Below are 137,560 nucleotides of genomic sequence, written 5' to 3'. Positions count from 1 at the left end.
TTTTTTTTGGGGGGGGGGTTGGACTAGTCTCAAGCAACTTTCTGTCACTTATAACCATGAATCCCAGATAAGCCACCCAGATCTCCTCAGAGTTACTCTGGGCATGAGGACAGTGGTGACTTGCTTGGAGTCATAGAGCAGTTGAAACTTAGGGCTAAAACTTAGGTTACTGGACATTCTCAGGCAATTCTCCTCTGCCTGGAGTTCAGCACTAGAACAAATCCAAAGCCACTAAAGAATGAGATGCTCACTCAGCAACACCCCACCTGCCAGGATCCTGGCCCCAGAGGTGCAAAGGGAGTCGATGGGCAGCAATCAATGCATACACTGCTTCAACTCAAAGGGAGTTTTCTACTCTGAATGATATTCAGAGTCAGTCTCTCTCTGGCGAGCTTTTTCTCTTGGGTCACTGATCCAATCAGAAGGGCAGAGAAACGCTTCGGGGGTTCTTTATTATCATCTGTGCAAGTTGTTCCCCAATAAAACACCCATTTATCGAGACCATTGGGACTAGTGAGTTCATTATCACCCGCCTTCAGGGAAAGGTAAAGGTAAACAGCTCAAGGTATCATCTCCACCTTGTCCATTCACTCTATACTGTTGCTGCTGCTATTGGAATCAGCCCCAAGTTCTAACACTCAAGTGCCTCTGAGCTAGTTACCACAGTACATGTTGACAGTGCACCTGACACCTTGGATCCTCAGCCCAGCTTGGAAGGGGCAGTCTGCTCAGGATGGTAACTGTCTTAGTTAAGATTACTACTGCCACAGTGAAATACCATTTATTTGGTTTATGCTTCCACATTCACAGTCTATCACTGAAGGAAGTCAGGACAGGAACTCAATAAGGTGAGAGAATCTAGAGATAGGAGCTGATGCCAAGCCCATGGAGGGATACTGCTTACTGGCTTGCTCCCAACAGCTTTGCTTATCCTCCTTTCTTATGGAACCTAGACCACCAGCCCAGGGACTGCACCACCCACAGTGGTTTGGGCCCTCCTGTATCAATCACCAATTAAGAAAATGCTCTCCAGGCTTGCCCACAGCCCAATATTATGGAGGCATTTTCTCAACTGGGGTTCTCTCTCCTCAGATGACTTTCAAAGGCCCAGCCCTACTGATGATGTACTTCCACCAGCCAAGCTCTGCTTCCGATAGGTTTCTCAGCCCCTAGGGTATCACTACTAGGCGGGGACAAAGCATTCAAAACATGGGCCTAAGGAAGCTGTTCCACATCCATGTAGCATTAACTCTTGATTTGGGCTAGTAAGTGATCCATTTTTATAAATATTCCATGTACAGTTGAAAAATATGCAGTTTATTGACAACTGGCATAAGGCTTCTCTACATGACCACCTAACTGAGCTTTACCCCACTAAGCAATCTCACTGGTCCTTCTTTTCTATTTTTTTATAAAAGGCTTTATAACCTTGGTGCCTTGGAGCAAATGTGTTTTTTTCTGAGTCTCATCAGATTTTAAAGCACTGTCTCCATTTATTCACTCATGTCCTCCAAGAATGGGCCTGCTGTGTTCATCTGTGTTGTGCCCATGGGTCACACAACATCATGCCTGTGGGGTATGTGAAAGAGGGAGCAGCCAGCAGCATCTGAAGCTTGTTGAAGCTTGCAGTTTCAGGCCTTTAGCCCACATTCTGGGTACCACACAAAGTGTTGCAACTTTATTCAAGTCATCATCAAGACACAATCCTGTTAAGAGATACATTTTTTCCCCATCAGAAACCAGTGCTGCACAGTCTCTACTGAAATGTCTAATAAAATGCAATCTTTTGATCTGTGAATATTCAAATGAAAACAAACATATGCAATTTGAATTTTTTTTATAAAGAAACCAGATAAAAATGCTTGTTACAAATGTGTGGAAAGTGAGAGTTAACAGGCTTCCCCAATGCAGCTGACTCTTCTGCTGACAGTTCAGCCAGGGGTGGAGGCCATGCCTTTACTTTAATCTCAGCACTCAGGAAGCAGAGGCAGATGGTCTCTATCACCAGTCTGGTCCACAGAGGGAGTTCAAGCCAGCCAGGGCTACATGGTGAGAGCCTGCCTCAAACAGAACAAAACACTACAGCTGGAGCCATCTGTTCAAGGTAACAGCAACTCCCCCTTTACCTCCTTCTCTGCCTCCCCCAGACAGCCACTGTCTGTGGGTCATACCCTAGAAAAGTGGCCACTGTCTGGCTCATCTGAGTAGCTCCCCACATGGACAGAGTGCGGGACGGTGCAGTGATTTGCAGATGTATGATTATCTGAACTGCCATTTTCCTTTACTATTTTTCTAGAGATGAAAGATTTCCTCCACTAGTCAAATTAAAATCTCTGCAACTGATTGGGTTCTCACTCCTTTATGTGAAACCAAGCTGAAAAGGAGACCCCTCAAGACAGCCAACTCTGTATGCTCTCTTGTTTTTCTTTTCTCTACAGTGCTAGGTACTGACTACAAGGCCTATGCATACTGGGTAAGTGCTCACAGCTCAGCCCTTTATGGGTGTCTTCTGATCCTGGGAATTTCAGTCCTCTGTTTGTTCCCACACTCCATTCTGCAGCCCCCAGATTTCCTCACCCAACAGACATTTGTTCCAAGAGACTCAAAAGCCAGAATGGGTACCAAGAGTCCCTCCTGCCAAGAAGGAGCATCAGCTCTACCTGTGACAACCAGGTAGCAAGGACAACATCCCTGAGGACTAAGAAAAGAAAGTAACCAGTTCCATTATGTATGTGAGAAAAGGCGAAGTTTCTGAGATCATTTAAGCTGAGCTTTAAAAGGCAATAAGGAATCTGGGCGGTGGTAACGCACACCTTTGATCCCAGCATTTAGGGGGCAGAGACAGGCATATCTCTGAGTTTGAGGCCATCTTGGTCTACAGAGGGAGTTCCAGAATAGTGAGGCTATACAGAGAAACCCTGTTTCGAAAAACTAAATAAAAATAAAATAAACAGAAGTCAACAAGGAGGAATCGAAGAACATTTGTAGCAACATAACAAGCTTGTGTGAAGGAAAAAAGCTGTGGGTGTTCAGTGGACAGAGGGGAGGGGGTCCATGCAACACCCTTTTAGTTTTCAACCACTATCATGGTCCCAGCAGGATCAGAAAAGGATCCACGAATCCACTGGAACTGGAGCTGACTCCAAAGAGCCTCAGTCCTGCCTTAAGATTCAGAAGCTCGGGGCTGGAGACATGGCTTAGAGGTTAAGAGCACTGACTGCTCTTCCAGAGGTCCTGAGTTCAATTCCCAGCAACCACATGGTGGCTCACAACCATCTGTAATGAGACCTTGTGCCCTCTTCTGGCCAGCATACATGTAGGCAGATCACCGTATGCATAATAAATAAATCTAAAAAAAAAAAAAAAAAAAAAAAAAAGATTCAGAAACTCAAGACTCTAAAACCCCAAGACAGGTTCACCAAAAAGGAAGAGACATACCCTAAAATTGGGGCTGCCTGAGGAGGCTGAACCTACAGACTAACAACCCACCCAACCCTGCACACACCAAGTTTGTGTAGCTCAGCAGAGCCCCTGGCCAAACATCTAAAAATAGCCTCAGGGTAGATTTCCAGACAAGACTATGACGAAGTCAAACCCAAAAGATTCAAAGATTAGCATGGTAGTGAAAACAAAAATATCAACTGACTTCTCTGGCTTGCACAGCACCATGCTCCATCAGCAAGAGTTTTTTTGTTTTGTTTTGTCTTTTTTTTTCCCCGCTGAGCACCAGCCAATCCTGTCAAGAGAGATAGGGCACTGGTCAGCACCCCTTAAATAAACTATGTCTCATCTTTACAGCAGCAGAAGAATGTGGTAGTTCTATTTATACAGACCTGGAAAGATTCTAAGACATGTAACAAAATCAGGCAAATTATAGTATGTATGGGAATCTCAGCTACAGTAAACTAAAAAAAAAGTGTGTGTGCATATGCATTCTAGGGTTTCTGTTGCTGTGAAGAGACCCCATGACCATGACAACTCTTAGAAATAAAAAACACTTAATTGAGGTGGCTTACATTTTCAGAGGTATAGTCCATTGTCATCACGGTGGGATACAGTGGCGTGCAGACAGACATGGTGCTGGAAAAGAGCCAAGGGTCCTCCATCTTTGATCCACAGGCAACAGAAGTGAACTGAGATACTGTGCATATATGAGATCTAAAAGCCCACCCACACACTTCCTCCAACAAAGCCACACCTCCTAATAGTGCTACTCCCAATGAGTTTATGGGGGCCAATTACACTCAAACTACCACAGTATGTACCTGTGTGTGTGTAAATGGAGGTTTGTCTCCTGCCTGCCAGTTCCCAAATACACACTCAGAGACTTAATATTAACTATAATTGTCTGGCCAATGGCCCAGGCATATTACTGACTAACTCTCACAATTAAATTAACCCATTTTTACTAATCTGTGTATCACCACATGACCATGGCTTAATGGTAATATTCTGGCATCTTACCCTTACTTCGGCAACATGGTGTCTCCCTGACTCTCTCTGCCTTCTTTCTCTCCATTATCTGTTTGGATTTCCCACCTGGCTCTATTTTGCCTGGCCATTGGCCAAATCAGCTTTATTTATAAACCAATATAAGCAACACATATTCACAGCCTACAGAAGGACACCCCACATCATGTGTGAGTGTATAAAAGTTTGTAAAAGCTCCAACCCCATGCAGTAGCATTAACCCACTGAAGGCTCTGTGAGGTCAGCTAACTTGACCACATGGTCCATACATTAAAGAATTGGAATATAATAACAATTTCTGTAGCATTTTTAAATCAGTGAGATAATATACATGAACTCATTCATTAACAAACATAAACTAGGTGACTGCTGTAAACTTGGTTCCATCTCCAGCCCTGGAGATGACTGATGACGAAACCTTACCAATAAAGTCCCTGCCCTTCAGATCTCTGTGAGTTCCACACACTATTCTGACATCCAAGGGCACCTGCACATACATGGCAAATAACACACACACACACACACACACACACACACACACACACACACAAATTTAATAATTTAAATTTTAAAAAAGCATAACTATTTCCTGGAAATCAGATAATTACCCCAATAGAAAAGAAAAATATGAGCACTTTTTTTGAAGGGGCATGTGTGTGGTGTGCATGCATGAGTGTATATATGTTCCTATGTGTGGAGATGCACAGGTGGGACTATGCACATGTCCCTATGGAGGTCAGAAGCTGATGTTGACTATCTTTCTCAGCTGCTCTCTATAGTGAGCAGTGTCTCCCACATGAACCTAAAGCTCACTGACTCAGCTACTCTCCCTAGTCAGCTTGCCCTAGGAATCCTGTCTCTGGCTCTTACATCCTGGGATTACAGGCAGATCACCATCATACCTGACACTTACATGGGTGTTGGGAAATTCCAATTTCTGGTCCTTTAAGCTTGCACAAGTGCTTTACCAGCTGAACCATCTCCCTAACCCTGAGCTCTTAATAGATACTCCAAGTGGCTCTCTAAAGGGCAAGCACAGGAAAGAGTCTGCTTCATCAACTTTCAACAACTGGAGGGGACCTAAGAAGTTGGCATAGTGACCAACACATGTAATCCCAGTCCTAGGGGGGTAGACACAGGAGGGTAAAGTTCAAAGTCATCCTCAACTTCATAGCAACCTCCAGAGGACCTGGGCTACATGAGACCTTGTCAAAAGAATCATTTGAAAGATAAAAATAGTACTTATTAGGACTGAATAGATGGTTCAGAAGCTAATATAAAGTTAGCTGAGCAATCATGATGAGGACCAGCACCCTGGAGCTGGACTTACAAGCAGCTGTGACCTACCTGACATGGGTTCTGGTATCTGAACTGAGGTACTCTGTAAGAACAGCACGAGCAATCATGAGGACCAGCGCCCAATAACCCTCTAACGGTAGCTGTTGTTGTTTTTTAGACAAGGTCTCACTATGCAGCCATGGCTCTCTATAATTCACTGTGTAGACCAGCAGGCTGGCCTCAAATTCACAGAGATCTGCCTGCCTCTACCTCCCAAACTGCTAAGATTAAAGGTGTACATCACACACCTGTCAATCAATACCTTCTTCTGGCCGCCACATAGACACCCAAATCAATATGCACAAATAAAGTAGATCTTTTAAAATAGTGCCCATTAGTGTGCCTTTCTTTGACTGGTAAAAGAATTAAACCTTTCCCATATATGTGTGTATCTTTATTTCATCTACAGATTATTTTCTTCATGTACTATGCCCATTTCCTATCCACTCTGTGTTTTAGATAAAAGAAAGTAATCCCAAATTCTCATATACTCAATATATATTTTAAAAAATACATTTGGGGGAAAACATTTTCCCAAGTAGTTGGTTTTATTGCCTTGTAAATTTTGGTATTGTTAATGTTTTACTGTTTTTCTTTGTTGTCAGATCTACTACTTTTTCCACTGTTATTTTATTCATGGTCTAAATAAATGGTTCTCAACTTCCCTAATGCTGTGACCCTTATACATAGTTCCTCATGTTGTGGTAATTACCCCAACAATAAAATTATTTTGGTTGCTACTTCATTTCTGTAATTTTGCTGCTGTTATGAATTATAAATATTTTTTGGAGATAGAGGTTTGGCAAAGGGGTTGAGAACCACTGATCTAAATAGTTTGGAAGAAACACTCCCAGTTCAGAGAAAGAGTAAGTATTTGCATGCACCTACTTACTTCTTAAACAGTTATTTCTTTTTTTAATCTTTTTTTAAGATTTATTTATTTATTATGTACACAGTGTTCTGCCTGCATGTATGTCTGCAGGCCAGAAGAGAGTACCAGATTTCACTACAGATGGTTGTGAGCTACCATGTGGTTGCTGGGAATTGAACTCAGGACCTTTGGAAGAGCAGACAGTGCTCTTAACCACTGAGCCATCTCTTCAGCCCAAACAGTTATTTCTTAAACATAACTCTATTTCACAACTTCATTCTAGCATGAAATGTTAACCATAAAGGCAAAGTTCTGCAACTTTTTGTTCATTTTTGAGACAGGGTCTCTCTACCTAGGCAATTTTTAAACTGTGGGTCAGCTGTGAGATGGTGTACACCTTTAATTCCAGCACTTGGGAGGTAGAGGCAAGCAGATCTCTCTGAGTTCAAGACCAGCCTGGTCTACAAGAGCTAGTTTCAGGACAGGCTCCAAAGCTATACAGCGAAACAACAACAACAAAACTCAAACTGTGGGTCACACAACCCCTTTAGGGATCAAATGACCCTTTCACAGGGGTCACCTGAGGCCATCGGAAAACATAAATATTTACACTATTACTTATAACAGTAACAAATTATAGTTATGAAGTAGCAATGAAAATAACTTAAAGTTTTAAGGAACTGTATTAAAGGGTTTCGGCATTAGGAAGGTTGAGAACCACTGCTCTACATGGCCCTGGCTGTCCTGGAACTTACTATGTGGAACAGAATGGCCTGAACTCACAAAGATCCACCTGGTTCTCCTGAGGTTAAAGTCATGGGCCACCATGCCTGGATAAAGTTTGGCAACTTTTAGATTTGTAAACAGATGGAAAAGTTCAATTACAATCCAAGAGAAATTTACACAAAAAGAAGTCTGAACACTGACACTAAAATACAGACACAAAGGGTGGATGGGTCACTTGGGAGGCAGAGGCAGATGGATCTCTGAGCTCAAGACCAGCCTAGTCTACAAAGTCCAGGACAGCCAGGACTGCACAGGAAAACCCTGTCTTGGAAAAAAAGCAAAAACTAAAAACAAACAAAAAATGAAAAAAAAGAAAATAAAAAGAATGGAAAAATTTCCTAGACCAATTATATTGAGTAGGAATTTAAGCCAAACCAGAGGTGATTCTAAGACCATCGACCAACATCAGACAGCTCTTAGCAGAACAGAGGTGAGACACAATAAACAAATTAATTGGCTGTGACCTCCTCAATCAACCTGTCAATTGGTTACAGAATAACTAGCTTTTACAACTTAGTTAATTGGCTACTAGGGCTCCCAAAACCTATTACTGACACTAAACTTCTTTATTGTTTTGGTATGCTGGGCTCAGAACAGATACCCAGGGCAAATCAAAGGCCACCTAAAAATAATAGCTAACATTATCTTGGCAAAACGGAAACACCACACAATTCACTCTTTTCCAATTGTATTTCTGTCAGTCACCTTTATGTTCCTGGTGCCACATTTTCTTGTGTTTCTATAATTGACTCATTAATACTGCTCAACAGGATACATTGAATAAACATATCAGAGTTTATTTATCCACTCTACTGTTGATGAACATTGGAGCTGTTTCCTGTTTGGGGCAATTAAGAATAATTCTGCTGTGAACAGTTTTGACAACCTTATTGGAGTGTAATGTGTATCACCATAAAATTTACCCATTTTAAGCAGATTATAAATTCATACAGTTGTGCAAATCTCACCATTGCTGAGTTTGGGAACACTTTCAGCACTCTCAGAAGGTGCTTCACACCCATTTGCAGCCAAACACACCTGCTGTAGAGCACGGCTGCTCTGCTCTCCGGCTCTCTGGCTTTTCTAGAAATTTCACATAAGTCGGCTCAGACAACAAGCAGTGTTTTGCATTCGGCTCCTCTCCCGGCGCATAATGTTTTGAGGCTCATCCACCTTGCTCCACGTCTGATCCTTTTCAATGCTGGAGAATGTTCCATTCTGTGCCTTTGCCTACCATTGCCCAAGAGGTAAAAACTTGGTTGAATTTCAGGTTCTGGCTGAGAGATACTCTGAGAGTGTTTGTATGCAAAACTTATGGGGATCCATATTTTCATTTCTCCAGGAGTAGAATTAATGGGACAGAGAGTAATTTTATGTTTGATTTTTTTTTAATTTGAGACACACTATTTCCCAGACTAGCCTCAAATTTGTAATTGTTCTGCCTCAGCCTCCCCAGTGCTGGGACTACAGATGTATACTATCGGGTATGTTTGGCTTTTTTCTCATTTTTGACGTGCTGGAGAAGGAACCCAGAGCCTTGCTTGGTCATAAAGTGCTCTACTAATGAACTATACCCACAGCCTGTGTCTAAAGATTTATTTTTTGGGGGGGTGGGGGGAGGTTTCTCTGTGGCTTTGGAGGCTGTCCTGGAAATAGCTCTTGTAGACCAGGCTGGTCTTGAACTCACAGAGATCTGCCTGTCTCTGCCTCCCTAGTGCTGGGATTAAAGGCACTACCACTGCCCAGCTGTGTCTGAACATTTTTTAAAAACAATGTAACTGGCATGGCAAGCAGTCTTTAGTTACTACTCTGCACACTGCTCATAACAAAGGGCACTAAATAAACCTGTTTTCCAAAGTGACTGAGCTGTTCCGCATTCACCACTTATGTCAGAGCAGTTCTGAAGATGAGTGGGGGGAGGAAGATGGTCCCTTTAGGGGGTGCGTGGATGTAGTGAATTCTAAATGAAGTTAGGGATACTCGGGCTTAGAGATATCGCACCTCCATCCAGTTGTAGGATGCTGGACTTGATGTTAGCCTAACCTAAACCCCACTTTCATATCTGTGAAACAGGTACTAGAGGTTGGGCTGCCGGAAACCACGCACCACCAGGGCTAGGGACCCTCAGCCTCCCATTGCCATTACTATCAACCCCATGGACCAGGAACATCAGCCCTTCATCCTACTTACTTCATGCACAACTGGGAACTCCAGATGTCTAAAACCAAAAAAAAAAAAAAAAAAAAAAGTATGTAACTAAGAGAATAAGAGAAGTGCTCACTCACTTAATCCAAATCCTCTTCACTGGACAAACATCCAGACTGCATTTACATAGAACGGAAGACCTCTCTAACACAGAATAGGGTGTTCCCAGGTTTGATCTATCCCTGCTGCCACAGTGTGTTACTATCTGGCTCCCACACCCCTAGTGAAAGCCGGGCGGTGGTGGGGAACACCTTTGATCCCAGCACTCAAGAGGCAGAGGCAGGTGGATCTCTGTGAGTTCGAGACCAGCCTGGTCTACAAGAGCTAGTTCCAGGACAGACTCCAAAGACACAGAGAAATCCTGTCTCCACAAGAAAAAAAAATACTCCTAGTGAAATCCCAGAAGTCCCCAGAAACACCTCGGTCATCTAGAGGTGAAAGGACCTCTGCAGCAAGAAAGACACAAATGCAAGGCTCAGATCTGACACTTATCAACTGGTAAGTTTGAAGCACAGGCAACTTAAAGCCCCCGGGCTGTGGCAAGTGAAGTGCTCATGGTGGTGAAATCCTTCCCATCAGCTGGGAGACTGTATCCAAGGCAGGAAGTGGGAGAAGGAATGCCCTAATTTGGTTCCCTGTCAGTCCTTGTCCACATACACAGAATCCTGATTTAGTACAAGGCAAGGTGACCCACTTGGGACCCTTAATCCCAGCACTCAGGTGGTAGAGGCAGGAGGATCCTGAATTAGATGATCAGCCTTGGCTACATCTACACTGAGTTCCAGGCCAACCGAGCTGCATAGTGAGACCTTAACTCACACAGGGAAAAAGAAACGGGGTGGGGGGGTTGGCACCTGACACAGGTGTCACCTCTGTCTGGCCAAAACAAAGCATATCTTTTTGACAGATGATGAATACATTTTCATATGACCACAAAATTCTAGTAGAGAAATAAAACCAGCTGCAAATAAGAGAACCCAACTCCAAGCACCCTGACCACAACGACATTTAATTATGTCATGTAACAAGTCACCAACAAAAATGTAACCACAGCTTTTTTAAAATAAGCATTTCCAGTAACCTAACACTGTGCCAGCATTATCCTGAAGCCTTATTACCTCAGGGCCACTCCAGCTCCATAACCTGAGCTGAAGAAGGAATTTCTTGGTACACACTGAGTTGTTGGCTTTTTGTTATATGAGAAAAAAATTTGAGAATTTCATATGTGAGTGCTGTATTTATATCATTTCCTCCCTTCCTCTTCTCCCTCCAGCTTCTGTGTCCCTCCACTCTTATTTTTTTTTCTTTTCTTTTTTAGGTAGGGTCTCATTATATAAACCAGACTGGCCTTGAACTCAGAGATTCTCCTGTCTCTGCCTCCAAAATGCTGGGACAAAGGCATGTACCACCCCCAGCTTATTCATTAATTATTATTGTTGCATATATACATATAAATGTATAAATGTAACCTGCTGACACACTTTAGTGTTTCTCCTATATGAGTTAGAGCTGACACTGGGATTGGATAATCTATTGGGCTTGTGCCTGGAAAAGACTTCCTTTCTCAGCAACCATTATCTGTAATTATCTGTAGTTCTTCATCTAGGGATGGGACCTTGTGAAATTTTCCCCATTGGCATGTTAACTGGTGTTGTCATTTTTCAGATCTTACTTAAGCAACCACACAGTAAAGATTTTGTGGACACAGGTTCCTATCATATACAGAGGACATTATCTCACAGCAGATATCCTGGTCCTCTGCCTCTGCCCTCTCTTCTGCAATGTTCCCTGGGCCTTAATTTTAAGGGTTTTGTCTTAGGTAAGGAGACAACTCCTTCCCAAGAACCCTCCAGCAGATATCTGCTTACATCTCAAGTTCAAGGGCTAGGACTGGATCACGAGGCTTCTCACTCAGTGGGAACCATAAAAGTGAGATGTCTCTGCTTGCCTTAAACCTAACACAAGTTACAAGGTGAGGGTGGGACACAGAATTAGGAAATCAGAGCAGAGTGGCTGACATTTTCCCTGAGGAGCCCCTTCAGGGTTCACAGGAATGGACTGGGGCCCACGGACCTTAAATCCCTCATCCTAACCCACATATGTCTTCAAGGACGCCACCAGAGCCTAGTAAAGTCACTTCACCCAAGGGTGTCTCCACTATGTCCAGCTCTATGACTCCACAGGGCATGAGCATTAGCCTGAAACTTGTCCAGAGGTATCCCTCCAGTGCCTCTCACTGGGCCTGCTTACAAAGCCCATGATAGGGAAAAGCACTTTGAGGTAGGTACTCACCAGAGCCTGGCAAGCAGGCTAGTGAGAACCCACTGGCAACAAACTGTATCTCTAGCTTCCTGGTGCCTGGCCAAACTGCCTCATTACCCAGAGCTGAACTCATGCTTCTAGAGAGGACAGGCTTCAATCTACCCAGAGTCTGTGTGCAGCCTCTTGTGGTTCAGTTCTGCTACCAGCAAAGGAAACATCCAGACTAGGAGTGTGCGAAGAGAAAAACAGCACAAAAAGAGCAGCCCCATGCCCACCCTGCCCACCACAGCCTTCTGTCCAGCCAGCCAAGTACACTTCACAAGGCAGCCGAGATGAGTCCCATACACACCTGCCTTCTTGCCTCAATGGATAAGTATATTTTATGAAAAACAAAACAAAAACTTTCATACTGGTTGTTTTTGTCTGCTGTGTTCAGATTCTTGGAGAGTGAACAACAGGCAGTTTAACTTCATGGGAGATATTGGAATATATCTGTTGTCACTTCCTCTGCCTCACAGAGAAGGGGCTGCAGAATTCATGACTAGGCTAAGGCCATGTTCAGTGGCAAAAAGTAAATGTTTATTTAGCTCACACCTGGAGCAACCACCCACTCTGGAGTTTCCAAAGTCACTAAAAGCAAAAACTCCCTTTGTATGGAAGCCATGCATGCATGGCTTCTAAAAGGCTTCTAAGGGCATCTAAAAGGCTTCAAGAGCTTACTTTCTGGGTCAAACACCTACTTAACTTGAGAGTGACAGAGAATGGCAGTGGGAAGCAGCAGCACATGTAGTTGTGCCCCAGGATATACCCCTGACTTCAGGCTGCAGGAACTAGACAAAGCATTTGATCTCATTCATGTAAACATTTTATTCTTGGGCTGTCAAAACAGCTCAGCAGGTAAAAAGCACTTGCCATGCAAGCCTGACAGTCAAGGTTCAGCCCCACACAAAAGTGAACAGATCGCCACTTCCAAAAATTGTCCTCTGACCTCCATACTCATACTGCTGTGTCACTCTCTCTCTCTCTCTCTCTCTCTCTCTCTCTCTCTCTCTCTCTCTCTCTCTCTCACACACACACACACACACACACACACACACACACACACACACACGAGTGGGGGGAAGAATGAGCACACAAAAACACAAAGAAGTTTTTTTAAGTTTTATTCTCACTGAATCACAAGAACGAAGAAACATGTGGAAGAGGGCAAATGGCCTGTTTCTTGTTTTCTTCCCCCCTCTAGCCTGATCCAGAGGAAACTGACAGAGTAACCAGGTTTAAACTTTCAGGATAGGGCTCCCCTTCTTCCAAGCTTGAAAACGTTGCATACATTGAAAGTATGCAGGCAGCATAGACACATATACAGAGTGGGATTTTCCATTTATAGAATAATAATCTTAATACCACTCTGGGGGCCACCGTGCTTGTGGTAAGGGCTCAAGTTCAGTGTCAGCAAACCTGCCAGGCCTCTGTGGGAGACCCGCAGCACTCAAGCTCTTGTTTATTTTTTGTGGGAGAGAGGGAGGAAATACAGGGTGACTTTGAACCTGAGTGCCAGCACAAACTTTAAAAAGGAACTACACTGCCAAGTGCAGAGTATTCCGGCCTGGCTTCAGGTCTCTACCAAATACTAAAAGCCAGGGTATGATAAAGAACATGAAACACTTATCTTCTCACTCTAACTTGTCAGTTGACCACAACAGATGTCCCTCCCTCCCTCCCTTCCTCCCCCCCCCTCTGGTTTTTTGAGTCAGGGTTTCCCTGTGGCTTTGGAGCCTGCCCTGTAACTAGCTCTTGTAGACCAGACTCACAGAGATCTGCCTGCCTCTGCCTCCCGAGTGCTGGGATTAAAGGTGTGCGCCACCAACGCCCTGCTGTCTCGTTTGTTTGCTTTATTTTATTTTTCTCTGTGAATCAGCTCTGGCTGTCCTGGAACTTGCTTTGTAGACTAGGCTGGCCTTGAACCCAGAGATTCACCTGCCTCTGCCTCCCAAATGCTGGGATTAAAAGTATGCGCTGCCACTGCTCAGCCCAGGTGTCTCTCTCTTCTGGTCCTCACCCCATACTTCCCGTGTGCTCTGTACAGCTCCCTGCAGGCAGGGGCTCAAGTGAAGCCACATCATTGAAACTCACTTCTTTCCAGCTACCCACTGATGCTAACACCAACTTAGCCTGAAATACTTTCTGTGCTGTGGTGTTTGGGGAGTTCACCTGGCCAGGAGTAATGAGGCCAGAGTCCTAATTCTGACTGTCACATAGTCACTGTTTGACCTTCAAGAACTCATCTCTTCTTGGGGTCTCTTTTCTTCATCCATAAAGACTAAATTAAATGATCCCAAAGATTCCTTTCATGACTAGTCTGTTTCATTCACACATTCAATTCAACATTAATCCAAGCCAGAACCAAGTTCTGAGCATCCTGTGCCAGGCACAGAAAGTCATGTGACTGTGGCCTGCCACCTAAAGAAAGCTGATAGCATTAGGGATCCTATCTGCTTGCTTCCATGGACACTGGTGCGGGGTGGGAAAAACAAAACCAGTTCTCCCACCTGCCCCGCTGACAAAGAGAAAAGTGTTTTCTGTCCCTCATCCTAGGTCACATCCTAGAAGATGTGGCATTTTCGAAGTTTCAAGTTATTTTTTAAGGTTGTTGGTGTCTGCATTTTAAGTTGTCTTTCCCAGAGAAAGGCAAAACTACCTCTTTCCCTCCTAATAAGTCCTTTATTCTCCAGGGTTTTGCCAAAAAGAGAAAATGTTACTCATTTCCAAGAATTGAATATGCTGTTTTTCAAGTCGAACAGACTATAGATTTCAATATAAGCCCCCGGAAGATAAGCTTCAAGCAAACAGGCCCATAAAGACAATTTCTGGCTCAGCCCTCACTACCACCTAAGTAAACAGCTTTTACCGTCCCCAGTTTCTGAACACCTGTTGGACCTGCTATGATTCTCCACCATTTACTACAGTGAGCTTCTTCCCCGAACCACAAACTTTGTAGGAGGATTTCACCCTGTAGAAAGAGCTCCACAGTGCTGTGCCAACCAAAGTCACCGGGTCTCTACCTGGGCTTTGATGGGAGATAGTGCCTAGCTTTGCCTCTCATAGTTTTTTTTGTTTTGTTTTGTTTTGTTTTTGTTTTTGTTTTGCTGATGACGTTGAAAAGCAAAGGGAAATGGAGGTCTCAGACCGTAACCCCCGGTCCAGCCAACGCTGCAGGTGGATACTTGGATCCTAGTAGCTCCTTCTAGACCTGAGCCCACGGATCCTCACTACCACGAAGAGGGACAACCAAGCTGGGTCACCGGTTGCAGTCCCCACTCTCCGGCGAAGGCTAGCCCCAGCCACCGCCCCTCCCAGCCCCTCTCTGCATAGCCCCCCTGTACCCCCACACACACCGCCGCCCGCCCCCTCCCTGGCTGCCACCAATCAGCGTCCGGAGCGGCGCTCGCGGAGTCAGGTCTGCAGCCATTGAGCGCCAGGGCCCGAGGCGGCGCCTCACCCGCCCCCTCGCAGGATGCCAGGCGCCCCGCAGCTGGCGAGGTGGGCGCAGCGCGCGGGGCGCGGGAGGTGCGCGGGGCTGGAGAGGAGCGCGCGCTCGCCTCCGCTCCGCCTCCGTCCGGGGGCGCGGGCACGGTGGCCCCGGCGGAGGATCGCAGGGGGCAGGGCCGAGACTGCGAGGAGGGGCACCGGGAAAGCGGGAGCGATAAAAGGAGGCAAGACTGCCCCACCCCGAGGCAGGCTGGTGGGCAGGCTCTTGCGTCCCTTCCGTCCAGCCTGTGCGGGCGGCGGCGGCGGCGGCGGCAGCGGGGAGGCGCGCAGCCCGCTGCCGGCCCATGGAGGCTTTCCCTTGGGCGCCACGCTCGCCCCGCCGCGCCCGCGCTCCCGCGCCTATGGCGCTCGTGCCCAGCGCCCGCTACATGAGCGCCCCGGGCCCGGTGCACCCGCAGCCCTTCAGCTTCTGGAACGACTACCTGGGGCTCGCCACGCTCATCACCAGGGCTGGAGACCGCGGTTCCCCGCCCTCCTCGTCCCACTGCTCCTCGCACGAAGGGCCCGGGCCCTTGGCGGTGGGGCCCACGCTGGGGCCGCCCGACGATGAGGACGACGACGATGGCGAAGAGCCGGGGGCCGGGGACCGCTACCTGGGCGGCGCGCTGGAACTGCGCGCGCTAGAGCTGTGCGCCGGCACCGCCGAGGCCGGGCTGCTAGAGGAGCGCTTCGCCGAGCTGAACCCGTTCGCAGGGCGCGCCGCCGCGGTGCTGCTGAGCTGCGCGCCCGCCTCCTCCGCTGCCCCCGCCGCCCCCACGGCCGAGATGACGCTGCGCGAGGAGCCGGGCCCTGCGTGGGCGGCCGAGCCTCGTCTGCACGCGGCCTCCGGGGCGGCCGCCGCACGTCTGCTGAAACCGGAGCTGCAGGTGTGTGTGTTCTGCCGGAACAACAAGGAGGCGGTGGCGCTCTATACCACACACATCCTCAAGGGCCCCGACGGCCGAGTGCTGTGCCCTGTCCTGCGCCGCTACACGTGTCCCCTGTGCGGTGCCAGCGGCGACAACGCACACACCATCAAGTATTGCCCGCTCTCCAAAGTGCCGCCGACCGCTGCCCGCCCGCCACCGCGCAGCACCAGGGACAGCCTGCCCAGCAAGAAGCAGCGCTAGGGCCGGCCTGAGGACACCTGAAGTCAGGGGCGCGTTTCCTTTCCCCTGTGGCTCAACTTGGGAAGTGGTCTTGGTTTTGCGGAAGCCGGCGGGGCGAAGCACTTTCCAGTGGAGTGGTCGGGTCTCTGACGTTGAAATCTTGAATTTTGTTTCTTAGTTTTAATGTGCGCATCCAGAACCGTGAGAGCTGAGCGGGTTATGCCATCGGCTTTAAGTGTGGCGACTGAGGCGTTGTTTACTGTATACGTCGGCCTGTTTTAGGTGCGCATCAGTATGAAATTGATTTTGGATGTTTCGTTTTATGAATGGAGGCACTTTATTAGGTCTAGAGTATTTTTCATAGCCTCTGAAGTTGAGTGTGTAAAACTAAGCATTTTATGGAATGTTGGCAAATGTCTATTTTATTGTTTGATGCAATTTATTTAAATTTGTCCTTACTCTAATTGCAGGTAAAGCAATTTAGCATACTTCCCAGTATTAATTTGAGAGGGTGTTCCTCCTCGTGGCTTGTTTCTGTCCTAGCTGGGAGGCTGAAAGGCACAATCTGTAGCAGGTAGACTAGTTCCTTAACCTTTTATGTATCAGATATTCTACTGAATTAGCAAGTAGCCCTTCCCACTCTTAAAATTAACTGTGCCAAGTCCTAATCATATCGTGTACATATTTGGAAATGGTGCTGTTTCAGAGCCTTGTGCATTTATACGCTAACAGTATATGAACACATTCATCTCCCCGGTAACTCCATTTTCTCTATGCACCATCCCCTGACGTGTCCAATTGTTTATGTCTAATGCTAAGATCAGAAAGGAGGAAACCCCAAGAGAGCAGTGTTTACTCACCTTAATTGGTCAGTTTCAGGCTTCCTAAATAGAAAATGGGAAACTGAAGCAATAACCTGAGTTCCAGAAGGTTCTACTCTGGGCTGCTGCCTTCAGATATACAGGTGTGCCAGAATAAACACTATTTAAAAACTCTAATAATTGAGATTGGGTACAAGTATCATACCTCGCTGGTGATGGTTCCACTCACACTGGTCTGCTTCCAGAACCTAAACTTAAGGCAAAAATTCGGAACTTCCTTCTTCCAGTACTCCAGTAAATCCATCACATTGAATGCTGCATGAACTATGGTACATGACTACCAACCATCAAGACAGAAGAGGCAAAGATGCAGGTGAATTAAGATAAACTCTAATCTAACACTAACACCACTATCTGAAAATACCAGCCTAACCTTGAGTTTAAGTATATAAAACTTCCAGTAGTCAGATTTAGCTAGAGTACTGGGAGTTAGACTGCCTTTCATATTAAACTCTGTAGCAAACTGATTTCCATGTAACAGGGTGATGTAAAAATACTGGATAGCTGTGTGCCCTATTGGTAAGAGGGAGGTGCTTCAAACCATAGATGGAGTTGGTGGGAAGACAAGCTTAGGAAGGAAGAAAATATCCCTGGTTGGTTATAGCCCCACAGAATTGCAGATTCCACTCAGCCTAGGCCTAAACCAAGTAATTAAAACCATGTAGTTCCTTGTCCCTTTGCTAGTAAATAAACCATTTGTTGTGGGGTGAAGTTTTTCAAGTGAACATAAATTCACGTTCTCTCCCTTAACTGGTCTACATTTTCCAAGTGAGCAACCTCAAAGGCAAAGTCAAGTCATTCAGCTCTGAATTGTGGTGGTTCCATCAGATACTTCCCGAGACCTGTGTGTGGTGCCAGTACATCAATAGTAAGAGCTGAACCACTGACATCTTACCTGAACCAGGGATGTTAAGATTTACATTCCTGTTCAGTGGTATTAAAGGGGCTCCAGAAAATGTCCTCAATATTAAGCAGCTGTCATATGAACAGTTGGGGAGACAGCTACCAGTAAAGTACTTCTAAGGAGCACTAAGACCTGAGTTCTAGCCCCAGCATCCACATAAAAATATGGAAATGGCGGTATGCCTATAATCCCAATGCTGACAAGGCACAGGCCAACCTTGCTAAATGGGGGAGCTTCAGGTCTGAGTGAAAAACCCTCAAGTTAGGTGAGCTCATGAAGACTGCGGTCTGAGGCCGACCGCCATGTACATGCACCTCCATCTGCAGTTTGGGTGAGTTTTTTAAGTCCAAAGGTGGCTGGTGGTTATGGTCTCAAGCTGCCTGGGGCTCACTGGCCAGGCAGTCTAGCTCCTGGTTTGGAGAATTCCAAATTCAAAGAAATACTTTGAACCAAAACAAAAAGTGGAGTGTGATTGAGGGTACCTGTTGACCTCTGGCCTCCATGTACTTGCACAAAGAATATGTATATAAAAAACGTAACCCATACCATATGTTCTCTACCCTACGTCCATTTACCAGCAATATTGAAAGTCTACAACATAAACAAAAAATAGTGATGTTTTTCTGTTAAGAGTTCTAGAGTAAACAAACAACCCCCCCCCCAAAAAAAATCCTTGGAACCAGGCATGTGGTGTACGCATTTATTCCTAGTACTCCGAGGCAGAGGGAGGCTAAGTAATCCTTGGAATGCAATGTAACACTTAGGTTTATAAAAATGTTTACAGTAGAGAGCCAAGTTTAGGGCCAGGGCTATAGCTCAGAGGTAGAGTGCTTGTCTAGAATGCACAAAACCCTAAGATCAATACCCATTATTAAAGGGAAGAAAATGAAACTCAACCCAAAGTTTAATATAAAACTGTGACAAGGTTGGCTTGTAAGAATGCACTGTGTATCTGGCTAAACCACCCTGTAATAGCTTCTCCATGGGCAGAGGCACAGGCTGTGTTATGCTTTAAGCCTGTCTATCCAAACTTGTTAATTCTAATTTTTTTTTTTTTTACCTTTTTGTACTTTGTTTTTCCTACAAAGTCCTTTTCAGAAGTTAATCGCTCTGATTAGAACTTTTGTCAGATATATTAAACCAAAATAATGTATTTCAAAACTATCAGAAATGTATTTCAGGTTAATTTTGTTGTCTAAACCTCTTGGTGAGAACATTCCTCCAGTGTGTCTCATGGTTCTATTATAACTTAGCCAAAAATGTCTTTGGGAAAAAACACAACAGATGGAGATACAGTTTTTGAGCCTGGGTCTCACCAGCTAAAGCTGACCTGTAAAATCCAGTATCCTTCCAACTCACCCAACAAAGTTCTGAGATTACTTGCCATGTGGTACTGGTGGTTCTTGACTATATCCCACTCACAGGTTCCAACCCCTGGCTGGTTGGCACTGCGTGGACAAGTGTGATACAGACCTGAGTGTAGTGTCCTTCTTAGACTTTCAAGTACAGCTATAGAAGCTATAAGGTTCCACTGTTTACGACTGCAAAAGTCACGGGCTCACCTGGAGATTAGTCAGATTACCCTGTTTGATGTCTGGAGGATGCTCTGATAGTGGGATCCCATGAGCCCTCAAAGCAACAGCATAGATACTTCTGCCCTACCCTGTTCTGTGTTCTCTTTGCGGGGAGGGGTAAGGCTGAAAATGCCTGGAAACCCAGCTGAGCTGCAATGGTAGATGTCTGCAGGATAATCTTGCAACCTGCTCCCCCACACCTTGTGCTGATTAAAAGAAACTTGCTGGGGATGATCTGTGGCATCACATTAGTGTCTGGCTCACTAGTAAAAGCATACAGTACAGGTTACTACCTCAAATATAACCAATGGGCTGTAAATACTTGTTATGATTAAGTCCTTCCATGTTTGAAATTCAGTCCTTGGTAGCACCATACAAAAGCACCTGATTAAGTAGAAAAGCATCAGTACTCCCTCCTCTGGCCTGACAGCCGTTAACAGTTAAAAAAAAAAAAAAAAAAAAAAAAACCTTAAACTACTACCTTTATAAACTGTAAAACCTAGACCCACTAAAAGTTTGTCACAAAAAAATACCCTACAAGTCTGTTGGTTTTTTGGTTTTTTTTTTTTTTTCCTCCTTTCCCCTAATTCCAGATGAAACTCAAGAAGGTGGTAACAGTGTTTCCATGAATGACAAGAGCACTTCACAAACTTGCTAGCTGTGTTACTATTAGGTGTTCTGAACAGCACTGATAAAATCCACAAAAACCTCAACTGAATACACAGAATATAGCACCATTAACAAATCAACACTAACGCCAATTATGCAAGTATTTTATTTATCACTGAAGAAAAAACACAGCAGCAAGTTCTGTGTTGGCTTCAATAAAACCAAATGGTTACTCTTTAACACAGCTACTACACTCCAAAATTGAAGTCAACACAGTCATCACTACAAATTACTTGTTGAAATAATCTATCCTGAAGAAAGAAAATTAGGAAAAAGAATTTAAACAATTCCTCCAAACCACACATTTATAAATATTGTCATATTTAAAAGGCTTGAAAGGCATGAATTAGTGGAAAGCAGTTTTCTTTTGGCAACAGAAAAAAAGAAACAGCAACAGTTTACCAAATGCTCTAGGAATCCAGAGCTGTACTGCTCTGGATATGCTCTTGAGCAGTGTTGTCATGATGACTACAAAATGCTTTATACTCACCTCTCTCTACAGAAAACCCCATTGCAACCAGTGTTTGCAATGTCTACTACACTGGTCAGAAGCTATAAAACTGCCTAAATGTAGTTAATAGTAAATACCTAAGAAGGTATGTTCCCACTAATGATGGGAAAGCTGTCAGACCCATTGGCTTAAAGGGTTTTCAAATATTTTAACAGAACCTTACCTTCAAATTAATATCTGATATTTTAGAAACAAAACAAAACAAAAAGATCAATTGTATACCAAGATATAGGTGTTAACACCTGAAGGGTTCATTTTTATTTTTTAGGTTTTTTTTTAAACAAATGATTGATGAAATAATGCAACACCTTAAATTCCAGAAAATGGAATGGTTTTTCAACCTCCTGTGAATACAGTGCATGATCAATCTATTATATATGATTAATACAAGTTCATGCTTTTTGTGTTATGGTGAGACAACATTAAAGAATTCAATTTAGACTGGGTGAAGCACAAGTATAATAATCCTTGAATGTGATCAAACCTATGTAGACACAAGTTTGACTCCATCATTGTTGGGACTCAACGTCGTACTGTGGTCCATCCATCTTCATCAGTTTCATTCTTAGTACGACGAAGGGACTCCCTATCTTTCTCTGCTCTCCAGGACGATTTCTCTTTCTCACCTTCTCGTTCTCTCTCTCTCTCTCTTGAAAGAACTGGGGGAGGAACACGACGAGGTAAATCCCGATCTTCAGTCCGGTCATCTTTCCTGTCATCAGCTCGTCTCCAAGAGCTTGCTAGAAAAGTTAAAAAAAAAAATTGAAATGTTAAGCTTGAACTATTTTACTGATTCAAAATAAACAAGTGAAACTAAAGAAATGCTCGATTTAAACTACTGAAAAAAATCAGCAATGCAGAATCCTACTAAAAGTCCACATTTTATTTATTTTGTGTCATTTAAGATATGAACTTGCACCAGACGGTATAGAGGCGCACGCCTTTAACCCCAGCACTCAGAGACAGAGGCAGGTGGATCTCTGTGCGTTCGAGACCAGTCTGGTCTACAAGAGCTAGTTCCAGGACAGCCTCCAAAGCCACAGAGAAACCCTGTTTCAAAAAAACCAAAAAATTAAAAATTTGCAAGCAAGCAAAAATCCTTGGCATGGAAATAGATAAATAGTTATAAACCAAACACAAGATAAAAAAAAAATCAGAATAAACAAGTAGAAAGAATTTTTGGCTCTTGAATTTTATCAAATGAGTCATAAGATGTGAAATTTTAAATTATGGTTTTAATAACTCTTTGGATCCTGCCAAGCAAACTATTAAAAGCATGTAAGGAAAACACTTAGGTACTATGGACATCTTAACCTCACTAGAAGTTTTTTTGGTTTTTTTGTTGTTGTTGTTGGGGTTTTTTGGTGTTGAGACAGGGTTTCTCTCTGTAGCTTTGGAGCCTATCCTGGCACTAGCTCTGGAAACCAGGCTGGCCTCAAACTCAAGAGATCCGCCTGCCTCTGCCTCCCAGTGCTAGGATTAAGGTGTGCACTACCAACGCCCTGCTCACTAGAAGTATTAAAAAAAAAAAAAAAAATGTTGCCAGGTAGTAGTGGCATTCGCCTTTAATCCCAGCACTAGGAAGGCAGACAAATCTGAAGTTGAGACCAGCCCAGACTATAGAGTGAGTTCTGAGACAGCCAGGGCAGAGAGACCCTGTCTTAAAAAAATTCAAAAGTAAGTAAATATACTTTAAAAGATCGTCTATATGTATGTATTTATGGATGCGAGGTAGTGGAGGTCATTTAACAACTTTCAGGGAGTGAGTTCTTTTTCTACCATGTGGGTCATCAGCACTGAAATCAAGCTGCCAAGCAAGAAAGAGCCTTTACTCACTGAGTCATCTCACCAGCCCTGAATTATCTCATTTACACTCTTGTGTTCACACACTAAGACCTTACATAATAAATACTGTTTCTCCATTTTCATTATCAGTTTCTGCTACTTATCATTTAGTCCATTGCTGCGCTTTCCTTACAGGAGCTTCCAACCTCATAACTAAGTACACTGAATTTATTCTTATTTTTGATGCTCACATAAATCTAAAAGATAATTATATAAAGCCCAAACCGTGCCACAGAACTGTTGCCCAACATTCCAACAACCAAAATGTACCTTCTTCTCGCTCTGATCTGAGGGGAGGTCCTCTCCGGTCTCTATCATCTCTTAAATCCCTTCTTTCTCTCAGGTCTCTCAGATCACGTCGATCATCTCTTTCCCGACGTCGGTCATCCCTGTCTCTATCATCACGGCGACTTGAATCTCTCCAGCTTGAAGATTCTTCTGCTGGTCCTCTTCTCCAGCCACCTTCATCCCTGTAACCATTTAAAGTAACAAAGTTCAGTTATTGATAGACTACATGGGTAACTGTAAGCAACACACCAGCCTAGCAGTTTGAGGTCAGCCTGGTCTACAGAGTTCCAGGACAGCCAGGGCTTCACAGAGAAACCCTGTCTCAAAAAAAAAACAAAATAAAAAAGGGGGAAGGGGGAGCACAACACACCAAATCCAGTTTATTAATCTAAATTTAAACTCCTATTACCTCAATCTCAATCTGGTCTCTCAGGCATAGAGCAAACAAGGCACCTAGACTAATCACCTGTAGCTACTTAACTAAAGATCCTACAATAGCAAGACCTAGCTCACTAGCCACATGAAACTGCTGGCTGCCATGCTAGACAGGACACAGAGAACTTTTGACACCAGATTTGCTAGTGGCAAAGCCATTATAACAAAGAGAACAAGCCAAGACTTTTAGCACTAATAAAAACCAGGTGGGTTGTCAACTGACTATAAATTTCAGCATAAGAGGGTTGGATAAAAATTGAATTTCAGGTCATCCTGAGCTATACAGAAAGATATTATCTTCTCAAAAACAAACGATAATTTAAGGACAGTTAAGAAAACAGGAGTGGTAGACACCTAGACAGGTTCCATTACCAGTTATGCAACCTTCAGCAGCCAATAGGCTAAGCCCCTCTCCCCATGTTCTCACTTTCTAGATATTTTGGGAAAGGCCTGGGAGAGCTAATCAATCATACTCTAATGTGTATCTAAATGGTTGAGTGAGGACAGAACATTACTTCTCAGAAGTGATTTGGAATGCACAGCAGAGTGTGAGAGAAGCCCATTAGAAGTAAGTCATTCCAACCTGGGTCTTCTGAAGCGATCCTCCCGGTCCCCATCTCTGTCTCGGTCCCTGTCTCTTTCAGGGTCCTTGTCCTCCTCTCGATCTTGACTGTCTCTATCCCTCTCTTTGTCTCTATCCCAGTCACGTTCTTCTGATGGTCTTGATTCTCGAGGTGGACCCCAACTCTCTTCTCTAGCCTTTTCTTTCTCTCTCCATCCACCTATTTTATAAAAAGAAGAATTTCATTTTTAACAGATTAGCAATTTTTTGTTTGTGTGGTGCTGGGAATTTAACACAAAGCCTTATGCATGCTAGGCAAGTGCTCTATCAACTCAGTCATGTCCAGCCTTTACAAAGCCATCTTAGCATTAATTCATCATCCTAAACAAATTGAAGATACCCCTATTCCGTTAAGAAAATAAAACAAAAAACTAAACCCAGATATATCCATGCATGGCTGGTCAGTAACCATTTTTCTGAATTATGTAGCTATAGGAAGCTTAAACAGTCAGGATTAATGTTTCATAAAATCAGAGATTATCAATTATTTCTTATAACATTGCCAATATAAAAATCTGTTCTAATTTTACTACAGACTACTCAGTTAAGCAGAAAACTTGAGTCTCCTGGGAGTGACCACCCCAATTATGAATTTATACTCTGTAACATTTTATCAGTGACTTCCCTTTTCCTGTCCTGTGTCATCACCCCACCATCCAGTCATAAAACAAGGATAAATGCTTTGATTCTGTGCAGTGTTTCACATGAAGCAGGAAGAAGCCAAAGCAAGCTAAGTTCTTACTGGTGTATTATAGCTATCACTGTCCTGACTTTCCTATCAACAAGTGCCAAATTACAGACTTAAATACCATTTATATTAACTTGTTTAATCCTTGCCATAATTAAGTCAATCCTAATTATTGTCAGATTCTTGAATTTCCCCCCCAAAAGCCAAGGTCTCCTTATGTAGCCCTGACTGTCCTAGAATTTGCTATGGAGACCTTGCTGGCCTTGAACACAGAGATCCTGCTGCCTCTGCCTCCATAGTGCTGAGATTAAAAGTGTGTGCCATCACACACAGCCCACTTACATACACCTATAATTCCAAGTTAATACTTGTGGTAATTTTGTAATAAGTAAATTCAGAGAGAATAAAGTTGTCTCCTGACATATGTGATGCCAGCTCAAGTTGGTAGCACTCTGCCTCCCAGAATCAGCTTTTTAAACTATAAAAAGTATCCTATTACAGGACTGTTTATTTAGTACTGTGATCTTTGCTTGTTGCTCCACTTTTCAATTGACCCAAGCACAGGCTTAAGTACTGTCTCTTAAACTTACGAGGAAAACACATGTTAGACAAACTTTCTGGCCATTCACATCAAGAGACAAATTATATGTTGACGGATGGCAGAATAAACAGAAAGGCACCTAAGCTTGTATTTCTTGTAGGATTCCTTAGTACTCCTGACAACTTTTGAGGGCACAACCATATTGACTAAGAACCCCAATTTACACAAGGCATGGAAGTCAACTTGTCCTAAGGTCACATAGTTAAACAGTGGAAATATGGCCAAGACCAAAAAAATAAATCACAGCTAGTAAAAGCAAAAAAGGGTGCTAATTAGATCTGAACTCAGGAAGGATTATTGTGGATGCTGCAAAAAAGAACTGGGAGTGGGAAAAAATAGCAGAAACCAGAGTTCAGAGCAGACTCAATTAGAATCAGGAGGAAAACAAAAGTGGGTGGATTTAAGAACAATCAAAGGGCAGACTTCGGGGCTGGAAAGGTGTGTCAGTGATTAACAACAGCACATACTGTTCTTGTAGTTCAATGCCCTTTTACCATGTCAGGTGGCTCTAACTGCCTTCACTATCTCCAGGAGATTTGATGCCTATGGCCTCCAAGGACACCTGCATTCATTCACATGTACACACACACACATACCCACACACAGGTATGCACATACATGTCATTTTAAAATAATGAATCAAACAAACAAACAAAAAAAAGAGCTAAACTAAATGACAGACTTACCACAGGCTAAAACAGAAAGCAGAGAACTCATAAATTAAGATATTTAAGATGGTGGTCACAGAGCAGGTATTTATTTGGAGAGGAGGAAACAGTAAGTTTAAGTGTCAAGTGAAGCACTCTCAGAGTAGAGTTGACTAGAAGAACAAAATTGAGATCCTCAATAGGATCCCATTGGTGGACCGTTGTTTTAACAAATATTTAATATTTTTCATTTAAAAGTCACTGCATAGGCACTCAAGGAAAAAAACTACCTACATAAAAAAATAAAGAATACAGTACAACTGTCATGTAGCCATACAATTTCATTTTTTACACAAAAAACAGGATTCTGCAGGGCGTTGGTGGTGCAGGCCTTTAATCCCAGCACTCGGGAGGCAGAAGCAGGTAGATCTCTGAGTCTGAGTGCCAGGATAGGCTCCAAAGCTACACAAAGAAACCCTGTATGGGGTGGGGCAGGGGGAGGGGGGGAGAGGGCAGGATTCCATAAAGCATCTAATTTTCTAAATATTAAATCTTACCTGGCTTGACGAATGGTCTCCAAGGGCCAGGTCTTGCATCATCACCTCGCCTGGGAATCCTATCATCATCCATATTTCTCCAAGGCCCCCGGTCATCATCTGCACCTCGCCTGGGAATTCTATCATCATCGGCATTCCTCCAAGGTCCTCGGTCATCATCCAACCCTCGCCTGGGGCCCCGGTCATCATCCATGCCCCTCCTGGGACCCCGGTCATCATCAGCATTACGCCAGGATGACCGTTCATCATCAGCACCTCCTCTTCTCGGCCCCCGCTCCTCATCCATCCCACGTCTAGGTCCTCTGTCCTCATCTGCTGTGCGCCAGCTTCCTCTGTCATCATCCAGTCCCCGTCTCAGTGGTCTGTCATCATCCAGTCCCCGTCTCAGTGGTCTGTCATCATCCAGTCCCCGTCTGGGTGGTCTGTCATCATCTGTGTGACGCCAGCTTCCCCTATCATCATCACCAATTCGCCTGGGAGGCCTGTCGTCATCTGCATTACGCCAGGATGGACGGTCATCATCTGTTCCTCTACGAGAAAATCTATCTTCATCGGGACCACGCCTAGGCCCTCTGTCATCATCCAGGCCACGCCTGGGGATTCGATCATCATCTGGTCTAAGAGAAGATTCTCTCTCTTCATCATCCCCCAAGCGTCTCAGGCGGTCTTCATCTCTCCTGTGAGGTCTCTCATCATCCCGAGTCTCTCCTCGTCTCCACTCCCTAAAGAGCAACAAGTTACAAGCTTTACAAGCTAATTTTTCACCAGGTGGTGGTGGCACATGCCTTTAACCCCAGCACTCGGGAGGCAGAGGGGGCGGATCTCTGGGAGTTTGAGACCAGCCTCATCTACAAGAGCTAGTTCCAGGACAGTCTTGAAAACCACAGAGAAACCCTGTCTCGAAAAAGCAAAAAAAAAAAAAAAAAAAAAAAAAAACAAAAGCAAATTTTTCAGAAACCATATGGATCCTTGATTTCACTCATTCTTACAAATCATTAAGTCTAAATTCATTCAGTGTCATCCTTTAAAAATGTTTTCCAAGCCGGGAGTTGGTGGTGCATGCCTTTAATCCCAGCACTCGGGAGGCAGAGGCAGGTGGATCTCTGTGAGTTCGAGGTCTGGTCTCCAGAGCGAGTGCCAGGATAGACTCCAAAGCTACACAAAGAAACCCTGTCTCTAAAAAACCAAAAAAAATCTTTTCCAAATAAAAATTATACAAAATCTAGTACCTTAAATATACTAACATTAGACAACAGCCTACAATTACCTATTGCTTCCCAAGAGGACTTGCAAAGTTCTTTACGTTTTACAATGAGCTTTTCTCTAAACAATTTCTACATAAAAACACACTTCCTACCACTAGTAATAACCATAAAAAACAGCTTAAAAACTGAGCATGTAGCTATATTACAACTTCTAGGAGAAGTTGTACAACAAGGTTCTATCTCTAATACTACTAAAAAAGTTTTTTAAAATAATGTTCAGTCGAGCATTGGTGGCTCATGCCTTTAATCCCAGCACTGGGGTGGCAGAGGCAGGCAGATCTTTGAGAGTTCAAGGCCAGCCTTGTCTACAAAGCAAGTTCCAGGACAACCTCCAAAGCAATACAGAGAAAGGCTGTCATGAGTGAATGAATGTTCTGCCATTAGAAAAATGACATGGACAGGTATTTTTGTTTGTTTGTTTGTTTGTTTTTGGGGGGTGTCTCTGTGTAGCCCTAGCATCCTAGAACTAACTCGCCTGCCTGTCTCATGAGTGCTGAGATAAAGTGTGTCCCACCACAACATAGCATATTTCATTCTTACTCTTTAAACTCAATGTTGTTGGAATCTGATGGATGTATTTCTCGGATTTGTATGGGTCAGTCATCAGAGCGATGTTGAAGGGGAGAAGGGGAGAACCTACAAAGTCTGATTAACAGTAAAACCAGATATGGTGGCACAAGCTTTTATATATAACAATAGGGAGGTCAAGATAATATTGGGAGTTCAAGGTCATCTTAAACCTACACAGGACCCTGACCTTTGCTCAAATAACAGGTGGATCTGCATACCCTCCTATAATTAAAATCTGATTTTAAAATCAGGATACCAAGACCCAAGACTGTTCCCATGAATCCACTTACTTCTCTGGCGGGCCTCTCCTCCACTCAGAGTCAGCTTCTGGCCCTTTCCTCCATGTACCTTCTGAATCTCTGTCTCCCCACCGAGAGTCCTGCACCCACAAAGCAAAGAGGCATCATTGTAATAAAAGTTATCTATCACTCAAGCATTCCATTCTTTCATTAGACCCCAAGATCCTAAAATAAAAGTCTCTGGTTGAGGGAGGCTACGCAACCTTTTCACTGTGAAGCCAGTCTTGGCTGTCTAAGACCTGTCCTTCCACAAAAATAAAAAAACCAGGCACTGGAAGAGCTCAGTGGTTAAGTACATGTACCGCTCTTCCTGAGGATTAGAGTTGAGTTCCCAGCAAGAGATGCCTCACAAGTTTATCTGTAACTCCAGGTCCAGTGAATCCAACAAGTTGGTGAGCACCTGCACTCATGTGCACACACCCACATGCACATGATTAAAAATACATTTAAAAAAATGGAAAAATATAATCAGCAACCAGGCAGTGTTTAAGGGGCAAAGCAGTCGCTCAGAGTGGCTAAAACACAAGCTGACAGCTGAAACTGGTGAAAAGGCCTCACCAAGTATGTTTGCCTTTGGCTCTTAGTAATGAGTATGAACCAAAGGAAGCTGAGACAGAAGAACAGATTCAAGGGTCATATATGCTGCCATTATGAAAACTGAAACAGGTCTGAAAGATGATGATTGGGAGAACCAGATTAAGGAATCAGAAGTGACATACAGGATCATTAAAACCGAGCTATGATGACAGTGGACACATGGGTAACAGACCACAATCAGAATTCACAAGTCAGTTTTGTATGTAGCAATATCACCTAGGCTCCTGGTTTTATTATACTGCATATTCTGAATGAGGTTGAGATGGACAAAATTATCTCTCCCAAATGATAGAGACACTATGAACACAAACAGATCTTTGTATCTAAGTAGTCAGAGAATGTGAAGTAGTTAATCAAGCCACAATATTACAAAAGAAAATTCACTGGTGAATCTTCATGTAATTAAAACAGAATACACAGCTGGTGGGAAGACAGCTCAGTAGTATGGGACTTGCCAGATGAAGAGTCCAGATTCCCTCTCCAGCACTAAAGAAAAAAAAAAAAAAAAAAGAGGATAACCTCTGTGCTCACCTTCCTAGAAAGTGGGTCATCACCAAGCCTCCTCTCTTCCTCTCTGCGCCGTTCTCTTTCTTCAATTTCTAGCTCCCTCTGCCGTTTTTTCCTTTCTACTTCTTCCAGTTTCTTGACTCTCTCCTGATATTCTCTGAGTTCCTCCTCCCGTTTTGCTCTCTCAGCACGCTCTCTTTCTTCTCGCTCTATGAAATTGTCAGGTTACTCCAATGTGCTTCCCACCCACACTGGTATAAAGCAGTACATGCAGAATAGAGGTAAATCTGTTTAAAAGGCAGGCTGGAGAGATGGCTCAGACTGCTCTTCCAGAGAAGCCAGGTTCAATTCCCAGCACCCACATGGTGGCTCACAGCTGTCTGTAACTCCAGGATCTCACAGACAATACTTACAGGCAAAAAAAAAAAAAAAAAAAAACACAAAAACCACCAAAGCACATAAAATAATAAAGCTTTAGAAGGCAAGAATATTAAAACAAGCCAGGTGATGGTGCTGCATGACTTTAATCCCATCACTTGGGAGGCAGAGGCAGGCAGATCTCTTGAGTTTGAGGCCAGCCTGGCCTATACTCAGTGAGTTCCAGGACAGCTAGAGATATACAGAAAAATCCCTTCTTAAAACAAAACAAAAGATTATTAGAACAAGGCCAGCATGATGGCTCAGTAGGTAAAAACATTTACACATAAGCTAACTATATATATTTAATCCTCAGAACCTACCGAAAAATTGGAGAAAACCTGACTTCTTAAATTTGACCTCTGACCGTGTACCTGCCCCACATATCATACACACCCATTAATGAAAAAAAATTTAATAAAATCTAAAATAGCTGGCAATCAACAAATAACAGTTGAGATTCAAGAAACAAGTAGTTTATACAATGATTTAGGATGACACTAAAACCCAGTCATAGTTTTTGTTCAATTGACACAAATCTAGACATACTTGGAGAAAAGAGTATTGACCTAGAAACTGCCTCCATCAGACTGGCCTGTGTGCATGTCTGTGGGGACATTTTCTTGATTGCTGTGGGAGGGTTCACTGTGGACAATACCATTATCCCTGGGCAGGTATGCCTGAACTATATAAGAAAGTTAGCTGAGCAAGCGATAGGAAGTGAGCCAGGAAGCAGCTCTCCTCCATGGTCTCTGATTCAGTTTGTCTCCAGGTTCCTTGAGCCCCATGGGAGAATCTCTCACTTCCCTCAATGATAGACTGTGATATGAAATCCAAATAAATCATCTCTTCACCCCAGTCTTCTTTTGGTTAGTGTTTTATCACAGCAACAGAAACCAAACTAGAACAAATTCTTAAGTGTGTATTTGGGATATCAACTATAGAACGACTATGTAATAAATAGGATACTAAAACAACAGGAAAAGAAGTATAAAATTGTATACAGGTTGACAGAGGTAACAGCACCTAAACATATAATGCATTAAGTTATCTGTATTGTCAAGAGACCAATTATACAGATTACTTTGTTTTCTAAATAAGATTATAAAATATAGCATCTGTCACCAGGCAGCTTATCTAAATGGTCACCTTTTAGCATCTGTTCTTCTGCTCTCCTCTGCTCTTCCTCTTCCTTTTCTCTGTAGTAAGTTATTTTACGTTCTTCTTTTCGCTGCCTTTTGCGTTCTTCCAGGCGATTATGCCTTTCTTCTGCTAACCGCTCTTCAAACTGTTTCAGTTTTTCCTGTGAATTGAAGAGTTATATCGTCCCAAAGGTCAATTTTGTCCGAAATATAAACCAGGAATACACTTTTACACTTGTAAGCTCACAAGATATGAAAGCCATAAAAGTGGCCACCAAGTAAATATAAAAGCAGCCTCTCTTAAGGGGTAGAGAAATTTTATCAGTGTGTTGAGTGTCTAAAATATTGACTTACACACTGAATCTACAGTGACTTACACACTGATCTATACACTAGAACTGAGAGCAGGGTACTCTGCCTGGCACATCTGCAATCGTAGGTTCAACTCTGAGTTCTACTCCCTACCTCAAAAAAAGAAAAAACCCTAGTCACATTTTATTCGTAATAAAGAAAATGACTAAGAACTTTAACAAAACATTTTTTTTTTTTTTGAGACAGGCTGTCTCCATAGTCACGACTACCTTGGAACTCACTATGTATACCAAGTTGGCCTCTAACTCAAGAGATCTGTCTGCCTGCCTGCCTCTGCTTCCCCAAGTGCTAGGATTAAAAGTGTACACTACCATGCCAGCCCTGATCTAGTTCATTTCTGTATCAATTAGTAAATACACAACTTAAAAGCACACATGGATCTGGAGCCATGTGGTGTACCCCCAAAATCCCACCCCCTTCAAGATAGGTCAGTGTTAAACCACACACAGCAAAACAAACTGACCTGACCCCATCCCAAAAACCCACACCTCAAATGAGAAAAAAGTAACTTTCATCTTTGAAATATTTCTTGAGATGATTTAAATATCTCCTGACTCTTCCTACTGATATACTGAATAATTGTCTTCAATGTCTGCCAATGTGTTAAGGGAGGACCCTGCCCCCTCCAAAAACAACCTAAAAGCTCACAAATTAACAGGAATCTCACCTCATAGACAGACTGCCGGGCAGCTTTGAGTCGCATCACAAATAGATCTCTATCTTCCAACATTCGTGACATACGATTCTTATGTTCGAGAGCCTTTTCTCGCTCTAGCTGCATTGTGGTAATCTGGAAGTATACAACACAAGGTTAATCTCCATAGCATTTGTTTTCCTAATTTACTCCCAAAAGATCCTAACAGACATTCTGTAAAACTGAGAAGTTGCTCCTTTGCCATTGTATCTTATGACAACAGCATCCCAATAGATCTCCAAAACAAGAGGTTAGTCCTAGAACATTAATAAAGAGGTTTTGAGCAAAATTATTTGATTTTACTGAAAGTTAAAGTAGAATGTCAGATTTTCTTCTCAGCCCTATGGAAACACAGAAGCCTCCAAATTGTTGCGTTGTTTTATCTGCAGCATTTTCTACTTCTACTAAATTTGAACACTTATATTTGGGGAGAATTATCACAAAAAAGCCCAACTTATCCTTTATAAAATAGGAATAACTGACAACACAAGGCCTATAACTCTCCAGATAATAGACTCTGAGGCCGAAGGTGCCACAGGCACCCACAGGGATGCCCTTTATCTCGTTTATATGCACACAAGGCCTGAGACTCATATTTTCATGTCAAATCTCTATTGTCAACATTTCTTTTTCCACCAAGCTATTATATTAGTAAGCAGCTGTTAACCACAATTTCTAGTAAATAAATTTGAAAACTGTATCACTGGCAGACTTGCAACTTAGTTTACAGTATATGATACCATAATGTAAAGCTTACTCTTTCTTCTTCTTGTTGTTCCCACAGGTCCATGTCTTTAATCCTTTGTTCCTCGTAAGCACTCTTTATCAAAGGAATTTCCTCCAAACGCTTAGCTCTTTCAAAATAGTCAATCTGAATGGTACAAAAACAATGCCATTTTACAAAATAACTTTTGTTTTATTACATTTTTAGAGACAGGGTTTCTCTATGTATCCCTGGCTGTCTTGGAACTAGACTAGCCTCAAATTCGGAGATCTGCCTGCTTCTGCCTCCCAAGTGCAAGGATTAAAGGTGTCTACCTCCACAGCCCAACCAAAATAACTCTAACTCATGTGAAAAGAATAGCAATCCCACTAGGCAGGACATCAGTTTGAGGGCAATATGGAGACTTTTTATTAAAATTAATTTAAAAAAATGCATCTTCTCATTCACCTTCTTTTCTTGATTCTTCAGGCGTTCCTGAAGTTCCTTCTTTTCTTTTTCCAGTTGTTCAACCTGTTTGGCCATGATGAAATCTGGATCGAGTTCTTCAAGGTCCTAATGGCAATAAAAAGGCAGAATTGTCATCACAAACATTTTAGTATATATTAGAGAAAGGATTTTCCTCTATAGTCCTGGCTGTCCTAGAATTCACTATGTAGACCAGGCTGGCCTTGAACTCAGAGATCCACCAGCCTCTGCCTCCCGAGTGCTACAAAGACAAGGCCACAACTCCTGGCTACAATTATTTTTTTAAAGATTAATTTTAGTTATGGGGGAAGGGTATATGTGCACAAGTACAGGTGCCTGAATGTCGGATCCAGCTGGAGCTAGAATAAGAGGTGGTTGTAAACCACTTGATGTGGGTTCTGGGAACTGAACTTGGGTCCTCTGAAGAAAAAGCAGTCCATGCTCTTAACCACCAAGCCATCTCTCCAGGCCACAAATTAAAGACAAATAAGATTAACAGTCATCTGAGCTCACTGCTTTCTAGAACCAAATCCTACATTTCTTTAAATGGGTATTCAAACATCAAAATCAGCCCAAAGGCAGCTCAAGAGTAAACAAACTCCTGATGGCTGATGAGCTACGTACTTCAATGTCGATATCTTTAAATGCTTTGGCACCCAGTTCTGTCTTCTTGATCTGCTCTAACCGCTCCCGAACAGTCTTCTTTTTGATTTGCTCGTGTTCCTGAAGGATCCGTTCCTTCTCTCGCTCTTTTGCCTCCTGGCGCAGCCTCTCTTCTTCAGCTTTCCGTACTTTCTGAAGCTCCGCTTCCCTCTGCTCCAGTTCTTCTTTCTCACGCTGGATATTCAGACTCTCAAGACGCTCTTTCCTTTCCTCAATTGTCTGTCGACGAGCCAGAATCCGCTGATGTTCTTTTCGTGAATTTTTAAGATATGCAGTAACTGCCAACTGATGCTGTTCTTCTTTCTCTTGCTTCAAAACAAAAAACAAACAAAACAAAAAAAAAGAAAAAAAAGTGCATTTTATAGTGATTATAAATATACCCTGGTATTAGACAGTAGTAGTAAAAATAATTGTGAAATGCTAGCTTTCCATAAATACGTGAACTTAGTAATAGATAATGTTCTAGTACCAAGTACTGTGGCACTACAGTTATTCAGTCTGTAACTAGCAATGACACGAGCTAAAATACTATTTGCCAGTTTGTTTTTGTTCTGAGGACCAAATCTATTGTATCAAGCCAATACTAACAGAGTTCACCAACAATAATTTAGCAAGAACTCAATCATATGCTAACAACTGGGTCAAGGTGTTGGTATATGCTTGATATATGCAGTCTGCAGTTTAATGTAACAATAACTATTATTACCCACTGAAAGGCATTTCAACGACTTACCTGTCTTGACAAAATCGTCTCACCCACTAGTGAACAAGAAATCATGAAGTCTTTTCCACAAATTTCATCTCAAACAATATTACGAAAAATATAAGTCCCTCAAAACTTTTGTAGCTCATACCCTTCAAGACACATACCAGAATGTGAGCAGGCTTGATGACTTCAAGTGCTTTTGCAAGTACTGAGGACATAGCTGTGAGTTGATTTCTTATTTGTTCTGATGGCATGCTTTGCAGATGAGGACCAATTGGGGCATCTTCTCGAGTTGCATAATTCAAGTCTGATCCAAAACTCAGAGTCCGAGAAGTATGATCAATACGAACCTTAGAAAATTAAATTATCAGGAACCAAGTCTATATTTACAACTCCATTTGAGAAGGAAATTATCAATCCAAAGTTAATAGAAAAGTAATGAGAATTTGCTTAATAGAGTTTTTTAAAGGTCTTTCTAGTTCTCAAAGACCTTCTAACCTGCCACCAGTGCCCACTTATAGCACATACCTGCAGGTCACAGTGCCTGGCTGCATCTACTATGGCCCGTTCCAGTTGGAAAGCATCAACAAAAGGAACCAGAGAAGTCAAACGAGAAAATTCAATGCTCTGATAAATCTGTGCCACCTGCACAAAAAAACACAGGGTTGATAATAACAGCTACTATTTAGTCACATTTTTTAACGTTCAATTTCATGGCAGCTAGAGGAAGCAGAAATTATGCTCATTGTTTAGAAAGGGGAAAAAACTGAAGTTCATACAAATCAGCATAGCAGCATATTATTGGAACTGGAATTTCAATCCAAGGCTCCAAATCATATGCTATCATTATGCATAACCATCTTCTGAATTCTGTTTCATAAATCAGAAACCTAAATGGCCACATATTTATAATAGGTAAAGGCCTACTACTTACCTAATATAAATATTTCTAATCTTTATTTTTTTGTCTGAAGGAGACTGGCAGCATTACTATATACAGTTACTCTGCTAATTAACCTTCAAGTATTTATATAGCACATAAGAAATAACACTGCTCACATATTCAAAAGAAAGCAGGTCAATGAAATGTGCAAACACATCATTAACACTCCCTCAGTAAATGAAAATAGGAAAACTCAGCAACAGGCACAGTGATGCACACCTTTAATCTTAGCATTTGGAAGGCAGAAGTAGGCCAATCTCTGTGATTTCAAAGCCAGCCTGGTCTACATATCGAGTTTCAGAGTAGCCAGAGCAAACAGTGAGACCCTATGGGAGGGAGGGGGGCTGAGGTCAAAGACAACCCAGTACCTAAGGAAAACTCAGTATTTGGCAAAGAAAGAAAAGCAGGGAAGGAAGTACAGTTAAGTCATTGATTCTGTTTCAAAATTACAAATAGGGACATTTGGGCAGGAGTGGAAACTGGCTTTCTCTTAAGAAATTAGAATTTTTCCCAGTTTTGTTATCAAAATAAAGAGTAAGGGGTGGGAGGGAAGATTCCCAGAGCCAGCCAGTCTAGCTATTTGTGAGGTTCAGGATCAGTGACAATCTCAAAATATAAGATTGAGAAACACATTAACAGGATAGACGATGGCTACCTCTAGCCTTCACATACTTGTGCACACATGTACAAAGCGCGCACGCACATACATACATACATACATACATACATACATACACACACACACACACACACAAACACACGCACATACTATCATGCACACACAAATACTTGCTACAGTGATACAGAGTCAAGAGCAGAAATCTCAAGTTTCTCCATAAAGCATGTGCTTGCATTTTACCTGTTGCAGAAGGCGGAGTATGGTATTGTTCTGTAGCTGTGGTACATATTGTTGCAATTCTGGTTCCTTTTCAGGTTGTTCTCTAACCCAATTTAATACCTATAAAACCAATTGAATTGAGAAAAAAAATAGTTTATATGTAGCAGACAAACGGCTCACATTCTTTCAACTACTTAATACATACACAAAACAGAATGTAATATAAAGAAACAAAATTCATCCAGACACTATCTATGCTTGTCTGAAGGTGACTGACAGCAGTGGCAACAGTAGTCATGCTGCTAATTTACCCTCAAAAGTTTGTTTAGCACATCAGAAATATCTTTTATCTTGATGGGAAGAAAAAAGACAATCAAATGTGCACTTCTCAACACATAGGGGAACACTTCTTCTTTAGACAAATACAATGCTCAACTGCAGTAATGCCTACCATGTGGTAAAGAACAAAACCTGCCCATGCCAAGGCTTACCTTTGTGACTCTCTCACAGAGTTTTAGAGGGTTGAATTCTACTTCCAGCCAGTTGTAAAGGTCTTTCACTTCTGGGACAACATACTGCAGCACATTGAATCTGACCTATAATAAGAAAGGCAAAAAGTTTAACAGCTAAAGGAAATTTTCCAGCAGAGATTCTGAAGTACAAATTAAAATTAGAAATGTATCTGAACTCAGTTCCCTATAAATTTACCAAATACTATAATTATTCCATATTGTTTCTAGCTATAATTAACAAGCCAAATAAACTTGAAAAGAGAATAATCTGTAAGGCAACATACAGTATTTACAAAGACAATTACAATGGACAGCACAAATTATATATCCAAAAATGCAAAATAACAGAGCTTTTTAAATATTTTGGGGGGGTGGTTTTGAGATAGGGTTTCTCGGTATAGTTATAGCTGTCCTCTCTACTGACTGTCTACCTGCTCTGTAGACCAGGCTGGCCTTGAACTCAGGGATCCACCTGCTTCTGCCTCCCAACTGCTGGGATTAAAGGAGTGTGCCACCATAGCCTGACAACAAATTTTTCTTATATGAAGTACCACAAAAATTACCAGGACAGTTCTATTCTCAGGACCAAACTGAGAATAGTTTGGTCCCTTAACAGAACAGTATTATGTCCATTTAACAGCTCTGGTCCCCTGTATCATCAGGTTCCACATACACACTCATATTTAGATAATATTCAAAAAATATTACATATGTCTGAAATGCTTTCTTCTTATCAACTAAACAACATGGCAAATGTTTTTCAGAGATTATTTCAATCTAACTGGGGGTTATGCATAGATTATGTGCAAATACAACCACTACCCTACTTCAGCTTACCAGTGGGTTTTGATGTCCACTGGGATCTGAAACAATGTTCTGAACCAGGTGTAACTGAAAACCATACCTAAGGCCGGGTAGTGGTGGTGCACGCCTTTAGTCCCAGCACTCGGTACTCGGGAGGCAGAGGCAGGCAGAAGACCAGCCTGGTCTACAAGAGCTAGTTCTAGTACAGCCTCCAAAGCCACAGAGAAACCCTGTCTCAGAGAGAGAGAGAGAGAGAGAGAGAGAGAGAGAGAGAGAGAAAGCAAGCCATACCTAACTCATCACATACCCTGAACCACTCACTGCTTTAATGAGTCTCCTCAAATGAACAAGATATCCATTTCATCAGTGGTTCCTTGTCCACACATCAGAAGCCTGACAATGAATCTGAATTTCCAGTATGTAATCATCAATTAAAACTTACCACAAAGTTTTCTCCTCAAAAAAATGCTCAGATTTATACTAACCATATCATTAATAAGGCCGATTCGTGTGGGTGGGGCTTGAAGACCTAGCAGTGTTGCAAGGCGTCGCTGCTTCTCAACTATAATACCATCCATGTCTAAGAGCCGAGCAATGTCTGTTCGCTCAGGAGTAATAGGTATGGAAAGAGTCGCCAAAAGGACTCTAGTGGACATTCTGTGGTGAACAAAGTTTTATTTTTTAAGATTAGAAATGTGCTTCTTTTGATTATCTATTGTATGCCATTGACAGAATATACGTAGCATACTAATTATTCCAGCACAACACAGTATTAGATCACTGAACCTTGAGGAAGTGAATCCTTGTAAACTCAATCTCATATCAACACACTAAATGTGGCCCAACAGCAGTGAAGACAAATGTCCTTACCAAAATAATTAAAGGTAGCTCTGGAAACTAAGAAAATGGACTTTAAGTAAACACAATTATGACAGAGAAAAGGATAAATTTTTTTTTTTTTTTACTTTCCTGAAACACAAGAAAGTCTACAATTTAGAATGCTAAGTAGCAAAGGTACCCAGGAGTCTTAATAACATATACAGGACAAAAAGACCTGACACTAACCAATATTACAAGTATTAACTAACTCCCTTAAGGAAACCCATTTGGTTGATTTCCTATTCTTCCACAAAAGTAAGAAAAATAGATACATATATTTTAAAAAGAAGTCAGTTTAGGGCTGGAGAGATGGCTCAGAGGTTAAGAGCACTGGCTGCTCTTCCAGAAGTCCTGAGTTCAAATCCCAGCAACCACATGGTGGCTCACAGACATCTGTAATGAGATCTGGTGTCCTCTTCTGGCATGCATGCATATAGACAGAACACTGTATACATAATAAATAAATAAATCTTTAAAAGAAAAAAAGCCAGTTTACTAACAAGGAAAGGTGACCTGTGAACTGCCTATCTTGTGCGAGGCAATGGATTCAATTTCTAGCTTGACAAAAAATAAAAAAGAAAGCAAGTGAAAAGAAACACGCTATATATATGTAATAGGGTCTTGTGTGGATTCTTCTTGTGGGAAGCGATCTTACTAGGTAGTTTAAGCTAGCCTAATGTTGAACGTTTGGTCCTTCTACCTCAGCCCATGTGCTAAGAGGTATGTGCCACCACATTCAACCTATACTTTGATTTTAATAGTCTGCAAGGTGCACACAAATAGTCCCCATTTTATGATTCACATGTTAAGAAACATGAAGGTTTTACCCATATTTTTTACCGTAATACAAAAGAATTAATCTTGTCCCAAGCTAGTGACATAAAGTGTGTAGTATTCTTGGAAAAGCATGCAGCAGCAATAAATGATACACAGCTCCTAGTCAGCCATGCAATCCTAAGAGTAAACAGACCTCCTTCCTCTCCTAGCACATACTACCCACACTGTTGATAGTAAGTAGGTCAGTGTAATACCTCCTTACTTAACACATTTTCAACTTATAGTAGGTTTACCAGGATATAAACTAACACAAGGCAAGTGCTTTATACTAGTTACTGTTTTATAATCAAGGGGGGGAAAAGGAGCTTGATGTAATTACCTAATTATCCAACTGCTCTAAGAAAAGAATATACCAATATATGGATAGGTTCACATGTTAGTATTATCTCTGTGAACACACATGTTCTCAATTGGGTTTCCGGTGGCAGTTTTTCTCGGGGCAGAAGTAGAAGATGGCTCAAGAATACTCTCCAAGGAGAGCAATGTCTCAGAGACACTTGGTAGTCACAATCAGAGTTTGCTCCTGACCCCTCAGGAGTAGAGTCTAGGAATACTACTAAACAGCCTACCAAGCACTAGCAACACACAACAGTATTAGCCAATCCAAAACGTCCAGAAGCTAAGATACCATGCTTAGACCACACTACCACTTACGTTTAATCTCATTACCATGCAACTATAACATTCTTACCTTTGCATCTCATCTTGTGTAAGATTCTTTCTCATTTCCCTAGACAGATGATAAAGACGATGAAGTGTAGATGCATGAAACAGAGCATTTCCAGATTTCCAAAACACTGTTGAGACTTTGTTATAGTAATTTGCCATCAGCTGAGGCTTAGGTGGTTTTTTAGACAAGGAAAACAGCCCATGAATATCTTCCACAGCTTTGAAGGCTTCCTAAAATGTACAAGTTAATCACTTCATTAAAAAAGATCAAATACAAATCACTTTTATGAAATTAAAACATATAAATAAAAATAGAAAATAAAATGCCTAATATGGATTCTATTTCTGTCTGGTAAATCTGAGAAACTGTTATAAATACAAAACGCTATCTTTGAAATATCGTTTTGGTTTTTTTTTTTGTTTTTTTTTTCAAGACAGGGCTTCTCTGTGCAACCTTGGCTGTCCTAGAATATTTTCCTTAATACATCAAGTTTGCTTGTCCTCTCCAAGTAGTAATTTAAGATTGGTGTCCCTATAAAAAAGGAAAAGTACTTTGGGCAAGAACAGAAAACTCAATCACATTTTTTTTTTTTTGAGACAAGGTTTCTCTGTGACTTTGGAGGCTATACTGGAACTAGCTCTTGTAGACCAGGCTGGTCTCGCACTCAGAGATCCACATGCCTCTGCCTACCAAGTGCTGGGAGGCAGGAGAATCACATCTTTACTTTTAACTTTTAGTTTAACTTTTAGTTAAATCACATTTTAACTAAAAACTGATTTGTTTAGTTTAATCCCTTGTAATTTCAATTGGCTCTTTTATGTTAAATAAATAAAAACACCTTCATGTATGTTAAAGTCACAAAATGATGTGACTATATCCTAAGAAGGGGAGAAAGGGCCAGGAAGCTTTTCATCATTACTGCCATCACTAAAATGCAGCATACACCATGCATGGTACTAAACCAGCACTTCTCCAAATACAGAAAAAGTAAGTGTGTTTTTTAACTTCTAATCATCAATAAATGCTCATAAAGTACAATAAAGCTACAATGTATTATCAGATTAACACAAAATTATGAGGAAACTGCTATCAACAGTCTTTGTAGAAACTAGATGTAATCAGTGGTATTGCACATGCTTACCATTTGAAAGGCTATGGTTTAACCACCAGCACCAGGGGGCTAGAGAGTTAGCCCATTAAAGTACTGGCTACCAAGTAATGACAAGGCCCTGGGTTTGGGATCAGCACATACAGACAGGTCCTAATTCCTGGCACCAAAACCAAACAAAATGAGGCAAGGAAACAACACCAGCAACAACAAAAACATCTCCATCTTTAAATATTTTTTCTCCATACTTCTCTCATCACACTACCCAACTCAGAATGGTACCAATCATAGAACCACATTGTGAGCAGGATTTGGGGGGCTGTTTTTTTTACTTGTTTTGTTTTTGCATAGAAGGAAAAGACTACATGATTAAGTCCAGATTTAGCAAGTGATTAAATTCCTACTGTCATCAGACAACCTTAAATTCTCACAGTACCTACTGAAATTAACCAGTAATACCAATACAAGGTGGTACAAAGCAAATAGTTAACTTGCCTGCCATAGTTCCATGCTGATAGCACTGTCCAACTGAACAAGTCTGGTCTCCAAATGCATGGACTGGCTCTCTGGATTATTAAGATTAATTGCTGTGCTTTGGTTATGGTGGCGCTGAATCTGAGATAAATGCATTCGCAAGTTGTCACAGAGCTTGCGGAACTCAGCCTTTCGAGTATACTGGAGGCAGAATTTGAAAGCTGTAAGCATAATTGTCAAACAAGAATTAGATATTTTCTGTCACTTGAATATCTAAGTTAGGTTTTTATATGCCACATATTAAGACCAATTTTAACAAGATTCACTAAGCTCACAATTACTCTATGTAATGAGAGTCAGTCTTAATTCCCTCCATGAACCTGCCAACACTCTGAATCCTGAGCAAAATAAAAAGACACGGTCATAAGTCCTGGCCCAATACATGGTTCTGGAAATTTACAAATACGAAACAAATAGAACTTAAATTTAGGAAAAGAGTCGGGAGCTGGAAAGATATGGCCAACATCTGGCTATACAAGGACTCAAGTTAGATTCCCTATACCCACATGGCAGCTCAGGGCCAGCTGTAACTCCAGTTCTAGGGAATCCAGGGCCCTCTTCTGGCTTCTGTAAGCACCAGGCATGCACATGGTATATAGACATAAATAAAGTCAAAGTATCCATACACAAAAAAAAATTTTCAAAATAAATTAAGTCTAGGAGTTACATTCAAAGACCTAAAAGAACAGTTTTAATTGCTAGGATGAAATACAATGAGCTTACATATCTAATGTACAAATAATGCAACATGCTTTTGTACTAATGAAAACTGTGATATAAGGATTTACCTAATTTCAAATACAGAAACAGAAGAATGGGTAATTACTGGCTGCATCATTAAAATTCACATCTATGCAGTATCAGAGTACTTTTTGGAACATCTTTGCTCTTATAAACAAACTGTATTTCACTGAGTGGTGGTGGCACACGCCTCTGATCCCAGCATCTGGGAGGCAGAGGCAGGTGTATCTCTGAGTTCGAGGACAGCCTTGTCTACTGAGCAAGTTCCAGGACAATCAGGTTATACAGAGAAACCCTGTCTCAAAATAAACAAACAAACCTTTCTATTTCAAAAGACCAAAAACAAGCAATATGATTTAACCCCAACTCAGTTTTTTACCAAATATTACAAGTTTGCTTGTGAGACATGATATAGACGTATGTTACATATGCAAATAAACACTGGTACTAATATTCCTACTAAAACAGTCATAGCAGAAAGTTAACAACACATAAAGAAATTCTGAGCTAGGTGTGGGGGATGGGTGCCTGTAATCTAGTCCTTCAGAGTATGTGATGAAAGGCAACCAAGTATGAAGTGATTCATGACATCAATACTAAGCAATACTGCTTAGGAATAGAAATATGGTGGGCACAGTGGTGTATGCCTTTAATCCCAGAACTCAGGAAGCAAGAGAGCAAGCAGACCTGAGTTCAAGGCCACCTTCAGAATGAATTCCAGGACAGCCAGGACTACAGAGAAATTGTCCCAAGGGTATAAGGTTATCCAAGTAGAAAAGAGGGTAAAGGAGGGTGATGGGGGGGAAGTGTCAACAAAGAGAAGTCAGGGAATTGGCAGGAGAGTGATGATCAAGAATGAACTATAATAACATGAAAATATACCATATGAAGCCTATCAATGTGTGCTTAACTTTAAAAAAGCAGGAGGGGGCTTCAAAAGTCAGTAGAACAATTCCATATGAAAATGTATTAACCCGTAAGATAAATCTATTTTTCAGCTATTTATGTAAAAAAGGTCAATTTCATTTCACTAAGGATAAAACTAGTTATTTTTAAAAACTACAGAGAACAGAAGGTTTATCTACAAATATCTAAAGTCATCTTTTCAAATCAGTGTATTAACATTTTATATTGTCATTTTACCTTGCTGGGCGATATCATGGTAAAGGCGCTCTACTCTAGAATTGTTTCGAAGAAGGTCCAAACACTGCCTGTATGATTCCCATAGGAACTTGACCCAGGGAGTCAGTAGCAATCTGTCAGTACGATCCTGAGTGTCTTCCCCACTTACTGCACTTAGGAGAACACTACAAAGAAAAATGCATTGAAAACAATTCAGGTATTTTTATTGTGATCTGAAAGCCCAAACCAACAATGACAAATTCTTCCCACAACCTCATATATACTGTCAAGCTATCCCTTACCATCTGTATCTGAATTTTCAGTCTGTATTACAACAGTTTAAATTTTAGTGCATGGCAAGGTGGTGGTGGCAGACTCCCTGGCACTCAGGAGGCAGAGGCAGGCAGATCTCTTTGAGTTGAGACCAGCCTGGTCTGCCAGAGCTGGTTCTAGGACACCTCCAAAGTCACAGAGAAACCCTGTCTCCAAAACACTCCTCCACCCCCCCAAAAAAACTTTTAATGCATGTTCTACCCTAAGTGTAAATTTTAAATATTGCTGACATGGTTGGTGAAGTATACAAAGATAAGCAGTTTGCTTCTGATAATCAATCATCTACCTTCCAAGTATGTGTGTGTGGGGGGGTGATGATGGCTCATATAAGGAAAAACACTGCTGTGTGGTGGTGGTATACACCTTTAATCCCAGCACTTGAGAGGCAGAGATAAGAGGACGAGTGACGCCAGCCTGGTCTACAGAGTGCATTCTAGTACAATCAGGACTACACAGAGAAACCCTGTCTCGGAAAAAAGCAAAAGGAAAAGAAAAAACAGTGTAAATAACCAAAATATTTACTAAGGGATTAAATTCACATACCTCTCAGGCGTCTGAATATTATCTAGATCTTCTATATCTAACACCATTTGTTGGGATTCTTCTTTAGCAGCTTCAGTTTTTTCCTCTGCTAATTTCAAGTATGCCCTAACAACATCTTCTAAAGATTTAATGTTTACCTACAGGAAGGAAAAAGAATTTATTTTTCTCCAAAGAACTAAAATAATGTTTAAAAGCAAATCAAGATATAAAATTTAATTTGAAAGGTAAATTCCTCTAAAAGTTACTAAGCACTTTAAAAATATAAAAATGAGCACAGTACCTGCTGACAAATGTTCTTATATTGATATAAACCTTCCTTAGCCAAGTGGCTCTTACGAAGATCCACACACAGTTCCAAGTATTTCAACATAATCGGCTCATGTATCTTTTGCCATGTTCTGTGTTTCTTACTTTTCATAACATCATAAAGAACATCCAGGGCAGGTTGCTTTTTGCCAACCTCAAGAAATTCTGGGGGGGAAGGGGGGAGAGGAATTGAGAATTAAAGTTAGTTGTACATACTACATAAAAATCTAAATGATAGAACCAAGGAAGTGACACAATAGGTAAAGGCCCTTGCTGCAACCCTGATCCTCTTGAGTTTTATCTTTAGACCCCTATGTTAGCAGAGAACCCACTCTTGAAAACTGTTCTGACCTCCACATGCACAAAGAATGTGCAGGTTCCCTTAACTTGCACAAATAAATAAACAACAGATAAAGTAAGATTTTAAAATCTAAATCTTGCCTCCTTAGTAATTTAATTTAAGCACGTTTGGCTTCTAGCAGGAATCCCACAATCATCCAACATATGACAAAAAAAATCAGTATTATCTCAAGATATAATGTCCATGTAGAACTCAGTGATTTTAAAATTCCAGAAACTGAAGTCTTGGATTGGGGAATATCTCCCCCAGTAACTGAAAGTCTAAGTATGACTTTATCACATATATTTGATATGAAGAAGTAAAAAAAACAGCAGATTGCTTAAATATCTACTTTAAGACCAGTTGGCAACATTTTTTTTTTCATTTGGCACCATTTAATTGAGTTCATTCTTAAGGCAATCTAGTGAAGTCTTGGAATTGGACAGTAAGTGATGCAACTTTGTCCTTTGGTATCTCTGATCCAACATAGGTCTGAGCCTTTCCATACAAAATTTACAAATGATTACAAAATAGATTGCAAAGGTTTTGTTTGGGATTATATTGAATAGTTATAGATGTAAGTTTGAAGATTTGACAGTTCACCTACTCCTATCATGTAAATGGACTTACATAGCAAACCAAAAAAACAAGAAAGGGACTGAAAGAAGGGGTTCATGGGTCTGGAGAGGATGAAGAATGTCCAGTTCTTGCACAGAACCTAAGTCCTAGCACACACATAGGCAGCTCACAACAGCCTGTAACTTTCAGCTTTCTTCTGGCTCTTCCAGCATTTTACACACACACACCTTTTTCTTTTGAGAGATAGGGTCTTTCTATGTAGCCCAGCTCAAAAGTAAACTTAAAAAAAAAAAAGAAAAAGGAGCTGCTGTGCTTAGCAGCACATGCCATTAATCCCAGCACTCCACAAGACAGGTGCAGGTGGCTCTCTAAATTCCAGGACAGCCAGAGTTACATGGAGAAATCCTGTCTCAAAAAACATGAAAAAATAAATAAAACCAAAAGAAACTTCTCAACAATTAGCAAAAGAAACACCAATTAGGATTCAATGGTCTAAATTCAAGTGTCCTCCCAAACTTCAGATTGATACATACTAACTAATGGAATGCTTTATTAAGAATTGGTCTTTGGGCTAGAGAGATGGCTCAGAGGTTAAGAGCACTGACTGCTCTTCCAGAGATACTGAGTTCAATTCCCAGCAACCACATGGTGGCTCACAACCATCTACAATGAGATCTGGTGCCCTCTTCTGGTGTGCAGATATCCATGGAAGCAGAATGTTGTACACATAATAAATAAAATCTTAAAAAAAAAAAAAAAAAAAAGAATTGGTCTTTGCCTGGAGTTGGTGGCGCACGCCTTTAATCCCAGCACTTGGGAGGCAGAGGCAGGTGGATCTGAGTTCGAACCCAGCCTGGTCTACTGAGTGAGCCCCAGGATAAGCTCCAAAGCTACACAGAGAAACCCGGTCTTGAAAAACAAAAAACAAACAAACAAAAAAAAGTTGATCTTTAAAGAGGTGATTGGATCAAAGGGTTCCACCCTCTAAATGCAACAAGTAGCTTTCTAGATAGCTTCCTTTTTGTTCTATTTCATCAGGTAAGGACCACATTTATCTCCCCCTGGAACAGTAAAGGGCAAACAGCCAGCTCTCACCAGATACTGAACCTGCTAGTTTTATTTATTATGGACTTTTCAGACACCAGAAATGAGAGAAATAAATTCTTGGTATTGATTGGTGAAGTGGTATCTCATTACAATAGCGCCCACAGAATAAAATAAAGGACATTCTACAAGACACTGGAGTACTTCTCAAAAAGTCTAAGACACTGACAACTAAGACATGACAATTAAATGTAATGTAGTATGTGGATAGGATCCTAGGGCAAAAGGTAATTGGAAAAAAAAGTAAAAACTTTACTTAATAATCTCAATCGAGGCCCTGGCAATGGTGGTGGCACATGCCTTTAGTCCCAGTACTCGGGAGGCAGAGGATGGCGGATCTCTGGGGATGGCGGATCTCTGGGAGTTTGAGGCCAGCCTGGTCTACAGAGCTAGTGCCAGGACAATCAGGACTGTCCAACAGAGAAACCCTGTCTCAAAAAACAAAAAAGTCTATTTCTAGGCAGGGGTGCTGGTGCATGCTTTTGCTCCCAGCACCCAGAAGGCAGTGGCAGGAAGATCTATCTGTGAGCTGGCGTCTGGTCTGGTCTACTTAGTGAATTCCAATGCTACAAAGTAAGATCTTAGGTCTAAAACAAAACAAAACTAACTTCAGTTACTGGCTCCTTAGTTATGAGTGATAGATATACTTTACTGTTTTAGAATATTCATTCATGGAAATTGGGTATGGTGAAAATTCTGTATGACCTCTTTAAATGATTCAGTGAAACTAAAAACTTTAATGAATTTAAATTAAGGTTATTTTTTAAACTATAGACTACAGGGCAAAGTAATGTGACTTTATGAGCTTGAAGGCATTATGTGTAGTAACATACAAATCCAGTTGCTGTCTTAAATTTTATGTATATAGTACCTTTTCAAATTCAGTCAACAGAAGTGGGCTCTAGATTAAAAATGTATATTTTGTCCTTTTCCCCCTTCACACAAATAGTAGAAAATATTTAATGTAGTCAACTGGTTAAGTTCATTTTTAATTTAGTAATTAAGCCAGGAGTGATGGTTTATGCCTATAATCCTAGCACTTTGGGAGGCTGCTGCAAAAACCAAAAAGATAAATGCTGAATTCCAAACACAAAAAGTTTCCACTTGAATGTTTAAAACATAATCTGAAGCATGGTGGTGGTGGCACATGCCTTTAGTCCAGCATTTGGGAGGCAGAAGCAGAGGCAGGTACATCTCTGTGAGCTCGAGACCAGTCTGATCTACAAAAGCTAGTTCCAGGACAGCCTCCAAAGACAGAGAAACTGTCTCAGAAACAGAGAAAAAAACACACATAATTTGAAGGAGCTAAAACACTGGCTTTACGACATCTCCATTTTAAAACAAAGTGTTTATTTTCCTACTAAAGAATAGTCTTGGGGCCAGGGGCAGTGGCCCATACCTTTAATACCAAGCTGAGGCAGGTGGACTTCTGAGTTTGACCAGGACAGCTTGGGCTACACAGTAAAACCCTGTCTCTACCACTCCTTAAAGAAACAAAAATAACCTTGAGCAAACAATTCTTTTTTCTGAATTAATCTGAATTTGGGGATGTTCTGCCTTAAAGCAAGACTGTTAGAAGCCCTGGGGTAGGGTTGATCTTCAGTACCTTTTTTTTTTTTTTAATGGTTAGCATTGAGGCTGGTGGGGTAGGTGGTCAATGGTCAATGCTTTAAAACAAACACTTGTTGCTTCTGATCCCAGGATCCACATGCTGGCTCAAAACCATCTGTAACTCCATCCCAGGGGATCTGATATCCTCTCTGCTGAACTCCATGGACACCAGACACACAGGTACACACACATACAAGTAAAATACTCATGCACTCAGAAGGCCAAAAAAAAGCTCCTTAGTTGGGAGCTTACCAGATCTACAAGTTTAATGACTAAGGTTTCAGGAATGGTGCTTCCCAGTCTTCTAGTGAAACAATACTGCTCTGGCTCTCAAACATACTAAGTTCATACCTGAACAAACCACACAATATATCAAAAACTAAGCATCTTTATAAAATATTCTAAGTCCTCATACCAGCAATTTTTCCCTCTGGCTGGAGCCCAAACCTAGGGCCTCACCTCTGGTATGCCAGGCAAAAAACACAACCCTAGCTCCACCCCTTATAGTATCAAATGGTACTCACTTGCAAACAAATACAAACTCAACATTATGTGGGAAAAGACCATCTTCATTTCAGTCACAGAGCCACCCCAAAATCTTACCATATGAAACAAGCACTTACAGCCAGATATGATATTGGAACCAAAAAGTCTTGTTTTAAGTACTATCCTCTTCCTGAAATGTGCCTAAGGTTGCTTTCCATGTTACTTTAGGTGTTTTTCAAATCAATTTAACCAAAATTCATATCAGCAAAAAAACTTATTAGTAAATGAATTTAGCCATAACAGCAGGGCTGGAGAGACGGCTCAGCAGTTTAGAGCACTGGCTACTCTTCAAGGACCTGGGTTCTATTTCCAGCACCTACATGGAAGCTCACATCATCTTTAACTCCAGTTCCAGGTGATTCAATATTCTTCCCGACACCCTCTGCTGACTTCAAGTAGGGCACTACTTGCACACAGTGAGTGCATAGTCATGCATGCAGGCAAAACACCCATACATATAAAATAAAATGAAATAAAAATTGTAACATTAAAGCAACATTAAAATAACATATTATGCCCATATACCCAACCCCCAACTTAAAGATTTAAATTTTCAAGCTCTTATTTAATGTTTGCAATACGAAATACAAATCAAGTTGAGAACTGAACCCTGATAAAATAAAATATAAAACACTGGAAATATAATAATCCACTTTCCCTCCGGGCGTTGGTGGTGCACGCCTTTAATCCCAGCACTCGGGAGGCAGAGGCAGGTGGATCTCTGTGAGTTCGAGACCAGCCTGGCCTATAAGAGATAGTTCCAGGACAGCCTCCAAAGCCACAGAGAAACCCTGTCTCAAAAACCAAAAAAATAAAAAATAAATAAATAATCCACTTTCCCAATATGTATTTCTTATGGGACTGTGGTTTCTTTACTTTTTAAAAAATACTAGTTGTTTTATTATTTTATGTGTATGAGTGTTTTACTTTCATGTGCCCCACATGCATGCTTTTGTATGTCAGAAGAGAACAGATCCCTGTCAACTGTAGTTACTGTTGGTTGTCAGAGTGGCTTCTTAATGTCATCCTTAGAAGCTTCCTGAGATATAACCAAATCTCTATCATTAGCACTGAAGGAGATTGAAGCAGAAGGATCAAGTATGAGGACAACCTGTGCTACCTAATGAGACTGGCACTCAAAAACCCTACAAAAATAAACTCATCCTTTCTAAGTCTGAAAGTCTCAAACTATAAAGGAAGCACACTTACATATAAAACATTTTACGGGATGTGATGGAGCATGCCTTTAAATTAACCCCAGCATTCAGGTGGATTCTTATGCAGCCAGGTTTCTGTAAGAGACCCTGTCTCAAAACACATAATTATGGATGGACATCCTTACCACCCCTCAACCCCGAAATAAGAAAAATGGGGGGTGGGGAATAAATGTTTTTAAACAAAAGGCTGAAATTGGAACAAACTCTCCACGATGATTGATGATTGAGTCATCCTAACTCACAAGCATGGAGACTTAGCTCCTTGCAATTGCCTAGTTAATGGGGTGGGAAGGCTTTTGAGGTTAGAAATTATTTCAACTCTTAAATGATTCCAAGATTAAGATTCTAGAAACTGAAATCCAGAATTATTCCAAAGTATAGAATCTTTAGGACATGACTGAACATGTGTGCCAACAAAGAAAAGGCTCACATTAATCCTTCATTTTTCACTAATCTATACAACAGATTAAGTATCTAAGATATAATGTTACTACTCAGTTGTGGGATTTCAATACAACTATCTCTTAAGGCGGGAGTTGTAGGGTGTGAGTATAAAGAGAAAGGCTGTGCCACTTTTCCCTCAAAATTACTGCTTAGGGTGACTTTCAGGGCTATTTTATTTAACTTTATTTTATTAAAATAATTCAGGAGATTAGGTCTAAATATCCCTAGAGTTACAGATGCTACAGATAAAACATTTAAGTAAACAGATTTCTAGGCTGTTAAAAGCCCTTTTATCGTTCATGTAATATTCTATACACAGGGCTACGAGACAATCTGCTCATGTCAAGTCCCTAGAAAGCTAAGGCATCAATCACTACCTGCTACTTCAGATAATGTAATGCGGCTGCAGCAAGTCAATACAGGACTTTGGAAAAACACACCGACAGGATCCATGCTACCGACACAGTACTTTGCTGATACTTTCCCCAACTTGCTCATCATTAATCAAGTCTACTTCTACTGAGAAACAGTGAAAAGCAATTTAGAACACATTATGTAACCTTCCTGCTTTAAAATTTATTGAACTATTAAGTTCACATGAAGATTCCAAACAGCAAAAAAAAAAAAAACAAAACAAGGTCAGCATGTTACTATGTATGTAGGCCAGAGACTGCAGTGCTTTAAGTAGACAGCTACAGGGGGGAAAATGCCGGCTGGTCAATGTTATAAATTAAACATACACATAACAGTTATTACCCAATAAGTCCCCCAATTCCATTTTCTACAGCACAATGCAATTTTAAGTAAAACATCCAAAGTTCTAACTTAGCTACAGTTCTGATTTCAGTAAATTAGTGTTGGTAGTATTAGGTTAGTTATCAGCAACTTGCAGTTTTAGTAAGCTCTACTACAAATTCAGAGTGCATAATTACTTTATTGCAGACTGCTCCCTAACGACAAAAAAAACCACATTTCAGAAGTATGTAACCAACACATCTTTATTCCTGACATTATCAGAAATGTTCCTTTATTAAGTACTAGCTCAAATGGCCTTTTCACAGAGACCTCCAGTCCTAGCAAACTTGCCAAACATAAACCCTCTACATACATGGTTTATCTGTTTGGATTGGGAGACACAATTGTTAGGATTTTTTAAAGGCAGTTTTTAAAGATCAGAAATGTGCACACGACTTTTCCACCACACACTGGCAAACTAAAGAGATCCGGACAAGTCTTTCCTGAAAGCGCCAGGGCTTAAGCACACATATGGAAATAGAAATACTCGGTGGCGCTGCGGTAAAAGAAAGGAAAAAAAAAAAAAAAAAGCCGTGATCTGGCTATCAAGAGACCTTGGTTTTAGTTTCCCGACACTTAAAAGTGTGACCTTGGGGAAACAACTTTTCTGGAGGCTTACCTGGCAAGAACCATTTTTAAATCCCTAAAGAATATTAACTTTTCGTGATTCAGAACAGGTTTTCGAACTGACCCTAATCAATCTGGGGGGGGGGGGTTGCCGACCCACAGGACACAAGTTACTGGATCAGAGGCCTGAGGTGCAAGCTGGCGACCAGCTTAGGGAAGCGGACCCTGACCCGGGAGGCCTCCGCGTGGGGCCTGGGGCCAGACGTGCCCGAGAGGTGGGGTGGAAGTCACCTAGCCGGGTCCTCGGCCCCGGCGGGAGGTGGAGCTGAGCTTCTCGCGTGCATTGTCCCCGGGAGGGAGCCATGTTTCCTCCTCCCGACACTCCCAGATGGCGGTAGGGAGCGCGGGGCTTCCCCGGCAGCCCGCGGGTCCTCGGAGCCGGCGGAGGCCGATCGGGGGAAGGATCGCAGGGCGGGAGGGACCTAACTCCCGGGCCGCAGCCCCGCGACGCAAGCACCAGGCGGCGGGCGGGCGGCGGGGAGGACGGGCCGGGGCGACGGTTCGACGGCGCTTCCGCGGGAGCCCGCTGGAGCGAGCGGGCGGCCGTGCCGACACCCGGCCGGGTGGCGGCGGCCGTCATCGCCGGCCTCGGCAGCCCGGGCTGCGGGCAGCAGGCCGGGGCCCTCGACCTCCCCGCCTCGGGCCGGCCCTGTGCGGCGCGACTGCGGCCGTACTCACCGTTGGCGCGCTTGAGGGCATTTTCCGGCCTCTGGAAATAGGCCGGCATCTTGGCAGGAGGCTCGGCTCACCCGGCGTCAGCGAACTCCCTAGTGGCCCGGAGCGGGAGAGAAGGCAGGCGGAGGGGGACTAGCGCGAGCTTCCTTCCACGCGCCTCGCCAGCAGTCGCCCGCGCCCAGCCGGCCAGAGACGGAAAGGAAGGAGCCACGTGACTCCCTTGCGGCGGCACCGCCGCCGCCCGAGCCCCGGATGTAGGGGCGGGGCTCTGCGCATGCGCCGGATTCCTCCGCGCGCAGACGCACTGGCGTCTCGAGCCGGGGTTGACGTGGCTGCGGCTGGCGGGTGGCGGGAACTGCTGTGTGCGTCTTCGGGGCGCGGGCGGGGGCCCTGGAGACAGTTTCCTCCGCACAGCCGGGCTCAGCGAGCGCGCGGTGGCAGAGGGGGACGAGGAAAGACTGTCCGCACAATCATTCCCAAACCGAGGGGCGCGTGGGCAGGCCGTCATTAAAGGTCACATTGGCTACGCGGCGACCTCGCCCGGCTGGCAGGAAAAGCTGAAAAAAAAAAATGTTTTCTGGTTTGTTTTTGTTTGTGGAGACCGGCGTTCACGGTGCTGCGCAGCCCAGGCTAGCCGCCAGCAGCCCCGCGAGTGCTGGGACTTAATGGCGTGTGCCTCCGCCGCCGCCGGCGGAATCCACTTAGCGGAAGTGCCGAGCCGGTTCCGCGGGCCAGCGTGCTCATCGCGGGGGTGCTCGCCCGAGCGGCGGGGACGCGCCGGAGAGCGCGCTAATACTCATCGGAGTTCCTCGGTATCCTTGTGGGGTTAGTGTCTTAAGGATTCCCAAGGCCAGACGGGTCGGGGCAGAGCCACCTCATACAGGGAGAAGGCCTTGGAACATAGCGTTTGTGTGTTTGAAAATACGCAAGTGTCGTCGATTTTTACATACAGCCCACGTCACAAACAAATAAAAGAAATGTGTGTTGGTGGAGAAGAGGTTTATGCAAGCCATGTCTTTTATTGCTGACTAAGAAATTTAGTGTGCATAGATTAATTACTATGCTTAGAGCTTGAAAGCCATTTAAACTGCGTCGAATTATTAAGCTCTTGGTAGGAAATAGCTTGAGTTCAGGGCTGAGGATGTACAGTGGCAGAGCGTTTGCCTAACGTGCACAACGCCCTTGGCTCAATCCCTAGCACCACACAAAGAAAGGTCTGGAAGAAAAAGGTGGAATAAATTATTGCAAGTTTATTACACATTTTGCAATAATAGATATGGGATACGTGAATTAATGAGATACTGTATGGATGAATGAAGGAACCACAGTACAGGCCATAAAAGCATCTTCTTATTTATGTCTCCACAGTGAGATTTTTCCGTTTAATGCAGTGATGGGCAGAAAAAATTCGTAACTCCTTTTCAAAAACAAAAACCGGGCAGTGGTGGCACACACCTTTGATCTCAGCACTTGGGAGGCAGAGGCAGGCTCCAGGACAGCCAAGGCTACACAGAGAACTCCTGCCTAGAAAGAAAAAAAAAAAATTGAGCCGGGCAGTGGTGACACACACCTTTAATCCCAGCAGAGAAGGCCAGCGGGGGCTACACAGAGAAACAGTTTCTCAAATAAGTAAATAAAATTTTTAAAAAATTTTAAAGGACTATTTAAACGTATGAAGAGACGGCTCAACCTTTAAAAGAATTACTAGTCTTGCAGGGCACCTTAGTTCGGTTCCCAGCACCCATGTCAGGTTCCTCATAACCACCCATAACTCTAGTTCCAGGGGTATCCATCAACTTCTGACCTCTCCGCGACACTTGCATACCCACATGAAGAAGACACAGACAAAACCAAAAAATTTTAAAATATATGTTTAAATTGATTTCAAGAGTTCTTACTCTTAAACCATGCCAAATGCATGAGCTTTCACCTTCCACAGCAAATATCAGGCAGGGCTGGTATAAAGGAACAGCAAGTACTAAGAAGCTTTAGCAACTGTTTTATGGGCATGATCAAGGGATTTCTTTGTGTATATTATAATTAAGTCAAAATTTAAAAGCCAAACATAAAGAGCAAATAGTTCTTTCATGAAGTTTTTATTACATAAAAATATACTTCATAGGGTAAAGGGAGGTGCAACAATAAAATAAAAGGAAACTTGGCTTAAATATCAGAAGATGCTTATCATATTGGGAAAAAAATAGATGGAGAAATAGCTCAGCAGTTAAGAGAACTTGTTGCTCCTGAGAAGGATCCAAGTTTGATTCCAAGCATCCACATGGTGGTTTACAGCCATCCATCCATAACTCCAGTCCCAGGGTATCTGGCACCTTCTGACCTCTACAACCACCAGACACACACCTGGTACACATACATACATGAAGGCAAAATACTCATACACATAAATCTAAAAAAAATTTTAAAGGTAAATGGGTCCAGCATTGATAATTTGGTAGCCCCACAGTCAGCTGAATATTAGAAAATTAAAAGATATACTGAAATCAATATCCCTCATATTGACAATTTTCCCTCTTACATTGCTTAAAGCATATGAAACATTGGTGATATAATAGCCAATGGTCATTTAAGTGCGTTAAGCAAAATTAGTCAAATTAGTTATATATGGTAGCTGGTATCTGTAGTCCAAGACACCCAAAGCCTAAGGCAGAATGATTGCTTGAACGTAGGAGTTCAAGACCAACTGGGCAGTATACAAGACACCATCTCCAACAATTTAGTAGAGTCTGGTACTATTTGCTAATGAAAGCAATCATATCAATTACGGGGTAAATACATTCCAGCAACAGGTTTTGGGTACCAGCTAGCAGCCATAATATTTGAATGGTAGAGATAAGATACCCAATGCCTCCTTTCAAAGGGTTAATGATTCCCTGGTTTTAAAAAAAAAAAAAAAAGATGTTTCGGGGAGTTGGTGGCGCACGCCTTTAATCCCAGCACTCGGGAGGCAGAGGCAGGTGGATCTCTGTGAGTTCGAAACCAGCAGCCTGGTCTACAAGAGCTAGTTCCAGGACAGCTTCCAAAAGCCACAGAGAAACCCTGTCTTGAAAAACCAAAATTAAAAAAAAAAAAAATAGATGTTTAACAGAGCGAGATCCAAGACAGGCTCCAAAACAATACAGAGAAACCCTGTCTCAAAACACAAAACAAACAAACAAAAAAAGATGTTTATACAATGAGAATTAAGTAGGATCTAATTGGACCAGGAGAAAGAAATAATTGACTGCTGATTAATGCTCACTAGTAGGAAGCAACTTGTAGATATGTTTAAAACCATCCAGGCATTGTGAAAACTGATTATTTTTTTTCCTTGTCAAGTTACTTTTGCACTTCCTGGGATAATGTAATGTAGGGAATTTTTTAACATTTTTTTAACTGATCCTTTGAGAATTTCGCACAGGCACTGCAATCCTACTCATTTCCCAGTCTTTCTATGTCCACCCTCTACCCTTGTAACCACTTCCTCAAAAGAAAATATAAATAAGAAAACAAACAAAAACACTTTGCTCCTCCATCTTTCCAGCTCTCTATCACACATGTATTTGTCATAGTGGCATCGGGAGCTGCAGTTTGTCACGCAGTATACCCTTCTACCCAAATAGCTTTACTTGCAAATGTTCATTGCCCTGAGTTGTTGGTCTGGTTCAAGGCCTCTGGCTTCCGGTATACCATTAAAACTGGGCTCTCACCAAAACTCTCAGATATCCTGCTGTTGCCCAAATTACAGAAATTCTGGGATTATGGTCCTTCAGGACCTGTGTAGGGAATGATTTTGAGAGTGGTTTTGTTGTTCTCTTTTGTTTTGCTTTTGAGATAAGATGTCACTCTGCAATGAAAAAATTCCAAGCTGGCCTGGAATTTTCAATTCCCCCACCTTAGCCTGAAGTGAGTTCAAACTACAGGCATGTACCCACCATGCCTAGCATCACATTTATCATTTTATTTAAAAGAGCCGGGCGTTGGTGGCGCACGCCTTTAATCCCAGCACTCAGGAGGCAGAGGCAGGCGGATCTCTGTAAATTTGAGGCCAGCGTGGTCTCCAGAGCGAGTGCCAGGATAGACTCCAAAGTTACACAGAGAAACCCTGTCTCGAAAAACAGAAAGAAAGAAAGAAAGAAAGAAAGAAAGAAAGAAAGAAAGAAAAGAAAGTGGCGGGCTGGAGAGATGGCTCAGAGATTAAGAGCACCGACTGCTCTTCCAGAGGTCCTGAGTTCAATTCCTAGCAAACACATGGTGCCTCACAACCATCTACAATGAGATCCGGTGTCCTCTTCTGGTGTGCAGATATACATGGAAGCAGAATGTTGTATACATAATAGATAAATAAAATTAAAAGAAAAAAAGAATGTGGCAATGTGCCTATAAACTATGATTCACAGTAATGCACTCTTTCAACAAATGTGTATCAAGTGTGTACCATGTGCCAACAAAGTACGATCCACATTTCTCATACGTGTATGGATCACGACAGTAAACAAAATGTCTTGCTTTCTACCTTAGTGAACTTTGCAATTCTAGGCAGAAGTCATAGTTCAAACACACACCATAAGCTTTGTGAAGAGAGACACCACTGCGGTACATCTCTCCAGGCCCACACACTATGTCTTTCAGTACTCTCAAAGGCCCTCCCCAACTCCTTCCATCACCTCACTAGGAGCCAGTCATTCCTTTTAATTTTATTTTTTAAACAGTCTCACTATGTAGCCTGCCTGGCCAGAAACAAAGATCCACCCACCTCTGCCTCATAAACTCTAAGATTAAAGGCCCCCACCCACCTAACCCCTGGCCTCTTTCCTAGCCTTCAAAACCTTCACATTCAGGTTTTGCTTGAGTATCACTTCCTGCAGAGATCTTCCTTGGCACCAGATTAGGTTAGATGCCAAAATATCGAACATTAGCTAGGTTTAGAGGCACATGCCTTTAATGCCAGCACTTAGGAGGCAGAGGCAAGCATATTTCTGGGAGTTTCAGGACAGTTTGGTGTATATACTGAGTTCCAGGACAGCCAGGGCTACAAAGAGAGACCATGTCTCTCCCTCCCTCCCTCCGTCCCTCTCTCCGTCCCTCCCTCTCTCCCTCTCCCTCTCTCTCTCTCTCTCTCTCTCTCTCTCTCTCTCCATATGATATGTGTGTATATATATATATGTGTGTGTGTGTATACATATATATATATATTGAACATTAATAACAAACTGTCACTATCTTATCCCTTATTCTACTTAAGAGTGGAGAAGGCCCAAAATCTTGATTGTTCACTGATGTATCTGAACGCTTGACAGAGCAACAGTGATGTCCCGACCTGCAGGACGTCAACTTGGGGCAAGAGAGTCAGGGATAGGGAATGGGAACAAGAGATGCAGAAAGAACAACCACAAGACAGTATTCTGATCAAGTGTCAAACTTTACTTTTCTCAGGCTAGCTTATATAGTCAGGATATGAGGAGGGGCAGAATGGGTTGTTTGTGCACCAGGTGTTAGTATAGGCAGGATATTAGGAAGCCACAAAGAGGATGTTTGGCAGGGTGAAGAGTTCATGAGTAAGAGGTCCAGGAAGGGTTGCCTTGGTGACTGAGCCTGTGCGTGGAGGACTAGGTCAAGTTGTTTCTTTTCTTGAGCTGAGGTTCTAAGGAGCTGCTATGTAAAGGTTAACTATGTGGCCTGCCAAGCATGGCCTAGGATCTCATGCCAAGCCCCGAGATTTGGCTCCCAACCCAATAAGATAGGCTGCCTACAAACTAAGCATGAGAGATTAACAAGTGAATATTTAAGTAAATATTTAATACAACTGTTTCCAGCTCCATCTGTAGGGAATAGCAAGTTTAGAAGCCCAATATGTATGTCCATCTACTTCTGATTTCCCATTTGCTTAAGCAGCAGAACATAAATATGAAAGTGTTCTCTGCCCAAAACTCCTGATTGCACTGAGCCTGTAACTCCCCAAAATCCAATGGTGCTTTTTCTGAATGTTCAAAGATTCCTGGTTACCAATCCCCCAACACAATACTTCAAGTTCCCGCTCAGAGCCTCTACTACCAAAACTTTCTTAGCTGCCCCACTCCCTGTGTTCTTTGCCCAGGACACCATGAATTCCATCATTGGACCCATCTTTTTGGCCGCTATGCCAATAATGCAGCTCTCTCAAACAGGTGGCTGAGTTTCTCTTTCACTCTGCTGGCCCCCAGGGGGGAGATCAGAGACCAACCGCTGCTTCCCAGTAACTATTCCCAGGGGGTTCTCTCAGTCTTCCCTGAATTCTGAACTCACTACTTTCAGATTAGACCAAGGCTTCTTATGGGATTGTGTAACTGAATGTGGTAAAGTTGCAAAATATTTGGTAGCAGTAAAAGGTTGTTGAATGCACAGAGCCAAAAATACAAAACCAAATGCATAGTGAACCTGGCGTTAGCCCATGCTGCATCATATAGCCTTGGTTCTGAACATGTGCACTTTTTGCTTTTACACCCAACAAAGAACAGAGCCAGAAAGGCCAAAATTAGAGCTGGAGAGGTGGCTCATCAGTTAAAAGCATTGGCTGCGTTTGATTCTCAGCACCCACATGGAGGCTCACAAGTGTCTTTACCTCCAGTCCCAGGGAATCTGACAGTGGCTTTGGCCTCTTGGGAGTACCAAGCACACAACTGATAGGAGACATACATGGAAGCAAAACACTCGTATACAGAATTTGAAAATGAAAAAATAATTTTTAATAATTTATGTAACTTTATTTTATGTGTGTTGATATGAAGGTGTCAGATCCCCTGGAATTGGAATTAGAGACAACTGTGAGCTGCCTTGTGGGTGCTGGGAATTGAACCCAGGTCCTCTGGAAGAGCAGTCAGTGCTCTTAACTGCTGAGCCATCTCTCCAGCCAGCCAAAAATAATTTTTAAAAGAACTGAAATTAGCATGTTATGAGGTACACTGACTTTTACTATATGTAAGAAGTTTTATGCTCTTAAAGAAACACAATAATTTAATCACAAAAAAATGATTAGTATTTCCTACCATCATTCCTAAGCATACATCAAATTATTCTATCTTTAGATTGTACTGCTTTAGACAAACAAGTACATCCATCTCTGTATGCAAATTTGCTTTAATCTTTAATAGAGTACCAAATTTATATGTATACCAAAATTGTTTTAAGATAAATTTCTTCAGATAAATTTTTTTTTCTTGGTTTTTCAAAACAGGGTTTCTCTGTGTAGCTTTGGAATCAATCCTAGCACTCGCTCTGTAGAGCAGACTGGCCTCGAACTCACAGAGATCTGCCTGCCTCTGCCTCCCGAGTGCTGGGATTAAAGGCGTGCACCACCAACGCCTGGCCTTAAGATAAATTTCTTATCAGTATTATTTATAAACTTATTTTTTAACCTGGTGTATTCCTATTTAATAGTGAAAGTAACATTTTTCTCTTGCTTGGACTAAAAGTTTGATCTACATTTAATTGTTTTATTATTAATAATACTAGCCTTAATATTTCTATTTCCATTATAGGTATATCACCCTTGCATTGATTTCAATAGTTTGTAAATTATATACTTATTTTATATACCTGGAGCCATGCAAAACTCCCTCAGATGAAAAGGGTCAAAAGTGGAAAATGTTTAAGAAATCCTCAAATTAGACCACCTTCTATTCCTCCAAGTAACAACCTGAAGTATCTATAAATCTCAGACCATGCCTTTCATTCCCAATTGTGGAAGCATGTGGGGGCACTTGAACCCAGGGCTTTTCACATGCTAGGCAAGTCCTCCAGAACTGAACTATCCCCAGCCCTCTTTTCACCTCTTTGTTTTGAGACAGGGTCTTCCTAAGTTGCTAGGCAGAGCCTTGAACTTGTAGTCTTCTTGCATCAGCTTCCTGAGTAGTTGGTATTGTAGGCTGGATTTGAACTTGCTATAGGACTAGCAAGATGGTCAGCAGGTGAAAAGCTCTTACCACATAAGCCTGATAACCTGAGTTCAATAGATTAAAATCAAATGACAGAAGAAGGAGAGAACCAACTTCTGAATTCTGTCCTTTGACTTCCACATGCCTGCCCACACTCACATATATACATCATACACACAATAATAATAAATAATATTAAAAAAAAACAGGCTGGGCGTTGGTGGTGCACACCTTTAATCCCAGCACTTGGAAGGCAGAGGCAGGTGGATCTCTGTGAGTTCGAGGCCAGCCTGGTCTCCAGAGCAAGTGCCAGGATAAGCTCCAAAGCTACACAGAGAAACCCTGTCTCGAAAAACCAAAAGAAAGAAAGAAAGAAAGAAAGAAAGAAAGAAAGAAAGAAAGAAAGAAAGAAAATAAACAGTATTTGCTGCTCTTACAGAGGACCTAAGTTCAGTTACAAGCACCCACATGATGGCTTATGATCATTTGAAATTTGCATTCTCTCAATTCTATGTCTCTAAGCTAAAGAAACATGGTGGCATATATCTGTGATGTCAGCTACTTGAGAAGCTGAGGCAGGATTATGAGTTCAGGGTCAGCCTGGGCTCCATATAATCAGACTCTGTCTCCAAAGAACAACTCTGCTTCCATTTTGCTACCCCTCATCCTCTATTTTCTTCTTTCCCAACTTAGATTTCATTGTTGTTGGTGATCTTTTTTTTTTTTTCTGACTCCTCTCTCAACTTTATTGTCACCTGAAAAACTCATTCAGGTCAGATCTCATCACATACTCCTTCCTGCAGCCAAAGTTGGCTGGAGAAAAATGTGCAGCCGTGGAAACAGATGTCTCCCTGAATTCCAAATCACAACTCTTCAATCACTCTTGCACTTCTCTAGGACACTGCCCATCTTCCCAGCAAAGTGTTTCCTGCTCTGTCCCTCCCTCTGCTACCCTCAGCGGTTGGTCCATCTCCCACCCAGATACCTTTGTGATGCACAGCTCTGCCTTTCTATGCTATCTGGATAAAGCCACCCTGTATTCCAACACTTCCTTCCATACACAGGTTTGACCACTCCTTGTCCTGGGAGCATTTTCTCCCATTAGCTTCCAGGACCTGATTTGCACCCTACCTTGCTATTTACTCATCTGTGTATAATCTCTCTCTCTCTCTCTCTCTCTCTCTCTCTCTCTCTCTCTCTCTCTCTCTCTCTCTCTGTCTCTCTCTCTCTTTCTCTGGCCTCTGAGATTGAAGATTGAACCATCCCAGAGCTTAGACCTGGACCTTATCCTCTGACTGTAACTCATCCCTTGTTTCTAGCTCATGGCTTCAGACATCATTCCTACCCTATATATAAAATTGCATCAACACACTTGGACTTCTCTCCTAGAAGCTAGACTTGCCACACCTCTGTTTTACACATCAAATGAATGTTTACCATATTTTATACATCTGGTCTGTTACAAACTAGATTCCTTGGTTCTTCTCTACCTCCACCCTTCCTTGTCATCTTTCCCAAATTAATGCCAGCAATTCCATTCTTCCACCTATGCAGATGAAAGACATCCTTGACCCTTAATTTCTGTCCCAATCAATCAATACATCCAATTCCATATCCTACAATTACCACCACCGCCTGGTCCCATGCCTGGTCCATGTCACTGACATTTCTCATGTAGAATAACTAGTAACCTATTAATTGGGCTTTTGTTTCCATGTTGGTCCCTTCTCTCTACTCCCTACATATCAAGAAGGAAATTCTTTTGAAGTAAAAGTAAGTTGGTACCAGTCCCCTGATGAAGACCCATTTTGCCATTCCAGTTCACTTAGTGGAAGTCAGTTTTTACAGTGTCTCACAGGACTTACACAGCCCCCTTGCACAGTCCAGTCCTTCAAATTATTACTTTCCCACCACCGCCAGTGTGTCACCCTTACTGTGAAATCTTCCCCAATAGAGTAATAGCAACTTCCCTTTCTACATTTCTTAGCATCAATCTTTTATCTCCTCTGTAGCATTGATCACCGTCTTATTCTCAGTATATCTTATTCATTTGTTTGTTGCCTGTCCGTCTAAAATACAATAATCTTGACAAGGGTCAGATCTGTTTTATTGCTTGTGACACCTATTAGAGTACCTAACACATAGAAAGCACTGGATAAATATTTGTTGAGTACATGTCTTAGTTGATTGAAACAGGCCTTTAATGCCAAGAAGAGTGGCACACACCTATAGTCACATCCACTTTGAAGGCTAAGGTGGGAGTATAGCATGAGTCCTGGAGTGTTTGAGTAGCCTAGTCAATGTAGCAAACTGTCTAAGGAGATAGAGAGAGATCCTAAATCATGATTGCCCATTTGCCTGTTGATCTCCTGTTTGATGCTGGCAGTCTCTTAAAGGCAGTGACTGGAAAAGCCCATCCTTGTATGCAGATAGTGCCTGGCACATGGTCAATACTCAGAAAGCATTTATTCATCTGTGTTTTCAGAGCACCTTGATTACTCCACCTATAAGAAAAATAATCCAAAACCTTCCAGCTTATGCTTCATCAAGTTCAATTAAGGTCGAACTCTGCAACAGGGATACACCAAGGACATATGAGCCTCTGCCAAGCAGGTCACTGTTGTTGGTGGCCATGAAACTCAGTTTCTGCTTGGGGTTTTAGGAAGGTAGGCCCAAAGCCACACAAACCAACTAGGTCAAAACAAAATGAGTAAGACACTGAAGAGTGTTTTTTAGGGTGTGGTTTGAAAGCAAATGTCTCTGTTAAATATGTCAAATGTGATTACAAGGAAACGTGGAGCCACAGGGTGTGGGCTTTCATGCTGGGGAGGTAGAGATAATCTTTGTGGAAATTTCACATTGTGTGACAGAGCAACTTAAAGGGCACCTGTTTACAGAGCCCTATCCTGATACCCAAATGTAAATCTGATGACCATTCTGTTTTTCCTTTAATTTAGACTTTTTCATAGTGTATATCTGTTGTATAAAGTAAAGGGTTTCATTATGGTATTTTCATGAATGTATATCATATACTTTGAAATCATCTTCTCTTTTCCTTTTTCCTTCTACATCTCCAGTTTGAATTTTCTGCAGAGTGATCACTATCAGCTGATCCTTTTTGTTTCCTTAGTTACCAGACAGCAAGCTTTAAGGGACCAAGGGTGCTTTATTTACTTTTGTATCCCCCTGTCCTGGAACTCTGCCTAGTACAGAGCAGTTACTTCGTAAATATGTGATGTGTGAATAGATAAAAGAGAAGCAGGAAAGATGGCTCAACACCTTTAATCCCAGCACTCGGGAGGCAGAGGCAGGTGGATCTCTGTGAGTTCCAGGCCAGCCTGGTCTCCAGAGCAAGTGCCAGGAGAAACCCTGTTTCGAAAAACAAACAAACAAGCAAACAAACAAACAAAAAGGTGGCTCAATGGTTAAGAGCACAGGCTAGAATTCAGACTTGACTCCCAGTGCCCACATAGATGCTCACAGCAAGAGGGTCTGACACCCTCTTACAGCCTGCACAGGCATCAGGCATGCATGTCAAACACATGCAGACATATACATGCAGACAAAACACCCATACACATACAATAAATAAAGTGGTGGAGACTGACCATGGTGGACACAATTCTGTGATAGCCTCAACATGCCCATCCCCTGCTGAACCTGCTTTGTATAAACCCTGGGCCTGTTTTTTAAAATTGGGATTTGGTTCTATGCTACAATTGACTTTAATTTTTTTCATTATTTTTTTATTAGAAAGAGAATTACTTTACATGTCAATCCCAGGTCCCTCTCTCTCCCCCTCCTCCCTTGCCCCCCCTCCAACTAACACCCTACCTATCCCATACCCTTTCTGCTCTCCAGGGAGGGTGAGGCCTTCCATGGGGAGGTCTTCAAAGTCTGTCATATTCTTTGGGATAGGGACTAAGCCAACCCCCTTGTGTCTAGGCTCAGGGAGTATTCCTCCATGTGAGATGGGCTCCCAAAGTCCATTCCTATGTTAGGGATAAGTACTGATCCACTACAAGAGACTTTATTTTTTTTTATTATTGTATGTGATTGTGGGTACATGTATGTAAGGTCAGAGGACAACTTTCAGGAGCTGGTTCTCTCCTTCCACCATGGGGCTTGGGGATCAATCTTAGGCTGGCAAGCTTCTGCTCAGCTACAGATAACTTTAAAAGGGGGAGACAGGCCAACAAGATGGCTATAAAAACCCTTGGCATGCTTATTTACATATAATATACACACACACAAATATATACATTATATAAGTAAATGTAATAAAAAATTACTTTAAAAAATAAAAGAGCGCTGGGCTGTGGTGGCGCACTCCTTTAATACCAGTAGAGGCAGAGGCAGGCAGATCTCTGTGAGTTTGAGGCCAGTCTGGTCTATAAGAGCTAGTTCCAGGACAACCTCCAAAGCCACAGAGAAACCCTGTCTCGGAAAAAAAAAGAAAGAAAGAAAAATAAAACAAACAAAAATGTAAATAAATAGTAAATAAATAAAAGAGCTAAGAGTAGTCACTTGGATAAGAGACCAGTGTCAGTCCTACAATCACAAGGAGCAGAATGCTGTCTACAGTCTGAATTTAGAAGCCAGTTCTTCCGATGGGTCTCCCAAAAGAAATACAGATGACATCACCTGGATGCCAGCCTGGTAAGATCCTAAGAAGACAGCTTAGACACATGGGTGAGGGCCTATGCCCTGCTCCTAAGGATATGACAGACTCTGAACATCCCCCATGGAAGGCCTCACCTTCGCTGGGAGCAGTAAGGGACCAGATAGGGAGTTAGTGGGGGACAGGGGAGGAGTGTAGGGAACTGGGATTGACATGTAAAACAATGTTGTTTCTAATTTAAATAAAAAATGAGGGGGGAAAAGATCCTAAGAAGAGAGCCCAGCCTTGCTGTACCAAGCACACAGAACTATGACTTCATGGGTATGGGTGCTCTGAGGCTCTAATTCATGCTAATTTTTTTGTGCAATAATGAAAATTAACACAGAGACATTAACAGTTCTCTCTCTCCTCTCTCTGTGTCTCTGTCTCTGTCTTCTCTCATTTTGGTTTTTGGAAGCAGGGTTTCTCTGTGTAGTCCTGGCTGTCCTAGAACAAGTCTGTAGACCAAGCTGGCCCTGAACCCAGAGATCCACCTGCCTCTGCCTCCTAAGTGCTGGAATTTAAGGTGTGTGCCACTGCTGGGGCCTGGCTTGTATCAATCCCACACTACAGAAGCTTTCTATTCTGGACTGATGCCATTGGGCCTGCAATCAGAGCCAGCTGAATGGCCCGGGGTCCATCCCTGAGTCAGGGAGTGCTGGACCAGGAAACTCCTAGCTACCCAACATCCATAAAGATGAGGCACAGACATCTTGTCATTTCAGGAGGGCTCTCAGTCCATGCTGGAGTCTGGCGTCCCGGTTTATTCAAGCATCCTCTTAAATAGCTTTCCAACAGTGGGGGTGACCACAGAAGACATCTACATCTACTATCATGTATAAAGCTGATATCACATAATTCTAAACAGTCCCTAGGTATGTAAACAAGCCTTCAGAACAGGTGTGTGTGTGGGGGGGACACCCAGGGCCTAGGTCTGTTGTTATGCAAACTAGGAGACAATTCTCCACTGAGGCCAAGCCATCCAGCCGGCATCTGAAAGACAATGTGAGATCCAGCTCCTGGGATAGAGTTTGAGACCTGTATCCAAAATATCATAATTGATACTTTTCAGGCCCTGACATGCCATCACTGCCCAGCTAAGTTTCTCTATGTTCTTTTATTTATTTATCTATTGTGTATATTTGTGTGGGTATGTGTATGTTATGACATGCATGTGTAAATCAGAGTGTTAGACCCCCGGAAAACTCAAGTATCTGGGGTCCCAGGCCACGACTGCGGTCACCCCAATCACCAGGCGGATTCGAGAGCTTGATGCAAACTGCATGAGGCTTTATTGTAATTTAACGAGCTAACCCCATGTTAACTCGGGTCTTTCACCCACCCGCCATGGCGGATGGCTAGCAAAAGACAGCTCGAACCCGCTGGGTACTGATCTTGTAGGACAGCGTAAGGGGAGTGTCTAGGGGTACGCACAGGCTCAGGATTGGTGTGCCTCCAGGCTTGGAGGGCTTGCCCTGTGTTGATTGGTCAACTGGTTGTTATGGTCCATAGGCCCTCCCAGGGTGGTTGCTATGCTTTGTGCGTCATTGCTGTGCGCTTGTCCGTAAAGCACACCCAGGGTCGTAAAGCATAGCGCCACCAGCTAACTTCTGATTGGTTCCTTGTCACGAGGCAGGCATCTGACTTTCTAGTGACTGACTAACTTCTGATTGGTTCCTTGTCACGAGACAGGCATCTGACTTTCTAGTGACTAACTTCTGATTGTTTCCTTGTCACGAGACAGGCATCTGACTTTCTAATGACTAACTTCTGATTGTTTCCTTGTCACGAGGCAGGCATCTGACTTTCTAGTGTCTAGGACAAGGTCATAGAAGCACGTGTTATGGCTGCCAAAAGGAAAGCTGGTCCCTTCAAGAGGACAACTTTTAGTAGTCAGTTCTCTCCTGCCACCTTGTAGGATCTGGATATTGAACTCAGATTGTAAGCATGTAAGCACCTCCACAAGCTTAGCCATCTTGGTAGCTTTTTGTTGTTGCTTGTTTTTGAGAGATGAGGTTTTACTGTTATCCAATCTGGGCTCAAACTCACAAGGATCTTCTTACCTTAATCTCCAGGATGTCATATTACAGGCATGCATCCTTAGGACCTTCTCTCCATGTTATGTCAGAGGAATAATGAGATGCTAAAAGTAATATAGCCCCAGCACTTGGAAGGTAGAGGCTGGAGGACCAGAAGTTCAAGGTCATCCTCAGCTACATAGCAAGTTGGAGACCAGCCTGAACTACATCAGACCCTGACTCAAAGAGAGTTAGAATTTTGGTATGTCACCAATTCCCCCCAAATCCTGTAAAGCTTTGTGAGCACCTGCTGCAAGGAGTCTGTTAACAGGAGGTTCTAAGGGTGAGAAGTACTGAGAGTTAGTTGTTGGTGCCATGGGCTCAATGACTCAGAGTCAGAAGCTCAGTTACACTGTTACTAAGGATTCTCATTCTGGGTGTGGTGGCAGTGCAGGCTTTAAGTCTAGCGATAGGAAGACAGAGGAAAGCAGATCTGAGTTCAAGGCCAGCCTGGTCTGCAGACCAAGTTCCAGGACAGGCATGGCTATACAGAGAAACCCAGTGTTGAAAAACAAAACAAAAACTGGAAAAAGATTCTCAGAAAGTGGCACTAGTACTGCAGCTAATCTACCACATCCAGCATGTCAGGACCATGGGAAATTGGTGCAGCAAAACCTGCCAAAGATGGAGCTGGCCAAGATGGTTTCCCTATATAAGAAGATGAAGGCCATAAAAGTGTACTGAAGAATCCCAAAAAGCTTTGTGGATGCAGGTTGGGCACACACATTCATGCATATTTCCTCATTGATTATTTTATGTATATAAGTGTTTTGCATGTATATACGTATACCATACACACCTGATGTAGAATATTATTTTAAGGTGTGTTTCATTTGTTTATGCTGTGTAATATTTGTTTAATGATTAAAGATGTGTTGCTTTTGTTCATGGTACATTTGTTTAACTCTATGAAGCTGTGATTCTTTGCCTGTCTAAAACACCTGATGGTCTAATAAAGAGCCAAATGGCCAATATCAAGGCAGAAGAAAGGATAGGAGGGGCTAGCAGGCAGAGAGGATAGAGAGAGAAAAAAAGAGGAGGAAGGAGCAAGAGAACACAGGGAGGAGGACCCTAGGAGCCAGCCACCCGCCACCCATTAACCACAGAGGAAGAGTGAAAGTAAGATACACAGAACAAAAGGAAAAAGCCCAGAGGCAGAAGGTAGCCAGGATAATTTAAGTTAAGAAAAGCTGGCTAGAAACAAGCCAAGCTAAGGCCAGGCTTTCATAAGTAAGAATAAGCCTCCGTGTGTGGTGCCCCCCAAAAGATAAAGAGTAAAGAGCCCCAAAGAACAAAGAGTAAAAGAGTAAAAACAACCAACTACACCTGGTGCCTGTAGAGGATATCAGATCTCCTAGAACTGGATTATAAATGACTGTGAACTGCCATGTAGGTGCTGAGAAACCCAAGTCCTCAGAGAGATTATTTAGAGTGGCCTTAAGCACTTAGCCAGCTCTCCCACGCAGAACTTGTTTTTTGAATGGGCAATTTGAATATAATCTGTACATCATAAAACCAAGATTTTTTTTTTTTTTGAGACAGGGTCTCACCATGTGGCCCAGGTTGGCCTTGAATTCTCAATCTACCTGCCTCAGCCTCCTCTGAGTGTTGGGATTATAGAGAGTTTACCACTACAAGTGTCTCACCAAGGGCATTTAAATAAACGGTTACAGTGTACCAGTCTTGATCCATTACTTGTAACAAATAACCTGATTGATAACAAGGTTAACAGAAGAAACTTAGGTGTGGGTTATATGGTAACTCTTAGTACTACCCTTATGGCTTTTATATAAAGCCAAACTATTCTAAAACAAAAAGATGACCTTTTTTGTTTTGGTTTTGTTTTGTTTTGTTTTGTTTTGTTTGTTTTTTTTTTTGTTTGTTTTCTGTGTAGCCCTCTGGCTGTCCTGGAACTTTGTAGATGAGACTGACCTCACACTCAAAGAAATTTGCCTGCCTTTGCTTCCCAAGTGCTGGGATTAAAGGTGTGCACCACCACTGCCTAGCACTTTTAAAACAGGGGGAAATTATTTTTAGACACATCGCTGTAAGTGATAAATTTTTTAGTGCTCTTTGAAACAAGTAAATAATGATCTGTGGTGATTTGAATGAGAATGACCCTCATAGGCTTATATAATATTTGGATACTTTGTCCCCCAGCTTGAGGAACCACATGGGAATGACCAGGGATTGTGGCCTTGTTGGAGAAGATGTGTCACTGGATGGACATTAAGTTTTCAAAAGATTGAGACTGCTGCCATTCTGTCTTGTCTTGTCTGTCTGTCTGTCTCTATGTCTGTCTATCTCTATGTTTTTGTCTGTCTCTCTCCCCTCTCTCTTCCTCTCTCTTGGCCATTATCAACTCTTCACCATTATAGACTCTAATCTTCTGAAACTGTAAGCCCAAAATTAAATGCCTTCTTTTATAAGTTTTTTTTTAGTCATGGTTTTATCATAGGAATAGGACAGTAACAAAGACAAGATCCAAATTGCCTTTAATTACATTCTTCTTGATGAACTTTCTCTTTTAACACAATAGAGCTCCAAAGCTTGGTTTCTTGGAGCCAGATCCCAACCTTAGCATCATGAATCTGGAGAATGCAGATTTCCTCATGGGAAGCCTCACTGTAATGATTACTCTCAACTGGCAACTTGAGAAATGGCTAGAAGACTGTAAAGCACACCTCTGGGTGTATAAGTGCTGTGGTGGATATTTCCAATGATATTAGCTCCTGTGGATTCTGATCTATCACCTGGATTAGCCCTTTAAGGATCAATAACCATTATTGGGAGGTGAAGAAGCAGCCAATGGTTTGAGGAGGAAGCAGCTCATTTGGTGCATGTCCCTGATGTCATCATCCTGGCTCCTTCCTATGTACCCCTCATGAGATGTTCTGTTCAGCCATGCCTCCAGAGTACACTGATAACCTCTGAAACTGTGACATGAAATAGACGACCCCTCCCTGTAAGATCTCATATGTTTTGGTCACATCCATGCAAAAGTAAATAATATTTTTACATATGTTGGAATCCAGTTAGCTTTCAGGACAGAGTGTCAAAGCTGTTGACTGAACTGCCTTCTTGGTACTCTTCAATGAGCTGAGTTGCTACTCTGATGGCTCTGTTGACTGGCAGGCCCAGTGTCTGATTAATTCCAATGATAGAAACAACAATAAAAAAGAGAACCATTCTTTCCTCAAGTGGTCCACAAAATTCCATCTCTGAGATACAAGGGACCCTCGCACTCATGACCAGACAGGTTTGGGCCATTTTCTTTGTTTTGTTGTTATTATTGTTTTTGTTTGTTTTTTGTTTTTGTTTTGTTTTTTGGTTTTGGGGTTTTTTTTTTTTCGAGACAAGGTTTCTCTGTGGCTTTGGAGGCTGTCCTGGAACTAGCTCTTGTAGACCAGGCTGGTCTCGAACTCACAGAGATCCACCTGCCTCTGCCTCCCGAGTGCTGGGATTAAAGGCTTGTGCCACCAATACTTGGCTTGTTTTGTTTTTGAGACAGGGGTTTCTCTATGTAGTCCTGGCTGTCCTGGAACTCACTCTGTAGACCAGGCTGGCCTTAAACTCAGAGATCTGCCTGTCTTTGCCTATCAAGTGCTGGGGTTAAATGCGTGTGCCACTACCACCTGAGGCATTTTCTAAATCTACACTAATGTCAATGGCTCCTGACTATTTTCTGAGACAAGAGAATGAGCAAGGTGTGCAAAAAACAAACAAAAAGAGTTGATAAGGGCTGGAGAGAGAACTTAGTGTTAAGAGTGCTTGCCTAGAATGTATCAGGCCCTGGGTTCAAATCCCTAGCACCATGATAAAAGAGTAAATAGCCAGGTGTGACAGCACACACCTGTAATCAAAAGTTAAAAATTATCCCCAGCTACCCAGCAAGTATAGTGGCAACCAATGAGTCCTTCAAGCAAATCAATGAATTTAGGGGTGGTCTTGGAAACCCCTGATACAAGGATAACTACACTTTTCTAAAGTTTTTCAGTTTTTCAAATTTTATTGGGAGAGGCACAAAGGTAAGTGTGGTTAGTTTCCCATAATTTTCAAGAAAACAAGAGGAGAACAAGTGATGTAAATTAGGCTGTACAGTTAAGATGGGCAGATCTGGTCTTTGAAGCCAGAAAGTCTATTTCTACACCCCAGCTTTATCTACAATGGAAGAGAGGTCAGTCTTAGAGCTAAAGGTTGGTTGGATAGGCTTTCTTTCCACCATTTCCATCCTCTAGCCCTTTCTACTTAATGTTGGTGAACTTGTCTGGCAGGTCTGACAGCACAAAGCAATGAAATGAGAAAGGGGTGGGGGAGGAAAAAAATTACCAGTCACCTACCGTCTTAGCCACTGTTCTGTTGCTGTGAAAGAAACGCCATGACCAAGGCAAATCTTATAAAATAAAGCATTTCACTGGAGGCTTGCTTACAGTTTTAGAAACTTAGTCCATTATCGTCATGGCAGAAAGCACAGAAACAGGCAGGTACAATGCTGGAGAAGAAGCTAAGAGCTACATACTGATCTGAAAGCAAAGAGAAAGAATACATGGATCTGAGTTGGGCATTGGTGGCACAGGTCTTTAATCCTAGCACTCGGGAGGCAGAGGCAGGCAGATCTCTGTGAGTTCGAGGCCAGCCTTATCTCCAGAGCGAGTGCCAGGATAGGCTCCAAAGCTACACAGAGAAACCCTGTTTCAAAAAACAAAACAAAAACAAGCAAACAAACAAACAAAATACATGGGCCTGGCAAGGTCTTTTGAAACCTCAAAGCCCACCCTCAGTGACATACTTTTCCAACAAGGCCACACTCCCTAATCCTTCTAAATATAAAAAAAAAGTCTCACCCCCTGTGATTAAATCAGATATATGAGCCTATGAGGGACATTCAACCACCAAATCTACCTTCCCATAAATTGTATCTCCACCTCTGGCCTAGAGTCCCATAGCATAAACACTAGACATGGCCTTCAATATCCTTTCCATCTCCGCACCCAACACCATCTCCCTTAAATCCTGCACTTACAAATTATAGGCAGGAGGATCAGAATTCAAAGTCATCCGCAGCTATATAGAAAGCTGAAGACCAATCTGAACTTCTTAAGACCCTAACTCAAATAAAAGAGAGAATTTTACTTAATATGTCCTCAGATCTCTCAATCCTGTAAACCCTGTGTGTACATGCTACAAGGAGTCTAACAGAAGGTCAAAACCATTATCTGGTAACTGTAAGTTGGAGGACAGAATGGTATTTATTCAAGGATATGTAGGGGTCTCTGCAACCACCATGGCCAGCAGGATACGGATTCTGCTTGAGGCAAGAAGGTAGTCCAGTTCAAATTGATTCAGTAGTTGGTGTTGGGTCAAGTGTCAAGAGCCTGACCTTGAGTACTTTACTTTAGGCATGCTTAAGCATAGAACAATTTGGAAAAAAAAGTTTCCTGGTGATAATAACATAATGTCATGTGTACAATAAAGCTTAAGACATGACTACATCAAGATTCTTTTAAAGTACATGTGGCATCTTCTATAAAGATGAGTTCTATAAATTGACTACATGTGACATCTTGTTGGGAGTCATACAGCTTGGCATGAACCTTTAGGCCAAACTTGGCAAGCCATACAGTTTGTTTGGCAAGCCAGACATACTGTCTTTTGATTAAAAATGGCTTCTAGAAGCATGAGCACCCAGAAGGAACAACATTGACCCAGACGTCAATCCTTTGTTCCAACCACAGGCCCATTCACCTAGGCAACCCTCCCTCTCCCCACCACCCTTGAACTTTTTACTCTGCCAACATCCTCCTTCTATAGTTTTCTGACATCCTGCTTAAACTAACACCTGGCTCTTGGCCTCTTCTCCCCCTCCCCTTTACCCCACTCTATTGACTATATAAGCTAGCCTAGGAAAAATAAAATTTACCACTTGATCAGAATCCTGTCTTGTGTTCATTCTCTCCGTGTCTCTTGTCCCCATTCCCCTCCCTGGATATCTTGCCCTAGGTTGTAGGTGACAGTGTAAGCCACACCTGCTAGAAGATTGCTACAGGTGAGGTCAGGATGACGTGTGATAGGGTGTAATGGGACAGACAAGGCACATGGGAGCCCCTTCTCTCTGGCCTCCCTGCCTTGCTGCCCCTGGCATGCAATGGCTAGCATTTGGCTGGCGTTTATCTAATAAAGGATATCTTAACCTCACAGGTTACAAAGCGCTCTCTCTTTTACTAGGTTGCTGCCCGCAGGTTGGGACAACTACAACATCTGAAGGGGCTGCGGGAGGATCCGGTGTGGTCTCAGTCGTACAGATATCACAAAGGTCGTCAGGTTATTAAGTAGCAGCCCTCTGAGTGGAAAACAGGTTATACAGCTTTCCTTCTGAAGAGAAAACACTGCATGCTTTACATTCTTGGGTTTTCTAGTGCTTGTCCATGTGCACAAGGACCTCCAAGCCTCCTACAAGGGAAAACAGCAAGAAGCTGGAAGGTCTGTCACCTTAGAGTTCCATCTCAGGGAACCCAAGGGTACAGTTCCTTTTATAGAGGTGGTAATCGGGAGTGGGGTGGGAAGGTCATGAGCTGAGTGTGGTCTTCATCATCCAGAATGCGTTCTTTCTCCTTCTCTGGCCAGAGCATCACAGTGGACCTCAACTCTATGGGACTGGTCCTTTAGTTCCTTTTACACAGACCTTTTTTTTTTTTTTTCAACTCTCTCACAACAACTTACATGCTTTGTATTAGTTAAGCTACAAAATTCAAAGGAAAAGAAGAGTGTTACACATCCTGATGTTATCTGAAGGTCACTGATGTTCTGGTTCAAGGATAGCCTAGGATATATGGGCAGACTGTCTAGGAAAAGTTATTTTATTGGTAAACATCTAAGGTGAGTCTTCTCTTTAGAACTTAGAATGTTGCATGTATTAACCTTTCTGTCACTGTGGTAAAAATACCTGAAATGGAAGGCGTGAAGGTTTATTGTGGTTCAAGGCTTCAGAAGTTTCAGCCCATTACCTCTGGGCGTGTGGTGAGAGGCAGAGCACCATAATGGGAGTGGGGTTGAATAAAACTATTTCACAGCAGCTGGGAAGCAGAAAACAGAAGGTGGATGTGATGTGGTCTCAATTCTTAGGAGGCTGAGATAACATCGAGGAGCTTCATGAGTTTGAGGCCAGCCTTGACAACGGAATGACTTCTAGGTCAGCCTGGGCTAGAGTGAAAACTTGCCTCAAAGGCCATTTAAATAGTGGGGTGATAATCTCAGTACTCAGGAGGCAGAGGCAGGCAGGTCTGTGTAAGTTCAAAGTCCAGATGGGTTACATAACAAGTTCCAGGCCAATCAGAGCTACATAGTGAACCCCTGTCTTTAAAAAGCAAATAGTAGGCCGGGCGTTGGTGGCGCACACCTTTAATCCCAGCACTTGGAGGCAGAGGCAGGCGGATCTCTGTGAGTTCAAGGCCAGCGAGTGCCAGGATAGGCTCCAAAGCTACACAGAGAAACCCTATCTCGAAAAACAACAACAAAAGCAAATAGTAGGAAGCAGATGGGACAAGGACAGTCACTTTCAGTAGATCCAGTAGCCAGCAGCAGTTGCAACGGCAGCTCCTTGCTCAGCATTTGGGAGCTGAAAGTGCAGACAGCATTGAAGCTGTGTTAAATAGCAAGGATGAGCAGATGGAAACCGATGAAACAAGAGAAACTTGCAGAGGACTTCCTTCCTATGATACCTCTGCTCCAAACTCAAAACAGAAGTGTCTGGATGAAGGAGATACAGAGGAAGATAAAATACAAGAATAAAAGGATGGATGACAAATGCAACAGGAGGAAGAAAATTTGCCCTATGAAAAACAGACTTACAAAGATTCCAGTACTTTTCTTAAGGTTTAGCTCACAGATTTGAAGAATATCCTAAACTTAGGGAACTCATCAGTCTAAAGGATGAGTTAATAGATAAATCAAATTCTCCTCCTATGTATTTACAAGCAGACATAGAAGCCTTTGCATAGAGGATGCTGAATTCCTCAGATTAAGTAAAGAAAGAAATAGAACATAGCACATTTTAAAACCAAACCAAAAGCTTATCATAGTATAAATTATTCAGCTATGGATGACTCTAGCAAAGGTAAAACATTTTAGAGAATAAATGCTTGGTGAAGAGGAAATGACATCTTTAAAGGTGCTACTGAAGACAATTTATGGAAAAGCAGTTACAGAAAACCCTCAAGAATATAGCTTGGAATATGGAACTGCAGTGACCTTTTATTAAAAACCTGTCTTGATGGGGCTGGTTGTCAGATCTGTTGACTACAGAAAGCTTCATGCAGCTGTCTTTCTACACCTCAATTCATGTTTGAATGGGTTTGGATATGCCAGAAGACATATACCATTATTGTTCCTGGTAACTCCTTTTTTTATCTTGCTATAACTTTTCTAATAAAACTTTGAAGAAAAAAAAGCAAATAGTGGGGCAGAGAGAAGGACAGAGGGGGAGAATACAGAAAGAGACTACAGAAAAGAGGGAAGCATTTCAGGATCAGGTAAAAACCTGGTGCAAGGAAATCACCCAGGAATCTACAAGGATGACCCCAGCTAAGATTCCTAGAAATAGTGGACACATAGCCTGAACCGGCCATCTCCTGTGACCAGGCAAGACTTCAAGCGGAGGGAGTAGGAAACCAACCCGGACATATAACCTTCAGCCTACATTCTGCCCTACCTCTGGAATATGCTAGGGTAAGGGTGTCAGAGATGGAGGGAGTGACCTACCAGTGACTAGTGTAGCCTAAAACCTATGCCTGGAGAATAAGCACAGCCCTGATATTTCCTGGAGCATCAGGACCCACAGGCTGGGTGACTCAGAGACCTGGGACAGAACCAAACATGGCTGGAGGAAGGAAAATGTCAATGTGTTACAGGATATTTGATTGCACTGTGAAACTCTGAGAGTGTGTGAATAAAACTAATCTTGAATTGGGGTGGAACCAGTGACTAGTTGGCAGGAATTAACTATAGAGAGGATGGAGGAGCCAAGAATATGGACAGAGAGATGCACTGGGAGGGACTTAGAGATTTGAGGGGTATTTTGGTTTGGGAAAAGTGGAGAGACACTTCTCTTGCTTGGTCGCCAGTCAAAAGAAAGGTTAGCTGATTGCTTCTTGGCTTCTCTGATATAGCAGATTTTCACCCAAACATCTGACTCTCAAATCTTTATTGTTAAATAAAATACTAGAGACTTAGTTAAAACCTACATTTTGGGCTGGTGGAGGGTGGGGAGGTAGGGGAGGGAGAGGGAGAGGAAGAAGGGATTGACGTGTGAAGCAGGCTTGTTTCTAATTTGAACTAATAAAAAAATATTTTCTTGGGGGAAAAAAATACCTACATTTGATAACTGAGACCGAGCCAGTGTCATCAGGACAACCAAGGCTACATAGAGAAACCCTGTCTAGAAAACAAATAAACAAACATCAAAATATATCTACCTCATTTCTCATCACAGCTTCATAGCATTAGCATTGTATTGTACAAGATATTCTGTACTATATTTTTTAGGGGGGAAGGGTTTCAAGACAGGGTTTCTCTGTGGCTTTCGAGGTTGTCCTGGAACTCGCTCTGTAAACCAGGCTGGTCTCGAACTCACAGAGATCTGCTTGCCTCTGACTCCCCAGTGCTGGGATTAAAGGTGTGTGTCACAACCGCCCTGCTCTTTCTCTCTCTCTTTCTGTAATTTATTTTGCAGGTGTTTGGGTATTTGGCCTGAATGTTATGTGCATCATGTGCATGCCTGGGGCACACGTAAGTCAAAAATGGGTGTCAGGGGCTGGAGAGATGGCTCAGAGGTTAAGAGCACCGACTGCTCTTCCAGAGGTCCTGAGTTCAATTCCCAACAACCACATGGTGGCTCACAGCCATCCGTAATGAGATCTGGTGCCCTCTTCTGGTGTACAGATATAATAAATAAATAAAATCTTAAAAAAACAAAAGTCTAAACACCATTAAAAAAAAAAATGGGTGTCAGATGCCCTTCGATGGGAGTTACAAATAGTTGTGAGGGGCCAGGTAGGTTCTGGGAATTGAACCTGGGTTTTCTGCAAGAGCAACAAAAGCTTGTAACTCCTGAGCCATCTCTCCAGCCCCTCCACCATGTTTTAAAAGCTTTTTAAAAAATGTCTTCCCCCCTGATCATGGATGCCAATGGGGAGGCCCCTGCACTCCGGGGAGCCTCCGGAGGTGGACTGGCTTTTTGCCCTGGTGTGTGTGTGGGACTTTGAGAGCCCATCCCACTTGAAGGAATGCCCTCTGTCTCTGGACACATGGGGAGGGGCCTAGGCCCAGCACAGGAAGATTTGGTGGACTTTGTGGAGCCCCTGTTGGGGGCCCTACCCTGCCTGGGGAGTGGTGGGTGGATGGGGTGGGGGGTAGGTTGGAGGTGGGGGAGAAGGAATGGGGGTGAGGGGAGGGAGAGGGAGAGGGGACTTACATGTGAAACAAGCCTGTTCCCTAACTTGAATTAATAATAATAATAATAATAATAATAATAATAATAATAATAAGAAGAAGAAGAAGAAGAAGAAGAAGAAGAAGAAGAAATGTCTTCATGGTGGGCTTAGTAGTGCACACCTTTAATCCCAGCACTTGGGAGGCAGAGGCAGTGAATTTGAGGCCAGCCTGGTCTACAGAGAGAGTTTCAGGACAGCCTCCAAAGCTACAGAGAAACCCTGTCTCAAAAAACAAAAAACAACAGCTGAGGTGGTGGTGCACACCTTTAATCCCAGCACTCGGGAAGCAGAAGCAGGAGGATCTCTGTGAGTTCGAGACCAGCCTGGTCTACAAGAGCTAGTTCCAGGATAGCTTCCAAAGCCACAGAAACAAAACAAAACAAAACAAAAATGTCCTCACACATTTCCCTACTATCTTCAGCACCCCATAAACATTTTTGTGTCTGCATTTTACTTAATTAGTTACTTTATTTATTTTGAGTCGTTTCACTGTGTAGCCCTGGCTGTCCTGGAACTCACTTTGTAGACCAGGATGTCCTCAAACTCACAGTGATTTGCCTGCCTCTGCTTCCAGAATGCTGAAATTTAAAGGCGTGTGCCACCACGGCCTGGCTGTACCTGAACATTAAGCGGGAGTACCAGGCTTCTTTAATGCATCCAACTGAAGTTTACAAATGACCTGTGCCTCAACCATTGAAACTTGAATCCCAGAATCCTAGCAAGGAGTGGTGAAGGAATGAGGAAAGGACAGACTCACATACAGTGAAGCTGGGATCAGGTGGTGTTCTCTAACCTCCATACCCTGGAATCTCAGGAATGAGTTTATCTAATTATTCTGTATCAATAAAAACTCAGGAGTCAGATATTGGGGTAAGAACCTGAATGATCAGAAAGCAGCAGAAAAGTGACCAGTGACCTCATCTCTCTCTCTCTCTCTCTCTCTCTCTCTCTCTCTCTCTGGGCCCATAAAAATGGCCCCCTTCATTTTGACTTAAAAGTCAGAGACTTTTTACCTGCCCTTGCTCTTCCAAGGTAAAGCAGCAGAAGTCTGGCCTAAGGTGAGGCTGTTGTATGTCTTATCTTGACAACAGGATGTCTGGCCTAAGATGTGAATGCAACAGGATGTTTGTCATTTCATGTCCTACCTAAACAACAGAACACTTAACTCAGGATATGGTTACTTGATGTTTTGGGTATTGAGAAGAGGTAATTACTCTGTTTGTTCCTTGTATCATTGGAAAGGAAGTCTTTTGCCTTCTCCCCATCTTTTTGATGAAAGATCTTTAAACAATCAACTTGGGCTGATCCTGGTATTCACCAGGTGCCCTCCCAACTCTATCTCCTGTCTCTTGTCTATTCCTTTCCTCAATTCACACTCCCCCTCTCAGGTCAGCTGGACCCAAAAATTCCCCAGCAACTCTGGTTACTACCTACCTCCCCCATTCCTCCATCCAAAAGGGCCAAGGCCCTCTCTAATCCCTGCTCTACAACTTCCTGTCTCTTTATCTGTCTATCCTCGGTCCTCCAAAACCTCTAAGGTTAATTTTGGTCAGCTAGTAACTAGCTCTGCCCTCTGATTAAAAAAAACTTTATTGTCAGTCTCAGGAGTGTGAGAATGCAATCAAGACGTCACACAGCACCTCAGCATATTTATTAGGTGCAAGACTGGTGGATGGGGTTAGCTAATCTTAGGAGGCCATCGATTTTAGGCTGTAAAGATCAGGAAGAAGGAAGTTGTAGTTGCTAGTCTTTGCACACACTCATCAATGCTTCCTAAACACTCACCTAGACTCCTGAGGAAAGCATTTCCATCCCTCTTGAGCCTGGCCCATAAGGATAAGAGCTTGCCAATTTCCCAAGGGCCAATTGGTCTTGGCGTCCCTGACTGAACTTTCTCATTTTAGAATATACATTCACTCGGGACTTAATTCATTCAGTGTTTCCTTTGATCCCTAAAATCCTGTGTGTGCAATAATGGACTTTGGAGCCAGCTCTGACCTGTTGCTCAGAGACAGCTATTTTTCTGCTGTGTAATATTAGTTTAAGATGTGTTATGATACTGCAGGAGAGGGACCTTGATGGGAAGGCCCATGGCAGGTGAGGAATAAACACGCCATGCAGACCGAGCTTGTGTGGAGAGTTGATTGTGGGGGAAGGAAAGAGAGGGATGAAGGGGATGGGGAAAAGGGGGAAGAGAGGGAAAGATACAGAGAGGGGGAGAGAGGGAGAGGAAGAGAGAGACAGGAAAAGACCCACCTGCCTCCAGAGAAACAGTGGGACGAGAGAGGGGGAATGGGCAGAGCTTATCTCTCTCTTTTGTTTTTCTGTTAATTTGAAGTATTTGTTTTTTAATTAGTTGAAGTTAGGGAACCAGAGCTTATCTCTTAAAGAGACCTCTTCACCTGCATACAGAACCAGAGTGCTCACTCTGCCAGGAAACCAAGGGGAGGGGCCAGATGTGCCTGTATGATAACAAAATGTGTTATATTTATTTATGCTGTGGAATATTTGCTTTATAACTTAAAGATTTCTTGCATTCTTTCATGTTGCATGTGTTTTACTCTGTAAAGCTGTGTTAATTTGCCTGCCTAAAACAGCTGATTGATCTAATATAGAGCTGAACATCCAATAACTAGGCAGGAGAGAGAAATAGGCAGGGCTTCCAGGCAGAAAGAATAAATAGGTGGAGAAATCTAGGCTAGAAAAGAGTGAGGAATGAGAAAATGAGAAGGAAGGAGAATGCCAGGGGTCAGACACACAGCCACACAGACAGCCACAGAATAAGAAGGAAAGGAAGAGACACAGAATAAAGAAAGGTAAAAAGCCCAGAGGAAAAATGTAGTGAAGGGACCAGCCCCCCATTTTAACAGTCATGACAGGCTAACATGTGCTCGCCTGACCTTGCACCTCCTGTCCTGGTCACTAGGAGTTCAGATGCCCTCCTTGTGGCAAGAAACCAATCAGAAGTTAGCTGGTGGGCTGTGCTTTACGTACAAGTGCACAACAGTGACATGTAGAGCATAGCGACCACCCTGGGAATGCTTACGGGACATAACAACCAGCTGACCAATCAACACAGGGCAGATCGTCCAAGCCTGGAAGTGCCCCAATCCTGAGACTGTTGCATACCCCTAGACACTCCCCTTACGCTGCCCTGTAAGATCCCTGCCTCGTGGTTTCTCAGGGTCTTTCTCCAGCAATCCGACATGGTGGATGAATGAAAGGCCCCAGCTAATGGGGTTAGCTCATTAAACAACAGCAATAAAAGACTCTTTGCTTTTGCATCGAAATGGGCCTCTTGGTGATTTTGGGGTTCAGAATTTGGGCACAACAGTAGCTAAAAAGAAATAGAATAATTTAAGTTAGAAAAGCAAGCTAGAAACAAGCCAATTCAAGGCCAGGCATTCATAAGTAAGAATAAGTCTATGTGTATTTATTTGGAAGCTGGGTGGTAGACCCCCAAAGAGTAACAGAAAAAAAAGTTAAAAAACAAACAAACAAAACTACATTATGTCACCTCAAATTGGACTCCAAATGTTGTTTTACATTCAATATAAAATAACTGCTGTCCCAACTAGCAATTGCAACTCACAGTTGCCAGCAGCAGTTCAGCTGCAAGGCCACAGCCAGGTGGGAATTCTGTTCCTTCAGGCACTGACTCTATCTAAATCTCTATCCTTCTATAGAACTCAAGATTCAAAGGTTGGGGTGAAAACCTGCTAGCTCAGAGAGGCTAAACAGCAAGTAGCTAAGCTTCTCTCCTTGCTCACATCTCCCCCCCACAAAAAAGGGCCGTCCTTCTCTCTTCAGCCATCCTGTCCCCCCCCCTCCCCGCCAAAGAATCCTGAACCCTCAGTACATGTAGCTCCTTCCTATCACTTCCTGTCAGCTAATTGCTGACTCAACTTCCTGGCCCCAAGCTATTTTTACTTAAATCAAACAAATGTAACATGTCTTTACATTCTTAACAAAGGCAGCAGACACAATGTAGCACACCTTTACACAGTTAGAATAATATTCTACAGCAGTTTCTTTATATAGACTTGGTGTATTTACTAAAGGTGGTGTTTACTCAGTCCGTGGTACCCCAAAAGGACTACCACCAAAGACTCACCTAATGCAAAGGCAAAGATTTCTTTATTCAAGCCACAGCAGGGATCCCACTTGTTTAAGAGCAAGTGAGATGCCTGCTTATAGCTAAGGATTTTGTTTTAATAGGGAAAGACCACAAGGCTGAAAGTTTCCGTGGTTACACAAGATAAAGTGGTAAGAAACAATTGAACAAGAAAGGGCAGGAGGCATTTGGTCATGAGTGGAGGGGTGATTTTGAAAGACTCCCCTGGGGTGAGACCCCAGGGTAACCACTCGGGAATATGGCGCCGACCCCGATCACCAGGCAGAGGCGAGGACTTGATGCAAACAGCAAGAGGCTTTATTCAGCAACTGGAGCGCAGGGCCCAACTTGTTACTCACGAAGGAGCAGAGGAGCTGGACCCCAGCTCGGGGTCCAGGGGCTTTTTAAAGGCAAAAACTGCAAACAGATGGGGTCCGAGGTGAGAGAGGGTAACAGTTCTGATTGGCTCCTTCCAGGTGGCCGACTGCAATCTCCAGGCTCATGGGGTGTTCAGGGCAGTTACATCTCTATCTCTGGGAACCATTTGTCAGGGTGGAATTTCTCAATCCTCATGGCCCTTTCCTGTTAAGGTCATAAATTCAGGTTCTCATGTATCTGCAAAGGAAACATCTTAGACTGGGCTGGGGTCCTTTATTTTCTTTCCTGTTAAGGTCATAAGTTCAGATTCTCAGGTATCTGCAAAGAAAACGTCTTAGGCTGGGGTCCTTTAGTTTACAATCTGTAATTGGTGGTATCTGATCTTCTTTGGGACAAAGGAATGTTGACACAGCTGGTGGTGTGTTAAGCGGACTTTAGGCTTCTAGTCACATACTTATCAGGAGGTCAGATTCTTTTGTCCAGTTCTCAATCAGAAATTCTCTTTTCCCTGTATGGGCCTAGTGGTCTAAGTTTTTTAGACTTTCATTAATTTTTCCTATTACAGTAGCAAACTGGGAGCTGAGTGTGGAGACATGGGTCTAAAATTCCTGCTACGTAGGAGCCTAAGGAGAAGGGTTTTGAGCTTAAGACTCTCTAAGGGCTAACTAGACAGACCTATCTTAGCACCACAACAAAAAATATAAATTGTTGGTTGTGTACTTTTCTATTTTTGCAGATACTGTCAATTGGCTTTTGAAAAAGGCTTAGTTCATTAATATATTTTCTTTAAATGAATCAATACGGATAGTTTTCAGAAAATCATTATGAATGGTCAAAAAATCAGGATGTAATTAAAGTGATGCTGATTTTATCTTACACATTAAATTCTAGAGATATCCTTATTACCAAAGAATTCAGTATTTTCAAATGTCACATGCTTGGCCTCCACATCCTCCAAACTAATGAGTTGAAATCCTAACTCTCAAGGTGATGGCATTAGGAGATTGAGCCTTTCCAGAAGTGATTAGATCATGAGAGTGGAGCCCTCTGCAAGCTTGTTAACAGATTCAAGAGACCCCCCCTCCGCCCCCACCCCCTGCCACATGAACTTACAATGAAAGACAGTTGCCTATGGGAAGTGAACCCTCACCAGTCACTAGACTCACTGGTACCTTGACCTTGAAATTCCCAGTTTATAAAGTTGTTAGAAAATGTTCTGTTTATAAGCTACGTGCTTTATGGTACATTGATAAAGCAGCCAGAGTAGACTAAGATATCCCAGGGCTGGGCACAGGCAGAGAGCTTGCATAGTATGTGAGTGGCCTTTTTTTGATTCCACCACCCAGAAGTTTTTTATTTTGACTTTGCTGAAACAGGGTATCAGCATGTAGTACTGGCTGTCCTGGAACTCACTATGTAGACCAGGTTAGGTTCAAACTCCCAGAGATCTGCCTGCCTCTGCCTCCCAAGTGCTGGGATGAAAGGCGTGTGCCACCACGCCTGGCAGCACCGGGACTGGTCCTTGGACTGATACCCCGAAAGATCTCCAAGACTCATGGCAGCCACAGGATATCCCAGAGAGGTTGTGGTGGGGATTGTACCAGAAGCCAGAGGCCTTGAACCAGACCAATGACTCATTGCAATAGACATTTGCCAATAAAACTGATTGGATAAAGAGGTATATTATATGGCACACTGAAGCCTCCATTGCCACCAGACATTTTTCTGCTGTAATTTTGGTTTTCTTTTTGTTTTGGATTTTTTGTTTCTTTGCTTTGTTTTGGTTTTTGCTTTTGCTTTGGTTCTTTAATTTGTTGGTGGTGCATGCCTTTAATCCCAGCACTCAGGAGGCAGAGGCAGGTGGATCTCTATGAGTTCAAGACCAGACAGGTCAACAGAGAGAGTTCCAGGACAGCCTCCAAAGCTACAGAGAAACCCCGTCTCAAAAATCAAAAAAAAAAAAAAAAAATTGTTTCCTTATGGGGGTGTGGTAGTGGTGAGGGGAGGATGGGGGGACTGGGAGGTGAACAGAATTGGGGTGCATGATGTGAAACTCCCAAAGAATTTATATAGTTAATTAAAAAAAAATCCCAGCATAATGGCACACATCTATTACACCAGCCCAGTGTGTGTGTGGGGGGGGGGGAGTGGAACTAGCAGATCCTGACCTAGCTACAATGGAAATGGAAAGTTTCAGGATCAATAAGAGACTCTGTCTCAAAAAATAAGAGGAAGACACCTGACATATCCCTCGCTTTCGTATGAGCACACACAAGCAAGTGTGCACACAAGTATACATACACGCACCAATAAATTATTTAGATGAGGGGCTAGAGAGATGGCTTAGCAGTTAAGAGCACTTGGCTTCTTCCAGAGGACTCAGGTTTAATTCCCAGCACCCACATGGCAGCTCACAACTGTCTGTATCTCCAGTTCCAGGGGATCTGACACCCTCTTTTGGCCTCCTATGTGCACTGCATATATTTAGTGCACTGACATCCATTCAGTCAAAACACCCATAAACATAAAAGTAAGAGAAAAATTTTAAAATGTTAAAGAGATTTAAAAAATATTTAAATGAATTTTTATCAAAGTTACATAACAAAATCCACCATTTTAGGTGGATTATTCAGTAGTTCTTAATATATTCATAATATTGGGCAACTACTATTTCTGTCCAGTTCCAAAACATTTTCATCATCTGTAAATGAAACTCCCATACCTATTATGTAACTACTCCCCATTCCCTCATTCACTGGGGACTGCCAATTTGTGCTTTTTGTTCTTTGTTCCTGCTTTTTCTCTAAAAACAAAAGAGTATTTATCGTGTATCCAGTGTTCTGCCTGCATGTTTGCCTGCACTCCAGAAGAGGGCACCAGATCTCATTACATGATTGCTGGGAATTGAACTCATGACCTCTGACAGGCAGTCAGTGCTCTTAACTGCTGAGCCATCTCTCCAGTCCCAGTTCCTGCTTTTTCTAGTCCTTTCTGCCAATAAGGCCAACTTTTTTCAGCTCATCAATTAGGTCTTTAAATTTGGTGTGTGTGTGTGCGTGCGTGCGTGCGTGCGTGCGTGCGTGCGTGCGTGTGTGTGTGTGTGTGTGTGTGTGTTTCTAGAGTAAGGTTTAATGCTGAGGGAAAAGACAAGATTATGAAAAAAAGACGTCTTTTCTTTTCTAGAAATTATGCACAGGTAAGGCGAAGGTGTGCTTTCAGAGGGTGTGTTGTGTAGATCGCAGCAGCACTGCCCTCACTAACTCCTCATCAAACAGCAGGGCAACACTATGAAAATGATGACTTGAGTCTTTTCTTTTGATAGTTGCTATGCGTGTATTCTATATACCTAATAGAATAATACTTCAAGAAGTCTTGCTTGACACCATTGTGAAGTGGTACACCTCATTCCCTGACAAACGGCACTGTTTCGTTGTCTTCATGCCATTTATCACTTTGAGCTGTCCCCCCAGTATTATTAATTTTATCCAATTAACGTCCCTCACCCTTACTGGCATGCATGCTTGTTTTCTCTCGGTCAACAGTGTTCCCAATTTAGGCCTCCAATTATTTTTGTTTTCATTTTTGTAATAAACCAGTGAATGGAGACTCCATCTCTAAGGTACTTCACAAACAGAGGGGTGAAACGCTGGAAATGCCTGTGTGATGGGACAGGGGCCGAAGAGAAGCTGAGCTGCAAGATGCAAGTCCCCTCCGGGAAAGGGGAGCCGGGGGCGGTACCTGCAGGGCTGGCTCCGCCCGGCCGGAAGAGACGGGACCCGTGTGTGGGCGTGGCCGGCTGAGGGGCGGGACCTGCGGCGGCGCGGACCCGGGGAGCGGCGAAGATGGCTGCGGTTGTGGCGGCCGATACGCAGCTGATGCTCGGCATTGGGCTGATCGGTAAGGAGGCAGGCTTTCTGCCCGCTAGGCCGCGCCCCGGGTCCGCCGACTGTCCCGCCGGGGAGGGGCTGCACCTGGGCGGGCGATGGAATCCGTGCTCCTCTCCGCCGGGACGGGCGTGGTGCCTGCGGGCGGGCGGCGGGCGGGCGCGCGGGGCTGGCGGCTGGTGTGGCCCGGCCTGGGGACTCCGCGGTTGGAGAGCGGGGGCCGGCGGGTCGCGGGTGTCTGCGGCTCCCCGCGAGTATGGGTGACGCCCCGGGGTGCCTTTGGCAAGACAGTCCAGGAAGTGGCGGAGCCAGTGGGGGAACCGGCGCAGGATGACCTGCAGCTTCCACTTCCACCGCGGAGAACTTCGTGTCAGACGCCCTGCCGCAGGGTCACGCTGTGACCCCGCTAGTGTATAGGAATTCATGGTGAGCAAGTGCGCAGCTATCTTTGCACAGTCCGGACTGCGTGCTAGTTCTGTGCAGTCCAAGCAGGCGGTAGGTGACAGCGCCAGACTGCACGAATGAATGAACCGTTATGAATTCCTTTGGATATTCTCTCTCCTGAGATTCTAATACACTATCCTTCCTTGCACAGTGCAAACGGGTTGCTTAGGCTTAGCAGAACACTGCAGTAGTTATTTTTCAAGAGTTCAAAGGAGTATCTATCCTGTATTCATTTTTTTCTATGTAAAGTTTTTGTTTTGTTTTTGTTTTTCAAGGCAGGGTTTCTCTGTGGCTTTGGAGAACTAGCTCTTGTAGACCAGGCTGGCCGCAAACTCACAGAGATCCGCCTGCCTGTGCCTCCCTAGTGCTGGGATTAAAGGCATGCGCTGCCGCCACTGCCACCACCACCTGGCTCTATGTAAAATTTTATTTATTTGTTTTGCATGAGTGTTTGTCTGACTATATGTTTGTCAGTGTCCAAGGGAGACCAGAAGAGATTTCAGATCCTATGGAACTGGAGCCAGTTGTGAACTGCCGTGTGGGTGCTGTGAATCGAACCCAGTCCTCTTGAAGAACAGCCAGTGCTAACTGCTGAGCGATCTCTAGCCATCTTGTATGCTTGAAAACAAAAACCCAAGTACCTTAGGCATTTGGACTTGTCAGTACTTCAGAATTAACGTTGAGTTAAACTGTGAAGTTAGGTGGTGGTGGCATGTCTTTCATCCTAGCACTTGGGAGGCAGAAGTAGGGAGATCTCTGTGAGTTCGAGGCCATCGTGGTCTATAGAGCAAGTTCCAGGACAGTCAGAGCTACACAGGAAAACCCTGTCTCAAAAAAACAAAAACAAAACCTTACAAACATATTTGCACATATGGAAGCTCTTTAGTTTTTATTCTGGCATGCATTTACAAGGTATTTACTTCTAAGCTGGGAAGTGGTAGCAGCACTCCAAAAGCAGTGGCAGGTTGAATTTCTGAGTTTGAGGCCAGTCTGGTCTACATAGTGAGGTCCAGGATAGCCAGAGCTACACAGGGAAATCCTGTCTCAGGAAAAGAAAAAGATGTTTGTTTCTAAGTAAAGAGGGTATCAGAAGCATAGTGACACAAATCTATTTTTATCAACTACTTTGGGGACAGAGCCAGCCCTCAAGTTCTTTATTTCCTCTTTTGCAATCCAAGATTTTTTTTTGGTCATAAAATTAAATTATGAATGGATAGCTTTTTTTTTTAACTTCTGTTTTTTTCCCCATTTTTTAATTTGAATTAGAAACAAGATTGTTTTACATGTCAATCCCAGTTCTCTCTCCCTTCCCTCCTCCCCTCCTCCTCTGCGCCCCCCCCCCCCCACTAAACCCTACCTATCCCATACCCTTTCTGCTCCCCAGGGAGGGTGAGGCCTTCCATGGGGGGGGGTCTTCAGAGTCTGTCATGTCCTTTGGGATAGGGCCTAGGCCCATCCCTGCATGTCTAGGCTCAGGGAGTGTCCCTCTATGTGGAAAGGGCTCCCAAAGTCCATTCCTATGCTAGGGATAAGCACTGATCTACTACAAGGGACCCCACAGATTTCCAAGGTCTCTTCACTGACACCCAGTGAATGGATAGCTTTTACTATTGTTTTACTAAAAATTTGGCAGAGCAGTAGAGCTCTTGCTTACCATGTAAGATGTGTTGGGTTTAATCCGCAGCAAAAAGTGCAAAACTTAAATCTAGCCTGTATGTGTAACATGAATTGAAGGAAGTTCCATTGTCTCATTGTTGGAAAGGGGCCTTAAGGGTCAAACCCAGGGCTTCAAATGGCTCTGGTGATGTGCCTAGCCCTCTGCTCCTTCACTTTCTTTTTTTGTTTTTTGTTTTTTGTTTTTCAACACAGGGTTTCTCTGTGTAGCTTTGGAGCCTATCCTGGCACTCGCTCTGGAGACCAGGCTGGCCTCGAACTCACAGAGATCCACCTGTCTCTGCCTCCCAAGTGCTGGGATTAAAGGCATTCGCCACCAACGCCTGGCTTACCTGTTTTGCTTAGGTGACCTAAAACTAAAATCATGAATCTGCCTGGCATGATGGTACATGCTTGTAATCTCAACTCTGAGAGATAGAGTTAGGAGAATCAGGAGTTTAGGGTCATCTTTTGCTACATAGTTTGTGACTAGCTTGGGTGATCACAACACAAACAACAAAATGAATGCAATTCCATGGGGATTTCGGGTCTTAAGTGCTCTGAGTCGCTTTGTAAAGTGGGTTGAAACTGATTCCACAGAGTGTTTCTGAGTAACCAATCAATTCACCTCCTTGCTGCTGTTTGACATTCTCACAGTGACCATCTTTCCACCGCAGAAAAGGACACTAATGGAGAAGTTCTGTGGGTGTGGAGTTATCCTTCCACGACAGCCTCGTTAAGGGATCTGCTGCTCCGAAAATGCTGCCTAACAGATGAAAACAAACTCCTCCACCCCTTTGTCTTTGGTCAGTACAGAAGAACATGGTTTTATATTACTACAGTTGAAGTTCCAGATTCTTCAATTTTGAAAAAGGTATGACTGATTCAAGGTAAAAAAACAAAAAACAAAACCCAATATATCTAAAGTGATTTAAGAATATAAACTTCAGACTCTGTCTTTCACAGTACACACATGAAAGCACTGAATATTATTTTCACTGGGGGCGATTCCCTTTTACATTGCATTCATTATACGAATACTGATATCCATTGTGGTTTCCTTTTTGTCATTGTTGTTTGGGATTTTTTTCAAGGCAGGGTTTTTCTGTTTTGCCCTGGCTGTCCTGGAACTCACTCTGTAGACCAGGCCGACCTCCAACTCAGAGATCTGCCCACCTCTGCCTCCTGAGTGCTGGGACTAAAGATGTGTGCTATCACCCCCGATACGTTACATGGTTTCTAACTTCAAGCAGAGTTTTCTAAGAGAAAGATAAGGAAACAAGTTGCTGAGTCTCTGGCACATACCTGGGCTGCCTCTTTACACTTTCAGGGTTAACTTTTGAGCCATAATGGGTATCAGACCCCCCTGGAGGCGGAGTTTCAGGCAGTTGTGAGCTGCTCTGTGGGTTCAGGGATTCAAACTTGGGTCCTCTGAAAGAGAAGCAAATGCTTTTAATTGATAAGCATCTCTTTCTCAGTGCTTTCTGAAAAATCGTAAATGAATGTGGCCTGTGTTTTGGGTTATAGACTGCCAAGTTACAGCAACATTCATATCACATCTGTGATTCAGATTTAAAAAATAATACGATTTAGAATAGTCCAAAGTACATGTTTTTTAACAGAGCCCCTGGTGGCATAAACCTATAACCTGCACTTAGGAAGCAGAAGGTCTCAAATTTGAGAACAACATAGGCTACTTGGTAAGACTGTCTCAAAATAAAACAAGGATAGAGAAGCAAAAGACATTTTGGTCTTTTCTTTTTAATGCATCTATATTGTGTCCAAGAAGTTTGTTAGAATAGAATAATAATATAATCTATGTTCAGTGTCTATTGAATTCTATTTAAGTATCTTTAAAAAGTGTGCTTTTGTTTGTTTCTTTTGGACAGGTGACTCATTTTTCTATTGTTCTGACCGCCAAAGATTTTAACCCAGAGAAATATGCCGCCTTCACTAGGATATTGTGTAGGTCTGTATGAAAACTGTGTTAAATGCTAATTCACCAAAATGAAGATCTCATTCAGTAGTAACCTTGCAGATGTCCATATGAAGGAAACAAATTTAGTCTTCAGTCCCCTGATTTAATCCATTTAGGCTTTGCAGAGGCTGATTTGCAAAGTGGGACTTTCTCTTTGCTTTGTGGATTATGTTCTGATTTGGGAAAATAGGCCAGTGGAGGAGAAAAAGCAGTTTGTCCAGCTTTTGTAGTTCCTGGACATCTCAGATTGCTTGCCATTTTTGGTCTGTCCCAATCTTATATATTAGGGACATATATTTTAATGATAGCTTTTCAAAGGTTTTAGTTTTCCTGTCTTACTAGTATCATATACTATGTAACATGCAATTCTTATATTTTTGGTTGTGTGCCTAGCCTTTAATGACTAAGCCATCTCTCCAGCCCATAACATGCAATTCTAAATGCCATATAGTCAGCTCACTCACCCAATAGTTTTGTGAAGAGCTGAAGAGAATTTTTGTGTTTCCCATTGTAAGCCTAATAAGTGTTTTTTGTCTTTTATACATATATACCCCATACACGTGCACATGCACAACAAAGCAAAAATTGAAAAATAAAACTCCATTACCTAAGAGTTTTAGTTAGATTGTATTTTAACCAAATGAAGTTTTACTGTTTATGTAACTAGACATACTACAAGGCTTGCTGTGGAAAGATAAATTCCAGGCATATGGCTCACAAAGAACAGAAACAGCTGCTGCTCTTGTGGCACTGACATAGGTGAGGTTGTTATTGATAGAAGAGTCGAGGTCCAGAAGCTATAAACTGAAAACACTGTGGAGATGTTTTCTCAAAGCGTGATCTCCCATTGCATCTGACTTACCTAGTCAGGGCTATTTACGCAGCTGAACTGAGCAGGGAGTATTTTGGAGTTCAGAAGGCAGTATTGTTTCAGATGTGACTTCCACTTCAGGGAGCCTGATTTCTGTAGTGCATAGTGTCACAGCGTTGCACATCCTCCTTGCCTGTCATGGGGCAGAAGGAATGAGGACTCAGCAAATGCCAGCCACTTCCTCTGCCCCCTGTTCTTCCTGCTTGCATGTACTCAGCTTTACATGTGTACTCATGTATAATAATTCCATATGTCCTCACACACATTTGTCTGATGTCTTTGGACACATTCATGGACAAACACTTTTTCCGTGATGGTGAGGTATATGTAGAGGTGCTTATCTTCATTTCTGGGAGAGAATCAGGGAGGTGTGGTTCCTGTGACAACAGAGACCACTCAGGAGGGCTCCATTCCTTTGCCACCACTCCCTTCATCTTCTAGTTCCTGCAGCTAATAGGGTTTTGTGCACTCCCTAGGATCTGCTGTACCCACCAGGTATGGCAGGCCTGAGCGGTATTGTCTGAGCATGGCCCTCTGGACTGCACTATCTGGTTCTCCCAGTCTTTTCAAGGGGGTTGTTCTTTTCTGTCTCTCATAGCCCAAGGTTATCATCTCCTCATTACTATAATTTGTTTCTGTTCATTATATTGATGAAATTTTTTATTGAGCACATAATAAAAAGTGTCCGTGATACAGGAGTCTACTATTCTCCCTGTCTCTTCCCCAACCCTGCAGGGTTCACACTCTCTGTAATATCCTCTTTGTATAATCTTGTGTTTGAATTAGTGGCTTGGTGGCCATATTTGAGAGCTCATAGTATTTATTGTTCCCCACCTTTTTCTCATTTTATAGCTTAAAGTAGCAAGCATTTAGTAATCACTTAAACTAGCTTTTTCTTCAGATAATCCACAGTAAATATAACTTTCAAGCACTCAGTTGTAAAATTCAGTTTTCAGTTTAATTTTCTCAGTTTTCTATTACATTAGCTGCTGAAAGGCCCAAGTATGCCCAGTAATGTTTTTGTTTTTTTTTTATTTTCTTTTTTGTTTTTTGCTTCTTTTTTTTTTTTTTTTATTTTTTATTCTTTAGTGCTGTTGATCAAACTCAGGGCCTCAATCAGGCTAGGCCCAGGCTTGACTATTGAAGTGTACCACCGGCCTCAGTCAAGTTTCTCAGACAAGATGTAGCTCTAAGCCAGGCTTGGTGGTTTAGTTCTTTAATCCCAACCCTCTGGAGACATAGGCAGGTGGATCTCTGATTCTGAGGCCAGTCTGATCTACATGGCAAGTTCCAGTACAGCCAGGACACAGAGACATCGTCTCTAAATAAATAAGCAAATAATTAGTTAAATGAGAGAGAAAGAAATAGCCTTAATTACTCAGAGGAAGGGATTTCAAAGGGAAGAGACTATAAATGCAGCTGGCTTCCCATTACTATTTGTGGAAGTCTTTAACTGGATGACAGATGTCTGTGTTTTTTACTGCAAACTTTAAAGAGCCTGGATTTTTTAACTATCTAAAAGTAGTTACCTGTAGGATTGCTTATAATAAGCCTGAGTTCTACAGCACTGTTTTCTCTGTGAATGATGCTTTGACCTCTTGTCAAAGGAAGTTGAGGCAATAAAACAGAGTTGTATGACTGAGAACACTAGTTGTGAGCATAAGACTTAAAAAGAAATAAGAATACAATATTGCTGGGAGTAATGCAGCTGTGGGAATCCACTGTTAATTTCCCCCATATGGCAGGAGAGGGTCTTCCTTAAAGAAATGCTCCGCATCTGTCAGGTGCTGTATTTCAAAGTAAGTTAGAGAAGAAATGTTATGGACAGGTGTGCACATTTGGAAATGCTACAGGTTACTTTATAGTATAGAAAGTACCAGTGTCTAATCTTGGTGCCTTTCTCCACGTTACTATACTGCATAAAAAGCATTGTCACCTTTTGTCCTTTTTCACAGAATATATCTGAAATACGGGAGCCCAGTTAAAATGATGGAGAGTTACATTGCAGTTCTTACCAAGGGGATCTGCCAGAGTGAAGAAAATGGCTCTTTCTTTAGCAAAGACTTTGATAGTCGAAAGGCGTATCTTGCAGGTTCCATCAAAGGTAAGAAAGAAAGAAAAGAAAGTAAAACCCTGGCCAGCAACAAAAGTCCTGAGCCAAGGTAATTTTAACCTGCATTTCCCACACAACAGAGCTCATCAGCTCTTTTGTTGCTTCACTGACTTAGAATTCTGTCAAAGCAAACATTTTGTGACAACCTTTTCCATATTGTGTCTTTTATGAAAATGTTCTTACAGCTGAATTTCATGGCTCACAGTCTCCACTGACCTCCATAGTTTTGTTTTGTTTTGTTTTTTCCTCATATCTTGGCCATTAGCTCTTCCTATTAGACAACTACAGCCATGGGTATAGTCTTTAATCCAGTGTTTAGCTGAGGAATTTACAATGACAGGCAGCCAAGAGCTAAGCCACAGATCTTGGAGTCCTGTGGAGGTGGAGCCACCCCTCTTCAGGGCCTGTGTCAGTGCCCGTTGCTCTCTATCCGCTGTCTTTAGTGGTTCCTGAGCTCTTGGTTGAGGTTGGGTGTTCTTCAAGGCTTTTTTATGACACTGAAAAATGTTGGTTTTCCTTTGTTTATTTGTTGCACTTCCTTAGGAGTCTGGCATTATCTGTGTATCCAGAGTCCCCAAAGTCCATTGCTGGCAACTATAATATATATCCTGGTAAGCAGACATGAATAAATATACCTATTCACCAGATGAAGTATGTCTGCACTTAATAGCATTTGCCTAAATGTAGCTGGTGTATTAAAAGTCGTTTAGTCACCGGGTGTTGGTGGTGTGCGCCTTTAATCCGAGCACTCAGGAGGCAGAGGCAGGCGGATCTCTGTGAGTTCGAGTCCAGCCAGGTCTGCAGAGTGAGTTCCAGGACAGCCTTGAAAACAATACAGAGAAACCCTGTCTCAAAAAGCAAAAAAACAGACAAACAAACAAACAAACAAAAAAGTCGTTTTGTATTTATATGACAAGAATTTTTTTTTAGTGGAAACTTTATGCTATTATGTATTTAATGCAGTATTATCTTTTTATTTTAAGACATTGTGTCTCAGTTTGGAATGGAAACTGTTATCTTACACACAGCATTGATGTTGAAAAAACGAATTGTTGTCTATCACCCCAAAATAGAAGCTGTCCAGGAGTTTACCAGGTACCATCTTAAATTATTAAAAAGTGTACACTTTCCTGACAATTGGAGATAATAGAAGCTATTCTATGCTTGTTGCATATTTGATAAAAGGAGCATGGGTTAGGCTGGGCATTGGTGGCGTGCACCTTAATCCCAATACTTGGGAAGTAGAGGCAAGCAGATCTTTGTGAGTTCAAGGCCAGCCTGGTCTACAGAGCAAGTTCCAGGACAGCCTCCAAAACGATACAGAGAAACCCTGTTTCGAAAAAACAAAAAGAGCATGGGTTAGTCTGAGTAAAATATTTTTGTGATTCAGTTTAGAGCTGGTAGTTCAGGGTCACTGAATTTGGAAAGATTTTTTTTTTATTTAGCTTTAGAAAGTTAAATAAGGCAGAAGCTGCACTTGGGAAGCAGAGGCAGGTGGATCTCTGTGAGTTTGAGACCAGCCTGGTCTACAAGAGCTAGTTCCAGAACAGCCTCCAAAGCCACAGAGAAACCTTGTCTCGAAAAACCAAAAAACAAAAAAAACCCCAACAAAATAGAAATAGACCTGCAGATGTGCACAGGCATATATATTTATGTATGTGAGTAGGTGCTTGGGGTGGTGTGTGCACGCACGTTCCTAAAGGAATACTGACGACAACAATTTCTTGGCATATTCAATGAATTAGCAAACTTTTGTGTGAAAGAAAGTAAGTAGTTTAGGCTTGGAGCTAGAGATGTGGACTCAGTGGTTAAGAGCACTGACTGTTCTTCCAGCAGATCTGGGTTTGAGTTCTAGTTACCCACATAATGCCTGTCAACCATCTGTACCTCCTTGAGCACCAAGCACAGACATGAATTCAGGTAGAACACACACACACATAAAATTAAATAAATTAAAATCAAATATATATATAATATATGTGTGTGTGTGTGTGTGTATGTATGTGTATACACACACACACATACATGTATATAATAAATAAGTATTTTAGGCTTGTGAGCCATGTGTCTCTGCCAATTTCTCAGCTGCCTGGCTAGCAGGAAAGTAACCCTAGACAACATATTTGTAAGTGGGTGAGCATAGCTGTGTCAATAAAATTTTATTTTCAAAGGTAAGCAGCTAACCCATGAAGCCCAGTTTGACCCCTGTTTTAAGTAAATTGTTTCTTCAATTTGTTTTGCCTGACTCTCATTTGTTAGTGGTAAATGGGGTGTGGGGTGTGGAATTTTTTGTTTACTCAATCTATTTTTTTTTTTTTTTTTTTTTTTTTTTTTTTTTTTTTTTGAGACAAAGTTTTCCTGTGTGGCTTTGGAGGCTGTCCTGGAATTCTCTCTGTAGACCAGGCTTGCCTCCAACTCAGAGAGATCCACCTGCCTCTGCCTCCTGAGTGCTGGGATTAAAGGTATGTGTCACTACCACCCAGCCTCTAGTTCATTCTTAAGTCTTTTTAAAAAGCAAAAAGAATTGTTATTTGCCTTGTGTTTATTGAATTCGAATAAATAGGATACCTTAAATTGTTCATCTTACTCATGATAAAAAATGCAAGGAAGTAGCACTGTTACATTTTATGAATGAGAAAATGAGGCAGAAGTTAAGTGGTGAGATTATGAAAAGGTTAAAATGCTTTGTAGGCAAAAGTCCTGGGTTAAAATCATGAAATGACAACTTGTTAGCTCTGTGGCCACGTAAAAGATACTGGCTGTTCTGAGCTTCCATAATTTTAGGATCATAGTATACAAACGATGAGCTTGTTTTCAGTACTGGGAATAATTTATGTAATGTGCTTTCTAAGTGCCTCACCTTTTACTGTGCCTGCTTTAAAATGGTTATCTTTGGGCTGTGTTTTGTTCAGTCAAGGTGAGAGGGCCAGAGTTTTCATCCTGTTCCTCTGTCTTTGACTTTACCTCATCACGTTCCTGCCTCCATTATTCTTAAACTAGAGTATCCATACCTTCTGAAATGAGTTTTTTGAAGCTGCATGAATTCCTCACTCCTGCCTGCAGCACATGTTTTTTACAATTTTTGTTTATTCTGTGTGTATGGGTGGTTTGCCTACATGTATGCCTGTGCACCACGGGTGTGCCTAATTTTTGCAGAGGCCAGAAGGGGGTCTTGGATCCACCGGGACTGGAGTTGGTTGTGAGTCCCTATATGGGTGCTCGGAATTAAACCTGGATTCTCTGGAAGAGCAGCCAGTACTCTTAACTGCTGAGCCATCTCTCCAGCCCCCTGCTCAAAGTATTTCTGTTTAAACTTGTGTGTTGTCTGAAAACAAACAACACGTTTTGCAAGTTTGGCTACAATTGTAAATATAAATAAGAGACTTCCAGAAAACAACTGTCTTGCTGGGACTAGTTTGGATATCACCCCAAACATGTCTCTAGCAGTTTGCAAACTTCATCTAGAGCTTTTGTAGATAATCTGACTCAAAAGGTTGTTTAATTATATAGCCTCATCCAGGTTTGGTGACTATACACCTATAATCCCAGCACTTTGGAAGCTATAGCAGGAGGATTGTCATGAGTTTGAGGCCAGCCTGGACTACATAGTGAGTTCCAAGACAGCCAGGGTATAATACCTTGTTCCAAGATGCACACATACACACGCAGGCACACAAACATGTGCACACAGGCAAGCATTGTTTTATTGTCAAGTCCAGAGGTGTTAGTACATTTAAGGTTTAGTTTTCCCTCTTCCTGAATAGCCATTCATTCTTGGGACTTGACCCTGAATATTTCCTCTTGGGAGAAGAAGAAGCAGGCAATGTCCATAGTGAAGGTCAGCAACTGTATGACTGAGTTTTTTCCTTTATTTGTGATATTTTGTTTGTGCTTTAACAAATAAATCTTGCCTGAAGATCCGAGTGCAAAGCTAGGCATCCTAGTTAGCCATAGAAGCCAGGCAGTAGTGGCACACACCTTTAATTCTAGCACTTGGGAGGCAGAGGCAGGTGGATCTCTGAATTTAAGGCCACCGTGGGCTACACAAAATTGATCTAGTCTAAAAGAGAAACAGAGCTAGGCAGTGGTGGCTCATACCTTTAATCCCAGTACTTGGGAATCACATGCCTTTAATCGAAGCACTAGGGATGTGGAGACAGGAGTGATATGGCTGGGCACAGAGAGGAATATAAGGTGGGGGGAGACAGGAGCTCACTGCATTCACTCTGAGGATTCCTAGAGACAGGCTTACCCATTCAGTCTGAGGATTCAGTAGAAGCAAGAACGAGTGGTTTGTTACTCTGCTTTTCTGATCTATCAGCATTTACCCCTATATCTGACTTGGGGTTTTTATTATTAAGACCAATTAGAAGTTGCACTACATTTATTCCTCAGGACTCTGCCTGCCCTGGTGTGGCATCGACAGGATTGGACCATCCTGCATTCCTACATGCACCTCCATGCTGAAGAACTGGAAGGCCTGCAGATGTGCACAGGTACATGAGAACATCCCAGGGGAGCAAAACTCTGCTTATGTTTGTTTGGTGTGTATATTTGTATTGGTGGGGCATGCATACATTGGTTAAATGAATAATGGAATGGTTTTTGCAAATTTTTCCATTTTAAGAACATTTTTAAAAGTTGTGGTAAAATGCACAAAATTATCATTTTAACTTGTTGGTTTTGTTTTCTTGGGTTTTTTTGTTTGTTTTGTGTGCGTGTGTGTGTGAGTGTGTTTGTGTGTGTGTGTTTGTGTGTGTGTGTGTGTGTGTGTGTGTGTGTGTGTGTGTGTGTGTGTGTGTTTTCATGATATTAGAAATTGAATGTAGGGCTTAGCTTCAGGCATGGTAGGCAAGGCCACTACCACTGAGCTATAGTCCCAGCCCCAAGTTAATAATTTCCTTTTGAGTGCTTAGGTTTTGGTTTTTTTTTTTTGGGGTGTTTTTGTTTTGGTTATTTTTTCAAGACAGGGATTTTTCTCTGTGTTAACAGCCTTGGCTGTCCTAGAACTCACTTTGTAGACCAGGCTAGCTTCAAACTCACAGATCCTTCTGCCTGTCTCTGCCTCCTGAATGCTGGGATTAAAGGTGTATACCACCGCTGCCTGCTTTAATGTTTAGATTTTATTTTGAGCCTTTCCGTTTTTTTTTTTTTTCCACAAAGAAACTCATAGTCACTAAAATACTATTATACATATATGATAATAAGATAATTTAATCATTGTTTATTACTTTACAGGAATACTAACTTTCTATGGGCTTTTTTTTTTTTAATTTAAGCCAATACACCTTCTGTTTTTTTTTTATGCCATTAAAGAATTTTTAGGGCCAATGAGATGGATCATCTAGTAAAGGCACCACCCCCTAAGCTTGATGGCTTGCGTTTGATCCCTGAAATCCACATGACAGAAGGAGAGAACTAACTGCCAGAAGTTTCCTTTTACCTCCACATGTATGCTGTGGCAAATGCACACTCCCACACATACACATAACTTGCTCTCTGAAATAACCAACATGTAGGAACGATCACTCTAAACAGCATCAATTCTAGAAGTCTACTGATTCCATTAGCAGTCATTGTATCAGATCTGATAGCACTCAGAGATAGTCCCTGTGTCGTCCCTGACAACCTAGACTTTCCTGAGGACAGAAATCGGAAATGAAAACAATGGTTGAGTCCATGTTGCTTTTGAACATCCTTTTTCTTTGTTTTAAAACAGAGTTGGATTTTTTTATTAAAAGATATTTTTAATGTTTTATACATGAGGATTAAGAGAAGAGATGAGAGGCACTCAGAAAGACAAGACACATGGGTGTGGACTTTTTTGGGGGGTTCAAGATAGGGTTTCTGTGTAGCTTCTCTGTAGACCAGGCTGTTAGTGAACTCACAGAGATCCAAGTGCTGGGACTAAAGCTGTGTGCCACCACTGCCCAGCTGGGGTGGCTTCTTTAAGAGAGAGTTACCTACTTTCTGAAGTTCTTGACCTAAATAGCACTGACCAAAAAAAAAAAAAGTAAATGCTTTACTTCAGCCTTGTTCCTTGACATTGAACTTAAATTTTAGAACATTTTGAGCCATATGTATTTTGATTATATAGCATCAGTAAGTGCCAATGGCATAACTAATGTTCCTGAGTAATAGAAAACTCTAAAGAAAAGTAGCCAGTGCTCATCAGGTTGAGTAATTTGATCAATTTGCAATGCAGGATACATTGCTGGCTTTGTAGAATTGGAGGTAAGCAACAGACCAGACCTCTACGATGTGTTTGTGAATCTGGCAGATAGTGAGATCACCATCGCTCCACTTGCAAAAGGTGACTTTTCCATTCTATTCTCTGTTCCAGTATTTACATGAGGTACAAGCTAAGCAGCTTTATGTTTTAGGCTGACTCCCTAAAGCCAGGATTTGAGAGCTTGTTTGAGATCTGCTGGAGCTGGAAGAATTTCTCAGTGTCCAGGGTGTAAAATTTATTCCTGCAGGTCTTACATGTTTTAGAAAGATATGGGATTGCTGCTCATAGCTTTTGTGTGATCTCTCACCAGTGCCCAAGTGTGGGAGCATCTGAAAGCTGGCTGTGTGACTCTGTGTTAGAGTCTGATGCTGTGAGGGTTTTATCTCATAACTTCAAATGAGTAAAACCAGAATTGTTTTCTTTTCACTTGTTTTAAAATTTCATGTGGGAAAATAAAAGTAGAAACAGACCTTAAGAAATATTAGCTCTTTGGTTTTTTTCGAGACAGGGTCTCTCTGTGGCTTTGGAGGCTGTCCTGGAACTAGCTCTTGTAGACCAAGCTGGTCTCGAACTCACAGAGATCCACCTGCCTCTGCCTCCCGAGTGCTGGGATTAAAGGCGTGTACCACCAACGCCTGGCAATATTAGCTCTTATAAGGCTAAAATTATAAAAAATGGCCATGGCCAGGGCCAAAAAGGATGGCACTGCCTACTTTCTGTTCTGATCTACAGAACATGCTCATTCCAGTTTAAATGGAGTGTGTCCCTTTCAGTGACACACAAAACTTTCTATCTCACAGCAAGCAAGAGCACTATCTGTAATTCATGTGATTGAAGTGGTTTTCTTTTGTATATTTCCAAAGCTCTGAACATGCTGTGTGCTCTTCTGGCACTCGAGGGCCGGGGAGGAATCTCTTCTTTCACAACCTTCCTGCCAGAAAAATGCATTTAAATTTTTTTCTTGATTCTTTTTTTTAAAACAATCTCTCTTCATAGTCAGTGCTATACTAGAACTCACTGTGTAGATAGACCAGGCTGACCTACCACTCAAAGAGATCAGCCTTCCTCAGCCTTCAAAATGCTGGGATTAAATGTATGTGCCAAAAGATTCCTCAGTGTAAAGACTTGGGTGAGATGGTGGGGCTTTTGCCTTCAAGTCACAGCTCACTTGTAATCAGTGTATTTTATTCACTTTACCAGGCAGATATGAAGGGGAATTCTGGTTTGGCACTGGTGATCATACTTCCAACATGCTTTTACATTTGTGCTGGGAATAAAATGGAAACCTGGAGGGTTATCTGTTGACTTTTGAAAAGTCCATTAGTGTGGTATTTGAAATTTTCAGTTGGATGGCTTGGTTATTTTTTATTGTGTAAAATTCTAAGTCTACATACAACATTCTTTCTGCTTTCATCAGAGACCATGACAATGGGCAAACTACATAAAGAAATTGGTCAGCTAATTGTGCAATCTGCAGAAGACCCAGAGAAGTCAGAAAGCCAGGTTATACAGGTAATCCTTGATCTACCTCATAAAGCATCCTGCAGTAGCCTCACTGTACTCAGGGCATGGTAGCGGAACGAAGTGTCAGGGGACAGGCCAATGGGCAAATGCAGGTTTTGCAGTGGCCAAGATGATGGTGGATGGACAAAGGGAGGGGCAGGTCATTACAGGGGCTGGTCTAAATCCAACCCTGGTGGTGAGAATTGTAATCACTGAATGGGCTGGAATGCCTGTGAGGGCCACCAGTGCATTTCATCCTGCTACAAGAATTTTCATGGAGGAACAAATGCTGAAACAGTAACTTTAGAATCAAGTCTCTACTTTTGAACTCTGAAGAGTTCAAGCTTTTAAATACTAGGTCTTTGAGGAGTTGTTGACCTGTAAAAGGATGCAAGGGGCAGCAGGCTTTGTCAGGGTTGGCTGACAGCACTGTTCTTTCTCTCTGCAGTGTTGGTGACCTGTGCAGCATGGCCAGGAAAAGTGGGTGGGTCCCCTCCTAAGACTGAGATACTTCTCTTTTCCTGTGTGAATTGGCCATTGCCTCCCATCAAATTAGAGCAGGAACACTCATTCTTTTTTTAGTATCATTTTAAGCTTATTCTTTGAGAATTTCACACATGTATACAGAATACTTTGTACTTTGATAGATATCTATTCCCTGCTTTTTCTGGATTTCTCCAATAGATCCCCTCCCAACTTCCTCTATCTGTCATCTATCTATCTATCTATCTATCTATCTATCTATCTATCTATCTATCTATCTTTCTATCTACCTACCTACCTACCAACCATCTATGTATCATCTGTCTATCATCTACCTATCTATCAACTATCTCTGTATTGTGTGTGTGTGTGTGTGTGTGTGTGTGTGTGTGTGTGTGTGTGTGTTAGTGTTTTATCTGCATGTATGTCTTTGCACTATATTACACACAGAGGTCAGAAGAGGATGACTGGAATTAGAGATGGTTGTGAGCCACTATGTGGGTGCTGGGAACTGAATCTAGATCCTCTGAAAGAGCAGCAAGTGCTCCTAACCACTAAGCTGTCTCTTCAGCCCCAAGCCTACTTGCCTCCCCCCCCCCACCCACACACACACACACACACTGAGTTTAATTAGTGCTGCCCCTATGCACATGTGTGTGGGGCCATCTCCTGGAGCATGAGTAACCTTCCAGTGACTACGCTCCCAAATAAAATAGACTATCTCCCCTCTAACAGCCATCAATTGAGCTGCGGTGGGACTTCCTTTTCCTCTCCCTGTCCATGTTAGAATTTTAACCTGATCTTGTACAGGTCTTACATAGGTAATAACAGCTGTTTTTGAGTTCATGAACGCTATAGCCATGTCAGGATTTCAAAGCTCTCCTTTCTATCCTCCAGCCCTTAACTTCTTTCCACCATCTCTTCCATGATTCTGTGGTGTTTTCTGAGCCTGGTGGGGTGGTGATATACAATCCTACTTAGGGTTGAGCATTCAGTCACTTATTCTCAGCATTTTGACCAGTTTGAGTCTCTGCATTAACCACTACTGCTGCAGAAAGAAGCCTCTCTGACCAAGGTTTAGAGCAGCACAAGTCTATGGATATAACCATAAATGTTTAGATGGCAGTTTGGCAGTGTGACCTTTTAGAAAACAGCAATAGTGTGTTCCCCCTACTATGAACTCACCTCTTCCCTCAACCCCGAGTCATGGCTTTTGACCAGGTTTACAGCAGCAACCAAGAATCCCCTCCTGTGGAGCAGGCTCAAACCCAGTCAGAAAGTAGATGACTGTTACTCTATAACTGTCACTAGTGCACCTTGCAGGTCACTTTTATGGTATACAGGGTCTAATATGAGGTACGACCATTGTTGTCCTTTCTTTGTCAGCAACCTATATATAGCACATTCTGGCACTATGAAAGCTAGCAAGCAGGAAGGAAGTTTCTTGACCAGTTTCAGCTTAATTTCTGTATGTCCTACAACCAGTATATGGTGTCATCAGCAATAGGGTCATAATATCTAGCTACAGGGGGTAACAGAGCAATGGCAATAGCCTGAGAAACAGCCATCCCTATTAACATTGGTCAAATACAGAGATTACAGTTGTGGGTTATTTGGATTATCTCTCATGGATTATAAGTGATACATAGATAATTCCACATAATGTATGAGATCTTGGGAAAGGAAAGTAAATGATAAATGTTCAAAAATACTTGAATGTGTTTATGATGTCAGCAAGACAGGTAAATGATCCTACGATGGAAGAACCAACTCTAGGTTGCATGTAAATGCACACACACACACACACACACACACAATACCGCAAAAGAAAAAAGTACAGTTGCCATGTTGTGTTGTTTCTAGAAGGTTTTCACCATGCTAAACAGGCACTATGTGTCCAGGAAGTCAACTCCTTTTCTCCCTGCAGAACCCTGGTGACCTGTATTCTATTTCTCTAAGAATTCACCTAAGTAGAATCATGTATCTACTATTTTGTGACTGGCTTGTTTCATTCAACATGTCACCACCATGTGGGTCTCAGGGATTAAACTCAAATTGTCAGGCTTGGCAGTTAGCTTTTACCTGGTGGACCTGTGATACTTTTTTTGTCTTCAAACTCTTAGGGATCTGTCTGTCTCTGCCTCCTGAGTTCTGGGATCAAAAGCAATACTTCTACACTTAGCTTTTTTTTTTTTTTTTTGAAACACAGTTCACTATGTAGCCCTGTTTTGACTGAGATATACTGTGTAGACCAGATTGGCTTTAGCCTCACAGAGATCCGCTTTCCTCTGCCTCTGGAGTGTTGGGATTAAAAGTGTGTGCCACCACCGCCTGGCCACAAAGTGACTATTCTTAGTATCAATGCATTATATGCTTAAAAATGACTAAAATGATTATAAACACATCTGTAACATTGATTTTCTAAGTTATTTTGTTTTAAAATTTTTTGAGAGCTGGGCATAATGGCAGATGACTTTAATCCCAGATCTTGGGAGGTAGAGGCAGGTGGATCTCTTGAGTTAGAGGCCAGCCTAGTCTGTATATAGAATGAATTCCAGAACAGCCAGAGAAACCCTGTCCTGGGGAGGGGGGTTATGAAGTCAGTCTGATTTACAGAAGGAGAATTCTAGAAAATAACTGCACATTTTAGATACTAACATACTGTGTGTTTTTATGTTCTATTAAAGGACATTGCCCTAAAAACAAAAGAAATCTTCACCAATCTAGCACCATTTTCAGAAGTGTCAGGTGATGGAGGAAAGATCATCCTCAGTGTTGAGGCACTGAAGCAAAAGCGATTCCCGCCTGCAACAGAGAACTTCCTTTACCATCTAGCAGCAGCCGAACAGATGCTGAAGATCTGACTGTCCACAGCAAGACCCCACAGAACTTCCCTTCATTCTGAGTACCCATTGGCATTATATAGTATTGGAATTACAGAGGAAAGGTTCTATTTTTAATGATTTATTTCCAAGTATTGAGATCTCACCTGAGAAACACATGAAAACAATTGTGTTTTTCTTTTCTCCCTGCCAATCTGACCCACTGCTGGACAGTGTTTTAACTACTGTCCTAATGGTAGGAGCTGTATGCTGTCCCGGAGTTTAGGAGTCTCACACAGATCAGTACATGCAAGTCTTCATTGTGTATACCCGTTTGTCTCATAACGGGTATAGCCATAAACTTAACAGTTTATTTTCAGAAAGCTGCCTCACAGTTTGCTTTCTCACAGTTTGCTTTTTATTCTTCTAGGAAAAAACTTGAATTCTTCATGAGAGATTTTACTTTCTGAGCCAAATTGCTATGTTTTCTGTAGAATTATGTAGAATATCATTCAAGAGATACTGCAATTTGCACTTTCTTGTAAAAGCAAATCTTTTGGGGCCTTTGAAATTTTTGCCTATATTATGAAGGTTTTTCATAGATTTTGTACCTGATTAGTACTCTTGGACTAACTGCTCCTAGCAGTGCCTTTGGGAAAAAAGCCAGTCCCTGTAACAGAGGAGCCCCTTTTAAATATAAGAAACAACACCTTTGTTTTCTGTTTGCAGTGCTGGAGCTAGAACCTGGGGCCTTGCATATGCCAGGCAAATGCTTTTCCACAAAGCTAAACTCTCAGCCCAATAATGTTTTCATATATTGGTAAATTTCCTCAAGTTGCAGAGGCCAAAACCAGACAGTGTCTTCAAGTGACTGCAGTAAAAGTAATTTGGTCACATCATAAAGGACACTTATTGGACCTTTTTGTTTGTTTGTTTGTTTGTTTGTTTGTTGAGACAAGGTTTCTCTGTGTAGCCCTAGCTGTCCTGGAATTTGCTCTGTAGACCAGACTGACCTTAAACTCAGAGATCTGCCTTCCTCTGCCTCCGAATGCTGGGATTAAAGGTGTGCACCAAACCAGCACCTGGTTTATTGACTTTTTAGTTTGAGACCTTAAAATTGGAAGTAAGCACAAATATCTAAATTAAGTATTCCTATGTCTACTCATGGTAATTATTAAAGGCCACTTTCCTTCATTACAGTTGCAGAACCTTCAAACCTTACCAGGAAACATGTTTGCAAAAACATTATCTAAATTGGGTCTTTCTGCTGGGCATGGTGGTGCACACCTGTAGCCCAAGCACTTGGGAGGCAGAGGTAGGCAGATCTTTGTGAGTTCAAGGCCAGCCTGGGCTACAGCGTGCGTTCCACGACAGCCAGGGCTGTTATACAGACAAACACTGTCTCAAAAAACAGAATAAGAAAGTTGTCCTTTAAAAACCTTTAAGTAGAAATAAAACGTTTAAGTAGAAATAAAAACTAGCCTTTCCCTCTTGTCCTTAGGTGGACAAGAGGAGCTGTTACTGGAGCTAACAATTGAAGATTAAATTTGCACTTTATGAAAAGAACTGCTGATATATTTGTCCTTTAATCCCTTTTGCAATACTGTTAGAATTCAAAATTAAAACATTTTGATAGTTTTCAGTAGTCAAGAGGAAATCTTCACCTGGAGATTTTACCAATCTTGTGGTATTTTGTGTTTTGATTTATGTGTATGACTGTTTTGTCTACGTGTATGTTCATGCACCTTTTGTATACCTGGTGCTCATGGTGGTCAGAAGGCATTGGCTTTCCTGGGGCTGAAATTATAGATTTATAGATGGTTATGAGCCAAACCTGGGTCCTCTGCAAAAGTTGGTGTTCCTAACTGCTGAGTCATCTCTCTAGCTCCCACTTTGTATTTATTTTTGAGACAGGGTCTCACTATGTAGTTCTGGCTGGCCTGGGACTTATTATAGAGGCCAGGCTGGTCTCAAACTCAGACATCTGCCTGCCTCTGCTTCCTAGGTACTGGAATTATAGATGTGGTCACCACACTTGACTACCTCTTTTTTTTTTTTTTTTTTTTTTTTTTTTTTTTTTTGACCCTCCTACTTATCCTGATCTTTAACTACACACACAAAAAAAGATTTTATTATTTGTACATATATTTGTGTGTGTGCCACATGTGGGGGTGTCAGAAGAGGGTTCTGGAGCCGGAGTCACAGGCAGCCACATGGGTGCTGGGGACAGAACTCACATCCTCTGGAAGGGCATCAGGCACACCTATAGTTCTCTACCTTAAATTCTGTGTAGTATCCACCAGTGGCTACACTGAGCCATGTGGTAGGTCACTTTTGTCTTTTTGGGCTGCTGTAATACTCCCCCCCCCCCCCCCCCCCGACAGCATTTCTCTGTGTAGCTTTGGAGCCTATCCTGGCACTTGCTGTGTAGACCAGGCTGGACTCGAATTCACATAGATTCACCTGCCTCTGCCTCCTGAGTGAGTGCTGGGATTAAAGGCATATGCACCAATGCCTGGGCTGCTGTAATACTTTTTTAAAACCAAATTTTGTAATAATTGTCCTGCAGACAGGGACACTGAAAAAGTACAGACACCTTCAGTGAGTTTAGTGCAGAAACATCACTGCAGTAACCATTTGTATGCATCTTCTCTAAAGACAGTCTGCTAGGAAATAGGACCAGCCAAGGGCCAGATCTGATAAGAGAAATGGGATGTTATAGCTCTATGCTGTGAGCTCTCAAGGCCTCCATAGCTTCTGTAAAGGACCAGAAGAGCCCACAAACTCATGTGAGGCACTGTAGGTCAAGAGGAGGGAGTGGCAAGAGATGAATAGGATAGACTTTCCAATGGTGTTTGGGATCAGAATTTGGTCTTCAAACACAAGCAGGAAGGTTCAGAGAGCAGCCAAAGCAAGCTAGAAAGCTGCAAGGCCATGTCAGCAGGGGGTGCTGTTGCACTAAGCTGAGGCTATACCTAAAGCCTTGGGTTCTTTTTTTTTTCTTTTCTTTTCTTTTCTTTTCTTTTCTTTTCTTTTTTTTTTTTTTTTTTTTTGGTTTTTCGAGGCAGGGTTTCCCTGTGACTTTGGAGGCTGTCCTGGGACTAGCTCTTGAAGACCAGGCTGGACTCGAACTCACAGAGATCCACCTGCCTCTGCCTCCCGAGTGCTAGGATTGAAGGCGTGTGCCACCGGTTCTTAACAAATGAAATTGTGCCCTTCTGGGGTGATAGGGTATAGGTGCCTTGGCATCTGTCAGACACAGCTGGGTAAATGATGGCACCATTGTCCAAGACTGGTAGGGAACTGAACTAAGGCATGGATGAGTTCTGTGGGGCATCCAAGAGCCAAGTACATTGGGGAAATTTTGGGGGGTGTGAGGAGATGGCAGAATGGTAGTCTAGCCTTGGGTGGAGTTTGGGTGAGAACCATCTCAAAAGAATATAGGCTGTGGCCAACATCACTTAGAAAGTCTGGGTAAGGTCTGAATTTGAGATTAGCCTGGTCTACAGTGAGTTCCAGGACAGCCAGAGCTACACAGAGAAACTGTCTTGAAGAAGGAAGGAAGGAAGAAAGGAAGGAAGGAAGGAAGGAAGGAAGGAAGAAGAATCAGAAGAAAAAAGAGGGAGGAAGGGAGGGAGAGAGGAGGGAAATACGAAGAAAGTAGTCTGGCTAGGAAAGATGTATTGCTCTTTTGGTGAGGCAAGTGACTGGTGTTTCAATGCTCCTGGGAGGAGCCTGCAGAGGGGGAGATGAGCTGTGCTCCAGTGGCTACAGAGCAAGCTCCAGAAGAAGGGAGCCGGGTATTCCTGAGAAAGTTGTATAGATCTAGATGATGTTGGGAAGGAAGCTGTTGCTGCCAAGGGGCCTTGGTTATTAAACAGAAGTGTCAGGGTCCTGTCAATCAGGAACCAGGGAAGCAGACAGAATACTTGCAGGAGGGGATCAGATGAAATAAGTTGGAGAACGGGATTACTATAGGGACTAGAAGCCTTAATGAGTTCACCAGAGCTTTGTGTCTACCTAGAGGCTGTCAATGTAGTGTTTGTATCCCAGATGAGGTGTACCTTTTGACTATTTTTTCAAGTACTCAACTTCAGACAAGTTTATTCACAGGTTCACACTATCCTTTCCCAGGGTGATTTTCACTTCATCCACTATGCCTTCAGCAGACCCGTGAGTGTTGATTTTCTTTCAGTCAGCCTCAAGATCCCAGGTACAGTGGGACTTTGAAGCTAGCTTGCTTCACAGGTATTTCTGGGAGCCCTGAGAACCATGGCAGTGTTCTCTGCATGAACCTTGAGGGACCAAAGATTTCCAAACAGGAGCCAAACTTGCCTCTACACTCCTCAGTTATAGAAGAGTTCTTTTTTCTTCTGTAGAAGACTGAATCTTTTTTTCAATCTGACTATACTGGTTCTGAAAGACAAGGTCAAATTCTTTATAATTCATGCTTAACTTCTGCCTCAAAAGCCAAGTTTTAAAAAATTCTGAAAGCACTTATTTTTACATCTTTTCCAATGATAGCTAGATGATAGCATACCATTTCTTAGAACTATTTATTTATTTAGGTTTTTTTTTTTTTTTTTTTGAAACAGGGTTTCTCTGTTTGTACCCCTGGGTGTTCTAGAACTCACTCTGCAGACCAGGTTGGCCTCACGTTCACAGAGATCTGCCACCACCACCTGGCTCTTAGAACATTTTAAGTGGAAATTTTCAAATACAGTGAGAATATAATTAGCTCTTGTGCACCCATCACTCACCAAAAGCTATGAGGAGTCTGTCTGGTTTCCCCCATCACTTACTACACCCATAAGTGTAGCAACAATGGTGGGGAGGGGGTGATCCCTCTTTCTTTGGTTTTTGGGACAGGATCTTGATGTATATAGGCCAGAGTGGCCTTGAATTTACAGTCTTCTGCCTCAGCCTCTAGAATGCTGTGAATACAAGACTAAACCTGGCCCCTTGAGCATTTTGAGGCAATTCTCAGATGCATCACTTCACATGCAAATACTCCAGTATTGCCTGATTTACAGGAAGGAGAGTTATCATACCTAACAAATGTTAGCAGTGAACCCCTAGCAGCCAATGCCCATTTCCAGTCTTTCAGTGTACTCATTAGCTGATGGCAAGCAGAGGAGCTCTGAAGGGACAGCCTCCCTGGTCAGGATCCTTGAAGTTCCCGAAAGGTACTACGGAGTCATCTGAGGAGATGCTGAATCCCTCTCAAGGCAGGGTACTCCAATAGCACAAGACCAACACTAGAGCATCTCCACCACCCACCTAGGCCAGAGGGACCTTCAAGGTCCAGTGAATCTCTGAAGCAGTGCAGGGAGACAGACTCTACTTCCTGCCCTTCTCTGCCCTCTGAGATTCAGCCTCCGCGCCTGGCAAGGCTCCTGCATGGCCTCTTCAAGTCCATTGCCTGCTTCCCCAGCCTAGTGGTGCAGTGCTGACTTCGGTCTCAGCATCCTGCCAGTCCTATGGGGTCATGCTGACCACTCCTGCTCGTCCACTGGGAATGCGTCGTTCTTTTTAGTCCCATCTCTTCGTGCACATCCAGCCATTCCCAGAGGTTCCCTCCTCCAGGAAGCCTTCCTTAGTTCAATCCCTCTGTTCATGTTTACTTTCTCTCATGAAACAGTAATTTCCATACATTTATATTACCTTTCCTGCAAGAGCATGTGACAGATCCTGTCACTGACCCTAGGTCTTTCCTTTTCCATGTCATCAGAAGCCTTTTATTGTTACTTGTGGGTGTACATACCATGATTCACCATCAGGAGTCAGTTTTCTCCTTACGTCACTGGGTCTCGGGGATTGAACTCAGGTCTCTAGGCTTAGTGGCAAGAATCTTTATCTGCTAAGTCGTTTCACTGGCCGATGAGTTGAGTTTTGAACAGGCACAGAACAAATCTCTCAAGCAATGATTCTTGGCACAGACAGTCTTCAACCCCCTTTAACAGACCAGGAAACTGAGAAAACTGACCAACGTAATGGAGGAGCTGGGAATTTTAACAGGCAGAAACCATAACTATACTGTATTGCTATACACAATGAACCATCTGTGGAACCATGCTCCATTATACATCAGTCACAAGTTATTTACATGTGAGTACAAAGGTTACAGTTAGAAGGTTTGTGGGCTAGAACAGCTCATGGCAGAGCACTTGTCTAATATAGGCAAGGCCCCAGGTACAGTCCCCAGCACTGAAAAACAGAAATAAAATCAAATTCAATGCCTTCATCTCACTGGCCACGTTTTAGGCACTCAGCAGCCACATGTGGCCAGTGTTTGCCACACTGGGATGGAACACAGATCACTGTATCACTAAGTCCCACTGCATAAAGCATGACTATACAACTTTATAGATGATCTGAAAGTTATTTGGAGTTTTTCAAAGATTTGTATGTTGATTGATTGATTTGTTCATAGTCTTTGAGAGGGGGTTTTGTGCAGCCCAGGCTGGCCTCAAACTCACTGTATCCAAGGATAACCTTGGGCTCCTTCTGATCTTCATGTTTCTACATCTGAAGCGCTGGAACTACAGGTGTGTACCACCATGCATGGTTTAAGCGGTGGTAGGAATTAAACTCAGGGCCTCGTGATACTAGGAAAACACTAAAAACTGAGCTATGGCCCAAGCTCATAAAGTTTTTTAGTTGTTTTGTTGTTTTTGAGACAGGGTTTCTCTATGTAGTCCTGGCTGTCCTGGAACTCATTCTGTAGATCAGGCTGGCCTTAAACACAGAGATTCACCTGCCTCTGCCTCCCGAGTGCTGGGATTAAAACTGAACCACCACCACCTGGCTAAAATTATTTCTTTTACTCCTACAAACATGAAATAAAAACCCAGTTACTCGGGCTGGAGAGATGGCTCAGCCGTTAAACGCTAGGCTCACAACCAAAAAAAAAAAAAAAAAAAAACTAGTTACTCCTCTAATAAGAAGCCGTGGGGGCTCTTGTCCAATTTGTGAAAACAATGAATGACGCTGGTACCATCAGTCCCATCATAAGGAGGGTAAAACCCGTTTTTATGACCACTAGTGACAACAAAGTTTGTGGGGGAAACCAAGTCCTGTGAGACAAGGCATAGCACGCAACTGTGCTCAGCACTTTAGGGTCTCTTTTCTGAGGCAGGTCTTCTGCTTAAATGGTGGCTAATTTGGCTCAGCATGCAGCTACAGGCCTATGCCTGGGTCACTGCACAACCCTGAAAGACATGGACTGAGCAACGTAGGAATGGGACATTGACTAGTCAGACAGAGTAATTTGTCAAAACTCCACATCTTAAAGTGAGAGTTCAGATTCTAGAGCATGTGATGCAAATAGTCCTGTGTAATGGTCTTTTTTTGGAGGCAGGGTTTCTCTGTGTAGCTCTGGCTGTCCTAGAATTAGCTCTATAGGCCAAGATGTCCCTGAACTCAGAGATCTGCCTGCCTCTGCTGCCTGAGTTTAATTCCAGCAGGAATTAAAGGTGTGTGTCACCGCTGCCTGGTTGTGTGATATTCTTTAAAGACTGGAAGTAGCAGTATGGTTAATATGTGTAGAATTCCAGCTTGGGGAGTAGGAGACCAGAGGCCATATGAAAGCTGCTGTGCCACTCTGTAGACAGGGCATGTGCCCAATGGGAATTCATTCGCCCCTTCTAAGCCTTGGGTTTTTTGTTTTGTTTTGTTTTTGAGATTCAAAAACAGGAAACTGATATGGAAGGTTCACAAGATGCTCTACTGTGGATGCCGTCTGCTGTCTAGCTCTGGACACACACAAGGGAGGGGGGTAGTGAGATAACTCAGCAGATAAAAACACTTGCTGCCAAACTTGATGACCTAGAGTTTGATCCCTAGGATTCACACGAGAAAGAAAAAAACCACTCCTAAAAGATGTCCTTTGATCTCCATACACACACCATGACACCCTTGAGTCTGTACATATACACACAGGTGGGCTCGCTTGGGCTCTCTCTCTCTCTCTCTCGCTGTCTCTCTCTCTCTTTCTCACACACACACAACAAGTAAATTTTTAATTTTTATATATTTTATTTTATTTATATTAAATTTAAAATTACATACCAATCCCAGTTCCCTCTCCCTCCAGTCCTCCCATACAACAAATAAATTTTTTTTTAAAGGTACAAAGTAAAACTGTTTTGAGTTTGGAAGAGAATATAGGTTGCTGAACATGGGCTGTTTCCACACTGGTGGGCAAGGCTGTCACTCCTCATCTGTCCCATAAGGCAACACTTTCCAGAAGGACACTTGTTAGCAGGAGGCACTGAGGGACTCACAAGGCCAATGGGAGAAATCCACACTACCTACCTGAAATTGGATCCAAAGTGCCTGATTACAATCAGATACCACTGGTTATGCAGTTCTAAAAGTTTAGCCAAGGAAAATAAACGTTTCAGTGACAGGGAAACCACAAAGGAATGCGTATGCTTACGCACAGTTGTGAACTTTTTATTCTTAAGAGGGAGATAAACTTTTTCTTTCACCCTCAACTGACCATCCTGCAGAAATGCAGTTTGTGATGGTGAGCTGACCTGAGGATATCTCTATCCCCTGAGGACCATGAAGAATAGGCACCTCATGGTTAGGCTTAGATTGACCTTGGATATTCTGAGCCTACCATAGCCTTGCAGATAGGAGGAGCTAAGCAACCGGCTAATTAAAATCATGTTCCCCTGCCCCCTACTTTCCAGCTTTATAAATACTAACAACTGGACGTGAAAACTGAGTCAAACAATGCAAATCATACCCACACAAACAACCGCTGCCACTCATTGTTCAGAGCAGCCGATTCCTAAGAGCTCAAATGTCCATTCTCTGGAGAGTTAATATTGATGAACATGTAGGCCATCCGGCAACAGATTCCTAAACAGTAAGAAGGGACAACTGGGACGTGTGTGGTGGCCGAGGCCAGTAATCTCAGCACTTAAGAAGTGGAAGCAGGCTGGGTGGTCGTGGCGAAAGCCTTTAATCCCAGCCCTCAGGAGGCAGAGGCAGACAGATATCTGTGAGTTCGAGGCCAGCCTGGTCTATGGAGCGAGTGCCAGGACAGACTCCAAAGCTACACAGAGAAACCCTGTCTTGGAAAACAAAACAAAACAAAAACTGCTAAAAGCTAGTCGTTGGTGGTCACGCCTTTAATCCCAGCACTTGGGAGGCAGAAGCAGGCAGATCTCTATGAGTTCTAAACCACCCTGGTCTACAAGAGCTAGTTCCAGGGCAGCCTCCAAAGACACAGAGAAACCCTGTCTCGAAAAACAAACAAACAAAAAGAGGCAAACTGTAGAAGACACATGCAGATTGGTGTTCCTCTGGAGCCAGGAGTGACTGAACTGACAGAAAGAAAAAGTTTAGGGTTGGAAATACTCCATAATCTGACAGTAGAGATAGTCACACAATTATTTAATCTAGCCATATCTATGAGCTTCTGGTTTAGTGAGAAACCTTGTAACAAATTTTTGAAAAGTGTAGAGAATAATAAAAGAAAACATCAGTTGTCAACCTCTGGCCTCCATATGTACACACACACACACACACACACACACTGTATATGGCAGAAATTAAGAATACAGAAAGACACCTGCCAGCCTTCCTTAGGCCTCTGACTGAAGGTAAATGGTAATGACTGTTAACTTGTTCATCTTTCTAGCTAAATAAATAAATAAAGTGAGACAGAGTATCATGTAGTCTAGGACACTTCAAACTCCCTATGTAGCTGAGAATGGCCTTAATCTCCCGATCTTCCTGCCTCCACCTCCCAAGGGCTGAGATTACAGGTATGTACCATGAGATCACAATTTATGTGGTGTGATTCTGGGGATCACACCCAAGGCTTTGTGCATGCTAAGGAGGCACTCACCAATTGAGCTATATCGCAGTAGTTCTCTGTGTGTGTGCATGTAAGCAGGTGGGTACGAGTGAAAGTCTGACGTGGCTGTGGATGTCAGCGACAAATTCTACCTTTTATGTTTAAAACAAGGTTTACTATGTGGCCCTGACTGGCCTGGAACTTGCTATGAAGATTAAGCTGGCCTTGAATTCAGAGACCCACCTGCCTTAGTTTCCCAAGTGTTGGAATTAAAGATATGTGCCACCATGCCTAGCTCTACATTTTTTTAAAACCTGGAACTCACTAATTAAACTAAATTGTCTAGCCACTGAGCCCCAGAGATCCTCCAGTCTCTTATCTCCCAAGTGCTGGGATTACGGACGATATGTACCACCAAGCCTAGCTTTCTACAAGGGTGCTGGAAATCTGACTCAGGTCCTCATGCTTGCACAACCATAGAGAGTAAGAGGGAATTGGGAGGATGGACAGAGAGATGCACAGGAAGTGAAAGGGAGGGACATTGAATTTAAGGAGGTTGGTTGGAGATGGTATAGGACAAAGAATGCTTCTGGGACATTCGCAGAGGAGGAAGGTCAGCTGGGCGCTTTCTCTGCCTCTCTGAGATGGCAGGCTTTCACCCCGGCATCTGACTCCTGAGTCTATTGGTAAAATCAAATGATTAAGATTTTATTAAAAACATTATCCCTCTATCTCATCCCCTCACCATTCTATCAGAGATACCACTGTTATGAGTTCAGGGTGTCTTTCAGTCCATATTGTTATACTTATGTATACATACTTGGATAAATACACTCATAAATAAAATATATATAGTATTTCATTGTATGTATAATGTATGTATATAGTATCTCATAATTTGCATAAATGATGTACTTTCTGCATCTTGTCTCACAGACATCTGCCTTCTCATTCCTTTTTTTAATACTTTATTTAACTTTATTTTATGTGCATTGGTGTAAGGATACCAGATTCCCCTGGAACTGGAGTTACAGACAGGTGTGAGCTGCCATGTGGGTGCTGGGAATAGAACCCGGGTCCTCTGGAAGAGCAGCCACTGCTCTTAACCACTGAGCCATCTCTCCAGCCCTGTCTTCTCATTTCTTTCTTTCCTTTTTCTTTTCTTTTCTTTCTTTTTTTTTTTTTTTTTGATACAGGGTTTCTCTGTATTGTTTTGGAGGCTGTTCTGAAACTCACTCTGTAGACCAGGCTGGCCTCGAGCTCACAGAGATCCTCCTGCCTCTGCCTCCCGAGGTCTGGGATTAAAGGCGTGTGCCACCAACGCAGGGCTTCTTCTCATTTCTTTACATAGTTTCTGTAGTGCTGGGGATGAACCCAGGACTTTGTCCATGAGAGGCAGGCAGCTCATCACTGAGCCACATTTCCAACCTCATGTTCTCTCATTTAACATCATACACATTATACATTTCTACTAAATAAAATATTGATAACCAGTTCCACTTTTTTGGGGGGGCGGGGTTTCAAGATAGGGTTTCTCTGTGGCTTTGGAGGCTGTCCTGGAACCAGCTCTTATAGACCAGGCTGGTCTCGAACTCACAGAGATCCACCTGCCTCTGCCTCCCGAGTGCTGGGATAAAAGGCGTTCACCACCATCACCTGCCCCTTATCTAGTTCTTAACACAAATAAAGGGGGTAAGAGAGATCCAGAGTATAAACATGAGTATATCCCTTATGATCTGTCCCTGAAGTATTATTATGGTGGCAAGGCAACTCCTCTTCATCTCTTGCCACAATAATTCAAACCCTTGTCTTTTACTGGGACAGCCATCCATCCCAGAATTAATGGCCTTGTCCATCTATCTCTCTGGCTAGTTACTATTTGGCCACTAAGAGATCCCTGGCATACAAACCTCATTACTTGGCTCTATAGGGAAAGTACCAACCTATGGGGTCTTGCGACTCCTAGTGACTAGCAACTGTGGAAGGTCCCACTCCCCAGCTTAGGCTCTCCTTATACCCCCATCACTGGCTCCTTTTTCTTCTAGACACCCCATCCAGAATCTCCCAACTCTTAGCCTTGGTTAAGGCAGGTGACTAGCTCTACCACAGTCTTGTTACACAGAAAATGGGTTTTTGTTTTGAGGTATCTCATTATGTAACCCATGCTGGCTCAAATTCACAAACCTCCCTCAGCCTCTATGGCAAATAACTGCACCCCTGGCTAGAAGGCTGGTCTAGATTACCTTTGAATCAGCAACATCCAGCCCAAGTGTGATCCTCTGCTCACTTGCCTTAAGTTAAACTTGTCCTTCTTCCAACCCAAGGAAATATAATAATCTAAACACATGTATACACACATACATATGGGCTATTGTTTCAAGTTTCAAAATCATGAAAAAAATCAAAATAAAGGGGCTGGAGAGATGGTTCAGAGGTTAAGAGCACCGACTGCTCTTCCAGAGGTCCTGAGTTCAATTCCCAGCAACCACATTTGAGATCCCAGCAACCATCCGTAATGAGATCTGGTGCTCTCTTCAATTCCCAGCAACCATCCGTAATGAGATCTGGTGCTCTCTTCTGGTGTGCAAATACACATATTAAATAAATAAAAATCTTTAAAAAAAAAAGAAGTCAAACTTTAAAAAAATCAAAATATAGCATGAAATTCATTAATTTTTGTTTTTCTTTGTTCTTCTTGAAATTCATTATTTCTTTTTTTTAATTTTATTTATTATGTATACAACATTCTGCTTCCATGTATATCTGCACACCAGAAAAGGGCGCCAGATCTCATAACAGATGGTTGTGAGCCACCATGTGGTTGTGGGGAATTGAACTCAGGACCTCTGGAAGAGCAGTCAATGCTCTTCACCTCTGAGCCATTTCTCCAGCCCAGAAATTCATTATTTCTTAAGACAAAACCATACCTACAATTGAAATAAACAGATTTACAGGATCTAATAAATCCACCCACTGAAGAAATCTAAAAAAAAAAAAAAAAAAAAAAAAGACTGATGATGGTGGGAAAGAGACACACCAGAGAGTAAGTTAAAAGAAATATGACTTAGCAGGATAGTCAAAGTTCATTTTGGCAGAGGCATATTTACTAAGTGACTTTGTGGCCTTCTCCAATCCAAACTAGGACCTAAAGGATGCAGGCTTCGGACCACTGACCGACAAGCTTGGGTTTCCCTCTACCCTCAGGAACCTGAGGTGGGATGCGCGGTTCAAGACCATCTCTGAGAGGAAGCGGAAAACGCAGGATAGTCACCAAGCCAGCCTCCTGCTCTACCGTCCCTCTCCCCCAACGCTGGGTCCCAGAGCACTTGGCGATCGGAAATCCAGAAGGGCAGGTTGGGCTCCGTTTGGAGCCGAGCCAGGGAGCCCTTGGAGACAGATGCCAGCAAGCGCCTCCTCCTTTTCCCGGAATTTGCGCGAGGGTGGTGCTGACCCTGAGCGCCTAATAGCGCAAGGGGAGGAGCCGACCGGCGTGTCCTGTCCCCGAGCCCAGCGCTCCGCAGTTCGTGTGCGCCCTTCTCTGCTGTAGGCGGGGGCCCTCTTTGTTCTGTTTCTCACCTTAGAAGAATCTGCAGCTTCCGGGTACAGAGGCGTTCAATCTTACTTCACCTCTCCACTTAACTACAGAGACGCTGTAAGGAGACAGTGTTAGCGTTGCAAGAGTGCAGAGGGAGGCAGATCTCTGAGTTCTCAGCTTGCCTGGTCTACAGAGTGAGTTCCAGGACAGCCAAGGGCTACACGGAGAAACACTGTCTCGAAAAAGCAAACAAAACAAAACAAAACAAAAGTCAAGAGTAAATGAATTGGGTCAACTCAGAGCCAGCTACATAATTTTCGTAGCTCAGTGAAAAATAAAAAAAATGTCATACCATTTACTAAAAAGGTTATTGCTCATTGAAGCAAGTGTGGAGAAGTTGGCTCTGGGTAGAGTGTGCCGAACCCTCAGCCAGACCAGTTTGGTTTGGTTTCTTTCCAGCACTGGGTCTGTGAATGAAAACCGAAAGGACTGCAGAGACTGACTGACCGATTATTATTTAAGTACTGTGGAGAGACTGGAAAGCTGAGTACCAAAAGGCCATTCCTTAATCGCCTCTTTGTCAGAACTAACATCTTGTGACAATAGATAAAAAATCCTTTTAGAATCTTCTGATTTAGCAGGTAACTAGCTTCTACCAAATCAAAAGCTAAGGAAGCTTATGAGAAGGCTTCTTTCATCTCTGTGAGTCTGCCTCTCCGATGTACCCACCAGTTTAATTGACACTCCCCTTGATTTATGACTTTCTCTGTTCTGTAAAACTATTAAAACTTTGTGAAACTGCTTTCACGTTAGAACATGGGATTTGGGATAACCTAAATTGTGTTCCCAGACTGTCAAGTCACTCAAAATGACTCCGGAATAAACTTATCTCTTACTCCCTTTAAGATGAGAGCTGTATTTTTTTGCATCAATTTCTTTTGTTGAAAACCATATCAACTAAATATACCACGCACAGACTCAAATAGGCCTTCTCTCATTCCATCTCTCCAGTGTTAGGATAGCTGGACTAGTTGGTATGCACTTTAATTTGTACGTAGAGTTTACATGGTTTTCAGCAGGACTTCAGAGTCCAGAGCTGGAGTGCCTAAACAACACTTATCTATACGATTCTGGTCATGTCATTATTGCCAGGGGTATGTTTTCATCTGGGAAAGGGGATAGTACTTGTAGTAATCTTAAGAGCTTGATGAAAATGGAAAGAAATGACTGAGCCAGGGTGTGGTGGTTTGAATAAATGGCCCATAGGGAGTGACACTAGTAGGAGGTGTGGCCTTGCTTTTGGGTGAGACATGCAACCGGGAGTGGACTTTGAGGTCTAAGAAGTTCAAGTCAGGCTTAGTGGTTCCCAACTTCCTCCTGCTGCCTTCAGATCCAGACCTCTCAGCTCCTTCCCCAGCACCGTGTCTGCCTGCATGCCACCATGCTTTCTGCCATGATGATGATAATGGACTAAACCCAATTAAATGTTTTCCTTTATAGGAGTTGCTGTGATCATGGTGTCTCCTCACAAACACTAAGACACCGACTGAGCCCATTGGAGTTGGCCGGTAGTAACCATGACCATCCATCTGGAAGTTACCAACCCTTACCTTTCCAACCCAGGAACTCAGGCTTCTTGTTGTCAGTTTAAGTGGCTCTGCTTTTCATTTGCATAGTTCACCTGGCTCACTTTGCTGTAGCCTTCAGCAGATCTCTCTATAGCTGTGTAAAGGGAACCTGACTCAGTATTCCCACTATGCCCAGAAACACACTGTGGTACCACAGTCTTTAGCATACAGCATTGTCCCATTGGCTCTACCCTCCACTGAGTCACAGATCCAATTGAGTTGGCTCTCAGTGTTCCCCCAGTTTGGGAGTTCTATAGTGAAGCGAAAGACCCAGAATGATTCCCAGGGTAAGTTACTGTCAGTCTTTTTTCTTTTTGAAGGAAATGGAAGGTAGTTGAGGCAAGGTCTCGTCTCACACTATAGCTGTTATAGTCAGAGTGGGTTTTTGTTTGTTTGGTTTTCTGAGACAGGGTTCCTCTGGGTAGCTCTGACTGTCCTGAAACTCACTTTGTAGACCAGGCTGGCCTTGAAGTCATTGAGATCAACCTGCCTCTGTGTCCTCAGTGCTAAGATTAAAGGCATGAGCCACCACCACCCAGCAACCAGGGCAACTCTTATAAAAGAAAACATTTAACGGGCTGGTTTACAGCCCAGAGTTTTAGTCCATAATCATTATGTCAGAAAGCATGGTGACATGCAGGTAGACATGGTACTGGGGATCCACAGGCAACAGGGAGAGGACTGGCTTGAGCCTCTGAGACCTTAGAGGCCACACCCACAGTGACACACTTCCTCCAAGGCCACACTTCTTGATAGTGCCACTCTCTGTGGACCAAGTATTCAAAAACATGAGCCAATGTGGGTCATTCCTATCCAGACCACCATATTCCATTCCCCGGCCCCCAGTGGCCTGCAGCCATAACATAACATAAAGTACATTTAGTCTAACTTCAAAAGTCCCCATAATCTATCACAGTCTCAACAATTTTTTAAACTCCAAAGTTCAAAGTCTCTTCTGAGGTTCATGCAGTCTTAACCATAATCTGTTGGAAGGCCTTGTGACTTAAGATTGCAGTCCATTATGTCTGGACAGCTCTGAGTGCCACCAAACCTGGCCCTAAGCTTTTCTTTAATTCCCTTTCACAAGTTGGAAACTTATCTGGACCGGGTCTTGCCCTGAGGTCACCACCACTCCCTTTATTCATTTTAACCTCTGGCTTTCTTTAATCTGTTTATCGCCTTGAACACAAGATTTAGCTCCATTCCACTCCCTGGTGCCCCCCTTTCATAAACTGTACATTTTTTATTTTTCCTTGCTCAGCTTGCTCCTTTTCATTGTAGATCTTCATGAGAATGAATACTAATAACCACATAACAAAATCAATAATAGGCTATTTTGATTTTTTTTTCTGCCAGTGCAATGAATCCCAAACTCTTCAATTTAACTTCAAGCATATATTTTTCGACAAGGGCAAAAAGGAAGCCATATTGTTCACCAAAATATCACAAGAACATTCTTTAGGGCTCATACTAAAGCCCCTCCTCTTGAGCTTGGGTCCCACCCTCAGCACCACCTTCTTGCATGCTCCTACTAGTAAGGCCAAGTAAATCCCACTTAAAGCATTCATCTGCTTTTCTCCAAATTCCCAAAGTCCACTATAGGTTTTTTTGTTTGTTTTTTTAACTCTTTGGCTCTTTTGCTCTTTTGGGAGGCCCATCACCCAGTTCCCAAATGAATCACACATGGAGGTTTAGTATAACTCATAAATTCCTGGCCTTAGATTGGCTTGTTTCTAGCCAGATTTCCTTAACTTAAATTATCCCATCTACCTTTTGTTTCTGGGCTTTTTCCTTTTCTTACTTCTGTTTATCTTACTTTCACTCTTATTCCATGGCAAGCTGTGTGGCTGTGTGGCTGGCCCCTAGCATCTTCCTCTCCTTGTTCTCTTGATGCTTTATCCTCTCAGATTTCTCCTCACATTTATTCTCTCTAACAATAGTGTTTTTATCATAGCAATACAAAAGGAACTAAAAACATTTGTCAGGTCCAAAGGAATGTCCACTCTTCCATTCTTGTGCCTGTTCCCCTTTTCCAAAAGAGCCATTTCCATATGATTGTCAGAAGTGACAAATAGCTATCTGTGGTGCCTATTAGTATACCAGAGTGCAGGCTAGCCTCCAGAATCACTCAGTATTACAAGTGCCTAAGGCTCTTCTCGGCTCTTCTCAGCTCTTCTCACCCTGTCCCCCACCCTCAAGTTTGCCAGCCCATGGACCTCTCTCCTCCAGATTATCACTTGTAACCCTATTATTTCTACTCTGTCTCTTTTTGTCTTCCTCTCTTGGGCCCCTTGCTCTTAGTCTCCTTTGTCCACACTCTGCCCTACTCCAGTCTGGGAGTGATGCCCTCAGGGCAAGACCCTAGCCAGCTAATCCTGCAATTTGTAAAAAGGTCTAAGGGATTAGGCCTGTTGCTAAAAAGCATCAACAAATCAAAGTTTGGGGCTGGAGAGATGGCTCAGAGGTTAAGAGCACCGACTGCTCTTCCAGAGGTCCTGAGTTCAATTCCCAGCAACCACATGGTGGCTCACAACCATCTGTTATGAGATCTGGTGCCCTCTTCTAATGTGCAGATATACATGGAAGCAGAATGTTGTATACATAATAAATAAATAAATAAATAAATAAATAAAATCTAAAAAAAAGTCAAAGTTTATTCAAATGTGATGGGGATGTCTTCTGTATATATGTTTCTCTTATTAGTTAATGAATAAAACACTGATTAGCCAGGCAGGGAGATAGGCAGGGCTAGGAGACGAGGAGAATTCTGGGAAGTGTAGGCAGAGAGGAGTAGCCATGTGAGCCCAGAAAGAGAGGATGAGTCAGGCGCTCTCTGGTAAGATAAGACTGTGTAGAAATACATAGATTAGTAGTTATGGTTAATAATTAAGACAGAGCTAGCCAATAAGAAGCCCTAGTCATTGAACAACAGTTTTGAAGGGACCAGCTCCCCATTTCGGCAGTCATAGCAGCTGAACACGTGCTTGTCTGACCTTGTCCTAGTAACTAAGGTCAGATGCCTGCCTCGTGGCAAGTTAGCTGGTGGCACTATGCTTTATGGCTCTGGGTGTGCTTTACGGACAAGCTCACAGCAATGATGCCCAGAGCATAGCAACCACCCTGGGAGGGCCTATGGGCCATAACAACCAGTTGGCCCTCCAAGCCTGGAGGCACACCAATCCTGAGCCTGTGCGTACCCCTAGACACTCCCCTTATGCTGCCCTACAAGATCTCTATGCAGCCCCTTTGAGCTCTCTTTGCTAGCCATCAGCCATGGCGGGTGGGTCAAAGACCCGAGCTAACATGGGGTTAGCTCGTTAAAAAACAATAAAGCCTCATGCAGTTTGCAGCAAGTTTTCAAATCTGCCTGGTGATTGGGGTGACTGCGGTCCTGGGCTGGGACCTCGGATACTTGAGTTTTCCAGGGGTCTAACAGTTTCATCATTAATATAGCATCTGTGTGCTCATTTGGAGCAAGGTGGTTGTGGAACTGAGTGGGAAATCCCTCGAAACACAAATGTAATTCAAATAAAGGGGCAAGTGAGCAGCCAAACTTGGCAACATTTGCCACATGGTTCTGCCTTTAGAATCATGAAGGATACAGGAGTAAAGGGGTCACGTACTCTTCCTCTCAGGTTAAGGAAACCTGTAGAGGCCAGGCCTGTGGAAGTAGAATCCCTGCATGGAAACCCAGAGAGGTCACTGTGTGAAGCTATGGAAGCCAAGCTTAATTTTGTTCGAGGTGCCAAATCTGTATAATAGACATCTACCAGGCAGAGCTTCGGAGAGCAAAGAGAATGAACTATGTTGCAGTCAAAAATGCAGAAAGGAGTGAGAGATCCAAACTACCATCTAAACCCTTTGACCTCAGACCTGGAGCTACAGGATTTGGAGTTTGCCCTGATAAAGTTTTGTTCAGTGTTTTTTTTTTTTTTTGTTTGTTTTGTTTTTTTGAGACAGGGTTTCTCTGTGTAGCTTTGGAGCCTATCCTGGCACTCGCTCTGGAGACCAGGCTGGCCTGGAACTCACAGAGATCCACCTGCCTCTGCCTCCCGAGTGCTGGGATTAAAGGCGTGTGCCACCAATGCCTGGCTGTTCAGTGTTTTCTTAATATGCCCACAATTCCTTTTTGCTACAGTAATGTATACTTTGTGCCATTGTATGTTGGTGTTATGTAATTTGCTTTTTCATTTTACAGAGGTTACAATTAAGAGATTCCCTGAGTATCTACAAGTGAGTGTTACAGCTCTGGAGGGAAAGGAATCCTGACTTGTCAGAAAGTTAGTTAGGTTATACCTGGATCTGCAAAGGGACAGCTCTGGAGGGAAAGGTATTCTGACTTATTGGGAGGTCAGGCTACACCTGAAGCTGGAGTACAGAGGGGAATGGTCACCTGTAGGATGTAGCAACCCTGCTCCTTTCCTAAAGGGAGCCATTACAGCTGAGCTCTGCTCAATTCCCCTAAGGGAATGTCCTAGCAGAGCTATTCATTTCTTCTGCAGCCCACCCAAGATGTTACTTCTTCTGCTTCACTTTGCTAAGGGGAAGCCCCAGCAGAAATGTAGCAATTTCCTCAAGCTCCTAAGGGTGTTTCCCAGCAGATGTAACTGTTTCTTTTTTTTTTTTTCCTGCTCACCCCCCACCCCACCGCCAAGGGAACATTTTTTGTTGTTGTTTTCTGCTCAGCCCTCTAAGGGAACGTCTTAGCAAAGGTTCTTATTTTTTTATGTGTGTGTGGGGGGGATCTTCACCCAAAACTCTTTTAAGAAAGGGATTTATTTGGGAAGGAGTCATCCAGGAGAGTGGCTGTCTCTGCCAGGATGGGAAAGGACCGACTGCAACTGTACACGCAGAGGGGCTTATATAGGGCTTCTTTTTTTCTTTTCTTTCTTTCTTTCTTTTTTTTTTTTTTTTTTTTTTTTTTTCAGACAGGGTTTCTCTGTGTAGCTTTGGAGCCTATCCTGGCACTGGTTCTGGAGACCAGGCTGGCCTCGAACTCACTGAGATCCCCTTGCCTCTGCCTCCTGAGTGCTGGGATTAAAGCAGTGTGCCATCAACGCCAGGTGATGAGAGTGTTTTTAATTCACTCCAATGCCTCCAAAGGCCAATTTGGCACATGTTTGGCATTCCAGGAGCTAATAAAATAATGGATGAAAGTTTAGTTATCAGTCTTGTCTGCTAAATTTTAGTTTCCTGAAAGTGGAGCCAGCATTATCTTTTGTGGCTTCAGAGCCAAATGCCCAGTAAATATTTGTTGACCTAAGTCATCAAAGGATGAGGGGTGCCCCAGAATTGACCCAACAATTAATGATGTCAAAATGCAAATATTTTAATGTTTATTTTTATACTATACTTTACATCCAGCACTTGAGGATAATGATTATGGTTTTAAAAATGCAACCACCAGATTAGACACAATCCTTCATGATTATACCCTATCAATACCTGTGGATACTATAAGTTAAGGAATACAATAAGAAAAATAATGGGGAAATTCAGTTTAATACACAAAAAATTCAAGAGGAAATTTCAAGACTTTGATCAGAAGCTTTCAGTGCTGGTGCTATGTGCTACTGCATAGTAAACCAAAGTTCAGAGCAGGCTAAGGAGAAGAATGCTAACCCTCTGAAGACATGATCTAAGAAATGGGGGACCAAGCATTCTGTGGGAGTCGGTTAGTCGTCAAGAAGTCCCTAGTAAGGACAGCTATGGAAGCAGCTACCCATCTGCCTTACAAAACAAAGCCTGTGGGGCAGCACTCAAACACAAGCACAGTGAGGATTTGCCATCTATAGTAATCTTCAGGTCGTTGAAAGGAATTCAGCTGTGGCTGTTTTCTGGCATGAGAAGATTTGGGCAAACACCAGCCATGAGAGGACCTACTGATGGACCTTCTCAAAGTACTCTTTGGAAGCTGTTGGACTTGGCTTGATCTGAAAATCATAATTAAGTTAGGTAAGAGAGACTTCATGATAACAGTTTCAACAGTGAGCTCAGAGCTCCAGTTTTAAACTAAAATTTCTTCACTTTTGAAGATTAGCCAATTTTTTCCCACCCATACTCAGCTAGCACCTCTGTAGGCTCCCTTGATAGATTATCTTTGAGGCAGAGAAGACCTGGAATTGGGGCCTGGTGCTTTGAGGAAAACAACATACCGTAGGGGACTCTGGTGTCCAGTTGGCAGGGCAGACTTCTCCATGGGTCTCTACAAACTGGAACGCCTTCACCAAACGGAGGGTTTCTTCCACACTGCGGCCCACTGGGAGGTCATTGACACTCAGGTGCTTGATGACACCATTAGGATCAATAATGAAGAGGCCTCTGCACAGAATTTGTACTCATTAGGTTAACAGGACTAGAGCCAACAACTCTCATTTCTATCCTTTTATATCTTTGATTCTCTTTTAATAAATTCATTAAGCTGTCAAATGCTTAAAAATGGGAAATTTAGAGACTGAAGAGACTGCTTTGCAATTAATAGCTTGTATTGTCTATCCAGAGAACCTACCTGCCTGTAACTCCTGCTCCAGGGGACCTGACATCTTATGGCCACCAAGAGTAAGTCTACTAGCATGCACATACTTCCACATAGTCACACATACATGATTAAAATTAAATCTTGGGACTGGAGAGATGGCTCAGTGGGTTAAGAACACTAGCTGGTCTTTTCAGAGATCCTGAGTTCAACTCCTAGCAACCACATAATGGCTTACAACTATCTGCAATGAGGTCTGGTGCCCCCTTCTGGCCTGCACAGATACACACAGACAGAACACACACACACACACACACACACACACACACACACACACACACACACACAAAAGAAAAAGAAAAACCAACCTGGAATTAGTATTATACAACGTTTGTCATCTTTTAGTAACAACAGATGCTTTGATAATGCCAGGCTACCATGTAAAGCATACATTATGGGAACACGGCAAAAGTGTACCCCCAATGTGATGTATCTAAAAGGAATGAACTAGAAACAGTAAAGACCTTTATTTAGTGACCTAGCAGGCATTCTTCAGACTCCTGTATCAGACTCTGGTAAAGTAACTACATATATGTAAGAAGAAGAGATTACGTTACCTACATCCAGTGAATATTTAAAAATTTCCCTTTTATTTATTTATTTGTGTGTGTGTGTGTTGTGTATGCATTCATGCAAATACCTATGAAGTCCAGAAGGTGATGGATTCCCTGGAATGGGAGTTACAGGTGGCTGTAAGTGGTACAGTGTGGGCCCTGAAAGCTGAACTCTGCCCTCTACAACAGTAGTAAGCAGTCACCTTTCTAGCACCTCAGAATTCCTTTTATTTTTTCACCCACTCTCTCTTTAGACCAGGCTGGCCTAGAACTCACACAGATCTGCTTTTCTCTACCTCCAGAGTGATAGGATTAAAGGCATACACCACCATATCAAGCTTCAGAATCCTTCTTAAAGAGATACAAGGACTTCAAGTGTCAAGTACATAGGGAAAAGCAAAGAACAGAGGGGTTTCTTCTGTCTAATGTTTGGAATCTAAGCTTTGTGCTTGGTCTCTAAGGGAGCCAGTTGTAGTCTCTAAAGAGAAGTAGAGGCAGACCAGGGAAGAAGAAAGACCCACAGACTCTGGAGTCTAGAGAGAAGACTATCAGCTAGACTCAGCTTTCTCTACTGTTAGCCCTAAAATTAGAAGACCTGTAGTGTGGTAATTTGAATGTAATTCGTCCCCATGAATTCATTGGGAGTGGCACTATTAGGAGGTGTGGCTTGTTGGAGGAAGTGTGTCACTGTGGGGTTAGGCTTTGAGGCCTCATATGCTCAAACTACACCCAGTGTCACAGTTCACTTCTGTGTTCAAGTAGATAAACAGATTAAAACATGGAATAAAGGGAGAGGTAACCTCAGGGCAAGATCTCACCCAGATAAATTTCCAACTTTTGAAAAGGAATTAAAGAAAAGCTTAGAGGTGAACACATGCCTTTAATCTCAGTATTCCAGAGGCAGATGCTGGTGGAGTTTGAGGCCAGCCTGGTCTACAGATCCAGTTTCAGAACAGCCAAGCTTAGACAGTGAAAGAAACCACCGAAAACAGAAAATTGGTAAAGATGTAACTGGATGAGAGGGTCATGTTTTGATCCCAGTAAGCAGCAAAAACTTGGTAGCTTTGGCCACAGGATCACAGATTTAAGGGTAGAAGAAAAGGGTAATGGAATCTGCCTTCATGACTAAGAAAAGCCACCATGGCTGGGCATGTGTCAGGATTAGCTATTATTGAAGGACTCCTAGACTGTTAAAGAGAATGGATCAGTGGGACTATCAAGACATTAGCATCCTTTCCTAAAAGGAGACCCAGGTAGTCGACTGAGCACACATTTTGGCCATTTCTGGAACCCTCATAGAAGCTATTTCATCAGTGCTTAAGTAGACAGAAAAACAAAAAACAAAAAAACAAAACAACCCCCCAAATTCCAAAACAAGCAAACCAACCAACAACAAAAAAAAAAAAAAAAAAAAAAAAAAAGAAAAAAGAAAAAAAAAAAAAAGGCTTTTACAGGGAACTGGGAGGTGGCTCAGAAGCTAAGAGCACTTGTTACTCCTGCAGAAGAATTAGGTTAGATTGCCAACATCCATATGTTAACTAACAACCATTTATAACTCTAGTTTCAGGAGATATGACTTTCAAGGGTAATGCTTGCACATGGTGCATAGACATACATGCAGACAAAACATGCCCATATACATAAAACAAATTTGTGATGTCTATTCTTGGATGTCAACCTGACTATATCTGGAATTAATTAAAACCCTAATGACTGGGCACACTGAAAGGGGGAAACTAAACTAAAAAGCTTCACTTCTAGAAATGAAGGGACCAGACCCTCACTCAGTCCCTGTTTTAGCAGCCATGACAGGCTACAGAAAAGACACATAGGCCTCTGACACAAGGAAACTGCAGATTCTCTGACCTCCTAAATACAAAGGAACTCTAAACCCCCTAGCCTCCTAGATACATGGATTCTGGGGACTGTTTGACTGCAAAAGAAACTCCCCTGTAGTCTCCAGGAAATTCAATTCTGAAAAATATTGGTATAATAGGCCACCTGCAAGCCATAGAAATCACAGAATGTTCCCTCCCAGGACTAGCCTATGAGAAAAATGGGTACACAGGTACTACACGCCAAAAACATGACTTTGAAAATTTTCTTGATTGTTCCCCAATCAAAAACCAACCCATATCTACTGATGTAATCCTGTAACTTTTGTCTTTAAAACCTAGCAGTAGACAGGGAACTTCACCCCCTCTGGAGGCTGCTGCATCAGCTTGCTAGACGGAGTCCCTCCTGCAGTAGGATAGAACAATTAACAAACCTTGTACACTTGTATCAGTGGTCTGTCTCCCTGGTCTCTTTGGGGATCCTTGTGACTTGGGCACAACACACATCTGTGAGGGATTTTTTCTTTCTTTTTTTAGACAGATTTCTCTGTGCCCTGGCGGTCTAGGACCTTACTCTGTTGACCAGGCTGACCTCAAACTCAGAGATCACCTGTCTTGGCCTCCAGAGCGCTGCTATTAATGGTGTGCACCACCACCAGCAATTTTTCCTAATTAAGTCATTTGAAGTGGGAAGGCCCACTTCTAGCTCATATCTTTGAGCTTTAATCTGGACCACACCGCCAGCTGGCAGCCTATAGAATGGGCACAAAAGGAAGCTTGCTCTCTTGATTAGCAAGTCACTTCCTTCACTGGCATTAGAGCCTCTTCTTGGAGATTCTGGAGTATACTGAAGACCAGCTGAGACATCCAGCCTCATGGACCTTTCATTGGTAGACAGCCATTGTTATACTAGTTAGACCACAGCCTATAAGCCATTCTAATAAAGCTCCTATATATCAAGTAAATAACACACAAACACTCAGTTTGTAAGTTCTGAGCTTTAATACAAAATCTAAATTAAAGAAAAAAAAAAAAAAGCTTCTTTTCTGACAATGTTTTACCATCCAGGAATCGTATCTGTGGTTCATGCCCATAATCCTAGCACTAAAGAGATGGAACCAGGATGAGTGCAAATTCAAGGATAGCCTGGAGCTATATATCTAAACCCTGTCTCAAAGAATCTAAACCACCAACAGAAAACCAAATCTGTATTCCTTCCTGAGAGTTTTGCCAAAATTGACAAGCAAAAACACTTCACTATAGTCTTCACAAATCCTCAAGAATCAGAATGACACTAAAATATGCAAAACCATCCCATCTCTAAGGACCAGCTCTTACCTGAGTGCAATGCCAGCACCTTCCAACAGAACTCCGTAGTCTCTGGATATTTGCTTGGTTAAATCCGACAAGAGCGTGATGTTCATGTGGCCCAAGCCACCATTCTAATAAAAAGGCAAATGGGACCAGTTTTCTCAGTGATCCGAAAAGGTCTGAAACATGTACCAATGTTTAAAACTAACAGCAATGGAGGTAAATAATAGCAAATGCACACAAGGGAATTCTGTTTAACTTCCCTCCTGCAACCTGCCTAAAGTACATACAATTATATCTGACATTATGTTTTTTAAAATTTACTTTAATTTTATGTGTTTGAGTGTTTTACCTGCATACCACAGGCATGCAGTGTCTGAAGAGGTCAGGAGAGGGCATCGGATCCCCTGGAATTGAAAACAGTTGTAAGCTCCCATGTGGATGCTGGAAACTGAAGCTGGGTCCTCTTGAAGAACAGCAGTGGTCTTAACTGATGAGCCATCTCTCCAGTGCCCATTTCCTTTTATTAACTGACGTGTATGTGTGTGGAGGTGAGAGGGCAACTGTGGAACTCCTTCACTTTATGTGGGCTCCAGTGAAAGAATTCAGGTTGTAATGTTTGCCCAGCAAGCACTTTACCTGCTGAGCCACCTCAATGGCCCATTTCCATTATTTTACAGACGAGGAAACTGAAGCTCAAAAAGAGTACTTTTTCTTCAGGACACTGCTACAGTCTGATTTACCTTTCCTTTTGAGACAGGGTCTCATGTAGCCAGACTGGCCTCTCATTTATTACGTAGCCAATGATGATCTGGAACGCTGGGATCACAGGCTATGCTAACCCAACCAGTTTATATGGTACTGGGGACCGAACCCAAGGCTTCTTGCCCATTAAGGAAAAGCTCTGCGCATACCCTTCTCTCTTTTTCCAATTGTTAAAGCAGCTGTTGAGATGAAAACTAATTTCTCAAACATAATAATGAAGGTGTGACAAATTACTCAAGTCACTAGTGTTAGTCCTGTGTCAGACCTAGTGGAATTCTGATTGTTTTTCCTAGCATATTTCTAGGCAACATCATAAAGAACAGTCCAGCAAGCTACTATAGGTTCAGAGTACAGGCCTAAGAGGAGGTAATAGACCGAAGCCATGCCCCCTGTCCCACTGAGCCTGTCTCCATTACTATTTGAACCTTGGAAAATATACATGGAATGAGTAGTAAAGATACATACAGTGTCCAGGGAATTATTACTACCATAGTTTACAGACTGCTGATGGGCAAGGATCTACAAACAGCCTACTTAAGGAGGATATGGCTCACCTGGTAAACAGTTTATCTAGCAGGCATGAAGCCCTGGATTTGATCCCCAGGAAGGCATAAACCAGGTTCTGATCCTAGCACTTGGAAGGTGGAGGCTGCAGGATCAGAAGTTTAGGTCATCTGGGCTAATACATCCAGTTAAGAGGCCAGCCTGAAACACATGAGACACTGGTTTTGAAAGGAAGAAGGGGGTGGCGGCGGGTGAGGCAAGAAACTCACTTCAGACTGGCTATGCTTTGACAACCTCTAGGCTTTGTCTTAAATCTCTTCTGTTAGTATAGGGGACAGGGGTAGCTGGGGAATGAGGAAGAGACACTGGTCAATGATTAGTTATATAAGAAAAATAAGTTTTGTTCTTCTGTACACAATAGATGACTATAGTTAGAACATATTATATTTTTTAAACTAGCTAAAAGAAGATTATTATTATTAATTTTTGTTTTGTTTTTTGGAGACGGGTTTTTCTGTGGTTTTGGAGGCTGTCCTGGAACTAGCTCTTGTAGACCAGGCTAGTCACTAAACTCACAGAGATCTGACTGCCTCTGCCTCCCGAATGCTGGGATTAAAGGTGTGTGCCACCACTGCCTGGCTAGGGATTTTTGTTTGAGACAGGGTCTCACCACGTGGCTCTGGCTGCCCTGGAATTTACTAGGTAGACCACGTTAGCTTAAAACTTACAAAGATCCTCCTGCCTCTGCCTTCTGAGTACTGGGATTAAAGTTATGAACCAGCCTGCCTAGTTAAAAAAGGATTTTGAATATCACAGCCACAAAGAAATGATTGAGTAAACAGTGCTGAATAGCCTGATTTGATACTTGCACAACACACAAGTATCAAAATATCACACTGTATCTCACAAATACACACTGTTTTACTGTGTGGTCTATATTATTTATGATTTAGAAATGAAACCAAAGAAGAATGAAATAAAACCAAGGAAAGGTGACTTGTCAACCAACCTACCTTCCTTGGTGTATTGATCCAGGCAAGATGGCTAAAGTGGGAATCCACCGAAACTGCAACTACTTCACAGTTTACATCATGAAATTCATTGGCTTTGTCACTGAAAGCAACGATTTCTGTAGGACACACAAATGTGCTTGGGAGAAAAAGAAAGTTTCATCAGATTATGCAAAGACAAAATTTAAGACATAAACATAAGTTGTCTAAAAACTAAGCTGATTTGCTTAGGGAGCGAAATGGGCTGGGTTGGTGGCACACACCTTTAATCCCAGAACTCAGAAGTAGAGGCAGGAGGATATTTGTCTGTTCAGGCCAGCTTGGTCTACAAATAGAGACAATGCCCACTTCCCCAGTCCCCCCCCCCCAAAAAAAGAGTAAGCTTCCTTCCTTCTTGTTGCTGGGCACCGGGAGGCAGAGGCAGGCAGACCTTTGTGAATTTGATGTCAGCCTGGTCTACAGTGAGTTCCAAGACAGCCAGGGTTATGTAGAGATGTCCTGCCTCAATCAATCAATCAATCAATCAATCTGCATGGGGCTGGGGGGGGGGGTAATGTGTTTGAAGACTTAAAAAGAAAACCTGTACTTAAAACAAAGCTGCTTTATGAAAAACTCATTTCTTATACTACTTTCTCATTTTCCAACCAGACTGGTAAAAAGTTTAAACCGGTTTAGAGAACCATTAATCAAAAGCATGTAATACAGAACTGTATTAAAGGTTCAGAGTGCTAGGCGTTGGTGGCACATACCTTTAATCCCAGCACTGGGCAGGCAGAGACAGGAGGATCTCTTGTGAGTTTGAAGCCAGCCTGGTCTACAGAGTGAGTTCCAGGACAGACTCCAAAGCAATACAGAGAAACCCTGTCTCGAAAAAGACATTTAAAAAAACAAAAAACAAAACACAAAAGGTTGAGAGCATAAAGTGATAAAGCGCTTGCCTAGCATGAACAAGGCCTGGGTTTTGATCCCCAGGACCACCAGAAAAACTACAGAATCATATTAAAACTCTTCCATTAGAAGTAAAGTCATTTTTTCCCATTATGCTCATCACAGGAGCCACATACAGCCAAGACCAGGGGACAAAAATCAGAGAATCTTCCTCTTCACTAGAAGAGGAATTTCATTGTGGGTTATAAACCAACACCAGCTCTCAGGACATAAAGCATTATAGAATCACTTACAAATCCAAAGGGTAGAAGAAAAGCACCAAGTATTTCCCCTTAAAGTCTTCAAGACTCAGCTCTTTGAACTCTCCATTGACAACAGCTGTGCCCTTAAAATAGGGTGCATGCTGTGTGACAGCAGGGGTGTGGAATGAGGAACCTAGAAAAGACCACATACCTGTCTGTAGCTTGTCATCCACCACATCAAGCACCGCATGACTTTATTTAAACTCGTTTCATTGAAACTAATCAAATAAATTTATTATTTATCACGACTGGTGATATGTTATTAATACAACTCAGTGAGACGGCTTACTTTAATTGTGTATCTTAAGTACAGCAATTTTCCCTTTAGTACAGGTCTAAATTAAACACAAATCCAACTCAGTGGTAGGGAGAAGTGTCCGTGTGATGAAAGACACCCCATGGTATTGATCCTCAGAAGCCATCTACCCCTTTTCATTTTTAAAAACCTTTTCTCTCTTTTAGAGTATCATAAACTTAGAGCTTACCACATAGGCTAGCTGGACATATTACCAAGTGTATACTACCATGTCTCGTTATATATGGGTTCTCAAGGTCAAACCTGAGTCCTTGTGCTAGGTTCCTGACCTATTTAGCTATCATTCCAGGCCTGAAGAAAAATTTTAAAAAAAGAATGAATAACAGAAAGAAGAAATGAAATGCCCGGGGAACTAAGAGGAGGAAGGCAAAAGAAAGCAAAGTCAGAGCCAGGCTTAGAAAGATCCTCAGTGGTGGCAGTGGTGGCACATTCCTTTAATCCCAGCACTTGGGAGTTAGAGGCAGGTAGATCTCTGTGAGTTTGAGGTCAGCCTGATCTACAGACTGAGTTCCAGGACAGCCAGGGCTACACAGAGAAACCCTGTCTTGAAAAACCAACCAACCAACCAACCAAAACAAAACACAAAAACAAAAAAGCAGCAGCGTTTGCTCTTTACCTCAGTAGACAGAATGGAGCCTGGGAGGTTCTGATGCAGGAAGACAGCTGTTTTCAGGAAGATTAGGCTATCAGGAGGGTAAGACTGATGTAAGGCAATGACCATAGTTATCTCAGCGAGAGGCACTGAGGTGTGGCAGAAAGAACATCAGGAACAGATGCAGGACATGTTTCAAAGCTGGGGTGGGGTGGGGTGGGGTACAGGTGTAGCTTAGTGAGGTTCTGTGTATTCATTTTATCCAGTGGTCTTTTTATTACTGAGTTGTTGTAATTTAGTATCTTAGAGGGATATCCATTATTAAGTATAGTATACAAATACTTTCTTTTTCCTAGATTATAGCTTTTTCCACTTTCCTTTTCTTTACTTCCCTTTGATCTGTTTTGTTTGTTTTGTTTACAGACAGGGTCTCACACCAAGAAGGCCTTACTGGCCTGGTACTTATTACATAGCGCAGGCTGGCCTCAAACTTGTGGCGATCCCCGTTTCTGTTTCCCCACTGCTGAGGTTACAGGTGTGTACTAACCATATCTGGCCGTTTCCTTTTTTCTCTAGCTGAAACACAGCCTTCCTATATAACCCAGGCTGGCCTAGTACTTGTGTTGATACTCTAGCCTCCTGCCTCAGTCACCTAAGTCCTGGGATTCAATTGTGTACTGCTATGCCTGGCCTTCTCCATTTTCTTTTTTCCTTTCCTTTTCTTTTTAAATCCACTATGCCAGGGTTTCTCTGTAGTCCTGGCTGTCCTGAAACTCACTCTATAGACCAGCCTGGTCTTGAATTCAGAGATCCATTTGCCTTTGTCTTCTGAGTGCTGGAATTAAAGGCGTGTGCCAACACCACCAGCTTGCATTCATTTTCTTCATGCTCCTTAAAAGTAGATCTTAAATTTTTAGAGCTACCAACATGGGTTCCCTTTGCCTGGGTGCAACTACAAACACAGGAACACTTACTGGTGCTAAAGGCAAACTTTCCTTGGGCAGAGGCAGACCACAGTATGTCTGTCAAGCAGGTTCTTCTAGAAGCAACAGGCCTAAGAACTGCTGAGGCAGAAATACCCCGGGAAATGGCACTCACATGCTGAGCAACCTGGAAAGAAAAAATGCTTTCTATTAGGAAGAGTTTCTGGAAGGGTGACTAACATCTGACCTTGCTGCTGTGGCCCTTCATCAATGGTGGCCTCAGCTGTCCGTTTTCTCTGTGAAACAAATACCAAATCAAATTAAAAGCAAAGTCCCCTTTTCTTTCTTCTTCCTTAAAAACTGAAAAACTGAGGGTATCCTAAGAACACAGCTTTAAGAACAGAAATCTCAAGGCTGAGGGAATCATAAGAACAAAGCCTCAAGAATAAAAATCTACAGATGACTCCAAAAATTCAGGAAGGCTGGGCCAGGCTGAGTAGTTAGTTAAGCCCCACCTCACCCCCCAATCTGTTGCACATGTGGCCGTATCAAGTTTTTTTTCTCAAAAAAGTCCCTTCCACGATCTCAGTCGAGCAAAGGAATAGTGCAAAGTTCATGCCCTGGGAGTGTGGCCGGAGCTCAAGGGAAGTGTTTGTTCAGTTTTGATGTACAGCAAGGCTCGAGTGGAGAAGGTAGGTGGTGCCTGGAGCCCGAGATGAGAAGGGGGGTGGTGGTTGGCAAGAGGATGGGCTGCAGCACCAGAGAACAGCAGACAACAGGGCAGAGTGCAGCCTGAGTGGGAGTCGGAAGCGGCTCCCATTACTGTAGCACTCTGTTCACACTAAAGTGTGAGCCCACAGTCACGTCAAGATGTGGCATCACCCCTACCATGGTAAAGAAAGGAAAGCAAACAGGTTCAGAAATGAGAATTCAAGCCAGGCACTGGTGGTGCACACCTTTAAACCCAGCACTCGGGAGGCAGAGGCAAGCAGATCTTTATGAGTCCGTGGTCTACAGAGCGAGTTCTAGGACAGCCAGGGCTACACAGATAAGCCTGGGGCAGAGGGAGGAAAAGAGGGAGATAGAAGAGAAGTCACTTGCCCAAGGTCATCAAATATTTGATGACAGACCTTGAAACACGGGACCCTATATGCTGGCCTGCAAAGACAGACCTGGGTGCTTTAGTGCGTGGAGAAGCAACAAGGGGACCCCCGACTCCATGAGCGCAGAGTCCGGGACCCGCTGGGGCTAGAGGAAAGGGCTGTGCTGCGCAGGCGCTGGGGCCTTGCGGGCCGCCGCAGGCCTTGCGGTGCACGAGCTGAGGGCGCTCTCCTATACGTGCCAGTGGCCAGCAGAGCCAGGAGGGCGCGATCCGGGACAGGAAGCATTTCCCGGAGTCGCAGCTGTGTCATGCGTCTACCCTGCTGGCAGCCACTCACCGAGGACCAGAGCAACCTTCCCGCAGCGGCCGCCATCTTCAGTGCACGCGGGAGGCACGCGAGACGGAGACGCCTGCGAGCAGCTGGCCCGCGCTGGGTGTGTGTCCCCTACGTAGGGCGTGGCTTCCGAGCCGGGCTTCCCGTCTGGGGCGGGGCCTCGTTAGCGAGGCGGGGCTTGCGGGGTGGGGCCGAGGTGGGAAGGGTGTGGGAAGGGTAGAGAGCCTAAAGCACCCCTTCCTCCTCTCGGCCTCCAGAGTAGCTGGATGCTTGCTTTATTATTTGTTGCACCAACCTATAAAGATCTAATGAAAGCTATGAAGCAGGTACTTATTTCCACATTTCCTGTTGATTTTGTTTTCTTAAACTTGGTGTGGTGGAAACTTTCTGTCTGTGAGAGAATCCAGTTCCCTTTATACCTCAGATGGAATCTTCTGGCTTCGGCATTAAATGGAAGGAATTTGGGGTTGTGTGAGGGCTTCCGTTTTGGCCTCTCCTCAAAATTGGGATAATCGGGACACATTTCAAATCAATGTATTTGTTAACAGATAGTCAGTACTGAGTGGAGGGCACGGTTTTTGAAATAGCACATCAAACACAGAATAAAATTCAAGTGGTATTCACAGCAAATGCCGTCTCTAAGCTGGTATTTTCCAAGCACTGTTCTGTTATTTAGTTTCTC

The 137,560-nt window shown here is 42.7% G+C and overlaps 4 protein-coding genes and 2 non-coding genes across 8 annotated transcripts; 2 read left to right on the top strand and 4 right to left on the bottom strand.

Annotated features, from left to right (window-relative positions):
• Positions 1 to 15,765: 15,765 nt before the first annotated feature.
• LOC113834801 (nanos homolog 1) lies at positions 15,766 to 16,590 on the top strand. The gene has a single exon (XM_035441706.1). The coding sequence runs from the start codon at positions 15,766 to 15,768 to the stop codon at positions 16,588 to 16,590; it is 825 nt and encodes a 274-aa protein (XP_035297597.1).
• A 4,094-nt stretch (positions 16,591 to 20,684) lies between these two features.
• Eif3a (eukaryotic translation initiation factor 3 subunit A) lies at positions 20,685 to 53,518 on the bottom strand. The gene is made up of 22 exons (XM_027406851.2): positions 53,324 to 53,518; positions 45,357 to 45,547; positions 45,077 to 45,213; positions 44,222 to 44,385; positions 42,299 to 42,498; positions 40,717 to 40,925; positions 38,795 to 38,966; positions 37,485 to 37,589; positions 37,015 to 37,113; positions 35,741 to 35,857; positions 35,377 to 35,562; positions 34,468 to 34,815; positions 33,826 to 33,930; positions 33,412 to 33,525; positions 32,628 to 32,750; positions 31,596 to 31,749; positions 30,054 to 30,238; positions 28,917 to 29,005; positions 26,792 to 27,513; positions 24,260 to 24,458; positions 23,224 to 23,423; positions 20,685 to 21,848 (listed from the first exon to the last, which is right to left on the bottom strand). Exons 1-22 carry the CDS (start codon positions 53,370 to 53,372, stop codon positions 21,631 to 21,633), a joined length of 4,086 nt encoding a protein of 1,361 aa, XP_027262652.1. The 5' UTR covers positions 53,373 to 53,518; the 3' UTR covers positions 20,685 to 21,630.
• On the bottom strand, positions 36,175 to 36,306 carry LOC113834847. Its single transcript, XR_003483740.1, has one exon. It is a non-coding gene; the product is annotated as a small nucleolar RNA SNORA19 (small nucleolar RNA).
• Positions 37,250 to 37,378, bottom strand: LOC113834848. Its single transcript, XR_003483741.1, has one exon. It is a non-coding gene; the product is annotated as a small nucleolar RNA SNORA19 (small nucleolar RNA).
• Positions 53,519 to 86,720: 33,202 nt separating the features above from the next.
• Dennd10 (DENN domain containing 10) lies at positions 86,721 to 106,599 on the top strand. Of its 3 annotated transcripts, XM_027406848.2 has the most exons (9): positions 86,721 to 86,844; positions 89,606 to 89,802; positions 90,818 to 90,897; positions 93,733 to 93,881; positions 94,874 to 94,985; positions 98,286 to 98,386; positions 100,096 to 100,203; positions 101,540 to 101,634; positions 104,796 to 106,599. In XM_027406848.2, exons 1-9 carry the CDS (start codon positions 86,790 to 86,792, stop codon positions 104,970 to 104,972), a joined length of 1,074 nt encoding a protein of 357 aa, XP_027262649.1. In that variant the 5' UTR covers positions 86,721 to 86,789; the 3' UTR covers positions 104,973 to 106,599. The 3 variants fall into 3 exon arrangements, with proteins under 3 accessions (XP_027262649.1, XP_027262650.1, XP_027262651.1); XM_027406849.2 differs by lacking the exon at positions 100,096 to 100,203; XM_027406850.2 differs by lacking the exons at positions 86,721 to 86,844; positions 90,818 to 90,897 and having other exon boundaries at positions 89,664 to 89,802.
• Positions 106,600 to 125,215: 18,616 nt separating this feature from the next.
• Prdx3 (peroxiredoxin 3) lies at positions 125,216 to 137,036 on the bottom strand. Its single transcript, XM_027406847.2, has 7 exons — positions 136,882 to 137,036; positions 135,494 to 135,629; positions 133,603 to 133,744; positions 132,425 to 132,560; positions 130,170 to 130,273; positions 126,063 to 126,228; positions 125,216 to 125,840 (listed from the first exon to the last, which is right to left on the bottom strand). The coding sequence occupies exons 1-7, from the start codon at positions 136,915 to 136,917 to the stop codon at positions 125,787 to 125,789; spliced, it is 774 nt and encodes a 257-aa protein (XP_027262648.1). The 5' UTR covers positions 136,918 to 137,036; the 3' UTR covers positions 125,216 to 125,786.
• Positions 137,037 to 137,560: the final 524 nt, after the last annotated feature.

This window comes from Cricetulus griseus, chromosome 3 (genome assembly GCF_003668045.3).
Source record: "Cricetulus griseus strain 17A/GY chromosome 3, alternate assembly CriGri-PICRH-1.0, whole genome shotgun sequence".
Taxonomy (NCBI): domain Eukaryota; kingdom Metazoa; phylum Chordata; class Mammalia; order Rodentia; family Cricetidae; genus Cricetulus; species Cricetulus griseus.
This window is presented reverse-complemented; position numbering and strand designations above follow the sequence as displayed.

Coding starts and splice junctions, on each gene's coding strand:
- Dennd10 (XM_027406848.2), top strand. CDS start 86,790: ATGGCTGCGGTTGTGGCGGCCGATACGCAGCTGATGCTCGGCATTGGG. Junction 90,898..93,732: donor TTCACTAGGATATTGTGTAG/GTCTGTATGAAA, acceptor CCTTTTTCACAG/AATATATCTGAAATACGGGA. Junction 101,635..104,795: donor CAGAAAGCCAGGTTATACAG/GTAATCCTTGAT, acceptor GTTCTATTAAAG/GACATTGCCCTAAAAACAAA.
- Eif3a (XM_027406851.2), bottom strand. CDS start 53,372: ATGCCGGCCTATTTCCAGAGGCCGGAAAATGCCCTCAAGCGCGCCAAC. Junction 45,214..45,356: donor ATAAGAACATTTGTCAGCAG/GTACTGTGCTCA, acceptor TCCTTCCTGTAG/GTAAACATTAAATCTTTAGA. Junction 33,526..33,825: donor TGAAGAATCAAGAAAAGAAG/GTGAATGAGAAG, acceptor TGTACCATTCAG/ATTGACTATTTTGAAAGAGC.
- LOC113834801 (XM_035441706.1), top strand. CDS start 15,766: ATGGAGGCTTTCCCTTGGGCGCCACGCTCGCCCCGCCGCGCCCGCGCT.
- Prdx3 (XM_027406847.2), bottom strand. CDS start 136,917: ATGGCGGCCGCTGCGGGAAGGTTGCTCTGGTCCTCG. Junction 135,630..136,881: donor GAAGGTTGCTCTGGTCCTCG/GTGAGTGGCTGC, acceptor TTTTCTTTCCAG/GTTGCTCAGCATGTGAGTGC. Junction 130,274..132,424: donor GGATCAATACACCAAGGAAG/GTAGGTTGGTTG, acceptor CCTTTTTATTAG/AATGGTGGCTTGGGCCACAT.